The following is a 144,179-nucleotide window of genomic DNA, read 5'->3' as shown; positions in this document are numbered from 1 at the left end:
CCTTCAGCTGTGTAATATTAGCTTCAACCTACCCAAGACTATTCCATAGACTCTGTGGTGACCTTTCCAGCCTCTCTTTGAAAGTGCACAGTGGGATTATTACATTCATAGAATCCCTACAGTGTAGAAACTAGCCATGCAACCCATCGTGTCCACATTGACCCTCCAGATAGCATTCCACCTAGACCCCCCCACCCCCCACCCCGCATTTCCCATGGATAACCCACCTAACCTGCACACCCCTGGACACTATGGGCAGAACTGATCCACCTAACCTGCATATCTTTGCACTGTGGGAGGAAACTCATGTAGACATGAAGAGAATGTGCAAACTGCACACAGACAGTGCCTGAGGGTGGAATCAAACCCAGGCTATTAGTGCTGTGAGGCAGCAGTGCTAACCACTGTGCCACCATGCTACCCTTCGCTTGAGAGAGAAGATTGGCTTAATCTCACAACTAAAAGACAGCACATCCCAACAGGGCAGCATTCCACTAGTATTACATCAGGTTATCTAACCATGTCTCCGGACTGGGACTCAAATCCAATGGTTAACAGCATGGTGAATTTGATACAAAATATAAACTGATAGGCAGAACCATAACATTTCAATCAAGCTGCAATTCTTTTTGACACATTGTCACATCTATATGTAAATATCGGTTAAATCTGTCTGGAAAGACTTTCTGCGATGTGAAATGATGCATCTTCAAAAATCACGTTCATCATATTAACAACTTTAGTTCTCCATCTGTGTGATAAGATAAACGTCATCTTCCACTTTATTCCTGCGCTCTGTTTTAAAAACAATCGTATTGTTCTTTTCTCTGGATTTAACTGTTCACAGTCACACTTTCATGTATTTAAATCTAGGTGTCTCTGTCCTTGAAACATTCGGTTCCTTTCCTTTAATTTATAATTCAGTTCCTGCTTTCTCTCCACAATTACATTACCACATACTCCCCACGGGAGATGGTATCAGTCACCATTCTGGGCAGGACCCTCATTTGCCTGTCACTTCCTAGAGTTCTTCGCATTCCCCCTCACTGTTTTCCAAATCTCTTACCTCTCTGTCATTAACGTATTTCCCAAATATTCTACATCTAACACTGACAAAAGCTGACCCAACATCCAACCTCTCTTCAGCTCATCTGCCCCAAACCTCATGTGCATTACATCTGAATCTTGCTCAATAGCAGCTTGTGAGACAACTTATTAAGCACTTTTCAACATCTGGTTGAACTATATCAGCTGCATTCTCTACCTTTCCATCACCAAATGAAAATAAGTTACATTTTCCCTTTTCAAGTCTGTGGTAACTAATCTGGATAGAGATTGCAGGGAAAATATTCCCAGACTGGGATAACATGGGATACGATGGGAAGTGTGGGAGAATCATGTGGGAAGTCATGCAAGAACTCTCACAAAGTCAGGATCAATAAATCACAATTTCCAGACAATCCCAGATGCTGGGATGAGATTCTTGCTAATGAATGGCAAGAGGCCTATTAAAGAGAATCTAAGCTCATTACCATCTCAGTTACTTCCGAATCTCACCTTACTTAATATGCAGCTTTGGTTCCCAACCTATCTACCTACTGAAAATTTGTAACAAGAAATTGGAGAGGAGCAGGAGCTAACAGGTGCACAGTATTTCAGCCTTGATTTTTAGTGCAGATGTAAAGCCAAAAATCTTATCATGGCTGTCAGCAGTATTCAGTCAGGGAGTGAGCATGTTGCTGTACTGCTTCCTGCCAAGTCAATCTCTTAACTGCACTATGCCCCAGCAGCATACACAGCAAACACTCTGCACTTGCTTCAAGCAAATGGCATTGTGTGAAAATCAAAGGGGAATAGGTCTCAGTCAAACTTTCCTTCTCTATCTGGGCATATTAAAACTTTACATTATCCAAAGTCCTAAATACATGAGCTTTTGGGTGTTCATCGAGCCACTTGTGATCTAATACTGCCCTGATAGCAACCTGGGGGGCATCACATGTCAATACCAGATCTCACCTGCTATCATAGTGTGTCAACACCTTAGCTATTTCGCCACTTCCCTGAAAGCTATGGCTTGGCTAAATGATCATATCCAAGGCTGACCCTTTTTAAAGAGTTGATGCAAAGGTGCCAGGATAGAGGTCGGATTATGTAAGACACTCAGTAAAAATTCACCAGCCTCAGGAAACACCTACACTCTGGTATAGATATGGGAACCAGGGCACCTTTGACTGCCCTCTCTTTAAGTTCTGATGGATGTAGCCCAGCCTTATCTACTCTGAAGCTCGAGTAGGTCACTTGCGGTGCCTGGAATAGACATTGTTCCTTCTGAGGTGTACGTCCACATGGGAGAAAAGTCCAAAGACTATGTCCAAGTTCTCTTAGTGCTCCTTATTGGTTTTCTCTGTTATTAGCACATCATCTGGATGAATGGTTACATGGGGTAGAGCTTATAAAATGTTCTCTATTGTTTGCTGAAAAATTGCACAAGCTGATGGTACCCCAAACGCCAGTCTCACATATTGGGAACAATCATCTAATTACAATTGTAAGTACAAAGGATTCATGTCCAACTTCATGAAGGACAGCACCCCTGCCAGTGTTACATATATAAATCATTTATACCAGGGACTGGGTATTTATCCAGCTACAAAAAGTTATAGTTATAGAGTCATAGAGATGTACCGCATGGAAACAGACCCTTCAGTCCAACCCATCCACGCCGACCAGATATCCCAATCAAATCTAGTTCCACCTGCCAGCACCCAGCCATATCCCTCCAAACCCTTCTCATTCATACACCCATCCAAATGCCTCTTAAATGTTGCAATTATACCAGCCTACACCACTTCTTCTGACAGCTCATTACATACACGTACTACCCTCTGCGTAAAAAAAGTTGCCCCGTAGGTCTCTTCTTTTATCTTTCCCCTCTCACCCTAAACCTATGCTCTCTAGTTCTGGACTGTCCGACCCCAGGGAAAAGACTTTGCCTATTTATCCCTATCCATGTCCCTCATAATTTTATAGACCTCTATAAGGTCACCCCTCAACCTCCGATGCTCCAGGGAAAACAGCCCCAGCCTGTTCAGCCTCTCCCTGTACCTCAAATCCTCCAACCCTGGCAACATCCTTGTAAATCTTTTCTGAACCCTTTCACTTTTCACAACATCTTACTCAGTACTCTGACCAATAAAGGAAAGCAAACCAAATGCCTTCTTCACTATCCTATCTACCTGCGACTCAACTTTCAAGGAGCTATGAACCTGCACTCCAAGGTCTCTTTGTTCAGCAACACTCCCTAGGACCTACTGTTTGTTTAAAATCCCAAATAGGTGAACCGACCCATCAGATTTCATAATGTGTGCAACTGGAGCTGCCCATTCCATAAAATGCACTGGTTTGATGATTCCTCTACTCTCCAGCCTCCTGATTTCTGCCTCTACTTTTGCCTATAAGGCAATGATACTGGATGGACTTTGCCGAATCATGGAATTGCTTCCTGGTGAACATTCAAGATGGCCTTGACTCCTTTAAACTTTCCAGAAAAATGTTGAGTTATTTAATTAGTACTTCACTCAGGCAGCCATTTTCTTATTGAAAATGTTGAGTCAATCTTGGAGGGGGGGGGGGGTGAATCTTTCTCAACCAATTTCACGCCATCAGGCCTGGGCCCCAGTCTTTTTACTTACCTCAGCGGTAACTGAACAAACTGCTTTTCAGATCGAAACTGAAGTTGTACCCTTAATCTGTGAGGGTTCCCTGGTATAAATTCTTAGTCTAGCCAAGGTCTTGTGTAAAATTAAGAGTTGGAGTCCAGAGTGAATTTTGTTAGAAACTGGTTCTGGGATCATTGAAACAGCTGCACTGGTGTCCATTAGAACTAGGTGACCATTTAACTGGATATTTATTGTAATTGGTTTTAATTTGGATGTTGCTCAGTAGTCTGACTGTCCCAAACCAGATGTAGATAGATTTTCCTTGTTGGACCCTCTCCTGTATATTAGCCTCTCAGTTCTCTTACTTAGTTTGGGTCTAGTGAAACTCTTTTACTGTCTTGAGTCCACACACTGACAGCAACTACAATGACTTTTTTTTTAGATTACTTACAGTGTGGAAACAGGCCCTTTGGCCCAACAAGTCCACACCGACCCGCGAAGCACAACCCACCCATACCCCTACATAAACCCCTTACCTAACACTACGGGCAATTTAGCATGGCCAATTCACCTGACCTGCACATCTTTGGACTGTGGGAGGAAACCGGAGCACCCGGAGGAAACCCACACAGACACGGGGAGAACGTGCAAACTCCACACAGTCAGTCACCTGAGTCGGGAATTGAACCCAGGTCTCAGGCGCTGTGAGACAGCAGTGCTAACCACTGTGCCACCGTGCCGCCCACTAAGACTTGCCGGCCAGCTCCTGAAGAAACTTTTTTAACTGGCCAAGACTTGGCTTTGTTTTGGAGTTTTGCTGTGGGCTGATCAGGATATGTCCTCAGTGAGGTTGTGCAATTCCCTTCACTCAAGTTGTGTCCCCCAAGCTCAGTCGGACTGGTGAGGGAGTCCACTCCCATTGGAATACCTAGCAACTCATATGCTCCATTTGTGGCATTTTTCAATGTTAAAGCCTGTTTGAAGTCCAGCTAGGCTTCAGCTGGTAGGTACTTTTTCATGGTTATATCATTTATCTCACACACCATACTGACTCTCAGCATCTAATTAAGGGTTAAGCCAAAGTCATATACCTCTGCCTGTCATGTTGACCTAGTTTAAAATCCTGATAGAGATTCCTCTGGTTTTTGAATTGCCAAGTAAAACTGATAGTGTCCCAGAATTAGAGGAGGCTTAATATTCTTTAGCCAAATCCTTCAATTATTGAAAAGTTTTAATATCTGGTGTCTCAGGGAAAATTAGGCTCCTAATAACTGAGAAAGCAATGGGTCGACAAGCTGTCGGGAGAATTGCTCATTGCTGTTCGTTTGCCCCAATGTCATTTGCCTGTGAAAAATAAAGTATTCTTTTCACAAACTAGGCCCAGTCTTCGATGGCAAGATTGAATGAGTCAAGCTTTCCAAATAACAGAATGATGTCAGAAATTCTTACCCCAACTCAAAGACTTAAGGGGTGGTGCGGTGGCTCAGTGGTAAGAACTGCTGCCTCACAATGCCAGAGACCTGGGTTTATTTCCTTGGGTGACTGTTTGTGCATTCTCCTGGTGTCTGCGGGGGTTTCATTCAAGTTCTACGGTTTCCTCCCACAATCCAAAGGTGTGCAGGTTAGGTGAATTGGCTATGCTAAATTGCCCGTACTGTTGAGGGATGTGTAGGTTAGGTGCATTATTCAGGGTTAAGTGTAGAGGAATGGTTCTGGATGAGTTCATCTTTGGAAGGTCAGTGTGGTCTTGTTGGGCCAAATGGCCTGTTTCCATATTGTCGGGATTCTATGAAGTGAATGTCTTCAGGAGCGTACTTTTCTCTTGTCACCACTGAAATAACTCCACAGTGGCTGGTATCCCATCACCCAGCTACCCTCTATTTACACGTAAAGAGCCCTAGACACAGGCCCAGCTTGCTCAGAGACAGCTGTCAGAGTGAACAGAACTCTGGCACTTCTGTTTATTTTGTTTTTTTTGCGGGTCCTTGACATGATCCAGCTCCGTCAGAGCCAGCTTTCAGAGTGAACAGGATTTCTGACACTTTATTTCTTTTTTTTAAAACCTCCCACACTACCGCCTAACTGCGGTAGTGCTTATTTTTTTTCCCCAGCACCCATGTTGTGTGTGTGCAGGTGCGGGACACAATGAAAGACACAAGGTGTACATACAAGGGTCAGGTGAATTGGCCATGCTAAATTGCCCGTAGTGTTAGGTAAGGGGTAATGTAGGGGTATGGGTGGGTTTCGCTTCGGCGGGTCGGTGTGGACTTGTTGGGCCGAAGGGCCTGTTTCCACACTGTAAGTCTAATCTAGTCTAATCTAATCTAATATCTTTATTCGGTTTCCACCACCAGGAAAAAAGGAATTACCCAAGTGGCCAGTGACAAGCAGTGCCCTTCTCAAAAGGCAATGCTGTGTGATCAAACAGTGAAGGGGTGAGCAGGGACTAAATCAAAATAGAGTTGTAGGGGGAAATAATGCACTCCACTCCCTACGGCGCCCACCTCTCCCTGAATAACTCTAGAGACACTTCTGTTTATTTTTAATTTTTTTTCTCTCTCTCTTTGTGCGAGACATTCATGTTTATTTTTTTCTTTTTTCTTTTTTTTTCCTCATTCTTTCTTTTTTTTATTAACCCCCACACTATCGCCTAACTGCGGTAGTGCTTATTTTTCCCCAGCACCCATGGTGTGTGTGTGTGTGTGAGACACAGTGAGAGACACAAAGTGCACGAATCTTTATTCAATTTCCACCACCAGGAAGATAGGAAACACTCGAGTGGCCAGTGACAAGCAGTGCCCTTCACATCAAAGGGCAATGCTGTGTGATCAAACAGTGAAGGGGAGGGCAGGGATTAAATCAAAATAGAGTTGGAGGGGGAAACGATGCAGTCCACTCCCTGCGGCACCCACCTCCCCTGAACAACTCCAGGGACACTTCTGTTTATTTTTTTCCTGTTTATTTTTTTCTTTTTTTTATTTTTCTTCCCTCTCCTCTTTTTTTTTCCTGTTTATTTTCTTTTTTCCCCCACACTACCGCCTAACTGCGGTAGTGCTTATTTTTTCCCCAGCACCCATGGTGTGTGTGTGCAGGTGTGAGACACAAGGTGTACAAATCTTTATTCAATTTCCACCACCAGGAAAAGCAGGAAAACACCCGAGTGGCCTGTGACAAGCAGTGACCTTCACATCAAAGGGCAATGCTGTGTGTTCAAAACAGTGAAGGAGAGGGCAGGGACTAAATTAAAATAGAGTTGGAGGGGGAAAACGATGCACTCCACTCCCTGCGGTGCCCACCTCTCCCTGAACAACTCCAAGGTGTTGGTGGACACCGCGTGCTCCTTCTCCAAGGACACCCGGGCCCTAACGTAACCGCGGAAGAGGGGCAGGCAGTCGGCCCTAACGACCCCCTCCACGGCCCGCTGCCTGGACCTGTTTATGGCCAGTTTGGCCAGGCCCAGGAGCAGACCCACGAGGAGGTCTTCAGACCCGCCCTCCCTCCTCCGCACCGGGTGCCCGAAGATCAGGAGCGTGGGACTGAAGTGCAACTAAAGCAAAGGAGGAGGTTTTTAAGAAAATCAAAAAGGGAGTGCAAACGCCCACACCCAACATACACATGGTCCACGGACTCCACAGCGCCACAGAACAAGCAGTTGGGCTGGGAGTCCGTGAACCACCGCAATCTGCGGTTGCAGGGGACTGCTGCGTGCAGCACCCTCCACCCCAGATCCCCGAGAGAAAGGGGGAGGACTCCAGCATAGAGGGCCCTCCACTGGGGATCCCCACTGCCCAGTGGCAAATGGGCACGCCAGGGCGTGTCCGGGCGGTGGATGAGGGAGAAGAGGTGGACGGTGTGCAGCAGCAGTCGATATAGGACACACCTTTTAACGTCCTTGAACGGGACAAAATTAAAATTTCGGAGGCGGCTCAGGTTGTGGGGCACAGGCTCCCGCGGGAAGTACGGGACCTTGGGGCCAATGTGAAATTCCGTCCGGGCAGGGGTGAGCGCGGACGGGATCCCACCGCACACCTGAGCGTCCTCCAACTGGTGCACTACGTCGGGTCCGAGCACTGCCGTTTTAAGGCGTCGGATGCCGGTGGCCACGTACTGGACGTCTACCGCTACTGTGCTCGCTATGTCTTGCGGTAACGTCCAGCCCAGGCCTCCGGCACCCAGCACGTCCCCGACCCTGGTCACCCTCGCCGCCACGGCCCTCCCCTCCTACAGCCACTCGAACCCGCGAGCACGGAGGTGCGGATTCCTGAGCAACGGCTCCCTGACGACAGCCGCTACTCCTGCCGGAGGGTAGGCGCGACGCCATTCGACCATGTTCCAGACAGTGATCAGGTCCTGGTAAAAGACAGGCAGCACCTTGAGGGCGACCTCCAAACCGTCACGGTCGACGAACAGGAGCTGCGTGTCGTAGTTGAGGTTACGCACCTGGCGGAAAAAATACGTCGCCAGGGCGCACCACCTTGGAGGAGGCTCGACGTAAAGGTATCGCTGCAAGGTCTGAAGGCGGAAGGTCGCGACCTGGGTGCGGACGCACACCAGCGACTGACCGCCCTCCTCAATGGGGAGACTCAGAACCTGCGCAGCGACCCAGTGCATCTTTTTGTCCCAGAAGAAGTCGACCAACGTTCTCTGGATGTCAGCGACAAAGCCAGGAGGAGGGACCAAAGTGACCAGCCGGTACCACAGCATGGCGGCCACCAGCTGGTTTATGACCAGCACTCGGCTCCTGTAAGATAGCACTCGGAGCAGTCCTGTCCAGCGGCCTAGGCGAGCCGAGACTTTGGCCTCCAGCTCCTGCCAGTTGGCCGGCCAGGACTCCTCGGTCGGGCTGAGGTAGACCCCCAGGTAGAGGAGATGGGTGGTACTCCAGCTGAACCCCCGAAACTCCTCCGGCAGGGAGTCCACCCGCCACGGACCCACCAGTAGCCCGGAACATTTGGCCCAGTTGATCCTGGCGGAAGACGCCGCCGAGTACACGGCCTGGCACTCGCGCATCCTCCCCAGGTCAGCCGGGTCGGTGAAAGTGAGGAGCACGTCGTCGGCGTAGGCCGAGAGGACCAACCCCGCGCCCGCGCCGCGCAGAACCAGCCCCGACAACCTCCTCCGCAAGAGGCGCAGGAAAGGCTCCACGCACAGGGAATACAGCTGGCCGGACAGGGGGCAGCCTTGACGCACTCCTCTCCCGAAGCGAAGGGGCGCCGTCAGGGACCCGTTAACTTTAACCAGACACTCTGCGGCGGCGTACAAAAGTCGGATCCGGGCGACGAACTGCGTCCCGAACCCGAACGCCCGCAGAGTCCCGAGCAGGTACTCGTGATCGACCCTGTCGAACGCCTTCTCCTGGTCGAGAGACAGGAAGGCGCTCGGCAGACCAGCCCGTCGACAGAAATGGATCAGGTCCCGGACCAGATGGACGTTGTCTTGTATCCTCCGGCCCGGGACCGTGTAGGACTGGTCCGGGTGAATCATGTGGGCCAGCACGGAAGCCAGGCGAGAAGACAACACCCTGGCAAAAATTTTGTAGTCCGTGCTGAGGAGGGAGACCGGACGCCAGTTCTTCAAGGAACGAAGGTCCCCCTTCTTTGGCAGCAGGACGATGACCGCCCTGCGCCAAGAAAGGGGCAGCTCTCCGGCATTTAGACACTCCCCCAGGACCTGTGCGTAGTCGCTCCCCAGGACGTCCCAGAACGCCCTGAAGAACTCCACAGTCAGCCCGTCCAGCCCCGGGGATTTGCCCCTCGAGAGCCGGTCGAGGGCGCCGGTCAGCTCCTCTAAGTTGACGGGAGCGTCGAGCCTTCCGGCGTCCTCCGGGCTGAGCTGCGGCAGGTCCTCCCACAGAACTCTGCGAGCATCCTCGCTGGACGGATCCGGAGAGAACAGGGCCGTGTAATAGGATCGGACGTGGGCCCTGATACCCTCCGGATCCGAGACGAGGGACCCGTCGTCGGCCAGCAGCACAAGGAGCTGCTGACGGGTGCCACGCCTTTTTTCCAGCGAGTAGAAGGGGGAGCCGCGGTCCAGGTCCTGGAGGAGCTGGAGCCGCGACCTCACGTACGCGCCCCGAGCCCCGACGAGCTGCAGGTCCCGGAGCGCGGCCTTCTTCTCTTCGTACACCCCGCGCAGGGCCGGGTCCGCGTCGGGCTGACCGAGGCGTGACTCCAGGTCGAGCATCTCCCTCTCCAACTCCCCGATCCTGGATTTCCGCCTCTTCGTCGACCCCCTCGCGTACTCCTGACAGAAGACGCGGACGTGAGCCTTGCCCACGTCCCACCATAGCCTCAGGGAGGGGAAGCTTCCCCGCTTCCTTCTCCAGCCGGCCCAGAAACGACGAAACGAGTCCCGGAACCGCTCGTCCTCCAGCAGCAGGTTGTTAAAGTGCCAGTACGCGGAGCCCAACCTGGCGCCGAACGGAAGGAGTTCCGCCCACACCAGGTGATGGTCCGTGCACGACACCTGCCGCGTGGAGGCCTTCGGAAAACAGGAGGCGTACGCCCGCGAAACGTACAGGCGGTCGATTCTGGACGCTCCGACCCCAGGCCTCACGAAGGTGAAGGTGATGGAGTCAGGATGGAGATTCCGCCAACGTCCACCAGGTCCAAGGACTTGACCAAGTCCCCCAACCTCCTCCCCGACGCCGAACTCGTGCGGGCACCGCCGTGGTCCCTGTCCTCGAGGACGCAGTTAAAATCTCCCCCGAGGACGACGCACTGGTTCTCGTCGATGGAAGCGAGATGAGCGGACACTTCTTCAAAGAAGCTCGCTTGCCTCGGCCCGGCCAGGGGAGCGTAGACGTTCACCAAGTGAAGCACCGCGCCCCCCAGCCGAACCGTCAGGTGAAGCAAACGGCCTGGCACTGGCTCCCTGACCCCCAAGATCTCCGGCTGAAAATGCGGGGCCAACAAGATAGCCACCCCGCCAGATCTGCGGGTGAGGTGACTCATGTAGACCCCCCCTCGCCACTCCAGGAGCCAGGTGGCTTCGTCTCCCGGGGTAGTGTGGGTTTCTTGCAGGAAGCACACCGCATACCTCCCGTCCCGAAGGGCCGAGAGGGTCTGGAATCTGCGCTGTGACTCCCTGCTGCCGTTGATGTTGAGGCTGGCTATAGTTGTCTCCATGTCGGAAGTATAGTGCAACCACCACCAGTACACACAGTTAAACTATGTACATATTTACTGGGAGGACGAGAGAGGGGCACAGAAGTCCCTCGCCCTCACCAGGAGTGCTCCCAGGAAGTTCCTGACTCGCTTTCGCTCATTGACGTCAAGCCCGGGCGCCTGGCGCGCAGCGTGGGCCGACCAGTAGACTCTTTCGAAGGAGCTCCAGCGGTCGAGCGCCAGTTGGGCTCTATCCCGGCGACTCCGAGTTTCCTCGACAAATTCCCGGAGTTCCTCGAGGGGGATGAGGGGGAGATCGGTGGGGGGCACCTGGGACTCGAAAATGTCGCTGGAGACGGACTCCGCGTCGTCCCCGGTGTCCGCCACCGATCCAGAACCCTCCTCCGGGAGGTCGCCTTCGGTCACCGACCCCTCCCCCACCGAGAGGATGGGGGCTGGTCCGGCACCGCCAACTGGCCTCAAACCTCCAGTGACCCCACCCCCAGGGTCACCTTCCGTATCTTCCTCGGCGCACCCCTTCCCGGAACGCCCCGAGTTCGGGTCGCCGGGCGGCAGAGGCTCGGGGCCCCGCTCCTCTCCCGACACCGGGACGCCCGGCTCCTCGGGGAAAAGGTCCTCCCCCAGGGCCAAGGCCCCCGGAAAAACAGTCTGGGAGGGAGGAGCGAGGATAACACCTTCCTCCCCTCCACCGCTCGACGACCCAGCAGTGAATAAAAGTCTGTCGACTGCACCATGGCCCGTGTTGTTAATAAAATCCTCCCCAGGGGCTGGAGGAGTTATGGCGGTGGAAGGCCCAGCTGTCGCCCCTGGGGGTTTGGGCAGGTCGGGCCATGGTGCAGGACAGTGGGGGGGCACCGTCGGCTCATCCCCTGGAGAGGGGCAGCGCCGCCGGCGCGCTGATGGGATTTCTCCCCCCTCCAAGGGCCGGCACCTCTTCCCCAGAGAGACAGGGGGGGATTTATGGGTCTTCCCCTCCCCGCCCGCCTTGGTGGTCATGGGGCCCGAGGTCCCTCCCCCCCGCCTTTCCCGGAATATGATTGGCTGGGGGAATGCAGGGGGCGTGGCCAGGGTGGGGAGGGTCAGCCATGTCATTTCCTGCCCCGCCCCTGGTATATCAGGTGATGGCGGGCGGGGCAGGGGCCCAGTTCCCTCTCCAGGGCTAGGAGAATCAGTCTCTGGAGGTGGTAGGGCAGCGGTGGTTCCCCTCAGGTTAGTGTCAGGGGGTGTATGGGTGGGGCGGGGCTCGGTCTCCGGAGGAGGGGTTGAAGCCTCAGGTGTTTCTGTAACGGGGTCGGGGTTGGGGTCAGTGGGACCGGGATCAGGTACGGGTTTGGGGGTTCGGGGGTCAGGGTTCCCGCGCCGGGGCGACGCTGGCACGGCCGCAGGGGCATTGTCGTGCCGGGGCGGGACAGGTCGTGGGTCACGTGGAGGGGAAGGGGAAGGGGATGGGGATAGGGTGGTCTCCCCGTGGGCGGGCTTGACGCGTAGCGTCTTTCTGGGCGCCTTCTGTCCGGTCGGACGCTCACCCCCCTCCCTGCCAGAGGCTGAGGCATTGGGAGCCTCCGGCTTAGCCCCCGGTGCCGGGGCTTGTGGTGTTGACTTTGGGGGAGGGGGAGTGGGTGTGGCGGCACCACCCGCAGCCGTTGGTGTGGGCTGGGCAGCCTTCTGGGTGGGGCAGTTCTTTCGAATGTGCCCCACCTCACGGCACAGGTGGCACCGCACGCCGTCCGCCGTCCAGAAGGCGCGGTATGCCGCGCCCTCGTGGAGGACAGTGAATGAGCCCTCCGTGACCTCCTCCCGGGCCAGGCAAATAAACACCTGGCGTCGGAAGGAGTACACGTGACGGAGGGTGGGGTCCTTAAGACCGAGCAGGAGCGGTTGAACACCTGACCGGATCTCCCCCAAGGTGTTGAGGTGGGGAAGAAGGAGCTCGCTGGCAATGAAGGGCGGGACGTTGGAGATCACGACTCTCTGGGCCGTGACCTCCAAAGGGTCGACTGGCAAATATGTCCCGCCCACAGTGAGCCCCCTCTCCACGGCCAGGTGGACCGCCTGCTCGGTCTTAAGGAAGAATACGGCCTTCCCGTACATGCGGGCCGCAGCGACGATGGCCAGTGGGCCGACCACACTAGCCATGGCCTTACTGCAGGCCTCGATGGTCATGTTGGGATGGGGATAGGCCTTGACCCCCAGGCGTTTGGTCAGGTGCCTGAAGGGAGATGCGGTTGCGGCCGGGGTTGGGCCAGCCGAGCCCAAGGCAGCGGCTACCCCGGCGTAGGTCCGGCTGGACCCTGCGACCTTCGGGCTCGCCATACTCCGTCAGCCCCTGGCAGCAGCGGTGGAGGTGGGCCTCTGGCAGTAGTCGCGGTGGAGTCCTTGGGGAGATGCCCGAGGCCAGTCACCCGAGGCGAGTCCTAGGCAGCGGTGGTGGAGGCAGGCCTCAGGCAAGTCCTCGGCAGGCCCTCAGTTGCAGTGTTGGGGGCAGGCCTGTTGGGGGGGGGGGGGGGGTGTCCCCAAGACAAGTCCCAGGCAGCCCCAAAATTAAGTCCTGGGCAGCAGCAGTGGAGGTGGACCTCAGGTCACAGCAGTGGTGGAGGCTGCGGGGAGTGGCCTCAGGCAAGTCCCAGGCTGCAGTGGTGGAGGCAGGCCTCTGGCGAGTCCCAGGCAGGCCCTCAGTTGGGGAGGGACTCCCAGGCAAGTCCCAGGCAGCGCTGGTGGAGGCAGGCCTCTGGCTGCAGCAGAAGTTGAGGCAGGCCTCTGGCGAGTCCCAGGCTGGCCCTTGGTCCCAGCAGTGGAGGTAGGCCTCAGGTCACACCAGTGGAGGAGGTTGTGGGAAGGGGCCTCAGGCGAGTCCCAGGCTGCAGTGGTGGAGGCAGGCCCAGGCAGGGTCCCAGAGACCAGCAGTGGGAGTGGGCCCCAGGTCAGCTCAAACACAGGGCCCAGAACACACAGCTCTCACCTCCTTCCTCCACCTCCTCCTTGTTCTTCTCTTTCTCTTTCTCTTTCTTTCTTCTTTCTTCTTTCTTCTTTCTTCTTTCTTCTTCTCCTTCTCCTTCTCCTTCTCCTTCTTCAGGCACAACACTGCCACTGGTCCAACTCCTAACTGGGGAAACACCCGGGTGGCCAGTGACGAGCAGTGCCCTTCACATCAAAGAGAGCAATGCTGTGTGATCGAACAGTGAAGGGGACACTCCTGTTCTTTTTTTTTCTTTTTTTTTTCTTTTTTGGAATTAACCCCCACAATACCGCCTAACTGCGGTAGTGCTTATTATTTTTAACCCCAGCACCCATGGTGTGTGTGTGCAGCTGTGAGACACACACTTCTGTTTATTTTTTTTTAATTTTTTTTGACGAGCAGTGCCCTTCACATCAAAGAGAGCAATGCTGTGTGATTGAACAGTGAAGGGGACACTCCTGTTCTTTTTTTTTCTTTTTTTTTTCTTTTTTGGAATTAACCCCCACAATACCGCCTAACTGCGGTAGTGCTTATTATTTTTAACCCAGCACCCATGGTGTGTGTGTGCAGCTGTGAGACACACACTTCTGTTTATATCTGTCAGGCAAGGCTTCCTGATTGGATCAGATTTAACTGCCCCAGTCAGAGAACTCATATTCTATGAGGTCCACCTTGTTATAACCACAACAGTTTCTTTATTCATTTACATGATGCACATTTCGTTAGTAAGTTCATTTTCAGACTCAACAAAACATGATGATGTTAGCAGCATCATCAGTGATCTCTGAGTTTCTGGACTCTACAAAGTCTCACGGTTGTCATCAAACATGGAGCAGGGAAACCTGCTAATTACAACTACCGACCTCCCTCCACCACTTTAAGCTGATGAATCAGGACTCCTCCATGTTGAATAACAATTGCTGAAAGCACGAAGGGTGGCAAGGACACTGAATATAACTCTGGTTGGTGGATTTTAATGTCCACCACCAAGAGTAGCTCAGCAGCAGCACTTCTGATCGAGCTAATCAGGTCCTAAAAACATAACTGCTTGACTGGGTCTGTGGCAGATGGTGAGGGAACCAATAAGAGGGAAAAATGTACTTACCAATCTGCCGGCAGTAGGTGCATCTGTCCATAACAGCATCGGTAAGAGTGACCCGTGTACAGTGGCGATAAAGTTCCATCTTTCCATTGAGAGTACCCTCCAACGTGTTGTGTGGCACTATCATTGTGCTAAATAGAAGAGACTTCAAACAGATCTAGATCAAGACCGAACATGATGAGACACCTGTGGGCCATCAACTGAGCCTACAACCTCATGGCCCTTATATCCCCCACTCAACCATTACCATCAAGCCAGGGGATCAACCTTGGCTCAATGGAGAGTGCAGGAGGCCATGCCAGGAGCAGCACCAGGCAGACCTGAAAATGAGCTGTCAGCCTGGTAATGCTATCATGTGGAAAATTACAGAAGCTATGTTCTGTCTACAAAAAAGCAGGACAAATCCAACCCATCCACTTCCAGTCTACTCCTGATGATCGGTAGAGTGATAGAAAGCATCATCAACAAGTAATACCTGCTCAGCAAGAACCAGCTCAGTGATGCCCAGTCTGGGTTCTGCCAGGGCCACTCAGTTCCTGATCTTATTACAGCCTTGGTTCAAACATGAACAAAAGAATTGAATTCCAGGAGGGGAAGTGAGAGTGACAATCATTGACATCAAGGCAGCATTCAACAGAGTGTGACATCAAGGAGCAAAACTGGAGTCAATGGGAATTGGGGGTAGACTCTTCACTGGTAGGAGTCATAGCTGGCACATAGAAAGATGGTTGTGGTTGTTAGAGATCAGTCATCTCAGCTGCAAGACATTTCTGCAGAAGTTCCTCAAAGTATTATATCAGAACTTCAAGACAGTCAGGCTCAGAGGTGAATGCAGCATCCATCACTAAGGCAAAGGTGCTAGGGAAGCTGAAAAGTGTGAAGGTGGATAAATCTCCCAGACCTGATGGACCACATCTCTGAGCTTTGAAGGTGATAGCTGAGCAGATTGTAGAGTGGTCAGTCACTGGAGTCAGGGAGTGTCCCAGACTAGAAAATGGCAATGTAAAACGCTGTTTAAGAAGGGAGAGAGGTAGAAGACAGGAAAATATTGGATAGTTAGCCTGACCTTGGTCATTAGTATGGTTTTAGAGTCCATTATTAAGGATGAGATTGCAGAGTACTTGGAAGTGCATGGTAAAATAGTGCTGAGTCAGCACAGCTTCATCAAGGCCGAGTCATGTCTGACAAATCCATTAGAATTCTTTGAGGAGGTTACAAGCAAATTAGACAAAGACAAGTCAGTGGACATAATCTATTTGGATTTCCAGAAGGCCTTTGATAAGGCACCGCACAGGATGCTGCTAAATAAGATGAGTTCTTCGTATTGAGGACAACGTACTGGCATGGATAGAGGATTGGCTGACTGGCAGAAGGCAGAGAGTCAGGTTAAAGGAATCTTTTTCAGGATGCTAGCCAGTGACTAGTGGGGTCAGGGTTGGGGCCACAACTATTCACATTATGCATTAATGATCTTGACAAAGAAACTGAGGTACATGACACAAAGATAGGTGGAGGGTTGAGGAAGTGGGGAGGCTTCAGAAGGATTTGGACAGGCTAGGGGGGTGTGCAAGGTAGTGGCAGATGGAATACAATGTTGGAAATGTGCGGTTATGTACTTTGGTAGGAAGAGTAGAGGTATAGACCATTTTCTAAATGGGAAAAAGGCTTTGGAAATCTGACTGGGGACTTGAGAGCCCTAGTTCAGGATTCTCTTAAGGTTAACACAAAGCTTCAGTTGGCAGTTAGGAAAACAAATGCAATGTTAGCATTCATTTCCAGAGGGCTAGAATTGAGGAGCAGAAATCATAGAATTCCTACAGCACAGAGAGAGGCCATTCAGCCCATCAAGCTTGCACTGATCCCACGCAGACCCAGCTTGCTATCCTATCTCTGTAACCCTGTATTTCCCTGTACTCCACCTACCCTGCACATCTTTGGACTGTGAGATGAAACCAGAGCAACCTGGAGGACACCCAGACACGAGGAAATCATCAAGACTCCACACAGTCATCCAAGGTCCCTGACGCTTTGAGGCAGCAGAGCTAACCACTGAGCAACTGTTCCACTCCCATTGCTGCATTGATGTACTCTAGAGGCTCTGGTCTGTCCGTATTTGGAATATTTTGAGCAGTTTTGGGCCTTGTATCGAAGGAAGGATGTGTGGCCTTGGAAGGGACCAAGAAGAGATTCACAAGAATGATCTCAGGAGTGAAGGGTTTGTCAAATTAGGAGCAGTTGCAGATTCTTGGTCTGTACTTGATTGAGTTCAGAAGGACGAAGGGTATCTCATTGAAACTTACAGAATACAGAGAGGTCTGGATAGAGTGGATGTGGAGAAGGCATTTCCACTGGAAGGAGAGTTTAGGACCTGAGGACACAACCTCAGAGCGAAGGGACAACACTTTAGAACTGGGATATGGAGGAATTTCTTCAGCCTGAAGCAACTTCATTGCTGCAGAAAACTGTGGATACTAAATCATTGAGTTCAAGACAGAGATAGATAGATAGGTTCTTGACTGGTGAAGGGATCAAAGTTACAGGGAGAAAGCAAGAGAATGGGGTTGAGAAACATCTTACCATGATTGAATGGCAGAGCAGACTTAATGGGCCAAATGGCCTAATTCTGCTCCTATATTTCATGGTCTTTTAGTCCAAGGCCCAACAAGCTGCTTCATCAATGACTTTCCCACCATCATAAGGTCAGAAGTGGGGATATTCACTGATGATAGCACAACATTCAACACCATCCCCAACTCCTTAGAAACTGAAGCAATCCGTATCCAAGTACAACAAGATCTGGAACAATGTCATGACTTAGGCGGACAAGTAACAAGTAACATTCACAACACGCAAGTTTCAGGACTTGACGATCTCCATTTCAAATCCAGCAGAGATTTTCCAACAAATCCACCAACCTCATATACAGCATCCATCGATCTCAATTTGGCCTCCTCTACATCGGGGAGACAGAACGCCAACAACAACATGGAGCGATTCAGAGAACATCTCTCGTCCACACGCACCAAACAACCCTACCACCCTATAGCCAACCACTACAACTCTCCCTCACACTTCCCCAACGACATGCAAATCCTGGAACTCCTCCACTGCCAAATGAAAGCCACCCACCAACTGGAGGAAGAAGACCTCATCTTCCGCCTTGGGGCCCTACAACCACATGGTATCAACCTTGACTCTACTAGTTTCCAAACAATCTAGTGGTTAGCACTGCTGCCCCATAGTACCAGGGACCCAGGTTCGATTCCAGCCTTGGGTGACTGTCTGTGTGGAGTTTGTACATTCTCCCGTGTCTGCATGGGTTTCCTCCCACAGTCCAAAGATGTGCAGGTCATGTGAATTGACCATGCTAAATTGCCGATAGTGTTATGTACATTAGTCAGAGGGAAATGGGTCTGGGTGGGCTGCTGTTCGGAGGGTCAGTGTGGAATTGTTGGGCTGAAGGGTCTGTTTCCACAATGCAGGGAATCTAAAAACAACTCCCCATCCTACCACATCCCAGATCCAACCCTCCAACTAGCTACCATCTTCTTGACCTGTCCATCTTCCTTCCCACCTATCAGCTCCACCCTCCCCACCAACCGACCACAATTACCTCCCACTTGCATCCATCTATAGCCATCCCACCTACCTTTCCCTCAGCCCCAATGCTAAACCCCTATTCATCTCTCAGCCCCCTTCCCCCTCCACATTCCTGATACAGGGCTTATGCCTGAAACATTTACTCTCCTGCTCCTCAGATGCTACCTAACTTGCTGTGCTTTTCCAGCACCATACGTTTTGTCTCATCTCCAATAAGGGACAATCCAACCAGTACCCCTTGACATTCAATGCCATTACCACCAATGTATCCCCCACTATCAACATCCTGGGGGTTACCATTGACCAGAAACTCAACTGGTCTCGTCACATTAACACAATGGCTTACAACAGCAGGTCAGAGGCTCCGGATACTATGGCAAATAACTCACCTCCTGACTCCCTAAAGCCTGTCCAGCATCTGCAAGGCACAAGTCAGGACTGTGATGGAATACCCCCCATTTGCTTGGCTGAGTACATCTTCAATAACACTCAAGAAGCCTGACATCATGCAGGACAAAGCAGTCCAAATAACCGGATGGCTGTGGATGTGGTGGCACTCCCCTACCACCAACGCTTAGTAGGAGCAGTGCGTACCATCTACAAGCTGCACTGCAGAAATTCACCAAGGCACCTTCCATACCCACAACTACTTTCATTGAGAAGAACGAGGGCAATAGATACATGGGAACCTCACCACCTTCACGTTCCTCTCTGACTCATCATCCTGACTTGGAAATCTATCTCTCTTCCTTCATTGTCGCTGGGTCAAAATCCTGGATTTTGCCTTCTTAATGGCATTGTGGGTCTACCTCAGGACATGGACTATATCTGTTCAAAAGGCAATTCACCACCACCTCCTCAAAGGTAACTAGGAACGGGCAATAAATGCTGGCCAGCTAGTGACTCCCTCATTCACGAGCATGTTTCAAGAAGATATCAGTTCACATGGAACTGGGACCTAAATGTGACAGCTTCTAGAGATGTCCTGCCTCAGCCTCCCTTTAATATACTTTGAATAGATTTTCACCAACATGCTTTCAGACTGTTTTCTGTAAAGACAGTTCTAAAATCTACCTGAATGTCAATAATCAACAGCAGGTTTTGTTGTCCAAGTCTAGTTCCCTTGTGAAGCTGGTGGTGAGCCACCTTTGTCAATGCAACTAAGTGGTTTGAGAGGTTATTTCAGCTAAAAATCAGCTACATCGCTATGGTTTGAAGCTGCGTGTAGGCTCGACTGGGTCAAGGCAGTAACTGCCAGACTCCAGATCCAAAGCAATGTGATTCACTCTTATCTGTTCTCTGGGCAATAAATGATGGTCCAGCCACTGAAGGCCACATCCTATGAATGAATAAAAAACAAATTCCTTCCCTGAAGGACTTCAGCGATCAAGGAGGGATTTTATAACAATCCAGTTGTTGCATGGTCACCATTACGAGTTCAATTTGAAAATAAATTCTCCAGCTGGCATATTGTATCTTCAGGTGATCAGTCCAGTTTTCTGACTTGTCTGTCCTACCTTTCTTCTCCAACTCAGTGACACTCTGTATGACTCTATAATACTGAAGGAACGGCGATATATTTCCAAGTGAGGATGCTGAGTGGCTTGAAGAGGAACCTGCAAGTGTATCTGCTGCCCTTATCCTTCTAGGAGGTAGATATTGTGAGTTTAGAAGCTGCTGTTAAAGTAGACTTTAGCCTTCCAGCTGACAATACGTTTCCATTCCGGCCATCCAATTATTTTCCTCATGACCATTGCCTCAAATTTGATTCAAACATTCTCCTCGTCTTCTTACATTCCTCATCTCCCATTTCAGATTAGAAATGGATGTCTTTTTTTTCCAGTCACCATCTTCCAACATTCCAATGTTTCCTTAGTTTGTTCTTTCTGTTGTTATGTTAGTCCTCTGAGGACATTACTGGGATGGGCTTCTATGTGGTTCTATATGAAATGCTGGACACATTTCAGAGCTGAAGGAACTTGTGAGAAGGGGAGAAAGTAACCAATGAAATGAAATATCAAATGCAAGGAGAACTAACTAAGATGTGAACTCAGCAGAGAGGTGAAGACACTGGTAACTGAATAATGAAGATATAAAATGAGGAATATTTTGCGAGACTTAAGATGACCAAATCGCATTCAACAGGCTGAGTATGGTTACCTCGCAATCTGCTATATCAGGAAAGCCATGAGAGTAATCGCTGAGCTCACCTTACTAACATTAAGTGACATTGACGGTAGAGTTAAAATGGGAGTCATTGCATTGCTGAATGTGAGTGAGCACAATAGGATTAAGTTCAATGTGATTTGACACTCTAAGCTTCAACACTGCGGTAAATAATTTTGCAAATACCACACACACAGAAATAAAGGAAAACATAAACTGTGTTGACAGGAGAAACTATTTATTAACAATTCAATACAATAGGGTGGAATTCTTCAGAGACACACAACGAAATGGCAGGACAAAGATTGGAAGGTGTGAGGTCATTCAGAGCCTCTTTTGCTTTTCCCACTGCACCAACCCTTGTCCCTCTGTGTCTACATTGGAGTGTCAGCCTGGACTGGCTTTTGCTGAGTGCAAGTTGGACAAACAACACCTCACTTTCCATTTAGGAAACCTGAAACCTTCTGGATTCAGTATTGAGTTCAATTATTTCAAGGCCTGAGCACCTTTTCCCATCTATTTACTTCAACACTCCACACACCTGGCCTCATAGATTGTTATCACAAACTACCCATTATTAGACACTAATGGTTCCCATGAGCAGATATTGATTCTCCCACACTGACCTTTACCCACTCCTTTGTCAGCCCAATTGGTTTTCTGTCTCGCTGGGCTCCTTCTCCACCTATTGCTCACTCTTTCCCCTCTCCCCCTCCCCCTCCCCTTACCCCTTCTGAAGCATATATACCAAATGTTTCCTAGCTATAATCAGTTCTGGAGAAGCGCCACTGGACCCGAAGCATTAATTTATTTCTCTCCGCAGATGTTGCCAGACCTGCTGAGTTTTTCCAGCAATATCTGATTTTGTTTCTGTTTTCAAAACTCACCTTTCTTGCTCAGATGAGAGTATTACCATTGAGCCCCTGTGTAGCGCACTCATGCTGATATTTAACTGTGCAATCCGTGAGGGATGGTGTTTAAGTGTTAGCATGCTGCAAAGTGAGTGAAACAAAAAACAATTCTGGTTCTAGTTGAAAGGAAATATTTCTTTCTGAATGAGGCAAAAATGCAATGTCTTTCACAAGGATTGAGCCAATAACCTCTACTTCAAAAGAACTTGCAGAGTGACTTTCCACTTTCCTGACAATGTTTACTGATGTTTTAATTGCAAAGTAACAGCATGGGCCATTGCCTGACACAAAACACTTTACAGCTAAAGAAATAATTGGAAAAAGCAGGAAAACTTTATATTTTGACTGATATTAGTAATTATCCCATATGAGAATCAGCTGTTTATAAATTAATTGTGTTTGCACATAGTAATATAAAGTAAATTATGCTTTATTTTAAAAATTCAGGGCACAGTTAACATTTTATGCCAAATTAGATCTGTTGTTTTACTTCTGTGCAGAATGTTCTGGACATATCAACCATGATCTTCCCACGAACTGAACAAGGAGTGGGATGACTTGTCCCTGACAAGCAATAAGATTCCCAAGTTGGATGTCAAACTCATGAAGAATTTCTCGCGCTGACTTATACTTTATTGTCATCGGGTTAAAGTCCTGAATTCCTATAACAGGGAACACATTTTGGAAGAAGACTAGCCATTGCTTGAGAATCGTAGAATTCCTATAGTATGGAAGCAGGCCATTCAGTCCATACTGACCCTCTGAAGAGCACCCAGCCAGACCCATCCTATCAGTGTAATCCTGCATTGCCCATGGTTAATCCACCTAGCCTGGACATTCGGGACACTATGGGCAATTTAGGATGGTCAATCCACCTAACCTGCATATCTTTGAACTGTGAGAGGAAACTGGAGCACCTGGAGGAAACTCGAACAGACACAGGGGAGAATGTGCAAACTCCACACAGTCAGTCAAGAGTAGAATCAAACCTGAGTCCCTGGCACTTGAGGCAGCATGCTAACCACTGAGCCACTGTGCCACACCTTCTTGATGAGCATCAGGGTTGGGAAATATATTCCAGCATTGCCAATTACATCCATAGTCTGGGACACCAAAATGAATTATTTCCGGTCCCGGATCTGTGATTTTTGCCTGTTTACTGCAAGTTGTAATGATGGCCTGAGAAATACAGCAAGCTCACATTACACTAAAACACCTGAAGCTAAATAATTACTTAATATTTCTGCTATCTCTCAGTCATTACTTGTGACATTATCTTCTTCACTATTAAATGATCCATATCCCATTCCAGCCTTCCTTTTAGATTGCTGTTTGTAAAATATTTTACTATTTTGTTTTATGTTTATTGGTGATTTAATGTCATAGTTCTTTTTTAATCTTCTCTCTTAAGTGTTTGTAATTGTAATTCTATTTCTTCCCTTATCAAGTTGCCTAGTCATTCTGCTGCAGTTTAAGTCCACAACACCTCATTATTATATAACTCTTTTGACACAAGAAAAGGCATTTCAAAACAGCAATATCGCTCCATGCTTGACTTGTGATGCACTTAAGGAGGCATTTGGGCCTATTCAATGAAGTTTTAAGGTCCATCTTGCAGAGAACAAGAGGCAGAGAGGTGGGGTTATTCAGGAAGAGAACTCCAGGGCCTAGGAGCCAGGTAAACAAAGGCACAATTACCAAATGCTCTAGAGGCCAGAACTGAAGGAGAGCAGAGGGCTGTGGGGTGAGAGAAGGCAGCAGAGTAACAGAGGAATGATGCCATAGAGAGATTTGAAAATGTGATTGTGAAGATTAAATTCTTTTCATAGTCTTAAAAGCTTCAATGAAATTCCTTCCAACTGTTCCGACTTCCGACTGTTCTCTTTGAAAGAGTAAGCAATCCCAATGCACCTGTATCCTGTTACACAGCAACAGGATGAGACCATTCAGCCTTCTCAATGCTGCAACACAAGAACAGGAAGAGACCACAAAGTGACTGGAAATTATCACACAAGCACAAGGCCATTCAGCCCATTGAATCTACTGCACAAGATCAGGAGAAGGACACAAAACTGGTTGAGATGTTTTTATGCAAACAGAAGGAGGTAATTCAACCCCCATCTAGATTCGAGTGGTGCTGGAAAAGCACAGCAGTTCAGGCAGCATCCGAGGAATAAGAAAATCGACGTTTCAGGCAAAAGCCCTTCATCAGGATATAGAGATGCCGGTATTGGACTGGGAAGGGACAAGATCAAAATCATGCAATACTAGGTTATAGTCCAACCATTTCTTTGAAAACACTAGCTTTAGGAGCACTGCTCGTTCATTGGGTGTTAGTGAGAGAAAGGCCTTGGACACATAATTTTTAAGAATAAGATCAAAGGGTCATCACAAGATCAAAAGATCAAATTGAATAGTGTAGGATAGATGGGCTTCAGATTGGTTTCATAGGTTGGCGCAACATTGAGGGCTGAAGGGCCTGTACTGTGCTGCAATGTTCTATGTTCTAACCGTCCCTAAAGCTTCAATTTTTGTCATTTATCTGACGATCCTTTCAATGTATTAGTTCCCTTTCCACAACGCGCAATGACAACAAGGGACTATGTTTAAATTTCTAGTCTATTATGCACAGAAAGTGTGTATTATTAACACACTTCAGTATATATTCACTTGCTCCCTAGTACAGAGAGACATTCTATAAATTGTTTACATTTATGTAAATGTTAAAATTCAACAGCTTTCTTTCTAAGCAGCTTCTGTTTAGTGAGTGCCTCTGTACTTTGATTCTTTCTGCACTAATTTGTGTGCATTTACTCACGCTAAACTGTTCCTGCTCTGTTCTTTTAAAGATTAATATATTTCTTAGCCTGATAGCAATATTCTTCACAGTTTTTTTCAGCTTCCTATTTCTGAGTTGTCTACATATCGAGAGGAAAAGCTCATTATAACCTTGGTCAAATTTTTATGCATTTTAAAATCACGGGTCTTGGAACAGGTTGTTGGTTTACTTGCTGAGCTGTTGGGTTTGCTTTCAGATGTTTCGTCACCATCCACCAGACTACTCTGGCCCCTAGGCATCATGGTAGCCTACAAACCCACTGCCACACTCAAACAAATGCTGATACATTTAAAGGACCCCGTACCTGCAGCCAGCAGAATGAACGTCATGTACAAGGTCTGCAACAAACATTACATTGGCTGGCAGGCAGGAAACTAGCCACCAGGATACATGATCACCAACTAGCCACCAAAAGACATGACCAACTTACACTGGTATCTGTCTACAGATAAAGAGGGACACCAGTTGGCCTGGGACAGTGCATCTATCCTGGGACAGTGCATCCAGCCTGGGACATTGCATCCATCCTAGGACAGTGCATCCATCCTGGGACAGTGCATCCATCCTGGTACAGTGCATCCATCCTAGGACAGTGCATCCATCCTGGGGCAGTGCATCCATCCTGGGACAGTGCATCCATCCTGGGACAGTGCATCCATCATGGGACAGTGCATCCATCCTGGGACAAAGCAAATATAGATGCACACAGGAGTTCCTAGAGGCCTGCCATTCAATTCCATTAACAAAAATGAAGATTTGGACCCCTCAACCAACCTCTCAGAAACAGAACTGAAAATGATAATACCCACAACTACAAACCAGGACACAGATAACAAGCAGGACAGAACACTATTGTTTCACTGGAGGGTCACTGATGATGTTATCTAGCATGGTGATGAAACATCTGAAAACAAACCCACCAGCTCAGTGAGCAAACTGGCAACCTGGCGGCACGGTGGCACAGTGGTTAGCACTGCTGCCTCACAGCGCCTGAAGACCCGGGTTCAATTCCCGACTCAGGCGACTGACTGTGTGGAGTTTGCACGTTCTCCCCGTGTCAGCGTGGGTTTCCTCCGGGTGCTCCGGTTTCCTCCCACAGTCCAAAGATGTGCCAGGTGAATTGGCCATGCTAAATTGCCCAGTGTTAGGTAAGGGGTAAATGTTGGGGTATGGGTGGGTTTCGCTTCGGCGGGTCGGTGTGGACTTGTTGGGCCGAAGGGCCTGTTTCCACACTGTAAATCTAATCTAATCTAATCTAATCCATACCCTCAGCTACAAATTTTCTCCAAGATCTCAAGGATCTTGGAATTAGACTGAAGGTATACAGTTCAAAATTCACTCTGTAACACAGACCAATACTCACAATATTATATTTTGATTAGAAACCTTAGCTGAGATTAGTCATGTGCTGGATGTTAATTCCCATCATGGCTTTGTGTTTATAACTGTGACATATTCACAAACCCCAACAAAAATGATGGGTATGACTTTCCCCTCCCTGGAGCTGGTGAGACAGGCAACGAGAAGGGGGAATTATGGGGCAAGATAAGAACTGGAGAGATGCTCAGACTCTCCTCACCATCTCAGGGCCCATATTTCGACGTGGCAGTGATTACTGTCCTCAAATGGACCCCACACTTTGAAAAGACAATTGATAAATGGCACTCTGTGAAGCATTCAGTGTATTGGGTGAGATCAAAGTTGATGTTATGGGATAAACCTTTCCTTCTACCAATTATATCAAAACATTGGAATAGAAGCCCTACATTGCAGATAGAGGCCATTCAGCCCATCAAGACTGCATTGACCCTCCAAAGAGCAACCCCCCACCTAATTCCCATAACAACTGTGGGTAATCCACCTAGCTTGAACATCCCTGGATACTACAGGACAATTTCAGTATGGCCAATCCACCTAACCTGCACATCTTTTGACTGTGGGAGAAAACCGGAGAACACGAAGGAAATCCACGCAAACACGGGGAGAATGTGCAGACTCTACACAGACAGTCGCTTGAGGCTGGAATCAAACTCTGGCACTGTGAGGCTGCAGTGCTTACCACTGAGCCAGTGTGCTTGGAGGAGGAAGCCATTCAGACAACCAGAAGGTAAAATCCTAAAAATGACATGTACTGGTCCAATTTGTTTTATATGCCTCAAGATAGAGCTCCAGTATATCCAGTGCACTCATCCAAGTATCACTGGGGATGGGGGCATGCTATTAGTCTTTCCCTTAGGATACCAAAGCCAACTCTATCCTTCAGTTTGATACTGGGTAATCTGCTCTTCATCAGATTTGTTTCATAGAATCTTCTTCCATGAAGAAAAATGCTCACGTGCAGTTTTGAGAACTTCAATTAGTCCCCAAACCTCCCCAGCTTTCTTTGAGGAGATATTTCCAAATTTCCTTTACAGTCTCAGGTCTATATTCAGACTGTTGGTCTATACTGTGTCCCAACATATGCTTAAGCTTCCAGCATTTTCTGTTTTTATTTTGCATTTCCAGCAACAGCAGAACAATGTTCATGTCATTCTCGAAGTTGAGATTTCAGAGATAACTATATAGTTGATAGTTTTTCCACTAGATCATCACAATAGATCTAAATGTATTGCAAATAAATAACTTCAAGCACTTTACCCATTCATTTTAAAATATATTTAGAATTGGATGGTGATTATGGTTATGATGAGTTTAACACAACAGGAAAAAAATATTTAACTGTTCTTCAAACTCTTCTCAAAGTCACAAAGACCCCTTTGCTATCCATTCGGATATTCCCAACAATTTTGCCAAAGTTCTGTGTCACACAGAATTTGGAAATAAAACTTGTGAATTAATATTGACTACAAACAGAATGACACCAGGACTAAAAGGGTGAATCTATGGGGCAGCCGTACAATCATTGAGATCTTCAGCACAGAAAAAGACCCTTTGGCCTATCATGAACACACTGATCATAAACAACCACCTAACTATTCCAATCCCATTTCCCAGCACGTTGGGCCATAGCTTTGTATGCCTTGGCATCACAAGTGACAATCTAAATATTTCTTATATGTTGAGGGTTTCTGCCTCTAGCATCCTTACAGGCAGTGAGTCCTAGTTTGCCACCAGCCTCAGGACAAAGAGGTCTTTCCTCACATCTCCTCTAAACCTCCTTCCCCTTACTCTAAAACTATGATCCCTCCATCAAGAGGAAAAATTTCTTCCCATCTACCCTATCTATGCCTCTCAGAATTTTATACGTCTCAATCATTTCCCCTCTCAATCTCCTCTGGACAAGGAAAACAACCCCAGACTGTCCAATCTCTCTTCATAACTGAAACTCTCCAGCCCAGGCAACATCTGGTAAATCTCCTCTGCACCCTCTCCAGTGCTATCACAACCCTCCCACAAAATACAGTGGCTGAACAATTACAGTTCCAGCAATAACTACTCTGTTCTTAAATTCCATGCCTTGATGAATAAAGTGTATACCATATGCATGCATGGTATGGCGTGGCATGGTGGCTCAGTGATGAGCACTGCTGCCTCACAGCACCAGCATCCCAGGTTCAATTCCAGCCTTGGATGTGTAGTGTTTGCACATTCTCCCCGTGTCTGTGTGGGTTTCCTCCCACAGTCCAAAGACGTGTAGGTGGGGTGAATTGGCCATGCTAAATTGCAATTGTGTTAGTCCGAAGGAAATGGGTCTGGGTGGGTTACTCTTCGGAGGGTCAGTGTGGACTTGTTGGGCTGAAGGGCCTGTTTCCAGACTGTAGAAAATTTAATCTAATCACATTCTGAACCACTTTTATCCCCCCATCCTGATATCTTAAGGTACTGTTGGACATGAACACCAAGATTCCTTTGAACCTTGGTGCTTCCCATGGCCCTATTGTTCACCATCTGTTTCCTTGTTTGTCCCTGTACAAGTGCATCATTTACATTTATCCAGATTGAATTCCATTTGTCACTGATCAGCCCATCTGACCACTCCATCCATATCCTCCTATAACCTAAGGCTATCCTTGCACCAATTTTGTTCCTGTATATCTCCTGTCAGATATTAAATAATTTCTGACTCATTCCCTGAGATATTCTTTAGCACAGGGTGCTCTCACGAGGTATGTGGCACCAGTGAGTTTCAGGGACATCAACTTCTTCCATGGTTTCTCCTGAGGCCTGGAATCCTCATTTCCTTGTTTTGGGCTTGATTTAGACATAGTGCTGACCACCACTGATCGCCATGTTGTGCAGAAACCCAATGTTACCATTCTATTGTAGTATGGGTTATTTCAAGCCCAAAATCATCTAATGTGGATTAAAATGTCCACTTTTCTACTCTAATTGGAAGAGGCTTGAAGATGAAGTTTATTGCATTGCTCTAATTAGTTACAGGAATAGAATCCACATTGCTGTAGGGACTGTCCAGGAGCTCATTGCCATCATATCTTGGCTCCTTCTTTGCTCTGACTTAGTCTTTGCGATATCATCACAATAGGCAGTGTCAACAGCACACAGTCAAGTTTAACCCTTTCAGACCCATTTACAACAGTGATAGGTGCAATAACACATGAAGATTCAACACCAATGGGAAAGTCCACCAGTCCCTACACAAATTAGATGGTCCCCTGGTGGAACTTTTAATGCACCACTTTGTGGTATTGCGATGATCCCCACACCCCCTCCTACTGAAGCTGCAAGCCAATCAGAAGCTGATAACCTCAGAGGCTGAACGTAAATACCTTTTCAGAAGTAGGTTAGCTGTATCCTGGGTTGGGGACACTTGGAGAGATGACTCATTGTGTTGGAGGGCAAAGCAAGTGCGTGGCTTTCCGTGGCAATTCGTCTGCCCCCATCTTTGTGCCCAATCAGCTCGGGCCCCCCACCAATCCAGCAGGCAGGTCACCCCACTTTTACAATCACACAGGCTGTCTGTATTCTCATCTCTGGAAACAGACTTGGTAATAGTCCAGTAAGGGCTTGTTAATTGATGTGAATTGGCTAGTATGAATTATACACTGTGTGGTGAATATAAATGCAGTGATGAATACACACAGCGTTATGCATATATATAATGTGATGAAAATACACAATGTGGAGAAATATACAAAGTGTGATAAAATATACACAGTGTGGTGAAATATACACAATGTGGTGAAATACGCACAGTGTTGTGAAATACGCACAGTGTGGTGAAATATACACAATGTGGTGAAATACGCACAGTGTGGTGAAATATACACAATGTGGTGAAATATGCACAGTGTTGTGAAATACACACAGTGTGGTGAAATATACACAATGTGGTGAAATATACACAATGTGGTGAAATACGCACAGTGTGGTGAAATATACACAATGTGGTGAAATATGCACAGTGTGGTGAAATATGTTGGTGAGTCACAGAGTCAAATAATCCTGAGGGAATATTTGAGGATATGAGAAGTTTAGAATGCTAGAGATGAAAAATGGGAACCCAAGTGGGAGTTCTGCTTGGGGAAGACTTCATCGTTTAAATAACAGAGTATACTCTTTGACAGAATCCATGTATGTTGAAAAATTAGATTGAAATTCTATTGGGGATATTTCAGTACAAAAATGTGCAGGTTAGCTAGTTTGGCCATCCTAAATTGCCCATAGTGTCTGGGGATGTGTCAGTTACACAGTAAACACAAAGTTATGGAGACACGGTAGGGCTATGGGTAGGATAATATTTGGAGGGTCAGCAGACTCAGTGGGTTGAATAGCCTCCTTCTGCACTGTAGGCCTTCAAATAGTGAGAAAAAGAGGGGGGGGGGAAGAGGCAAAGAGAAGAGCTATACATGAAGGATGAGTTAAGAGCACCTTAGAAAGCACTTTCTAGAGCCAACCAGAAAGTATTCCATACTGGAATAAAAGCAAATACTATAGATGTTGAACATTAGTTTTGAAGAAGATTCTTGCTGTATTTGAAACTGTGTCTTTCTCCACAGATTCTGCCAGACCTGTTGAATTTCTCCAGCAATTTCTGTTCTTAAAACAGGCTACGCCAGATCTGGGAATGTGCAGCAGAACCGAATTATTATGAACTCAGTGTGAAGGAGTTTTTAAGTAACAATGATCATATCACTGATTGAACTTCACCTTTAGCTTGAGGCTGAGAAGAGTGGGTCTAAGCCTAGAGCTTCAAACCTAACTACGGGCAAATGTAGCTGGGTGCTGTGAAATAGGAAATTAGATTAATGGATAGGTCTGTAGATATGCCATGATTGACTTAGGAGTTGGTTCAGAAAATTTTGGCAAAGATAACTTCCAGTAAAAAAAGACTCTGGGGAAGAGCTTTTCATCTGTGGCTATCTGAGGAAGTTGAAGATGGCATCAATTGAAAGAAAATGGTTATAATTCCATTAAGGCGAGTGGCAGGGCTGCAGATTGAACAAAAACATTCAAGGAAAAAGGAGGGAGAAATTAATGTAAGTTAAAGCTAACTCAAAATATAAAAAAAGGCAGTAAGTGTTTCTACAGATGTTTAAAAAATATAGAGTAAGTAAACTGAAAGGTGACAAAAAGAGAAATTGCTGGAAAATCTCAGAAGGCCTGACAGCAACAATGGAAAGGAATCAGAGTGAACATTTCAGATCTAGTGACCCTTCTGCAGAACTAACCTGAAATGTTCACTCTGATTTCGCTCCACAGGCGCTGCCAGGCCTACTGAGATTTTTACACTTTTTTTTTACACATTTCTCTTTTTGTGTCTGATTTTCAACATTTGCAGTTCTTTTAGTTTTTAAACTGAATGGTGGTTGCTAAAGAGTGAGGGATTAATAATGGAAAATAAGAAAATGCCAGTGAATCAGAGAGGTATTTTGTATCTGTCTTCACTGTAGAGGTTACAAATGATATCTCAGAAATTGTAAAGTGAGAGGGAGGAGGAAATCAAAATGTTTTCAACCACCAGGGGCAAGATGTTCAGAGAAGTATTAGACTGGACTGATTTCATCTTTGGCCAGAAAAAGCTGCTGACATTGTGAGTGTATTGGTTTAACATTTACAAAGATTCTGACAATTTTCTATAATACTACGAAGTAGCAAATGTAATGTATCTTTTAAGAAAGAAAGAAGACAGAAAGCTGGCCAGTTAACCTAGCATCCATAACAGGGAAAATACTGGAATGAATGACTTCGATAAAGAGGCTGAATTTGTGGATGACACTAAGATGGTTCCAAAATTAAGATGTGAACTGGCCAGACAGAGATTGCCAAGGGATATAGAGTCAGTGGATGGCAAATTTTGGCAGATGAGGCACAATATGGGAAGCTTCCTGAAAAAGGGCTTATGCCCGAAACGTCGATTCTCCTGCTCCTCGGATGCTGCCTGGCCTGCTGTGTTTTTCCAGCACCACATTTTTCAACTCTGGTCTCCAGCATCTGCAGTCCTCACTTTCTCCGAGCTGTGAACTTGCCCACGTTGGCAGGAAGAATAGAAAAGCAACCTGTCATTGAAACAGAGAGAAATTGCAGGTCCTTAAATCCTTTAGTTAACCATAGGTGATGATTCTTCCTGTAAAATTTGTCTTTCTGACAATTTTGAAAGGTCTTCTGAAAATTTAATTTCCCTACCTGTTTGCACTTCTTGTTGTATTGTATTGGCTCTGCAATGCTCTAATGATCTGAAGAGAAATAATTCTCAGAGTTATAAGGAATAGAGCCGAGAGTGGGACTACTCTAAATAGATGGCATGAATTGGATGGACGAAATGGATTTCTGCTGTGTTGTAACCATTAAAAATAAACTTAGCCCCAATGTAATCTTTCTGTATCATACATTCGCGAATGAAGAAAAACACAGGAGGTTCATTTAAGAAGAAATTGCTGGAGAAACTCAGCAGGTTTGATAGCAGCTGTAGAGAGACAGAGAGATTAACATTTCAAGTCCAGAATGTCTCTTCTCCCAGAGTCAAAGTGGTGTTTGTTTCAGTCTCCAAGGAGTCCACCAATTTCACCAGCAATTTCTGATTTTATTTATGATCTCAACATTTGCAGACCTTTGCTTTTATTTGAATATGTATCATGTATTGGCCAGTTGGCACCTGGTTGGAATGCAAAAATAAACAAGGTTCAAGAGATCAAATTTTAACCATGATTAAAATTTGTGAACAAGTGTTCAGTATGTTCACACATCCAGTCTGTAGTCAGCCACATATAAACATGCTCCAAATGATTCTGACAACCAGCGAAATGAGAGTCTAATGTAGCAGTAAGATTAATACTTTCAAATTATTTTGGTAATGATCTTTGACCTGTATGTGTCAATCTCTCTTCCTCTTGGGTTTTTCAGTTTTGCTGTCAGTTTTGCACTGAAGTAACATTCCCTTCCCAAAGGTGCCATCTGTTGCATTGGGAATTAAATTGAGAACCCTACCTTCCTTCTCAGATAGACATTAAGAACACCCATAGCACTGTTCAGGGAGTTCTTCAGAATTGCAGAGCAGGCTCAGTGATGTTTGTTGGGGAATAAATGTGCGCCACAGTATTATGGAGAAGTTATATCAGACTTGAAACGTAATTGCAGGTTGTTATCATTCTCTGAGTGATGAGGGCTATGAGTGGTAGAATTGGCTGGATGTTTCCTGAGGTCCATCTCAATGTTGAGATCATTTCACTGCAGATTGGTCAATTTTCACAAGTGCCCTGCTGAGATTCACACAAGGCAGCCACGAACATTAAACTGGTGATCATTATAACTTCTCATTACAGGCTTTGTTAGCAGCCCAACACAATTGTGACCTTCCGAATCTCACCACTGGGAAAACAAGCCATTGGGAAAACTCAAGATAGAAACAACAGTGGATTCAACTTCCTCAACTCGCACTAAATGGCTTCCATGTTTGAGACTCGGCACCAACATCTCAGGGCATACTCTACAGGGCCACATACTGCCCCCAAATCTATGGGCATAGGCATCCAACATGTGCCATCTTCAATCCATTTCATAGGATGCTACACCCCAGGCTGCCACGATAACTCTCATTATAATGCTATGGCAAAAACACTGTGTGCTCAGGGGCACACACCCAGCTCATGGACTGGACCAAGCTTCACTCAATGTCATAGAATCATCACATCTCTACTTTGCATTCAAAGGCTATTTGGTCGATTGAGTTTGCACATCTCTTTGAAGAACATCCTACCCAAACATAACCCCCACACTATCCCCATTTTACCATTGGCCAATCCACCGAGCCTGCACATCTTCGAATAGTGCTTACTCACTCAGCCTATCTGGTGCTCAGAGCATCCCTCCCTTGCCTCACCATTTTATACTTTACCCCCTCAGGCAGAGATACCAGGCTCATCTTCTGCTGTTTATACCAGCTGTTTAGTGCAGAGCCAGAGCCAGGAAGCTTGTCATGGTTGGCAGCAAGCCTTAATCAATTTCCATGGCTTGAGGGGTTCCTGGCACAGTAGGTCTGCAATACCAGTCCAGGGCATGCTCAGGGTGGTCAGAGTCAGGATCCTATCCTCATGAGGAATGAGAAGCCACATGATGAACAGTACATCACCATCTTGACTCAATCTGCCCCATGGTAGTCTGTTTCCCTCCCTAAATGACTAAGACAGTGGGAGATGAAAGTGCGTGGCAGAGCTATAACTGATGGTATAGGTGGGGGAATGGCCTGAATGAGTGGGTAGGCAGTGCAGAAGGTGTGATTTGATTTCATTTATTTGTTGTTACGTGTTTCTTGTTATAAAAATACCGTGAAAAATGTTGCATAATGTTGCCACTCTCTGGCACCATTTCCAGACACAGAAAAATTAGCCAACATGTAAAATATAAAGGCAGAAAAATAAAAAAGATAAAGACAAAGTGTTCAACTTTACAGGACTCCTTGTTAAATGCTTTGTCATGTGTTGTGGGCCTGGTGACCAGGCATGAGTCCCTCAAAGGTCGCCACTCTTCAGCACCAGCTCGCCCCTATCAACAACGTCTCTACCACAGGTCCTCACTGGACCTCGCCAATGCAGATGTCACTGATGCCACCCAGTACCACACACCAGTCCAAACCGGCCTCCACCGCTGCCTTCATGAATCTGCGCTGGGTGCAGACACCTCAGGAACCCAAACCTCGCCTCCAGGACAGCAGCCCATGGGTCAGTGCTAGGACCGTCTTGATCACACAGAAGCCGCTGGGAACTTGAACTCACCTCTGACATCGCTGCCACAAGTCCATGCTGCTGGGCCTACTTGCTACCAAACTCTTTACCAAAAGGTAAATAAAATAAAAGAGAAATAAAAACAGGAGAAAGAGAAAAAAAGAAAAACAAAGGAAAAGAAAAGTGGCTGGAGCAGAGGAGACCCAGGCTCAGAAGTCCTACCCCACCACCATCTGCCATGGAAATTGATTAAGGCTTGCTGCAAGCTTCCTGGCTCTGTCTCTGCACTAAACAGCTGGTATAAACAGCACGCTAGTGGTGCCAGGGGCTAGGATGGGATCGGGCAAGTGAGGGAAGATGTTGCAGGCAGCAGTGAGAGGGGTAGAGCATGAACCTTGATGGGAGGTGGATACAGTCACACAGACAGAGTGAGGGTAAGGTTTCAGACAGAAGGGAATGTGGTGAGGCTGGTTCCTCTCACAGGAGTATCTAGATTTAATGGTCACCATATACAAATCAGGAGTGGAAGAAAGTGAGGACTGTGGGTACTGGAGATCAGAGTCGAGAGTGTATTGCTGGAAAAGCACAGCTGGTCAGGCAGCATCCGAGGAGCAGGAAAATCAACATTTTGGGCATAAGCTCTTCATCAGGAATTCCAGCAACACACTCTCGACACAAATCAGGAATGACCCTAGTAAAACAAAGATTTTGCTAGTTTATTTCTCTCAGACAGTAATGAATCTCTGAAACTCACTTCTTGAAAAGGTGATGGAGGCCGAGACCTTGAATATTTTTGAAGATAGAGGTAAAATCTTGTTAAGGAAGGGAGTGAAAGGTCCTGGGGGGTAGGCGGGAAAACAGATTTCAGATGACAATCAGATCAGAGGGTGATCTTATTGAATGTTGGAAAAGGCTCAAGGCTGAATGGTCTAGACCTGTTCCTGATTCATCCAATCATAAATACGTACTGAGATTGTAAAAAGAGCAAGTGCTCCTTTGTTATTCTAATCATTATTAGCTCACGTCTTCACCAGTTTTACTGAATGAGTTGATTAGATAATTTGGGAGATATTTCTATCTGAGCTATGCTATTTAATAATTCTAACTGCGGCAGAAAAGAACATCAATGCTTTAAAATTTATGGTCTTTTTTCTCCATTGCATGATATTTAGACTTTTTTTTCTCTTCAGGGTCCCAAGTATTTTGAAGGTACTACAGTGTGGTGTGTCCACCGAAATATTTGGGGACTGTGAATCGTACTGTGTCAAACACCGTCTGCTGCTGCCTACAGACATGCAGAGATAATCAAAACCGCACTGCTGGAACATCCAAGGAGGTCTGCAACATGATGCTGTTACTTGTTTAACACAGAATGCAGAATTCCTGGCTGGAACAGCGATTTTCAGATCATTCACAGCTTGCAATATTTCAGCACACCTTGAGCTACAGTCAATCGAAACTTCAACAACTTTCCTCATCACTGGGCTGTCTCTGACAGGCCCCAATATTGGCCAAGCCTTTGCTAAATAATTACTTTGTAAAATATTTATGGACTCACCTCTAATCTCATCTGATCAAATGTTAAACTCCCCAGTTGCCATAATTCTGGTATGACAGTTGGAAATGCATTTAAATCAATTTATTAATATCAATTTGGCAGCTCAAACATGCCTGTTCATGCATTGAAGAAGATTGAATTTTTTTTGGACTAGGGGGTATTGGATTTCAGTGTGCGGCTGATGAAATTGTAGAAACGAAAGCAATGCAGCCCTTAGACCTTTTGTTAAATTATGAGAGCAGCAGCTTTGTTTAATTAAGGCTGATTACAGATTGTAAATCTCTTGGGTATTATGTATGCTGTCATCATGTCAAAGTCTGTGGGTTCAGTAGGGGGTTTACATGGTCAACTATGTGTGAGGGCTGTCTCCTTCTCCTGGTTGAGCTGAAAGTGTATTGTCAAGTAAACAAGCTGCAGTTTATTGCTTCTCTCCAACTGTAAGAACCCTGTCTACAGTGACTGTGGGGAGGGCCTAGCCCCAACACTGTCTCTCACCAGATGCTGTCTTTATACTTCTGCCTAGTCCTCAAGACATTATCACAGTGGGTGAAGCTTATTCAATTAACCCTTTCAGATCTTTCCAGCCCCAAACACAACAGCAAGAAACAACATAGAGGACTGAGGAGAGACAAGCAAGCTCTGTAACTATACATCGTAATGTGAGGAAAACTGTAACCGGCAATGAAATAACTGACTACGTCAAGTGCATTCATGAGGGTGGTTAGGGGTTTGAATCTTGACTGGGAGACTGTGCAAAACTCAGCTTGCCTTCTTTGCTTTGAGATTTGTACATCCACCTAAGTAAGCATGAAATGAGGCTTTAGTCCAAAAGCAGCACCTCAAACAAATGCTGTAATATTGTTTTGCCCTCTTGATAACCACCATCTAAGGCCTGTCTGCTGAAGTAAAATGGGGGTCTGTTCAATTACCGGATCCTCCTGGTGTCCCAACTGTGTGTAGATATAGACTTGTGCAACTAACAAATGCCTTAAGCTTGTTTGCTGCATAGAGTCAAAATCCAATGTTTGTTTCTTTCTTCATATGCTACAGTACAGAACTGACCTGTTTTAGTGACTGGTGCATAAAGATATTTTTATGAATATATTTTGAAATAAAGAATAAACAAAGTTGTCAGGGGCATTTATAAGTAACTTTCCTTCACATGTTAAAGATTAGTGAATTTGAGTGAGCAAATTGATTTGTGTTATTTCTCCTTTTATAATGTTGCCAACTTGTGATAAAGCATTTCCTCACTCATTCTTCCTCACAATCTCATCTTCCCTATTTAACCACATTAAATGTTATCTAATTTTCTAATGACTCAACCTGCTAACTGACCAGACTCCTAGATTCATTGACAGTCCTTTTCATGGTTAACAACTTGCTTTAATTTTACTAACAGTAAATGTTGAGGTTGTGTCTCTTACACCAGCCTCCAGAGATTTTGTCTATTGGCAACAGTCCCAACACTGACCCCTGGTGGACATAACTGTTCATATCTTGAGCTGAGAGTCAAACATCAGCCTAGATCTTCCCACTGGACGATAGTCGCTGCAGCATTGCTTTCTGGATTAGTGGTGCTGGAAGAGCACAGCAGTTCAGGCAGCATCCCAGGAGCAGCAAAATCGACGTTTCAGGCAAAAGCCCTTCATAAGGAATAAAGGCAGTGAGCCTGAAGGGTGAAGAGATAAGCTATAGGAGGATGGGGGTGGGGAGAAAGTAGCATAGAGTACAATAGGTGAGTGGGGGTGGGGATGAAGATGATAGGTCACGAGGGTGGAGTGGATAGGTGGAAAAGAAGATAGGTAGGACAAGTCATGGGGACAGTGCTGAGCTGGAAGTTTGAAACTAGGGTGAGGTGGGGGAAATGAGGAAACTGTTGAAGTCCACATTGATGCCCTGAGGTTGACGTGTTCCAAGGTGGAAGATGAGGCGCTCTTCTGGTGGTGAGAGAGCAACGGTGAAGGAGGCCCAGGACTTCCATGTCCTCGGCAGAGTGGGAGGGGGAGTTGAAATGTTGGGCCATGGGGCCGTGTGGTTGATTGGTGCGGGTGTCCCGGAGATGTTCCCTAAAGCGCTCTGCTAGGAGGTGTCCAGTCTCCCCAATGTAGAGGAGACCGCATCGGGAGCAACGATACAATAAATTATATTAGTGAATGTGCAGGTAAAGCTTTGATGAATGTGAAAGGCTCCTTTGGGGCCTTGGATGGAGGTGAGGGAGGAGGTGTGGGTGCAGGTCTTGTAATTCCTGTGATGGCAGGGGAAAGTGCCAGGATGGGAGGGTGGGTTGCTGGGGACGTGGACCTGACCAGGTAGTCACGGAAGGAAAGGTTTTTAGATTAGATTAGATTACTTACAGTGTGGAAACAGGCCCTTCGGCCCAACAAGTCCTCACCGACCTGCCGAAGCTTAACCCACCCATACCCCTACATTTACCCCCTACCTAACACTACGGACAACTCAGCATGGCCAATTCACCTGACCCGCACATCTTTGGAATGTGGGAGGAAACCGGAGCACCCCGAGGAAACTCACGCAGACATGGGGAGAACGTGCAAACTCCACACAGACAGTCGCCTGAGGCGGGAATTGAACCCGGATCTCTGGCGCTGTGAGGCAGCAGTGCTAACCACTGTGCCACCGTGCTGTCTTTGTGGAAGGCGGAAAGGGGTGGGGAGGGAAATATATCCCTGGTGGTGGGGTCTTTTTGGAGGTGGCGGAAATGTTGGCGGATGATTTGGTTTATACGAAGGTTAGTAGGGTGGAAGGTGAGCACCAGGGGCATTCTGTCCTTGTTACGGTTGGAGGGATGTGGTCTGAGGGCGCAAGTGTGGGATGTGGACGAGATGCGTTGGAGGACATCTTTAACCACGGGCAGCACTGCAGACTGGAACTGCATGTTGGGCCCCTGCGGAAATTCTCATGCAGCTGACTCCACAGGAATTGACTGGGAAGTTGAAAGCTCCAATGGGAAATTACCCAGCATCTGAAACTTTCCAAAGATGTCAAGTCTGAGTCAGAGTCAGAGTCACAGTGTTCAGAGGATTCCAATCAACTCATGTCCAAGAGCAGTTGGAAGAGTTTGTCAGCAAGAGAGTTAGGAGTGAGATAAGGAGAAGCCTCTTTACTCAGTGATTTGTTGGGACTTGGAATGAGCTGCCTTCAAGGTTTCAAAAGAGAGCTGGGTATATATTTGAAAGTGATGAATTTAGAGGCTACAAAACTATGGGTGGAGAATGGAACTAGCTGAGTTAAAACCTGCTTGAACTTCTGCCCTGGAACCCCTCCAATGACTCATTACCTCCTCTCAACTTATCCCCCACAGACACCACAGCCTTTCCTAAGCCCTGCACCATTCACCTGGCACCCTCAATCTCCAAACCACCTACAACAATTATCACCAGGCCCCAATGCCCACTCACGCACCTGCAACCTTCAGTCCCTCACCCACTTCATACATACACCCCCTCCCTTTCCCATCAACCCCCTCCCTCCCAGAAAACTCCTCCAACATTAAGTGACTCGTGTTTAGTCACAGTTGGGACAGAAATAGGGATTATGATCTAGATCAATGGTTTCAACTCAGTAATGAATTTAACTGCCTTTCTATTCTGACAGACACTTTCCTGTTAATACCAAAGCATCAAGGTATGAGATCAGCTGTCAGCACTTCACAGTGAGGTGAAATGTGGAAATCTCTTCCCTCAAGAGATTGTGGACATCAGTTTAATTGAAGTTTTCAGGACTAAGATAGATACATACTTTAACATTAATTCATTAGACACAGGTGTCAGTGGGTGGGTCCTTAAGAAAACAAACTGTTAAAATGCTTATAGAAGTGCAACCTAGAAACTGCAACTCATTAATCTATTAAATATATCCCTCACCTCCTCTTCTATTTGTTCCTTCCTACAGCCCCAATCACCTGTCTAACATAGAGGGTCCGATTTATCTGAGGAGAAACTATCTCATGCAGATTCCTCCTCCACCTCTTCTATGGGCGGCACAGTGGCTAGGCACTGCTGCATCACAATGCCAGGGACCTGGGTTCGATTCCAACCTCGAGTGACCGTCTCTGTAGAGTTTGCACAGTCTCCCTGTGTCTGCGTAGGTTTCCTCTGGGTGCTCCCGTTTCCTCCCATGATCCAAAGCTGTGCAGGTTAGGTGAATTGGCCATTCTAGATTGCCCATAGTGTTCAGGGATGTGTAGATTAGGTGCATTAGTCAGGGGTAAACATAGGGTAGGTGAACGGGTCTGGGTGGGTTACTCTTTGGAGGGTCGGTGTGGACTTGTTAGGCCGAAGGGCCTGTTTCCACACAGTAGGGATTCTAATTCTATTCTAAATTCTTTGTGAAAGGATGGCACTCCACATTTCTGATAGAGCTCCCTCAGTATTGTGGAGGGGTCCTTTGATTCTGATGGCACTTTCAAAGTGTAGATTTATCATAGGAAAGAAACCCCACCCCAACCTGCCCCTTCCCCCACCAAGTTGTAGATCCTGCCAGTCACTTTGACAGCTGCTGTCAGCTAAGTGCAATGTTAGGTGCTGGGAAGATATGATTGCACATGAGCAGGGAATAGAGTGCTGGGAGTGTGCGTGGAGGGTGCCAGATGATAGGCCTCCAGGTACATAGCTGGTTGGATAACAGGACGCCATCTGGGTAGGATGCCAAATGTTAAGATCTGATGTGCTCAGGAGGCTAAATGCTAGTATGGACTGGGTTGGAAGACTGTTGTTCTGAATGGATTGATCTGGATGGATGTAAGAAACCGGACAGGTGGTGGGATGGGGAGTTAAGTATCGGGTCCAGAACTGGGTCAGAAGACTGGCAGTGGGGTTCTGGTCCGGTCCAGCAGGGGTTTGGGGTGAGGGGATGGGGGTCTGGCGTTGGGTCTGGGAGCACCATTTGTTGGGGGATGAGATCAGGTGTGGAGCAGGGTATTGGTAAAGCATGCCTAGTGATGAGGGAATAGGGTGTTGATTCAGCATATATTTGGGGCAGCGTGAGGTAAATATGGGGCTTTTTTTATTTATTTATTTTGTGGGCTGTGGGTGACACTGGCTGGTCAGCATTTATTGCCAATCCCTATTTGCCCCTGAGAAGGTAATGGTATATCATCTTCTTGAACCACTGCAGTCTACCTGCTGTGAGTTGACCCACAATGTCACTAGGGAGGGAATTCCAGTTTATTAGTTACTCAGGCGTTAGATTGGGCATTTAGTCATTTAACTCTTCCTGAATAATTGTATCAATTAATTTCTTTGGAATCCTCCAGATTCTCAAATTTTATGGATACTTTCAGATGGTTCCAGGCATAGAGGAATTTCTCAGGGAAAAAGTGAATCGTCAGGTCAATACCTTCGGAGAGTGCTACAATGAGAATTCCATGGGTATCCATGCACACCTCATCTCTATGTTTGCATTGTGACTGTCTATCAGAGAATCTGGGTGTTTGCTCATTGTCTTAGTCTGTATCTGCATGCAGGCAGCTTTCCCCATGACAACAAGGAAGACAATGACCTACTGGTACCATGACTAGACTATTAATGAGAAACTCAACTAATGTTCTGGGGATCTGGGTTCAAGTCCCACAGATGCAAGGTTAGATCTCATGGAATACAGGGAGTATGAGCTATTTGGATACAGAACTGGCTCAAAGGTAGAGGGTGGTGGTGGAGGGCTGTTTTTCAGACTGGAGGCCTGTGACCAGTGGTGTGCCACAAGCATTGGTGCTGGGTCCACTACTTTTTGTCATTTACATAAATGATTTGGATGTGAGCATAAGAGGTACAGTTATTAAGTTTACAGATGACACCAAAATTGGAGGTGTATGGACAGCAAAGAGGGTTACCTCAGATTACAACAGGATCTTGATCACTTGGGCCAATGGCAGATGGAGTTTAATTCAGATAAGTGCGAGATGCTGCATTTTGGGAAAGCAAATCTTTGCAGGACTTATACACTTAATGGTAAGGTCCTAGGGAGTGTTGCTGAACAAAGAGACCTTGGAGTGCAGGTTCATAGTTCCTTGAAAGTGGAGTCACAGGTGAATAGGATAGTAAAAAAGGTGTTTGGTATCCTTCTTTTATTGGTCAGAGTATTGAGTACAGGAGTTGGGAGGTCATGTTGCGGCTGTACAGGACATTGGTTAGGCCACTGTTGGAATATCGCGTGCAATTCTGGTCTCCTTCCTATTGAAAAGATGTTGTGAAACTTGAAAGGGTTCAGAAAAGATTTACAAGGATGTTGCCAGGGTTGAAAGATTTGAGCTATGGGGAGAGGCTGAACAGGCTGGGGCTGTTTTCCCTGGAGCGTCGGAAGCTGAGGGGTGAACTTATAGAGGTTTACAAAATCATGAGGGGCATGGGTACGATATATATTCAAAGTCTTTTCCCTGGGGTCAGGGAGTCCAGAACTAGAGGGCATAGGTTTAGGGTGAGAGGGGAAAGATATAAAAGAGACCTAAGGGGCAACTTTTTCACACAGAGGGTAGTACGTGTATGGAATGAGCTGCCAAAGGAAGTGGTGGAGGCTGATACAATTGCAACATTTAAAAGGCATTTGGATGGGTATATGAATAGGAAGGGTTTGGAGGGATATGGGCCAGGTGCTGGCAGGTGGGACTAGATTGGGTTGGGATATCTGGTCGGCATGGACGGGTTGGACCAAAGGGTCTGTTTCTATGCTGTACATCTCTATGACTCTATGGTGGAATTTGAATTCAACTTACAGAATCTGGAATTTAAGTCTAACGATCCTGATGAAGGGCTTATGCTCGAAACGTCGAATTCTCTATTCCTGAGATGCTGCCTGGCCTGCTGTGCTTTGACCAGCAACACATTTGCAGCTGTGATCTCCAGCATCTGCAGACCTCATTTTTTACCCTTAAGTCTAACGATGACATTGTCGGAAAAAAACCATGTGGATTCACTAATGGGAAGGAAACTGCTGTCCTTACCCGGCCAGGCCTATTTGTGACTCCAGACCCACATCAATATGGGTGACTCTGAACTACCCTCTGGGCGATAAATGCTGGCCTAGTCAAAGGTGCCCGCATTCTTTGAGTGAATAAAACTGTATTCAAAGCACTTCATTGGAATCTCTTGAGATCTTTAAATTAACAATATAAACTTCAATTTTCTTCCAACGTCTCAAGATTTGTCAAACACCTCTTTTTAAAGACTAATTCTAATGCATTTATTCCTTCACATAATTTCTGCTTCTGTCATACATAGGAATGTATTAACATGAGCAGGCCATTCAGCCCATCAATCCTGCCTTGCCATTCTAGATCAAGACTGATCATCTCCTTCAATGCCATTTTCCTCTATTATCTCCATATCCCATAATGTCATTTATCTGAAGAAACCCATCAAGTTCTGTCTTGAAGTGAAGAAATTCCTCCTTATCTCAGTGCTGCTCCTTATCCTAACAGTATGTTCCCAGGTAGTGGAGGAAGGGAACATTCAAAGCTGTCACAGCCTGCAAGAATTTTGTAAGTTTTAATTAGATCACCTCTCATTCTTCAAAACTCTACAAAATGCAAACTCAATTTGAATTTGGAATTTGAATTCAATTTTTAAAAATCTGGAATTAAGAGTTGGCTGATAACCATGAAACCATTGTTGGAAAAACCCATCTGGTTCACGAATGTCCTTTAGGGAAAGAAATTTGCCATCCTTACCTGGTCTTGCCTATATGTGACTCCAGACCCACAGCAACGTAGGTGACTTTCAGCTGCCCTCTGAAGTGGCCCAGCAAACCACTCAGTTGTATCAATCGCTAGAAAGTCACAACAAAGAAATGAAACTGAACAGATCACCTCGCATCAACCTTGGAAGTGGAAAAGACAATAACAAAAACACAAACAGCCCTGTCAACCACGCAAAGTCCTCCTTACCAACATCTGGGGGTTAGTGCTGAAATTGGGAGAGCTGTCTCACAGAGTGGTCAAGCAACGTAATCAAGCCTGGCATAGTCATTCTCATGGAATCATACCTTACAGGTAACAGCCCAGACACCACCAATACCATTCCTGGATATGTCCTGTCCCACCGGCAGGCAGACCCAGCAATGGTGGCAGCACAGTGGGGATACAGTCAGGACCGAGTTGCCCTGGGAGTCCTTGACGTCGACTCCACACCCCATGAAGTCTCATGGCTTCAGATTAAACATGGTCAAGGCAACCTCTTACTGGTTACCATATAACATCCTACTTTGGTTCATGAATCAGTATCCCTCCATGCTGAACAACACTTGGAAGAAGCACTGAGGGTGGCAAGAGTGCAAAATGTACCAAGGGTGGCTCAGCAGCAGCATTACTGATCAAGCTGGTTGGGTCCTAAAGGATATAACTGCTGGACTGGGTCTGCAGCAGGTGGTGAAGGAACCTACAAGGGGGAAAAACATTCTTGACCTCATCCTTGCTAATGTGCTGGCTGCAGAAGTATCTGTCCATGACAGTTTGGGTAAAAGTGACCTTGTGGAGACAAAGTCCTGCCTTCACATTCAGAATAACCTCCATTATGCTAAATGGGACAGACTTCGAACCAATCTAGCAGCTCAAGACTAGGCATCCATGAGGCGCTGTGAGCCATCAATAGAAGCTGAACTGTACTCCAACACAGTCTGCAACCTCATGGCTTGGCATTTCCCCACTCAACTATTGCCATTATGCCAGAGGATCAACCCTGGTTCAATGGAGAGTCAGAAGGACATACCAGGAGCAGCATCATGCATACCTAAAAATTAGGTGTCAACCTGGTGCAGCACCAAACAGGACTACTTGCATGCCAAACAGCATAAATAGCAAGTGATAGACAGAGCTAAGTGATCCCACAACCAATGGATCAGATCTAAGCTCTGCATTCCTGCCACATCCTGTCATGAATGGTGGTAGACAATTAAACAACTCACTGGAGGAGGAGGCTCCTCGAATACCCCCATCCTCAGTGATGGAAGAGCTCAGCGCATTCGTGCAAAAGATAAGGCTGAGGCATTTGCAACAATCTTCCTTCAGAAGTGCCGAGTGGATGATCCTTCTCGGGCTCCTCCAGTGGTCCACAACATTACAGATACCAGTCTCCAGCTAATTTGATTCACTCTATGTGAAATCAAGAAATGGCTAGAGACATTGGATAATGAAAAGGCAATGGGCTCTGATAATATTCCAGTGAGACTACTGAAGATGCGTGCTCCAGAATTTGCTGCTCCCCTCGCCAAGTTCTTCCAGTACAATTACAACACTGGCACCTGCCTGGCAATGTGAAAAATTGCCCAGGTGTGTCCTGTACACAAAAAGCAGGACAAATCCAACCCGGCCAATTACTGCCCAATCAGTCTACTCTCCATCATCAGTAAGGCTATGAAAGGGGTCAGCAACAGTACTAACAAGTAGTACCTGCTCAGCAACAACCTGCTCAGTGATGCCCAGTCTGAGTCACTCAGCTCCTGATCTCATAACAGCCTTGGTTCAAACATGGACAAAAAAGCTAAATTCCAGAGGGGAGGTGAGAGTGATAGCCCTTGACATCAAGGCCCTATTTAACCGAGTATGGCATCAAAGAGCCCTGGCAAAACTGGGCAAACACTCCACTGGTTAGAGTCATAACTGGCATAAAGGAAAATTATTGTGATTGTGGAGAGTCAGTCATCTCAGGTCCAGACCATCTCTACAGGAGACCCTCAGTCCTAGGCCCAACAATCTTCAGCTGCTTCATTAATGATCTTCCCTCTATCATCAGGTCAAAAATGGGGATGTTCACTGATGATTGCACAGCATTCAGCACCATTCGCAACTCCTCAGATACTGAAGCAGTCTGTGCTCAAATACAACAAGATCTGGACAATATCCAGGGTTGGGCCAGCAAGTGGCAAGTAACATTCATGCAACAAAAATGCCAGACAATGTCCATCACCAATAAGAGACACACTAACTACCAGGCCTTGACATTCAATAGTAGTACCATCACTGAATCTTTCACTGTCAACATCCTTGGGATTACCATTGACCAGAAACTCAACTGGATTCACCACATAAACAGAGGGGCTACAAGAGTAGGTCAGAGACTAGGGCTAATGCAGTAAGTAACTCATCTGCTGACACCCCAAAGTCTATCCATCATCCACAAGACACAAGTCAGGAGTGTGATAGAATATTCTCCAATTGCCTGGATGGGGGCAGCTCCAACAACACTCAAGAAGATTGACACCATCCAGGACAAAGCAACCCGCTTGATTGGCACTACATCTACAAATATTCCATTCCTCCTCCACCGGTGCTCAGTAGCAGCAGTGTGTACTATCTACAAGATGCATTTCAGAAATTCACCAAAGATTCTTAGATAGCATCTTCTAAACCCACGATCACTTCCACCTAGAAGGACAAGGGCAGCAGCTACTTGGGAACACCACATCCTGCAAGTTCCCCTCCAAGCCGCTCACCACTCTGACCTGGAAGTATACCACCATTCCTTCACAGTCATTAGGTCAAAATCCTGGAATTCCCCCTCTACTGTGGGTCAACCCATAGCAAATGGACTGCAGTGATTCAAGAAGGCAGCTCACTACCACCTTGTCAAGGGCAAATAGGGATGGACTATCAATGCTGGCCCAGACAGCGATGCCCAAGTCCCACAAATGAATAAAAAAAATTGAAATCCCCCATGATCACTGTAACCTTGCCTTTCTTACAAGCCTTTTCTATCTCTTGGTGTATCTTGTACCCCAAATCCTTACCACTGTTTGGAGGCCTCCACAAAATTCCCATTTTTGTTTTACCTTTGCAGTTCCTCAAATCTACCCAATCAGATTCTACATCATCTGACCTTATTTCATTTATTGCTATTGATTTAATTTAATTTCTTACTTAACAAGACAATCGCACCGCCTCTGCCCACCTGCCTGCCTTTTCGATAGGATGTATGTTCTTGGATCTTTAGCTCCCAGTCCTGATCCCTTGCAGTCACATCCCATCACATCATACCTGCCAATTTTGATCTGTGCTACAAGCTTATTTATCTTGTTTTGTATACTGTGTACATTCATGTACAACACCTTCAGACCTGTATTGACCATCCCTCTTCTTATTGTCATTCATTTATTTAGTATGTTTGAAGTTCAATTCTTAAACCTTTCCAAACACTTTGTGCTATTTTCTGTGCTGGAGACTTAAATAGCATCTCCTGAATTCTCCTTTCTTTTCGTTTTTTTCATATTTTCCCATGCAGTTGAATTCACCATTATACTTCTTGGAGTTTTACCCTTCCCTTCCCCCCTACTTCCTCGTTTAAAGTCCCGTTGACCACCATATTTACTCTTTTTACTAGAACACTGGTCTCAGCTCGGTTCAAGTGGAGACCGTCCCAACAGTACAGATCCCTCATGTTTCAATGCTGATACCAGTGCCCCATGAAAAGAAGCTCCTTTTTCCCACTCCACTGTTTTAGCCATATATTTACTTCCCTTATTCTCAAGTCTCAAAGCCAATTTGCACTTGGGTCAGGCAGTAATCTGGAGATTATAATCCTTGAGGACCTTTCTTTTATTTAATTCCTAGTTCCTGATAATCTCTAAACAGGTCCTCTTTCCTAGTCTTGCCAATGTTGTTTGTCCTAACATGGACCACAACAACTGGAACCTCCCCCTCCCTCTCCAATATCCTTTCAAGTCGGTCAGAGATGTCATGCACCTTGGGACCAAACAAATAAGATACCATGCAGGACTCTCAATCCTGCTTACAAAGGACACTATCTACTCCTCTAAACTTCTGCTGCCCACCCCTTCCTGCCCCCAATCCATGGTAACTATACCCTTCCTTGGTTAAAGAGACCAAAACTATATACAATACTCCAGGTGAGGTCTCATCAAGGCTCTATACAACTGTAAGAAGATATCTTTTCTCCTGGACTCAATTCCTCTTTAATAAAGGCTAACATCCCATAAGTCTTCCTCTTTGCTTGCTTCACATGCATGTTAGGTTTTTATTTACTCATGAATGAGAACATCCATTTGGTCCCCACACTCAAACCATTGAGACCGACTGTGAATAGTTGCTGACCTTGCACTGACCCTATTATTTTCAATTGGCCATCTTGAGAATGATCTGTTTATTCCTACTCTCTGCTTTGTGTCCATTAAGTTCTCCCTCTGTATTAGTACCATCACTTTATTGACTCTCCATATTTGTTGACTGTTGACTAACCTGTGTGGAAGCTTATCAAAAGCCTTCTGAAAATTGAAATAAATAACACTGTTCTTTGGCCCAATATTTTAAATCTGAGTCCTTTGGTAACAACACCTGGAAACTAACTGGAACTGGTTTCTCATTACTTACTCAGTTGAAACTATCAAACAACTTTTTCAAATCTCCTTTCAAACTTCACTATTCTAAAAAAATATATTCCAATATTTCCTCATCTCTCCACATAACTGAAGTCCAACATCATACATACTTCTGCACAATCTTCAGGGTCTTAACATCCTTTTAAAATATGAAGCCCAGAGTTTATCCAGTATTCCTACTGAATACGGTTACATTATTGGATTGGCAATCCAGAGGGCTACGCTAATGATTTGTATATAAGATTAATGAGTCAAGTAACTCTGGAATACAAAGCTATCGTGAGAAATGAATACCCTGCAGCTGAATTGTTGTGAAACCCTACCTGGTTCAGTAATGTCCTTTAGGGAAAGAAGTCTGATGTTCTCACCAGACCTAACATCCCTCGTTGGAGGGTTGGTGTGGACTGATTGGGCCGAAGGGTCTGTTTCCACAGTGTAGGGAATCTAATATAATCAAAAAGAAAGCTAGTACTTCCAAATAAACCCGTTGGACTATAAACTGGTGTAGTGTGATTTTAACTATATTCAAGATATTCTACCTTCCCGGATATTCGTTACATTTACTTCTTGCTGCATGTTTAATGTCTGCTTGGGAAATAGATCATGTCTGAGAATATCTCCATCAGGAATTTGGCAGAAGAGTCAAAGAGACACCCAGGAGATTAAGAGTGGAGAGCTGAAATGGAACATGATTTTTTCTGAAATTGATGAGCTGAATTGAGTGAGCAATGCTATCTTTCAGAAAGTGAATGAAGATTAAAGCCGGAGATGGTGAAAACAGCTGCAATTTGCTAAGCTAAAAATAGATCTTTCTCATCCATCAGAGATTTTCGAAATGGCAAGCATCGTTGTGAATTTTCTTGCTGTGTGTTCCTCTCAGTACACTTTCAGTAGATGCCAGGTACTTTAGTTTCATTAAACTATGTGCCAATAGATGTTTATTTGAGCATTGTAATGATAATCAGCAACTTTAAAACAGGTTATTAAACCAACCATTAAATCTAGTTAACTATTGCTTTGATTGTGGGCAACACACATCTATGAGGCTGACCTGAATACACTAATTCTGCTCCTGTCTCCACATATGTTTTTCTAGTGCAGTGGTTATTGTGTTTGCCTGGGCAACACAATGGCTCAGTGATGAGCACTGCTGCTTCACAGCCATGAACCTGCGTTTGATTCTACCCTTGAGTGACTATGTAGAGTTTGCACATTCTCCCTGTGCATCCATTCTCCGCATGGATTTCCTGCTGCAGTTCAAAGATGTTCGGGTTAGGTGGATTGGCCATGCTAACTTGCGCACAGTATCCAGGGATATGCAGACTAGGTGGATTAGCCACAGGGATATTGTAAGGGAGTGGATTTGGGTGGGGTGATTTTTTGGAGGTTTGGTGAGGACTTGATGGGCTGAATGGCCTGCTTCCACACTGTAGGGATTCTATGAATCTGCCTGCTGATCTTCAGCATTTTCTGATTTTAATTCAGATGGCATGCATCTGCTGTATTTTGTTTTACAGTTGACTGCAGAAAATAGATAGTGCTGCAGTTTTAAAAAAAACTTTCGTAATCTCATGTCATCTCAAGGTGATTTACAACCGAATGTTTTTGCACAATACTACAGTTTTTTTTATTCGTTGACCACTTTTATTGCCCAGAGTCATTGCTGTGGGGTCACATATAGGTCAGACCAGATACAGATGGCACTTTCCTTCCCTAAAAGACATTAGTAAACCAGACCATTTTAACCGACAACTGTTTCCCCAGCAATCATCAGACTCTTAATTCCAGAATGTAATTGAATTCAAATCCCATTTCATGGGGAACTGGCATCAATATTGGGACAGGAGGGAATGTACCATCAGAATGGGTTCCATCTGAACCAACCTGAGACCAAGATCCAAGTGGAAAGGCTAAATAGGATGGTCACAAGGACTTTAACCTAGTTAAAGTGGGGCAGGAGACTCAAGAGAGATTATTAAAGGTTCCAGAAAGATCTATGGGACAGAGAGAATGGAAGGCTCCAGAAGTTAATTTCAGGCACAAGAAGATAAAGAGACAACTATGAGAAGGAGTCAGGCAGGGCAGGACTGAGGGTGGTGTACTTGAAGATATGCAGTATATAAAACAATGAACTTGAAGCGCAGATTGATATTGGCAGATATGATTTTGTGGACATCACAGAGATATGGCTGCAAGAAGACCAGGGCTGTAAGCTAAATATCCAAGAATACACATCCTAATGAAAGGAGAAACAGATGAGCAGAGGGGGCTGGGTTGCCTTGTTAGTAAGAATTGAAATTTAATCAAAAGCAAAAAGCAATATGGAGTCAGAAGGTTAGAATCTATATGGGTAAAGTTGAGATACTGTCAAGGAAAAAGACCCTGATGGTACTTTTGCGCAGGTGTCCTAGCAGTAGTCAGGATATGAAACAGAAATAAATCAGAAGATAGAAAAAGTATATAAGAAAGACACTATTGCAATAACCATAAAGGATTTCAATGTACAGGTGGACTTGGAAAATCTGGCTAGGAGCATATTAGGAACAATAAAACAAGTTGGTGGAATGTCTACAAAATAGATTTTGGAGTAGCTTGTGGTAGGGGCAATGAGGGAACAGGCAATTCTGGATCGGGTGATATAAACGGAGGCAAAGTTGATTAAGGAGCTTAAGATGAAGGTCTACAAAATCATGAGAGGTATAGACAGAGTGGATAGCAAGAAAATTTTCCCAGAGTGGGGGACTCAATTATTAAGGGTCACGAGTTCAAAGGGAGAGGGGAAAAGTTTTGGGAAGATATGCGTGGAAAAGTTCTTCACGCAGAGGGTGGTGTGTGCCTGGAACACGTTGCCATGGAGATGGTAGAGGCGGGCATAATAGTGTCATTTAAGATATATCTAGACAGATACATGAATGGGCAGAGAAGAGAGAAATACAGACCCTTAGAAAATAGGTGACAGATTTAGATCAAGGATCTGGATCAGCACAGGCTTGGAGGGCCGAACGGCCTGTTCCTATGCTGTAATGTTCTTTGTTCTCTGTTCTTTGTTGAACCTATAGTAACTGTGCATTTTAAGAAGGAGAATCTGGAATCAGATGTAACAGTATTACCATTAGGGGAGGAAAAAGGGAGCAAGGCAGAGACAAAAAGACAAAAATGGCTGACATCAGGGAGGTTTACGCCAGTAAGCTACATGTGAACTATGACTGATTGAAAAGGAATCAAATTCCTCTAGCAATTAAAGTTGTCCTGTTGTTTTTTAACTTCCCAGTTCCCAGACAGTCATGCCCCATATATTTAGCTGCACAGTTGATGAATGGTGAAGACCCAAGTGCAGTCGAGTATCTGAGGAGCGGTGTACAATCAACTTGAGTAGGCCTAGTGAAGGAAGAGGGAAAAATGCAGGGTGAAGTATAAGGTGATTTGAATGCTGATTATTTTAAGTCCTTATTGCAATAAACATGGCAATTATTATTTTATTGTAACTCTGTGATATTGGACTATAAGAACAAAATTATAATGTACAGCCTGTCGTTTTCATTTTACTCTTGACAGGCACACATCAGTTGAAAAGCTGGATGTGTTTGTCATTTAGTGTCTCAGTGGTGACACTGTTACCTCTTCAGCAGAAGATACAAATCCCACTCCAGAAATGGAAACCATTCATCTTGGTCGACACTCCAGTGCAGCATTACGAGAGGCACCGTCTTTCAGATCCCTTCTATCTACATGGTTAGACTTAAATATCCTATGGCACTACTGAAGAACAGGAATGTCTTCAATTCTGACAGAAACATTTTGGTTCCCCATGTACAGGGAATGGGACGATAAAACAATAATCAGACACATGCTTTCAAGTCCTGAGCATATAAATTAGTTGGTGTTTCAACACCTTTATGGAAACCATAAATGTAGAATATAATGGCTTAGAGAGAAAAATCAGTACAGTTTGTGGAAAGCAAAATTGCTCTAATGTTCTGTCTGAACAGGACAGGCCTCACAAATACATGACAATAGCACCCTCTGCTGAATTACTGTTGGAAAACATCAATTCACCCTCAGCACAAGGAATTTTTTTTTGCTCTGTTCCATACAATTCTGACTTTTTGCAAATAAAAACAGAAGATGTCGGAAATACTCATCAGGTCTGGCAGTATCCATGGAGACAGAAACAGAGGTAACATTTTGAGGCCATGATGACTTCTTCAGAAAGGTTTAGTAAGTTGTTCTTCAGAGGAACAAGTAGAGATGAGACCCCTCCTTGCACATTATGAATGGTATCTCCGATAAATGTGGCTCAGTGGATCTTTTCTGCTGCGAGACCTTACCATTTTCTAAAGCTCCGAATAGACAACCTGGATTATGGGGCATCTCACAACCCACTCCTTACTTCTATTAAAACTTCAAACTGAATCGTTCATGAGGAAAGATCCCTCGGTAAACAAACAGACATAGGCTAAATCAAACTGCAGCTCAATGTAGTATTTAGTCAAAAAATGGATCGTGATAGATCAATCAATCTCATGCACCAAGAGTTTGAGCTCCTTTCAAACACAACAAATTTTGTTTTAACTGACAACTTGTGAACCAGCACTCTTAATAAACTGTCAAAAATTATATACCTGAAATATCTTGAAGTTCATTGAATAGTTTTAAATTTATTTACCTCAATGCAGATATACAATGTAGATGACCGCATGAAATATCAACACTTGAGGCAATTTCTCCTCAAAATAATGTGATCTCAGCGATGTCTGAGTAGCAAGTTAATGGTGTAAGTGAGAAGGCTCCCTGCCAGTACATTTCATTTAAGGCAAAGTTGCATTATTATTTAATTGATTGTGCTATAAATAAAGTATAACAGTGATATGTATACTCCACTGCATTACATCTCTATTGCTTAGTGGTTGTTTTTACATTGATTATATGGACCTCTTGATGATTTGGAATATTTGATCAATCGGCAAACTCCTGCTGCCCTAGGTACTAGATAATGAAAAGTTTACTGGTATATGTAAATAAGACTTTACCTGATGAGTGTGCATTCTTCTTTAATCATTGACCTTCAAAGATACCACAAAGAGTGACAGGAAGTGTCATGGTATTCTGCTTCTTCAAAAACTTACTACATCAATGCATTTTCAGCCAATGAAGTTAAAGTTTTACACTTTGCAAAAACAGACTAGATATTCCAGATAACTTCTTTATGGAGACCATTGAGAGTAATTGTCGATACCTTAGTCCACGAAAAGATCAAATAATAAATAGAATAATCTCTAAATGTGCTTGTCGTCAACTCACATGGAAATGCTGTGGAATTTATTCCTGTGGTCTTGAATTGCTTGCATTTCAGGAAGAAACACTTACCTTGAAAATAAATATGTTTCTCTTTTACCTAGAAAATTGAAGCACGACATGACATTAAAATGATGATTCCTTTCAACGGAGGAAATGTAACTGGGCAGATCTTTAACATTCAGAAAATTGCAGTCAGCTGGAGGTGGACAGCATGGCTTCAGATGTAATCGTTAGATAAATAATTCATAATGGTAAATAATCACAATGTCTGCTCAGAAACCGACACAATTACTATCTTGGACTTGGCAAATTGTCTATGCACAGGTTGAGGCACTGATATGTTTCAGTAAATTAGACATTTCCTGAGTTCATTCTCTTTTTTGGATGCCCCAGAATTTGCCTCAGCGGGGCATCTCACAGCATGTTCCATGATTTGAATTGTTCTTCAGCCTTTAGCTCCAATTATTCCTAGCTGGTCATTCAAATTGGTAACGGCAAGATCAACAGGATATCTGGTCTTTGGTGGTTGACAGGACCAATGGCTCACCTCTCCACTGATTGAAACAAAATGAACGATGCAGAGAGAAATGGGGAAATTAGTCAAATTAGATAAGGATAGAGCAACCAAAGTGAACCAAGAATTGAATTGAGAGAGAAAAAAGAAAGGCAATTCAACATTTAAAAGGCCTTTAGGAGCTCAACAGGACACCCTCTAGTATGAAATTCCAAATTTAATAGCTCTTTCTAAATCTTGGTGGTTCAGTAGCATTGCAAAATGCAAATCAAGGCATTCAGAATGTCCTTGCACCATACAAGACCAGTCCAATCCTGAGCATCCCAGAAGGAAAGCCAATCATGAGTCCCAGTGGCAGCTCATTGTTTACAAACCTGCTTCAATTATTTTCAAAAAAAGCCAAAATAAGTCACAGTCTAATAGGGGCAGTTGGATTTTCAGCTTGGATTTGATAACATTTCTAACGTAAAGATTCAAGGAAGTGACCAGGAATTTGGACTTTGTGTTTAACACTGCAGCTTGAAAGGAGAAGGTAAAAGCAAATACAGTTCCATCGTGAGCAGCAAGAAATTGTTTCAAAGACACTTTATACTTTACAAGTATTGAAGGATTATGTAAAATAGATTTATTTCAAGTTTTGCAGAATGTTGAGAAATCATTGAACATTTGCTGTGGACTGTATTTGGGATTGTATTTAAACAATGCTTCCTGTAACTGACATGATTGATTATTACTGCTTGCATTTCTGTAGACCTTGCTAAACCCAGTTTAAACAGTGACTGAGTAGGGGAGGTACTTTAGTGGAGTGTATTTTGGTGAAATGTAGTGGTATGTAAATAGAGTGTAATTGTTGATTTTGGGGAAGGGTTGTGATCACAGTTACCTAACATAGGCAGCCTATGATTGGTTTTCTGACAGTTTATTGAGCTTAGATATGTTACGTTAGTTAATTTGACAAAGAGAGGAAGTATACAAGCTGTGACAGATGAAAATGCTTCACTTATCCTGGAGCCATTCTGCAGAATGAGGGAGTAGAGGTAATGCACTCCAACATCCCAGTGGTCCTTGGCCTTTTGTGGTAGTCTGTGAGGTCTCAAGTAGATCTCGAACAACAGATTTTGTTCTTCCCTTGAGCTGATATAAGGGAACTCCTGATCTTTCCTGGGTAGCACTGCTGTCTCACAGCGCCAGAGACCCAGGTTCAATTCCCGCCTCAGGTGAAGTTTGCACATTTTCCCCGTATCTGCATCGGTTTCCTCCAGGTACTCCGGTTTCCTCCCACAGTCCAAAAATGTGCAGGTCAGGTGAATTGGCCATGGTAAGTTGCCCATAGCACTCGGTGCATTATTCAGAGGGAAATGGGTCTGGGTGGGTTGCTCTTCGGAGGGTTGGTGTGGACTTGTTGGGCCAAAGGGCCTGTTTCCATTCTGTAAATAATCATCTATAACATGAGCTGGTGTGGCTCATCTCCCTGAATCTTCTTGCCCATTCGTCTCCTCCTGTCCCTCTTCATTTGTCTTACTTCGGGTGCGGAGTTCTGACAAAGGCTCACTTGACTCGAAATGTTAACTCTACGCTTTCTCTCCACAGATGTTTCCCAGACCTGCTGAGTATCTCCAACAATTTCTATTTTAGAATCGTACAACAATGGTAAGGTCCTAGGGAGTGTTGCTGAACAAAGAGACCTTGGAGTGCAGGTTCATAGTTCCTTGAAAGTGGAGTCGCAGGTAGATAGGATAATGAAGAAGGCGTTTGGTATGCTTTCTTTTATTGGTCAGAGTATTAAGTACAGGAGTTGGGAGGTCATGTTGTGGCTGTACAGGACATTGGTCAGGCCACTGTCGGAATATTGCGTGCAATTCTGGTCTCCTTCCTATCGGAAAGATGTTGTGAAACTTGAAAGTGTTCAGGAAAGATTTACAAGGATGTTGCCAGGGTTGGAGGATCTGAGCTACAGGGAGAGGCTGAACAGGCTGGGGCTGTTTTCCCTAAAGCACGGAGGCTGAGGGGTGACCTTAAAGAGGTTTACAAAATCATGAGGGACATGGATAGGATAAATAGACAAAATCTTTTCCCTGGGGTTGGTGAGTCCAGAACTAGAGGGCATAGTTTTAGGGTGAGAGGGGAAAGATATAAAAGAGACCTAAGGGGCAACTTTTTTACGCAGAGGGTGGTACATATATAGATTGAGCTGTCAGAGGATGTGGTAGAGGCTGGTACAATTGCAACATTTAAGAGGCATTTGGAGGGTATATGAATAGGAAGGGTTTGGAGGGATATGGGCCAGGTGCTGGCAGGTGGGACTAGATTGGGTTGGGATACCTGGTCGGCATGGACGTGTTGGACCGAAGGGTCTGTTTCCATGCTGTACATCTCTATGACTCTATAACAAAAATTTCTGCACATTTCAACACACAAGCTTCAGTTCCCAGTCCACACCATCAGCACTGTTCACTGTTCACCACAATCCATGACCAGTGTTCTCACTGACACTGGTTGATTCACTCTCAAGACATTTCATGACCTGTATCCAACTTCTGAAACCATTTGCTATGGGCCGACATGCTGGCACTACTTCCCACTCTGCCACTTCACTATTTCTGAACTTTTGGTGTCAGGAACTTTGTCTGTTACATATTACGTGCACTTGTGGCTACTTAACCTGGAAGAGTTCATTGAAAAATGTGCTCCTATATTCCAAAAGCTGTCACAAAAACAACAAGGTAAGCAAAATGCTGAAGTTCAAAAGTACAGAGTTCAAGGATGGGTTAAATGACCTTACAACAGGTCAGGTAGCATCTGAGGAGCAGGAGAATCAACACTTCAGGCAAACGTAATTCCTGATGAAAGGCTTTTGCCCGAAATGTCGATTCTCCTGCTCCTTGGATGCTGCCTGATGTGCTGTGCTTTTCCAGCACCACACCCCTGACTCTGATCTCCAGTATCTGCAGTCCTCACTTTCTCCTAAATGACCTTACAGTTTATTTTGATCTTTACCACTGATAGCACGTTGCTGTCTGAAAAGCAATGGCCAGTCTTCGCTTTGATTATTGATCCTGTACCTAATATATTCTTGTGGAATTCCTTCTTTCAGGCTTTCCTGGTTTCCTGCCTCTTTGTCACATGGAGTGGGGGAGAGAGAGAGAGAGACAGACAGAGAGAGAGAGACACAGACAGACAGACAGAGACAGAGACAGAGAGACAGATAAATACTTTCAGTTTGCAGGCAATGGATGTTATTTCCTTCTGCAGCACTTATACTTACAGCTTCTTAACACTCTGCAACTCCACACATCAATAAAAACACTGAAAATAGGAACAAAGTAGGACCTTTGAGCCTGGTTTGCCATTCAATATGATCATGGCTGATCATCCAACTCAGTCCCATTTTCCTGCTTTCTCCCCATACCTTTTAATCCCATTAGCCCTAAATAGTACATCTATCTCCTTCTTGAAAACATTCAACTCATCAAAGGGCTGTCTTCAAGCAAACTTCTCTGAACTCAAAAGATTCTCAGTGCCCCCTCAGCCTGGAATTCACTCTCTCAAAAAATAACGTGGTCGGGCACATCCAAAATCTATAAGTTTTGATTTTCGAGTTGTGGAACTCTCTTGGTATTTTTGCTTTCTAACGTCTACTGCACAAAAATGGAAAATACGTGGTCTCTCCTGCATTCAAATTCTTTGCCAGTTCCAAAATTTCAGTAAAAACCTAACTCTTAGTCCACACTTAGTCACCTTCTGCGAATTCTCTCCTCTTTCTTACTCGGTGTCCTCTGGTCAGCAGTAAATGTTGAGCAGTGGAAGTCTTGGTTCAGTGGAGATCATTCTTGCACAATGCAAAGGTGTTTTTGGCTTAAGCTGCACTCCAGATATTTGAGTATTTCTAAACAACATTGAGAGAATGCACACTGTTGTAAATTCTGCCTTTCAAATAGGGAATTAAACTAAGGACCTCTCAAGCCAACACTTCCACACTCAACATGTCTCATGTGAAAGATCTGCTACATCCATCTCCTGAGTAGGAGAAGACGAAACACAAGAAGTAACACTTGATGCAAAGTTCCAACTCGTCAAATGTTCCGGTTGCTACAAAACCACTACAATGTTCAGCCATTCACAGATTGTTGTGTTATGATGCTCCACTGTACTCCATGGAAAAGTCAGGCTAACAGAAGGCTGTTCCTTTAGAAGAAAATAGCATTAAACTTTATGGGCAGCATGGTGGCTCAGTGGATAGCACTGCTGCCTCACTGTGCCAGGGTTCGATTCCAGCCTTGGGCGACTGTCTGTGTGGAGTTTGCACATTCTCCTCGGCCTGTGTGGGTCTCCTCCGGATGCTCCAGTTTCTTCTCTCAATCCAAAGATGTGCAGATCAGGTGAATTGGCCATGCTAAATTGCCTATAGAGGGAAATGGGTTGGTGTGGACTTGTTGAGCTAAAGGACCTGTTTCCACATTGTAGGGAGTCTAATCTAAAATGAAAGCTAACATCTCAAAATGGATGAGGCTGCGGTGGTCATCAGTGTCCCAGAGCCTTATCCATCTGGATTATGTAAACTATTTTGGATATTCTACTAATATTGAGTTATTTGTTGGAATTTAAATTAAATGTAACATTTTAAAAAATTAAAAGACAAAACAAAATCTCCTGGCATTAACTGGAAAATAGTACAGGAGTTCAAGGAAGCTTGACTAACACTTACTTGGGAGCCGCAGAATAGGCATAGATCTGTGACAGAGCTGCACAGAACAGATAAGTATAAACCGTGGCCAAGGATTGAAGCCCACACCACTCGCATGGAGTCACTGAGGCATACCATACAGACAAAAAAACATACAAGAGGGGCTACACAGAAAATCTGTAGGTTCTTTGGTTGGTAAGAAATTGTTGTTTGTGATTGTCTATAAAATGTTTGAAAAGTGTATTATCATTTTGAAATAAAGAATTTATTCAGAAGAATCCAAAACAGTGAAATTCAGGACCAATATGATCGAGTACTATAAATAAATCCGAGTAGAGATAGGAACAAAAAGAGTAAAGTTAACATAAGGGAAGCAAGTTTAAGACTAAGACTGGAGCCCTCAGTCCTGTGTGTTACATGGCAGATGAAATAAAAGAGAAAGTTGGAGAGGGAAGCATGAAAAAACATGGAAAAAACACTGGCAGGTAACATTAAAGAAAATCCAAAGACATTTTGTAAGTATATTCAGGACAAAAGAATAATCAATTAAAGAGTAGGGACAAAAGTGGTATTCAGTGTGTGGAGCTGGAAGATATAACTGAGGTTATAAAGGAGTACTTTCCATCTGTATTCATTGTAGAGAAGAACAATATAGGTATAGAAATCAGAGAATGGGACTGCGTTATACTTGCATGAATATGCATTGCGAGACAGGTGGGAGTCTTAGCAGGTTTGAAGGTGAATAAGTCCTAGGGCCCTGATGAGACACATCCCTGACTGCTGTAGAAGACAAGGGCAGAGATTGCAGGGGCTCTCACATTAATTTTCATGATGTGGAGGTGCTGGTGTTGGACTGAGGTGTACAAAGTTAAAAATCACACAACACCATGTAATAGTCCAACAGGTTTATTTGCAAGCACTAGCTTTCGGAGCGCCACTCCTTCATCAGGTGGTTGTGGAGTATAAGGTCGCAAGACACAGAATTTATAGTAATTTTTCCTGTAAATTTTGTGTCTTATGATCTTATACTCCACAACCACCTAAAGGAGCAGTGCACCGAAAGCTAGTGCTTGCAAATAAACCTGTTGGACCGTAACTGGTTTTATGTGATTTTTAACTTTGTACATTAATTTTCAATTGCTCTCTGGCTGCAGTAGAGCTGCCAGAAGACTGGAGAACAGACAACGTGGCACAATTACTCAAGAAGGGTGGGAGGGATAAACTAGGAAATTACAGGCCAGTGAGTATAATGTCAGTGGTGAGGAAACAATTAGAAAGAGTTCTGAGGGACAGAATTAATCTGCACTTGGAGAGGTGGTTTTGACAGGGGAAGATTATGTCTAATAAACTTGAGTTTTCAAGGAGGCATGTTGACCAAGTGTGTGAATGAGGGTAGTACAATTGGACCATCTTGGACACCTCCCTTCCCTTCCTGGGCCTCTTTATCTACATTTCTGGGGACCGACTCAAGACAAACATCTACTTCAAACCCACCAACTTCCACAGCTACCTGAACTACACCTCCTCCCCCCCCAACTGCACCCACTCTCTTGTAAAAGCATTATCCCTTATCCGAATTCCTCCATCTCCTCTGCATCTGCCCCCAAGAGGATCAATTCTACTCCACATCCCAAATGGCTTCAATGACTGTAATTTCCCCTCTCACATGGTCAACAATGCCCTCCAGCATATCTCCTGCAATTCCCGCACCTCCAGCCTTGAGCCCCACTGCTCCAACCTCAACAAGGACAGAACCCCCACCCCAGTCCTCACCTTCCACTCCACCAGCCTCCGGATACAGTGCATCAATCTCCACCATTTATGCCAACTACAGTCAGACCCCACCACCAGAGATATATTTCCCTCCCCACCACTATCAGCATCCCACACAGACAATTCCCTCCCTGGCTCTCTCATTAGGTTAACCCATCCTCCACTCCCGGCACCTTCCCTTGCTGCTACAAGAGGTGTAAAACCTGCACCACATCTCCCTCTTCCCATCCAAGGCTGTAAAGGATTCCTCCACATCCAACAGATATTTTCCTGCACATCTAAACACCACCTCTACTGTGTCCATTGCTCCTGATGTGGGCTCCTCCACACTGGAGAGACAGGATGCCAACTTGCAGAACATTTCACAGAACATCTCTGAGACACAGGCAGAAAACAATCCCACCACCCTGTGGCCGACCACTTCAACTCCCCTCCCACTCTGCCCTCCCCTCCCCTCCCACATGCAAGTCCTGGGCCTCCTCCACTGCCAAATCCTAGCCACCTGATGACTGAAGGAAGAAAGCCTCATAATCCGCCTTGGGACCCTCCAACTACACAGAATCAATGTCAATTTCACCAGTTTCCTCATCTCCCCTCCCCCATTATCCCAGACCCAACCCTCCTACTAAGCCCTCCTGAACTGTCCTAAGCCCATCTTCCTTCCTACTTATCTGCTCGACCCTCCGCTCCAACCTATCACCATCACCTTTATCCACCTATCGCATTCCTAGCTACGTTCCTCTTAGCCCCACCCCCCTCCCATTTATCTCTCAGCCCCCTTGGGCCTCCCATACCTCCCCGCCCCCAACATTCCTGAAGAAGAGCTTATGTTTGAAACGTGAGTCTCCTGCTCCTCAGATGCTGCCTGACTGGCTATATTTTTCCAGGGCCACACTTTTTGACACTAGTACAATTGATACAGTCTATGTGGACTTTAGTAAGGTTCTTGGCAATGTGTCATATGGCAGACTGTTAAGAAACTAAGAGTCCATCAGATCCAGGACAATTTTACAAATTGGATCCAAAATTGGCTTATTGAGAGAAAGCAGATGGTGATTGTTAAAAGGTGTTTTTGTGACTAGAAACTTGGGTCTAGTGATGTCACAGGGATCAGTACTAGGTGTCTTGCTGCTTCTCGTGTAAATAAATGATCAGTTTGCAGATGACACAAAAACTGCTGCTGTGCTAATGAGGTGAAAGAATGATATAGGCAGAGTAATCAGATGGCCTTCCCCCCAGTCCCAGCCCCACCCCCTCCCATTTATCTCTCAGCCCCTGGCCCACAACCCTCATCCCTGATGAAGCGTTTATGCCTGAAACATCAATTCTCCTGCTCTTCGGGATGCTACCTGATCTGCTGTGCTTTTCCAGCACCACACTCTTGACAAAGGTACCTGTCACTATCCTCTGAGCAAGTCCAGCTTAGAAATATGTTGCTTGTCCCATCTTTTCAACACAGTCTTTCAAATGCAGAATCGAATATGCATTAGTCTTTTTAACTGCATTGACTGCGATAGTCCACACAGAACTATTGGGTACCATCTGGTTTTGGCACTACTATGGATGAGCTCCAGTCACTGTAACTCACTTCCATTATGTCGTCTTGGAGCATGCGTGCAATCTCCTTTTGAACCTGTGTCAACTTTAGAGGGTTATGCCTGTAAGGATGTTGCTTAATCAGAACAGCATCTCAGATAACTACATCATGCATAATTAAGTTTAGTACTTCCCAGCTTATTTTCACACATCTCCCCATGTGATAGAAATAACATTTTCAGGTCATTTCAATTTTCCTTTGGAAAGTAACTCAATAACTCATCCCAATTGTTGACAACTTCCTCATTGTCCAATTTAATTTGAGGAATGTCCAATTCAGAATCCTCTGAACTTGGTTCTTCCCTCTGTGATGTAACTAATTTCACAGACTTCTTTGGCTTTCCTTCTCTGTCAAAATACCTTTTGAGCATATTCATATGACACTCTGTGAGATTTCTTTCTGTCTGGAGTCCTTATGACATAATTCACCTCACTCTATTTCCTTTTGACTTGATAGGGTCCACTAAACCTTGTTTTTAAATGTTCACTTATCACTGGGGATAACGCTGGAAGCCTTATCCCCAATAGCAAAATTGTGAATTTTTGATTTCTTGTCTGTTTTCAGTTTCATTTTACACTGTGATACTTGTAATTGCTGTCCAGCCAACTTCCCCGCTCTATTTAATCATTCCCAAAAATTTGACATATAGTCTAAATATGTAGTCTCTGAATCCTAACTTAACAATTTCTCCTCAATCAATTTTAGTGGTCCTCTCACTTCATGCCCAAAAACTAATTCAAATGGACTGAATTTGGTCGAATCATTTGGTGCATCATCTGGTTAGTCTTTACTATAAACCCTTAACATGGTCTTTAATGTCTGATGCCACTTTTCTAGCACTCCCTGTGACTCTGGATGGTACGCAGTAGATTTGAATTGCCTTATTTCTAAGCTGTTCATAACTTCCTGGAATAATTTCAATGTGAAATTTGACCCTTGATCTGATTGTATCTCTGTATGTAATCTGTATCTACTGAAAAATTTGAGTAACTCTTCCGACAATCTCTTTAGCTGTAATTTTGTCTAATGGAGTGACCTCTGGAAATTTAGTGGACACATCCATTATTGTTAACAACTACTGATTCCCATTTTTGTTTTAGGTAGGGGTCCTACGCAATCAATTAAGACTCTTTTAAAAGGCCCCTCAAGTGCAGGAATAGGTATTAAATGTGTAGTTTTTTATTACTGCCTGTAGTTTTCCAATTACCTGACATATGAAATATCTGGCAAAATTCAACTATATCCTTGTGCACTCCAGGCCAACAAAAATGTTTTTGTATTTTAGCTCGAGTTTTTCTCACTCTTAAATGGCCCCCTAGTGGTAGCTTATGCACTACTTGCAACACCTCCACTCTCTTACTCACTGGCAATACGACTTGATGAACATCTGATCATTTGTCATCTGTCTGAATATGTCTTGGTCTATATTTCCTCGTGAAGCCCAACATTTTTAAGATAATAACATTCAGGGATACATTCAAATTCTTTTTCAGTGTATGCCTTTTGATACAATTGCTTTAAATTTTCATCTTTTTGCTGTTGCTCAGGTAATTTATCAGAGCTAAAGATGTCTGTTGTGTCATCTATCTGCTCCTGGTTTGTATCAACCATTTGATCAAACAGGGTTTCCGCTAATCCAACTTCAACTTTCTCACCTATGGTCTTTGATCTCCTATTTCAACTGGTGACTATGTGACCTCTTTACCATGCAGCTGGGAAAAATCCCTGGATATGTTTCCGGCAATAGTTCAGTTGCCTGAGTTTCCACTGGCTTTTCAACCACAGTAGGCAGCACTCCTACCTGTGAATCATCTATATCATTAGCAAGGACAAATTATAGTCCTGGAGCTGAGAGTTTGTCCAACACTCTTACCACAACTTCTCCACTTTTTACTGGCCAATCTAACCTCACTTTACATAATTGAGTGCTTCTTGTCTCACCGTGAATTCCTGTTACTAGCATCTTTTCTGGCAATAGTCCATCAGAGGTATATATTTCATTATCTTTCAACATCACATACTAAAAGGATCCTGTATCTCTTAATGTTGTAGTCTATTTACCTGCTGCTCCTGGCCTACATGAATAAATCTTACCTTCGCAGGTACATGGCTTAAGAAGATCTGACCTTTCCTCCTTAACCAACCTCTGACCTTGCTTGTATAGTCTGGTGCAACTTTCTAGCCTCCACTGTGCTTTCCATTATCACTCCAACAAAACTTATCCTGATTTCCTACATCTGGCTTCCCAGTGCTTTTCCTAACCCATCCAACACTGTGATTCCACATGGCCTACTTTATTGCAGTGAAAACATTGGAGCTTTTTAAATTCCCTTTCCCCTTCAAGTGTTTCCTTTTTACCCTGTGGTAAGTTATCCTTATGATCTTCACCTAGATCTACATTTCCCTTTTCACACAAGGATTTATCGTTTCTATGGATTGAAATTGATTTTGGAAGCCAAACTTTGATTTATGAATCAACTCATAATCATCAGCCATTTCCACTGCTAATCTCGCTGGTTTAACTCTGCTCTTCCACATGAATTCTTACTACTTCAGGAAGTGAATTTTTGAACTCCAAAATAATCGTCTTTCTAAGAGAATCATGAGTTTACTCTATTTTTAATGCCCTTACTCACTTATCAAAATTACTTTGTTGATCCTTTCAAACTCAATGTAGGTTTGACCAGGTACTTTCTTAGATTCCTGAAATGTTGTCTGTATCTTCTGGCACAAGTTCATATGCACTTAAGATGGCTTTCTTCAACTCCTCATATGCCCTAGATCCCTCCTCTGAAAGTGATGCAAATACCTCACTAGCTCTACCTACAAGTTTTGTTTAGATCAACAAAACCCATATTGTCACTGGCCACTGCATTTGTTTAGCCACCTTTTTAAATGAGATGAAAAAGGCTTCCACATTCTTCTCATCAAATTTAGGCAATGTTTGGATATATTTAAACTGTTTCTCACCAGGCTTTTGACTGCCATGGATTTGCTCATTCTTACTCTCTTCCTCACACAGCTTACATTCAGCCTTCATCTCCGTCCTTTTAAGCTGACTTTCCTGTATAAGTGCTAATTTCTGAAGTTCAAACTCCCTCTCTTTCTTCCTTTTCCCTCTCTTTCTTTTTGCTCTGCTAAAGTGATTCATTATTTTTCTCATTATTCTGCTTTTAATTGTAATTCAAACTGTTTTATTTCCATTGCCCTTTCCTTGTCGTTTGCCTCTAACTCACGCTGCTTAATTTCCAATTAAATTTTATCCATCTCTAAAGATTCTGATGGTGTCTCCAGCAAATTTAAATACTGAGCCACTGCTGTAATTAAGTCTCCTTTCTTCATGGAAGGAGAAGGCTCCAGTTCACCTGCTAATTCCAGCAGCTTGCTGTTTATCACTTTTTGCAAAAAAAAACCCAAAGTCACCGCTTCCACCCCTAAAAAAAAGAGAGAGAGAGAACACCCCCTTCCGTGTAGCTGTTTCTTGGACCATCAGCCTCAAACACTACTGCTGGTTAACTAAACCAAACCAAACCAAACCAGAGAAACTGAACTGGGAGAAGTTGCAACTCTCCTTTCATTGTACACGTGTTTGCTTTTAACTTGAAAACCTTTTCCCTGAGGCAGTATCTGTTAGCTATAGCCAAATCGGCTGTAAAACCCATCCAAAGCCAGACTTTTCGGAATCACTGCTTTTACAGCCTCTCTAAAAAATAAAGAACCATACCCGTGTAAAGGAGCAGCGTTATTACAGATCAGAAGGACCTTGGTGTGGCATGCGCATGGATATTTGAAAGTTGCAGGAACAAGTAATTAAGGTAGTTAAGATGACATATGGGATGCTTGCTTTTATTAGTCAACACATTGAATATAAGAACAAGGTGGTTATGATGGAGCAGTATATAATATTTCAACTGTTGTCTAAATAATATGTGCATTTCTGCTTGCCATGACATGGGAAGGATGAAAGAGGTTGAAAAAGAGATTCACTGGGATACTGCCTGGACTAGAACAATTTAGCTATGAAGAGACAAGATAGGAAGGGGTTGTATTGCTTTGAACAGAGAAAGCTGAGGGGACCTGACTGAGATGTAAAAAGTTGAAAGGGGCATAGTCAGGGTAGAGAGCAGAAATCTTTCCTCTTAGAAGAGGGGGCAATAAGCACAGTTTTAAGGTTATTCAAGGGGATTTGAGGAAGTCATGTTTTTATCCAGAGAGTAGTAGGTATGTGCATTTCACTGCTCAAAAGAATAGTATAGGCAGGAACCCATAAGACATTTATGAAGTATTTAGATAAGCATTTGAAAGGCCATGTGCAAGTGTTGAAAAATTAGACTAGATAGATGTTTGAAAACCCTCCACCACTGACGCTAAGTAGCAGCAATATGTACAGAATATTTATGATGCACTGTAGAAATTCACCAAAGATTCTCAGACAGGACATTCCAAATCCACTTCCATCTAGAAAGACAAGGACAGCAATACATGGGAACACCACCACCTGCAAGTTCCTCTCCAAGCAACTCACCATCTTGACTTGGAAATAAATTGCTGTGCCTTCAAAACCCTGGAATTCCTTTCCCAATGGCATTGTGGATTAACTTTCAGTGCATGGACTGCAGTGGTTCAAGAAGGCAGTTTACCATCATCTTCTCAAGGGTAACTAGAGATGGGCAATAAATGCTAGCCAGCCAGCGACACCCACATCCCACAGATTAAAAAGAAGAGGGCTGAGGGTCCTCTTTCCTTTTCTATGACTAACACTGATAAAACATAACTTGCTGTTTGTTTCATTGCTGTTTTATGAGTGTTCTTTTTGCACTACAATATCTTAATCACCCATTCCACCTATAAGAACTTTGAATTATGGCAATACTTCCATTACCATTAGACAGGTGAGATAAACAGAATGGCAGAAAGGTATTTGTTTGTGAGCAATTTTCCGCGTCACAGCATTCTAGAAATCCTGTCGAGTTTAATTCTTATCAACTTGGACGTGAAATGTTAGAAAAAGCATTTTTTACTTGAGTGTCATAACTCCCTGGGGTAATGTGTGAGAAATTTAGCCTTACTATTCCTGAAGTTGTCACAAAAGTGAACCAACAAATTGCCCCAAATATACATACTTCAGGTTAAAAGGATATACACATCAGGTTTTCTCCATCAAAAAGAAAATAATTATTTATTGTAATCAAACTGTCATTATCCAATGGCAAAAAGTAGACAAGTTGTTCTCGTTTAAATTAAAGATTATATCCTTTAGAAATTTCCACATTCATACAGATAAGGAAGGCAAAGATAGACATGATGTGGATGTGATGAGTGGACCAAAATAAAAGGGAACCCAGTTCAATAACACTAGTTTGGACACAGACATTAATGAACTGTTTTGTTTCAATTCCTTCGGATTTTGTACTTGTGGGCACACTGCTTCCTAGACTTCCAGCCATCGGTTGAGATTTCACTCCTTCTGAACATGGTTTTCCCTTTCCCCTTTCAACAGGAGAAAGAGAGCAAGGAAAGGTAAGAGAGTAACTAGTTGCGAAGGATTTTCTTCTACTTCTCCACACAGATGAGAGAGAAAGTGAGGTTGATGCCTTCTCTTTGCAGACTAGATGTTTCTGGTGCATTGCCCACAAGGCTGTTCAGGAATCATCAGGACATAGTTACTCTGCTGAGTGTACTGCTACCAAAACACCCTGGTGCTGATTTATTTGGAATTCCTTCTCAATGTTCAAATAGTACATGTACAACTCACAATATATTGTAGTAACTTATTTTCAAACATTGAACATCACCTGACACAGCCTTCTTGGTTTTCAGCAGTATTGTTCCCTATTTTTAACTCCACAGCCATAAAACAAATAAGGTCTCGACAAGGTAAACACAGAAACAAAAGAAATAGGAGCAGGTATAGGGCATTCAGCCCTTTGAGCCTGCTCTGCCATTCATTACGATCACAGCTGATCATGTAACTTAAAGCCTGCTCCCCTCTGAATCCATTTGTAAGTTGATTTGTACACAAATCAGAACACAATGAAGACAATATAAAATAGTCATTCATCAGTAGAGGACATGTTCATGTATGACAGATTTTTAAAATTATACTCCTGTATAGGATTGCATTTATACACACGATTGTTAATAAGTTGAACATTTGTAAATTGGTGACCCTTTGTAGACCACATTGACAAGCTTACTTTTTCTTGTTATTGCTTCAAAGGACTCCAATAAATTAATTAAAACTATTTTCCTTTCTCAAAAATATGTTGACTTTGCCTGATTGCATTATGATTTTCTGAGTTTTCTGTTAATATTGGAATCTAACATTTGCCCTATGACAAACCTTAGGCTAAATTGGTGTATAGCTTCCAGTCTTCCTCCTTTCTTGAATACAGCAGTAACATTTGCAGCTTTTTTCCAAACCACTCAGACTTTTCCAGAATTTAAGGAATTTTTGAAGGATCACATTCAATGTGTCAACAACATCTACAAACATTTCAAGACCCAAGAATGCAGATTTGTGGAGACTGTTCCCCTTTAGCTCTAATAGAGTTGTTTAAAGTTCCTCCCTCTCTTTTACCTTGATTTTCTGAATATTCTAGGGATATTTTATATTTCTTCTACAGTGAAAACAAATATAGAACATCTGTTTAACAATTCAGCCTTTTCCTTTATTCTCAATAATTCCCAGATTATTCATCCTTTAAAAGGATCACTTTCAATTTTTAAATAGTTGCAGAAACTTACTTTTTTTCCAAACTTCTAAATAAGCTTCCTTTGCAATTTGTCTGTATTTACTTTGTTACAACTAATCTTTGTTCTACACAACACTATAATCATTGAACGCTTCCCTTTCACTGATACTACCCTCAATCTATCCTAGTCACTATGTTAGAAAGTGTATCCTTCGCAATCTTTATTTCTCGACATATCTTTAATGCAATTTCTTCAAATGTCTGCAACTGCTTCTCCATTGTCCTATATTTAATCCAAGTCGCTTATAACTGCCTTTATTTTTTATTTTGTTTTTGACCTACACTTTTCCATACAAACGTGAATATAATAAGATTTTCTTATCAGAGGCTCCCTTAGAATGGAATCATTAATTGTCACGTTGCAAAGTACCAAGTCTAAAATAGCCTGTACCCTAGTTGCCTCCCGAATGTCATTCTATGTAGTCCTAAATGAACTCACACTTCAGTCATTTGCCAATGTGATTTATAAGCAGATTAGAATCACCCATTATTATTGCAACACCTTTCTTACAAGAGCCCATAATTTATTTCTGAATACTCAGTCCTGGATTGTAGCTCATGTGAGTGACATATCTTTGCTATTTTTTAGTTCTACCTAAGCTCGACTCTGCATCTGATCCTTTGAACTAATATCATGTCTTACCATTGCACTGTCATCCTGAAGTAATGATTTGGAGATGCCGGTGTTGGACTGGGGTGAACAAAGTTAAAAGTCACACACCAGGTTATAGTCCAACAGGGTTTAATTAGAAGCTTCCAATTAAACCTGTTGGACTATAACCTGGTGTTGTGCGATTTTTAATTTTGTAATTCCTGAAGAGTTACCAATAATCTTTTCCTATCTTTATGCCTTTCCGAAATGTCAAATACCCACAAATAATTAGGTTTCAATTTTGAGCACTTGGCATTCAGTCTCTGAAATGGCTATCAGGATGTATATATGTATTTCCATTCTTGCTTTTAATCCATCTGACTTGTGACAAAGTTTGCATTACAATAGAATTGTTAGTTCTGTTAAATCTGGGCTCTGCTATCTAGGAAAGTACTTTCTGTTCACTCCTAAATACGTTGAAAGGTAGTGGTGAGCTTTCTTCAACCAGTGAAGTCCTTGTGGGGTACACACATTCTTTCAGGGCTGTTTGTAAAGGGAGTTCTATGACTTTCATCTAATAATTATGAAGGAATGGAGACGTAGCTCCAACTTGCGATGGAATGTGGCTTGAAAAGGAGCTTGCAGGCGCTGCAGTTTGCATGCATTTTCTGTTCTTGTCCTTCTGGGCAGCAGAGTTTTAGAGCTTTGAAAATGCTGCAGTACATCTTACAGATGGTACAGACTGCTTCAATTATGTACACTGCATATCAATGGTGAATGCCATTTGTGGCATGCGCGCATTGCTAGCTGGCCAACATTTACTCCTAATCCCTAGCTGCCCTTGAGAACATTGTGGTGAACTGCTGCAGTCCATCTGCTGTGGATTGACCCTCAATGCTATTGGGGAGGGAATGCCAATCAAGCAAATTTGACCTGAATGGCACTGAGTTCTTGAATTTTTTTGGAGTTTCAGCTATCCAGGCAATAGGCATTTATCCACCACATTCCTGCCTTACATAGTGCAGACAAGCACGGAGAGGACAGAAGGCAAATTACTCAATGCAACATTCAAAACTACACATGACCATTAAAACCAAGTTTCTTTTGTCAAAATATTTTAATGATTAATCATGTTAAAAAGGCTGCATTGCAGCAAGGTATTTTTCTTTGATGAAGTAGCAAATATTTAAATGCTTGACTCCTTAAAAATACACACGATGCTTATTTGTATATTTATTGTTTAACATGTTTAATATAGTATATTTTGCATCAAAAATATACTCCAATTTAATTCTTAATTGAAAACAAAATTAAAAAGGAATTATTTTATAAAACTGTAAGGTTCAATATAAACAATGAGTTAATTCTGGACAACTGCTGAATGCAGATCAAGGACAATAAGGACTAAATTATTGGCTTACTGCTGACTGAGCAAAGTATTCTAAAAATCCACCAGATCTACAAAAAGGCACTTAAACGCCATTCTTTCAATAATGATATAGTATCTGTACATTTAGTTTCACTTCTCCAGAGTCCTGAAAACACTGCTTGGACCAGAAATAGATATAAAATATACTGTTACCTTGTTTTCAAAGTTTTTCAAAAACTCAAACGATACCTCTGAAAAGCAACCCAAATTAAGGATCTGAACAGATGTGGCCACTGATGTTCGATGACAAAAACATGACAATGACAAATAGTAGGATCTAGCGTTTTAAAAAAATCACCACTTCAAACAAACCATTTGGAGGACTGTAATTTTTGAATAATATTTTCATTGGTTAATTTGAGAAATTCCAGTACAGTAGAATACATGACTATTCCAATCTTTATTCTAATCCATACTGAATTTCAATAGTGTCTTTTTTAAAATACATTTCCAGTGTATAGAAGTAAAATTAACTAGAAATCTATCAGACTTCAGCAGGTATTCCTCTGAAAATTCAGCTAACTACAGACCTCCAATGCTTTAATTCTAACCATTTTAAGAAATAATATTAACAAAGGCCGACTAATCTGAGGAACTGTTTATTTTTACAAAATAATGTCCACCATCTGAGCCTTCCATGTTGCAGAAAGTATTGTTGCTTGCTGCCGTGCAGGCTCAGAAACATGTTATTAAAATGTAGCTCGCAGTCTTTTATTCTCTTCTCGCAATCTCTCGTTTTCTGCCACTAAAGCTTCATTAATAGAATATCGTTCAAGTAAACCGTGGATTTCATTCTGAAAGGAGAACGCAATATTTCTAGAGTCAATTGACAAGTCTACACAAGAATACCTTTGCAAAATAAGAATAATAGACAAAGCTATAAAGTTCAATTTAAACAACTTAGATTCCCTCTAAAACTGAAGTATTTGTTGTTCATTCATTTCATTCTTCATTTCAGTTGTAGGCTTCTTATTTCCTGTACGTTCTAATATTTTGTCATGCCTGCCTACCAGAATTCCTCATCCTTTCATTCTTCCTAAAGTTTCTTTGGAGGTGGCTCAACCTCACACTCAGTAAAATGAATGAAGGTAGTGCATGGAAAAGATAAATGATTCAATGTTTGTCATTCCATGACAACATTGGACTCCCAGCTCTGACATGACATAGACAGTTGTAGACCAAGGCTTTCCTTACTCAATCCCGAACTTAGAAAATACCCCACTCCATCACAAGTCCAAAGTTTCCTATTTCTTCACACCTCTCAAACATTAACCTCTTGCAATACACAATCCACACTAGCCAGTGCCTTACCAAGTGAAACTAACCATAGGTGGGATATGGGCGGCACGGTGGCACAGTGGTTAGCATTGCTGCCTCACAGCAACAGAGACCTGGGTTCAATTCCCGACTCAGGCGACTGACTGTGTGGAGTTTGCACGTTCTCCCCGTGTCTGCGTGGGTTTCCTCCGGGTGCTCCGGTTTCCTCCCACAGTCCAAAGATGTGCGGGTCAGGTGAATTGGCCATGCTAAATTGCCCGTAGTGTTAGGTAAGGGGTAAATGTAAGGGTATGGGTGGGTTTCGCTTCAGCGGGTCGGTGTGGACTTGTTGGGCCGAAGGGCCTGTTTCCACACTGTAAGTCTAATCTAATCTAATCAAAGTCACACCCAATCCAACAGTCATGTAGCAGGCTTACACACAATGGGAGGGTCACAGTTAGAGATCACAGTCTGGAACCTGCTTATTTGGATTTTCCAATCCCAAAAGCATTGAGGATAACCACACAGTAGTTTGCCTCAAATTAGAAGAAAACTATTTGAGAGGCAGGTTATTCAGAATGTTAGCTTAGCAAAGAAGATGGTTTGTTTTGTTTGTTTGGCCATCTTGTAGATACTGTCTTTCATTTTCTGGCTATGTAACTGCATTTTAAGTCTTCTTTAGATAAAGTAAACTGCTGCAAAGTTGCTCAGTATTTGAAAATTGGGTTTGGAGCTTTGATGGAGAGAACACTGTGCTTGGAGTGACACGGTGGTTCAGTGGTTAGCACTGCTGCCTCACAGTGCCAGGGATCTGGGTTCGATTCCTGCCTCAGGTGACCGTCTGTGCAGAGTCTGCACATTCTGTATGTGCGTGGGTTTCCTCCGGGTGCTCCAATTCCTCCCACAGTCCAGATTACTCTTTAGAGAGTCAGGGTGGACTTGGTAGGCCAAAGGGCCTGTTTCCACACTGCTGGGATTCTATAAAAAGAACTAACTGTCAACAGGGGAAGAGAGGCAAAATAAAACAAAGTGACAACCCTTTGTTGAAATTCAAAGTAAAAATTCCACTCCTGCAGTACAATCTCAGTCACTCAAATAATTTTATCTACAACATTACAGTGAATAAAATAAAACAATCCAATATTCATCAACTGAGTTCAACAATTCTGAAGTAAAGGAGGAAATCCTGTAAACATTCAGATTAGGCAGTATCTGTACAGAAAGAAACAAAGTTAACATCTCAAGTCAAAGGTCTCTGATCAGAACAGAAAGAAGTTAGAGATGTAACAGGTTTAATTAAGCATACTGGCAGGAAAACAAAAAGAACAAGAGGAAGAGGAAGAGGAAGAGGAAGAGGAAAAGAAACCACCTCAGTTTATGGAATCTGGTGCTTTGGACTAGGCGTGTTCAAAAGTGTATCCCGGTTGGATATAGGAAGGATGGGGGCAGGGTGGTACTGGGTGAGATGGTGAGAATTGGGTTGATTTTCTTGATATAGTATTGCTAAGCTTTAAAAAAAATGCAATACCATGGAAAATGGGTTAAATATTTCATCCTGTACCACTGCGTATTAGGAATTTCTGCAAGATTCAACTTTTTCAGGCCGCGCACATGTCTAATATTTGAACAACAAGCTGTTTAAATCAGACTAGGATATTTGCATGGGTTCACAATTCACCATTTTTTAAAAAGTTAAACTGGGATAATCTGGATCATTTCAGATTCAGAGTGTGTTCTTCATTGTTCAACACAGGTACTCCAGAGATCACCTGCATGTTTCAAGCAGTTCTAGAAATGTAATTTATGCTGGACCACTGACAGCCCTATACAAATTCTCAGTAACTACCACTGGGAAATTCAGTCACTAGCACAGTAACGTCCAAGTGAATTTTGGGTTATTTTAATAAACTAACCTGGTCAACATGCTATTACACTACAAATCAAGAATATCAGTTCAATTAGTGTTGAATACCTGTTGAATGTGGAATTGCTTGATCATCTCCACCTGTAGGTTTACAATGTCTCGATGCCATGCATCTCTGGATTAAATAAACAAAAACTTTAGAATTTCAGTACAATAACTTGATAAAAGTAAAAATGTTGTGGTTCTGTTTGCCGAGCTGGGAATTTGTGTTGCAGACGTTTCGTCCCCTGTCTAGGTGACATCCTCAGTGCTTGGGACCCTCCTGTGAAGTGCTTCTGTTTGTTTCCTCCGGCATTTATAGTGGTTTGTATCTGCTGCTTCCGGTTGTCAGTTCCAGCTGTCCGCTGCAGTGGCCGGTATATTGGATCCAGGTCGATGTATTTGTTGATAGAATCTGTGGATGAGTGCCATGCCTCTAGGAATTCCCGGGCTATTCTCTGTTTGGCTTGTCCTATAATAGTAGTGTCGTCCCAGTCGAACTCCTGTTGCTTGTCGTGTGTGTGTGGGGCTACTAAGGATAGCTGGTCGTGTCGTTTCATGGCTAGTTGGCGTTCATGGATACAGATCGTCAGCTGTCTTCCTGTTTGTCCTATGTAGTGTTTTGTGCAGTCCTTGCATGTGATTATGTACACTACATTGGTTTTGCACATGCTGGGTATCGGGTCCTTTGTCCTGGTAAGTTGTTGTCTGAGAGTGGCTGTTGACTTGTGTGCTGTTGAGTCCTAGTGGTCGCAGTAGTCTGGCTGTCAGTTCAGAAATGTTCTTGATGTATGGTAATGTGGCTAGTCCTTTGGGTTGTGGCATGTCCTCATTCTGTTGTCTTTCCCTTAGGCATCTGTTGATGAAATTGCGGCGGTATCTGTTTTTGGCGAATACATTGTAGAGGTGTTCTTCTTCCTCTTTTTGCAGTTCAGGTGTACTGCAGTGTGTTGTGGCCCTTTTGAACAGTGTCTTGATGCAACTTCTTGTGTGTGTGTTGGGGTGGTTGCTTTCATAGTTCAGGACTTGGTCTGTGTGTGTGTGTGGCTTTCCTGTATACCTTTGTGGTGAATTCTCCGTTCGGTGTTCTCTGTACCATCACATCTAGGAATGGGAGTTGGTTGTCCTTTTCTTCCTCTCTAGTGAATCTGATTCCTGCAAGTGTGGCGTTGATAATCCGGTGTGTGTTTTCTATTTCTGTGTTTTTAATGATTACAAAGGTGTCATCCACATATATGACCCAGAGTTTGGGCTGAATTTGCAGTAAGACTGTTTGTTCTAATCTTTGCATTACAGCTTCTGCTATGAGTCCAGAGATGGGTGAGCCCATGGGTGTGCCATTGATTTGTTCATATATTTGGTTGTTGAATGTGAAGTGTGTTGTGAGGCACAGGTCCAGTAAGTCGAGTAGGCAGTCTTTGTTGATAGGTTCCCCGTCTTGTTGTCTGTTCTGTATGTCCAGCAGGTTGGCTATTGTTTCTCTGGCCAGGGCCACAACACACTGCAGCACACCTGAACTGCAAAAAAAAGAACACCTCTACAATGTATTCGCCAAAAACAGATACCCCGCAATTTCATCAAAAGATACCTCAGGGAACGACAACAGAATGAGGACATGCCACAACCCAAAGGACCAGCCACGTTACCATACACCAAGAACATTTCTGAACTGACAGCCAGACTACTATGACCACTAGGACTCAGAACAGCACACAAACCAACAGCCACTCTCGGACAACAACACACCAGGACAAAGGACCCGATACCCAGCATGAGCAAAACCAACGTAAAGTATAAAATCCCATGCAAGGACTGCACAAAACACAACATAGGACAAACAGGAAGACAGCTAATGATCTGTATCCATGAACACCAACCAGCCACGAAACGACATGACCAGCTATCCTTAGTAGCCACATACACAGCTGACAAGCAACAGGAGTTCGACTGGCACAGCACTACTATTACAGAACAAGCCAAACAGAGAACAGCCAGGGAATTCCTAGAGGCATGGCACTCATCCACAGATTCTAACAACAGATACATCGACCTGACCCAATATACCAGCCACTGCAGCGGACAGCTGGAACTGACAACCGGAAGCAGCAGAGACAAACCTCTATAAATGCCGGAGGAAACAAACAGAAGCGCTTCACAGGAGGGTCCTAAGTCCCAAGTGTTGATGTCACCTAGACAGGGGACGAAACGTCTGCAACATAAGTTCCCAGCTCGGCGAACAGAACCACAACAACGAGCACCCGAGCTACAAATCTTCTCACAAAATTTGAAAAGTAAAAATCACACAACATTAGGTTTCATCCAACAGGTTCATTTGGAAGCACTAGCTTTGGGAGCACCACTCCTTCTTCAGATGGTTTTGTAGCAGGACCATGAGACATAGAATTTATAGCAAAACATTACAGTGTCACGCAAGTAGAATGATATATTTAACAAACCTTGATTGTTGTTAAGTCCTTCATCTTTTAGAATGGGTTGCAGGTTTCAGTTCATTAATATGTAAATATAGAACTTCTTTTAAGTCACATTCTGAAGATAAGTTAAGGTTTTATTTTTTAGAAAAATGACATCTCAGCTCAGATGATGCATTAAAGCTGTGAGGTCAGAGTCTGTCTGTATCCCAATCTTGACTCGGACTGGTTCTATTTCCAAAGTGAAGTTTACACAATTTTATATGGATTGACTGTCAGCATTGACTGACTACTGGTTGTGTATTCTTTGAGCAAAATAGGATGCATCTGTAAATATAATTCTGCAAATACTCATTCACCCTATAGACGTAAATGTGTGTGCGCGCGTGCAGGGGAGAGTGTGAGAGAGAATAGTGTAGTTGGGTCATTAGTAGTGTGACATGAACCCAAAGTCCTGGTTGAGGCCATCCTCATGGGTACTGACCTTGGCTATCAGCCTCTGCTCAGCCACTTTGCTTTGTTGTTGGTCCCGAAGTCCACCTTGGAGGATGTTTACTCGAAGATCCAAGGCTGAATGTCCTTGACTGCTGAAGGGCTTCCTCCCAGCCGAGGGAGACTTTGGGACAGGCAACAATGCAAAGTGGCCAAGCAGAGGCTGATAGCCAAGGTAGGTACCCATGAGAATGGCTTCAACTGGGACCCTGGGTTCATGTCACACTACAGGTGACCCCACTACACTATATACTTTCTTACACACACAAGCACACTTACACAAACACTTACAAATACACTCCCCACGCACGCACCCTCTCAGGGGCTTATACCCCCCCCCCCCATTCTCTCCCTCACTCTTCCCCCCGCCCCGCACACACAGAAGTCTATAGGGTGAATGTGTATTTGCAGAATTATATTTACAGATATATATTTACGTTCTATTTTGCTCAAAGAATACACAACCTGTAGACAGTCAATGCTGATAGTCAATCCATATAATATTGTGTAAATTTCACTTTGGAAATAGAATCACTCTGAGTCAAGATTGGGATGCATAGAGACTCTGACCTCACAGCTTTAAGACATTATCTGAATTAGGATGTCACTTTTTTTTAATTAAACCTTAACTTATCTTCAGAACGTGACTTAAAAAAAAGTTCTATAATTTACATATTAATGAACAGAAATCCATAACCCATTCTAAAAGGTGAAAGACTTAACAACAATCGAGGTTGTTAAATATATCATTTTACCTGCATGACACTGTAATATTTTGTTATAAATTCTGTGTCTTATGGTCTTGCCACACAACCACCTGAAGGAGGAGCAGCACTCCAAAAGCTAGTGCTTCCAAATAAACCTGTTGGGACTATAACTGGGGTTGTGTAATTTGTAACAATAAAGAAATTCATATTTATTTCCAGTTCCTTTCAGGCAACATAAAAACACAAGCCTTTTTTATAAATTATCTTGTTCAAGTTTCTATAGTCTCAACATTCCTTACTTGTAATCCTCCAAAGTTTCTTGGATCATGGTCCTAATTAGCTGAATTTGAATGGATGTAAATTGCTGTCCAATGCCATCATTTCCAAAAGCATCCACAATCTTGTCAGACGGCTTCGGAATTCCTGGAGTTGACATCATCTTTTCACCTGTGGAACAGGCACAAATACAACAGTTTACAACAGTGTTATATGTGACAGAACTTACTCTTTGTAGTGATGTGCTGCAACATTGGTACGTGGAATACAATGTGTCCAAATTCTCAACACTTTACAAAAATGCTGTAATGCTTTGTTCCCTGTTAGCCATATGTATCTCAGGTTAACCTTTTGATAACCCCTTGTTTAATTAAGCTTCTTAGATGACTTAAAGGAGAGAGGCGATGAGGCTGGTTCATTTTCTGTGTGAATGGGCTTGCAAAAGGTATCTGACAGAAATTCATAGACTTGTTAGCAAATGTTAAAGCCGAAGGAACCAAAGGGACATTTGCAGCGTGGATAGAAAACTGAATAAGAGTCATATAATAGAAACGGAGGATAAATGTTTGTTTTTCATACATGAGGTTTGAGAGCAGTCATATCCTCGATGGATTAGTATCAAATCAATTTGCTCTTTTTGATACATATTAATGATCTAGACTTGGGTAAATAAAGCATAATTTTAAATTTACAGATTATAAAGACTCAAATGTAGTAAACAGTGCTAAGGAAAGTAACAAACATCCAGAGGAAAATGGCTGGTGAAATGACAGACAGATGAAAGGTTAAAATGATACAGAGCAAATTTTTTATTAACTGGCACCAATGGGAGTGTGCCAGTTGATCAAATATCCCTGACAGTCAAGAGGTCCAATTATTCAATGTAAAAACACAAACTAAGTAATGCTGGGGGCATACACATCACTGTCACACTCTATTTACATCTTAAATCTCTTAAATTATAATGCAACGCTGCCTTAAATAAAATATACCGGCAAGATGCCTTCTCACTCATACCCTCAACTGATTACTCAGACGTTGCGGTAAATCGCAGTGTTTGAGGAGAAATTGACTCAAAATTGAATCAACTGTTGATATTTTGCGTGACTCTTCAACTGAACAAGTACATTTACACGGAGGTAAATAAATTTAAAACTACAATTGGACAGATCAATAGTTATCTTTGTGGTATTTGAGGTATATAATTATTGGCTATTTATCAAGAGTGCTGGTTAAAACAAATTCTGCTATATTTTAATAATCAGAAAGAAGAGAGGCAATATAAACCAAATGACAATTTTAAATAGTGGTGCAGGAAAAGACAACACCTAAAACAATACATTTGAAGATGGTCGAACAGGCTGACACAGCTGTTTAAAACAAAAAACTGTATCTTAATTTTATTAGAGACTGAGTGCACAAAGGAGTTATTCTATATATTTGCAAAGTGTTGCTTAGACTCAGGCTGGTGCAACGTGCTCAATATGGGTGCAGCATTTCATGAAAACTGCATAGGCAGATGTTTCTTTAACTGGTACCTGGGAAAAAGAGTAAATTCATTGGGGAATTGAAGTGAAAGAGTGTGGGTTTGGGGATAAGCATAGGGAAATGGTACTAAATAGCTCATTAAGAGTCAGCTCAGGCATTGGGATTGAATAGCCTCTTTCTGTGCTATATCATTCTATTTCAATACTTTTAGTTCTGTTTTCCTTGACACTGCAAAGTCTAATTACATAATAGGATTCTCAAAGTTTGTGAGAAGATTTGTAGCTTGGGTGCTCGTTATTGTGGTTCTGTTCGCCGAGCTGGTAAAAAAAACTCCCAGCTCGGCGAACAGAACCACAACAATAATAGGATTCTTCCAGAAGTCACCAGAGAAACCACTGCTGTTAAGGATGAACTCAAGCAGATATGACTGAAGAGACTGCAGATTTCTGGCTCTGATGTTACATATTCCAGCACCTTTCTTTGAAATAGGACACAAAAACAAGCAAAACAGAGCAGATATGAAACGTTCACTGAACACCTTGATTTTACCGAAAACCCTCTGTTCAGTGTTCCACTTTCCGGAACAGTCCTACGAGAAGCTACTTTTCACCTTATGAAGCACTCTTGCTTGAACAGCAAATTAAGTACTTTGGATTTAGAAAACTAGTGTCTTGCTGGAATTTAAATATTTGAATATTTTATGCCAGTTCTAAAATGAGAGATAGCAAATCCCTAGATTCCCTTCTTTTCTAAAAAGATATATTATTCCCTGAAAACAAAAAAAAAGTGAAAGATATGCACCACCCTACCTTTTTGTTTTAAATGCAAAACTGAAATACTTTCTGACTTTTCTACGTAGAGAAAAAAGGCCATTAAGTTAGTTTTCCTGAGCACAAACCTTCCTCTGTTTTGGAAGTTGGCTTAGGGATCTGCTTTTATATCTACAACAGTACCCTGGACCTGACTCTACGTTCTGATTGCAATTTCTTTACCCTTCCCATCACATGACAGTGACATTTCCTCTGTTGGAATTCCTCTATTTCCTCTAATAATACTCTGCAATCTAAGAGCAGAGCTGCATGCCTTTAACATATATATATCCCTGTGTTTCCAAATGATGATCTTAAGGGATAGCAAGGAACAGGAAAAGGCTGAGAATTTATTTTTGGGTTAGGGTGTGGGGGCAGCTCTAGATTGACAACGCAGAGCCTATGATCAACTAGGCATAGAGAACAGGTTTTAGAGAAGATACTATGATTAACCATGTCAAACGCTGCAAAGGGATAATGTACAACACTCTGCCAATATCGAATTAATGATTTCTTAGGGATACTCTAGCTGAGGTACAGGAGAAACTGGTACATATTCAGACATGCTGTAATACATTCAAGAACTTGAAATTAAAGAAGTGTTGAATTTGAGGCAGAATAGGCAGAAAGGTTGTACAATTTTGAAGGAGGGAATGACAGTTTTGAATGGAAGCCAAGTGGATCAGAAGGAATGGGGTTGTTAGGAAACAATGTTGCGAGGGAAGCCTACAAAGCAGGACAGGACTGGACAGCTTCCTTAAAGAGGAATTGCCCAAAATAAAAGCTACTGGGAGCTGCAAGGCAAAAATAAAAATGGAATATGTGTACCTTCAGAGAAAAAACAATTCTTATCAAGAATCTAAGGAACATTGTACACTTTGATCACAGGAATCAAAACGGTTACTTAAAATTTCAAAATTGAATTTTGGTGCTACCCCAAGTCTCAAATTTGTCTTAAGCTTGATCAATATTTTTGAGAATCACAATGGCATGATTCCTTTCACATTCAGATACAGTTTCAGGCAAAAATTTGGAATCTTGCTAATTAAGTGAATGTTACTATTTGAATATGCTGAGTTTTAAAATTCAAGGCCCACGATTCTATGGAATTATTAAACCAAATGTTGGATTAATTAATGAAATAATAACATGAACGGATTGAAAATCTTTCTATAGTTCCTGGAGTGGACTGAATTGCGCATGTGAATTAGAAACAACTTTCCAAAGGCTATTCGTCTTTTGTTTCAAAATATGTTGAAGGACAGACTCTGGAGTATGTTGAGCACAACCCACAATTTGGTAGCCACTCTTTCAAAAGGCAGATCAGTTGGGACAGAAATGTCTTCTATAAACTACAGCACAAGATGGACAACAAAGTCTCTGCCCCGAGGCCTTAGTACACAAAGAGTAAGTGTTAGCATCACATTTGCAAACTGCAGTTACACTCGCACTCTGTATCAGCGACATATAAAACATGACAAGTTCCTCAGTAATGCCTCTGCTGCATCCTCCATACTCAACAGGAAGACAGTTGAGGAAACGCAAGTGCCCTTAGCAAGTTTTGAGAAGATTTGTAGCTCAGATTGAGGTTCTGGATGTAGGTTTGCTTGTTGAGCTGGAAGGTTCATTTCGTCACCATACAAGGTAACATCACCACTCCAGTAGCTCATTGATGATGTTACCTAGTATGGTGACAGAATGTCTGAAAACAAACTTTGCAGCTCAGTGAACAAACATATATCCAGCCAGTGACCTTCTTGAAGTCAGCTCCACAAGGCTTCATGTAAAATTCCTGTAGTCAACGTTGATAGTGGAACACCATGCTTGAGAGGCTGAAAAGCCTCTCCCCTGCCAGTTCCACTTTTCTCAACAATATGGTTAATATTCCAGGGGAGGACAAAGAAAATGCTACAAAGTGTCTGAAGATTTTCCTGAAGTACGTGGCATTAGTCACAGAGATGACTTCACTACTGATCGTTGGAAATGGTGACAACTTACTCATCAAGCGGAGTCAGTGAGGCAGAGTGGTGGCGGAGAATGAAAGAAAAGGAAGCCAATCCTGCACTCCAATATCGCTCTAGATTCTAGGTGAACTAATATTGTACCATTTAGGGAATAATGCAATTCAGCTCTGTTTAGTCTCCATAGCCTCTATAACTTAAGAGGGAAATCAGGAGGGCAAAAAGGGGACATGAGATAGCTTTGGAAAATAGGGTTAAGGAGAATCCAAAGGAATTTTATAAATACATTAAGGACAAAAGGGAACAAGAGATGGAACAAGAGCCCCTCAAAGATCAGCAAGATGTGTGGAGCTGCAGGAAATGGCAGAGATACTAACTAAATACTTTGCATCAGTTTTTACTGTGGAGAAGGACATGGAAGATATAGAATGTGGGGAAACAGATGGTGGCATCTTGAAAAACGCCCATATTACAGAGATGGTGGTGCTGGATGTCCTGAAACGCATAAAAGTGGATAAATCCACAGGACCAGATCAGGTGTACCCTTGAACTCTGTGGGAAGTTAGGGAAGTGATTGCTGGGCCCCTTGCTGAGATATTTGTATCATCAATAATCACAGATGAGGTGCAGGAACACTGGAGGCTGGCTAACATGGTGCCATTATTTAAGAAGGGTGGCAAGGAAAACCCAGGGGACTATAAGCCAGTAAGCCTGACATCCGTGTTGGGCAAGTTGTTGAAGGGAATCCTGAAGGATAGGATTTACATGTATTTGGAAAGGCAAGGATTGATTCAGGATAGTCAGCATGGATTTGTCTGTGGAAATTGTATCTCACGAACTTGATTGAGTTTTTCGAAGAAATAATGAGGATTAACGAGGGCAGAGTGGTGGATGTGATCTATGTGGACTTCAGTAAAGCATTCAACAAAGTTTCTCATGATAGACTGCTTAGCAAGGTTGGATCTCATGGAATACAGGGAGAACTAGCCATTTGGATACATAACTAGCTCAAAGAGAGAAGACAAAAAGTGGTGGTGGAGGGTTGTTTTTCAGTCTGGAGGCATGCGACTAGTGGTGTAACACGAGAATCGGTGCTGGGTCCAATGCTTTTCATCATTTACATAAATGATTTGGATGTGAACATAGGAGGTAAAGTTAAAATGTTTGCAGATGACACCAAACTTTGAGGTGTGGTGGACAGCGAAGAAGGTCATCTCAGAGTACAATGAGATCTTGATCAGATGGGCCAATGGGCTGGGGAGTGACAGAAGTTCAGTTTAGATAAATGTGAGGTGCTGCTTTTTGGAAAAGGAAATCAGGGCAGGACTTATATACTTAATGGTAAGTCCTGGAAGTGTTGCTGAACCAAGAAACCTTTGCATGAAGTTTTATTGCCCTCCTTCAAAGTAGAGTCATAGGTCGGTAGGATCGTGAGGGCATTTGGTATGCTTTCCTTTATTAGTCAGAGCATTGAGTACAGGAGTTGGGAGGTCATGCCGCAGCAAATAGGACATTGGTTCGGCCACTTTTAGAATATTGCGTGCAATTCTGGTCTACTTCCTTTTGGAAGGATGTTGTGAAACTTGAAAGGGTTGAGAAAAGATTTACACAGACGTTGCCAGGGTTGCAGGATTTGATTTACAAGGAGAGTCTAGATAGGCTGGGGCTGTTTTCCCTGGAGCGTCAGAGACTAAAGTGTGAGCTTATAGAGGTTTATAAAATCATGAAGGGCATGGATAGGATAAATAGACCTGGGGTGGGAGATTCCAGAAGTAGAGGGCATTGGTTTAAGGTGAGGGGGGAAAAATTTAAAAGGGATCTAAGGAGCAACCTTTTCACACAGAGCGTGGCGCAAGTATGGAATGAGCTGCCAGAGGAAATGGTGGAGGCTGGTACACTGACAAAATTTAAAAGGCATCTGGATGGGTATATAAATAGGAAGAAATTTGAGGGATGTGTGGCAAGGCCTGGCAAATGGGACTTGATTAGGTTAGGATATCTGGTCAGCATGAACAAGTTGGACTGAAGGGTTTGTTTCCATGCTATACATCTCTATGACTCAAGTTTATGTGCTTGATAAATTTAGGCCATTCTACCCATCTGGTCATAACTTCCCGAACAGTTACAAATATAGACCAGTCACTGCTCACCAGATGTAGAGGTCTCCAGCACCGGGGATTCCTGAGGAAACTGAAATTCTCTTCCTTTTCTTTCACATACATCAGGTGTTTTCACCATGGAAGATGTTAGCGGTGTCCCCAAGGTCTCACACTCAGCAAGTGATGTGTGCAACTTTGCAAACATAGCAAAACAATTAACAAATTAATATTTTAAAAGAAAAACATTTAATGCCATTGAGGACTCATGTGGGACATCAAACTAAAAACAAAAGGCATTACATTATATTATTTTACACTATCATTCACAGTTCTATTTCCCATTCCAGTAATATCTTGAATATACATTCAAACTGGGTTGTTTTTCACACTGGAGGCATATGATCAACAGTGTTCTGCAGGGATTGGTGATGGATGCCCTACTGTTTGTTATTTATAGAAACAATTTGGATGTGAACTTTGAAAGCGTGATTAGTAAGCTTGCGGATGACAACAAAATTGATGGCATAGCGAACAGTGAAGGGAGTTATCCAAGGTTACTCAGGGATCTTGGTCAATTAGGCAGAAGGCCAAGGAGAGATAGGTAAGAGCTTAATTTGAATAAATGCAAGGTGTTAAGATGAACAAAGGCAGGTCTTATACAGTTAATGGTAGAGGGCTGGGGTGTATTGTTGAACAGAGAAACATAGGGGTTCAGGTACATATTTCTTTGAAAGTTGTCTCTCAGGGAGACAGTGGAAAAGAAGCTCGTCTTCATTGGTCAGACCATTGAATATAGGAATTGGGACATCATGTTGTGGTTGTGCAGGATGTTGATGAGGCCTCTTTTAGAGTACTGTGTACAGCACTGATACAGGTTTAGAAAATCATGAGATTTTTAGATAGGGATTATGATAGATTCTTTTTCCTTGGGTGCGGGATTTCAAAACTAGGGCATATGTTTTAAGGTGAGAGGACAGAGATTTAAGAAAAAAGACATGAAGGCCAAAGATTTTACAAAGAGGGTGGTTCACACGTAGAATGAACTTCCTGAGGAAGTGGTGAATATGGGCACAGTTATAAAGTTTAAAAAACACTTAGAAAAGTACATGAAAGGAAAGATTTGGAAGGATATCGGCCAGTAAATGGCGAGGATTAGTTTAGTTTGGGATAATGTTCAGTATGTACAGGTGGGCCAAAGGTTATGTTTTAAGCTGTACATCTATGAGTCCACAGCTCTGGCTGCCCTGCTACAGGAAGGATACTATTAAACTGGAAATGGTGCAGTAAAAGATTTTCAAGGATGTTACCTGCAATGGAGCGTTTGAGTGAAAGGAGAAGCTGGATAGTCTGGGACTTTTTTTCACTGAGTGTAGGAGCTTGAGGGGAAACCCTATAAAGGCTTATGAAGTCATTAGATAAGGTGAATAGCAAAGATCTTTTTCCCTACAGTAAGGGAGCTCAAAACCAGAGAGCATAATTTTAAGGTGAGAGGGGAAATAGTTAAAAGGGACCCGAAAGGCAACTTTTCCTACACAGAGGGTGATTTATATGTGAAATTAGCTGCCGGAGGAAATGGTAGATATACGGTTGCAACATTTAAAAGACGTGAATAAGAAAGGTTTTCAGGGAAATGTGCCAAACGCAGGCAACGTGTTCAGCATGCACGTGTTGAACACGAGGATTTGTTCCTCTACCATATGACTCTGCGACTCTGAGGGATACAGGCCAAATAAAAACTTTTGTGGACATTGGAAATCATAAACAAAAACAGAAATTGCTGGAAAACTTAGCAGGTCTGGCAGCACCTCTGGAGAGAAATTTGAGTTAATTGGTCAGGTCCAGTGACATTTCTTCATAACAGAAAATAGGCCAAAGGCAGGTATATGAAGTTAGGTCACAGATCAGCTATGATTTCACTGAATGGGGAACAGGCTCAAGGGGCAGAATGGCCTACCCCTTTCCTATGAGGTGCATCCAAGGATATGGAGAGAATTGTAAGGAACTTGCAACAAGTTTTCAACAAATCTTCCTTAGACTCACGTGTGGTACCAAATGACTGGAGAATAGCAACCGTTTTGTTCAAAAAACGGTTGAGGGGAAATGCCCAACAATTACAGACCAATCAGTTTAGCTTTAGTCCTGGGCATACTTGTTGAAACAATTATCCAGGATAAAATTAAGTCACATGAAAAAATGTGGGTCAGTTAGGAACAACCAGCATGAAGCTTAAAGGAAAAATATGCTTAATTAATTTCTGAAGCTCCTTGAATAATAAAGATAGTTGATGAGAGCAATACTGTTGAGGCTCTGTACATGGATTTCCAAAACGAATTTGATATTATGCCACAAAACAAACTTGTGTGAATAAGTTTCAGCTTGTGGACTAAAGAGGGACAGTTGCCAAATGAATTTAAATTTGAATAAAGGATAGGAAATAAAAAAGCAAAGGTTGTTTTTTGGCTGGCAGGAAGGTTTGTAGTGGAGTACAATCAGGTGTCAAGTCTTGAGCCTTTTACATTTTCCTAGGTTGCTTAAGATTGCAGGACAGATAGAGTGTGCAGTTAAAGTGTACAGTACTATTAATAGAGGTATACAGTCCAAGGCACTGGTACAATGCAAAGAGATCAGAAAGAGTGCAGAAAAATCAATGATTTAAGGGATGGGAATCTTTAGCAATGAAGTTAGATTAGTGAAGTTGCGGCTATTTTCATTTGAGAAAAGGCTAGAGAAGACTTGATAGAAGTTTTCAACATCATGAGGAGGCTGGACAAATGAGCAGAAACTGACACTGCTGGTAAAAGATTGTAGAATGGGAGGGCAAAGATCAAAAAGAAACAGATTTGATGTGAGGAAAAACTTTTTTGAAAAAGAGTGAACAGTTAGTGCTTGTAAAACACTGCCTAGAAGTGTAGGTGATGTATGTTCAAACAAGACATTCAAGAGGACATTACATAATTATTTAAATAGGAACAAAATTGACTGCTATGGGGAAAAGGCAGGAGAATGCACTGAAGTCAATGCTCATTTAGAGAGCTAGTGCTGACACAATAGGTAGAACTTTTCTTCTAAGCCATGACAATTTCTTTGATTCTTGTGCAATTTTCAAAAGTTAACATGCAGGTACAGCCTACAATTAGGAAAGCAAATATCACAGCAACCCTTCTTACAAAGGAACAGGATTATGTGAGTAACAAGGTCTAATGACAATTATACAAGGCTTTGGTGAGACTGAAAGGGGATCTGACTGAGACATATAAAATTATTAAAGGATTGGACACTCTGGAGGCAGGAAACATGTTTCCGCTGATGGGTGAGTGTCGAACCAGAGGACACAGCTTAAAAATATGGGGTAGACCATTTAGGACAGAGATGAAGAGAAACTTCTTCACTCAGAGAGAGGTGGCTGTGTGGAATGCTCTACCCGAGAGGGCAGTGGAGGCCCAGTTTCTGGATTCATTTAAGAAAGAGTTGGATAGAGCTCTCAAGGATAGTGGAGTCAAGGGTTATGGAGATAAGGCAGGAACAGGATACTGATTAAGGATGATCAGCCATGATCATATTGAATGGTGGTGCAGGCTTGAAGAGCAGAATGGCCCACTCCTGCACCTATTGTCTATTGTCTAACAGAAAGCTTTCAAGTTGTTGGGGAAGAACCCCAACAAGTTCACAATTGCCAGGTTGGGAAAGAACCAGTCATGTTTGTCTGGCCTGGCCTTGCCTATACCAAAGTCAAGGCCAAGTAACTACTCTGTAAAATATACTTGCAACTTCTTTGTATAAATTCAGTTGCAGCACACTAAGAACCACGAATGTCCAATCTAAAATGCCACCTTCAGTAGTACACAATTCCTTCAACATAGCCATGTCAACATGGAACTAGAAATGAATATTAAAAGACAAGACCTTTAATATGAGCGCTACTACTGAATAATGCTGGTATTGAGCTTAAAACACCTTAAAAAAGATGTCCTACTTATTTAACAATGTTCCAATTAAAAGTGAATTCTACATACTTCCTTCAAGTTTAAAGGACCCAATTCTGATGTTTTCCTTTTTTAAAATGCTAAAGTGAAACTAAATAAAGCAGGTTTATAAATTGGGAACAAAAATCCTATTTAATGACCTGGAATAACAACATATTTCTACTGTTGAAAGTCTTTGAAACACATTGTTCCTACATTCTAGCTAATAAGGAATAAGCTGGGAAACAGAAATGATGACAAGTAAATTATCTAATTGTTCTAGCATCATTTCATCTTACAGCAAATAAATCCACTTCAGATGAGGTGTCTTCAAATGGCATACCTTTGCTGATGGCTGAAGAGGTGAATCCATAAATGTCACACATCAAGCCCTCTGCGACTTTTTGTTTGCATTGGTGCCAGTTGTCAAGCTGCTGTATCTATTGGTTATTGTAGTGCTGCACACCAGCCTAGGAATGCCACTATTTTCCTCTGCATCAGCTCGTGACTACCAGGTATGAAAATTGATGCATGTAGCCTTCAAGTCAGGCTTGCAAGCATCCTTGAAGCAGAACTCCGGGCATCCTCGGCACTGGCAAGCATACCATGTAGAAAATCCTGAAGGGATGGAACCACCTTCTTGTGGTCCACCTTGCGAACCTGCAAAGCCCCTTTTTGATGAGCGCAAACAGACTTGGAAGCTGTGCTCTTCTCTGCTACATTCCTGATTTTGTTCTGCGAGAATGTATACACATATGCAGACTGCCAAGATTGAAGTTGTTGAGCTTCTTGATAGTTTTAAGTCATCTGTCATCCTCAGTCATACACCAAAATACTATGAACACAAGTCTAACCATCAGATTGGCCCTAAGAATTGGCTACACAGAATTTCAGAATTATTACACCACAGAAGATGGCCATTTGTCTCACTGCATTTGGTCCAGTTCTCTGTAGGACAAGTCGTCTTGCATCAATTCCCTAGGTGAAAGTGAGGACTGCAGATGTTGGAGATCAGAGTCAAGGGCTCCTGCCTGAAACATCGATTTTCCTGCTCCTGCTGTGCATTTCCAGCACCACTTTAATCTTGTGTCAATTTGCTGCCTTTTCTCCATAGTCCTGCACACACTTCTTTTTGAGAAGACAATCCTATTACTCTTGATCATCTCGATCGAGCCTGCCTTTACCCAGAGGCAGTCAGCATAAAAGCTTTTCCCTCATGTTATTACTTCTTTTGCCAATTAATTTCAACCTGTTCCCTCTTTGGGTCAGAGAATCATACAGCACGGAAACAGACTCTTCAGTCCAACCAGACCACGTCAAACATAATCCCAAACTAAACTCTTACCACCTGCCTGCTTCTGGCCCATAACCCTCCTAACCTTTCCTATTTATGTACATATCCAACATTTTTTGTTTGTAAATATTTTTATTAAAAACGTTTTCAAATCTCTTACAAAGCAATTATACATAAAAAAATACAAAAATAGAAAAAGATAGAGGTCATATCATAATACTATTAAACTACCTACTATTCTACCAGAACAAATGTTATCTACTTAAACTAAACTACAATTGAATTAAATAAGAATTAAATTAAGTTGAATTCAAATTAACTTAAAATTAAATTATATCACAGCATTTTATTCTATTTCACTCACCACACCTCCACTGAAACTCCCACCCCTGGGAGCATCAGTCACTGTAACGTATGTTTTCCTCCCAGGACCCATGGGCGTCCAAATCCCTTCCCATGGCTATATCACGGCCCTAATTAATATCGCCGATAAGAGCGTGTCAATATAATGTCAAAAGGACCACCGCGTCTTATAAAACTACTCCGGTTTGTGGTGCGCCATATTTATAAGGTAGTCTTGGGTGGCTCCATCACCAGCCTGCGCCACCCCATAAGTTCTGGGGGGTTTTCCAACGTCCAATTCATTCCTTGCACAGTGTGTAAGAACATTACACAGTCTCTTCCAGTGTTCCTGCTGAGGGGGCAAATTTGGTTTCCACAGAAGAAGGATTCCCAGGATTTCCTTCTGCTCCCTTACTATGAGACTCCAGTATCTCAGGATTTTGCATCATGACCAAAAGCCATGTGTGAGAGTGCCTATACTAAGTTTTCATTTGGGACACCCTGGAGACGCTCCTAGCCTCTCTGGCGCCATATGAGCCCTGTGTAAAATCTTCAGTTGCATAGCCTGCACGTTGTTATTGAGATTTTCTTTACATATTCCCATATATGTTCCCATGTTTCCAGTGAAATATCCTCTCCTAGTTTCCAATTCCAAGTCCTACAGAGTCTCTCCATATCTCTTAAGGCACGTCTTTTCTGTAAATGATACAAAGTACTAACTGAAAGAGCACTCTTTTCTCCCTGTCTGACTTGTAAGGCTGAGTCAGGAGCTTGCTCTTCCTCTGTATATAATCCCTTATCTGAAAGTAGCAGAAATGGTCCCTATTAGACAATCCATATTTCTGACTTAGTTGGCTAAATGACATCAAGAACTCCCCTTCGAATAAATCTCCCAAACAAGATATCCCCTTATTCTCCCATAGCGTAAAGCTGGAGTCCATTGCTCCAGGTTTAAATCCTTGGGCTCCCACCAACGGGGTAAATGGCGAGGTCTTAAGCCAATTGTCCTCATCCTGCCTCATTATCCTCCAAACTTTCACTGTACTTAAAATGATTGGGCTCTTACACTGTTCCATCATGGATTTCATCTGATCCATGAATAATAGATCAACTAGGGAACATCTTGACTGCGAGGTTTCAACATCAAGCCAAATTGACTCTGAATCCTCCCATACCCAGTCACCCACATATGCTAACAGGGTGCTTATTAGATATCTCTTCAAGCTCCCACCTTCAAACCTGCGGGTGCTGCAATTTAGTAAATTTAATTAGGGGGCGCCAATGACACCAAATAAAAAGACTCTAGCCAACACTTGTCTGGGTAGCACCAACAGGGGCATTCTCATGGGGTACAACAGGCGGGGAAGAACATTCATTTTAATCAGGACTATTTGGCTTAACCACGATAACGGTAATCCCTCCCACCACTGAAAATCCTATTTTATCCTCTCCAGTAATTGTGCACAGTTAGCTTTATACAGCTGGTGGAAGGCGGGGTAATAAAATTTCCCAAATATAAAACACCTTTTGACAACCATATAAACAGGAACTGCATTCCATCCTTCAGATCAGGCACCTCCACTAATACCCCCACTGGCATGGCTTCCGATTTTGTGAAGTTGATCCTTTATCCTAAAAAAACTGACAAATAAATGATTTTTTTGAATCAATCAAGAAATGGACTCCTCCAGATTGGCCAAGAACAACAGGACATGGTCAACGTATAGGGTGATCACACGCTCCTCCATTCCCACCCTTGGCACCACTATTTCAGGATCCCTCCTGATAGCCTCGGCAAATGGCTCAATTGCCAAGGTAAATAACAGCAGTGAAAGAGGAAATCCCTGTCGACTACCTCTCCCAATATTAAAGATATCCGACTTAGTGCTGTTTGTGATGACGGCCGCTATATGATCATTATACAATACCGCCACCCACCTAGCAAAGGCTTCCCCAGACCAAAGTACTCTAGGATCCCAAACCAGTAAGGCCATTCTATCTGGTCAAACACCTTTTCTGGGTCTAGGGAGACCACCGAACCCTGCATATGTGCATTATGTTCAGTACCCTCCTGATATTGTTGGAGGAGCTACGGCCCTTGATAAAACCTGTCTGATCTTCTTTCATTATATAAGGCAATACCTTTTCTAACTTCAGGAACAGCACCTTTGACAGAATTTTAAAGTCTACATTCAACAGTGAAATTGGTCTGTATGAAGCACATTCTTCGGGGTCTTTCCCTTTCTTTAAATGAGGGAAGTATTAGCCTCCCCAAGAAAAGGCAGAAGACAATCCTGTGTATACAAATAGCTATACATCCCCAAAAGTGGCTCCACCAACATAATTACGAATTCCTTATAAAACTCACTCAGAAATCCATCTGGCCCCAGTGCTTTCCCACCCTGGAGATGCTTTATTGCTTCCTGCACCTCTTGTATCATCATAGGTGCAATTAATAGGGAGACCTGTTCCACGTTTATACTGTGGGGGTCCAGATTCTCAAAAGAGGATGCATTCGCACTGCGTTGTCTTCGCCGCCTTCCAAACAGTACAACTTTGCAAAGTATTCCCTAAATCTAACATTGATCTTCTTTAACTCATGGGTGACTGCGCCAGCCTTCTTTCTAACACACATAATGGAGTGGGAAACATTTTTCTTTCTAGCCAGATACCTACCTGGCTTATCTCCAAATTCAAACAATCTTTGTTTAGCAAAGGAGACTTTTTTTTGCCACCTGTGTGTACAATGAGTTGACAGTGACCTGGAGAGCTGTGACCCGCTGCAGCTTGACCAACGAAGGCCTATTATAACATGCTTCCTCAGCTATCTTCAGCTGGGTCTCCCGCATCCATTACTACTCCTCCCTCTGCCTCCTTCTAGTCGTTGAATATGAAATGATCAGGCCTCATAAATATGCCTTAGTGGCCTCCCAAAGTATTGCCGCAATAATGGCTATACTAGAGTTGATATCCCAGAAGGCCCTGAACTCTCTTGTAATGTACTCAACAAATTTGCTATCCCTTAACAGAATGGGTCAATGCACCAGTGCTGTGCATTTATTCGTCACCCTTGATTTTAAACATCTAAATACACTGGCGCATGGTCAGTGATAGTTATATTTCCAAACGTGCAAGCCAATGTTCTGTCCAAACAAACCGACCGCATAAGTAACGTGTCAGTTCGTGTCCACCAACTGCTTGGATTGTGCGGGTGTACTTGCCAAGCCCCTTGGCATCCTGTTTACCCTGGGATCTATTAGGCGGTTATAATCCTCTCCTATGATCTTGTGGCGCACCCCAAGATTAATTAATTTAGCTACTGCATCAATTAGAAATTTAAGAGGGTACGTCAGGGGAACAATAAACATTCAGAAAGCCATACTCTTCTCCATGCATTAGACCTTTAAGAATGATGAACCGTCCATGTTCGTCCTTAATTTGCTCAGTTACTTGAAAAGGGAGGTTCCTTCTTACCAGTATAGCCATTCCTCTACTTTTAGAGCTAAAGGAGAAGAATATCCGGTCATAACCCTCCTGCTGCAGCTTCAGATGTTCCTTATCAATTAAATGTGTCTCCTGCAGCAGGGTGATATCAACCTTTTCTTTCCTAAGGCTTGACAGCACCTTCTTTTTTTTAAATGGGGGAATGGCTCCCTTTTACATTCCAGGTGCACCACCTGAATAAATCACTAGCCATGGTTGTCCAGGGCAGCCCGTGGTTTCCCAAGAGGAGGAAGCCTATCTGAGGTGCGGCGAGCAAACAAGACATGAAATCTATGAAGTCTAAAAGCTACTCCTATGAAAATGAAATAAAACAACTCACCACTACATTTAACTTTAACACACACCCCCCCAAAAAACCCAATTCACTAGAGATCTCTCCTCTTGCCCAAAGGGGGCAATTCTCCCAAACCTTGCTACCATCCTGGCTCCTTCCAACTGAGGCTGCTCCCTAGTCCCAGGAAATGCACCGATAAAGAAAACATGTTATTTACATTCTGAGAGCTAACAATGAACACCCACCTTGCCCCCCCCCCCTCCTCTCCATATACATCTTAACCACAGATATAGCCACCTCCAAAAAAAAGGACGGCAACAAAAAGAAATCCAGACAATAACCAACTGACCGAAATGATAATTAAGTCAGGTTTTACACCAAGGCAGCACAAAATCTACAAAACCGATTACCACAAAAAAAAGGGGAAAGAGGAGACAAAAAAAAGAGCAGAGAAAGTAAGAAAAGCTGTGCCATTATCTGTAGCTGTGCCCCTCCCCCACCCCTCCGACCGAGCCCTTTATTTCAAAGAGTTCACAAAATCCTGTCTTTTCTGCTGAATCAAAATTATAAACCATCCCTCTGTGAGCAAAATGCAACTCCACTGGGTACCTCAAGGAGTACTTAACGTTCAGATCCTTTAAGTTTCTCTAAACTTCATCAAATGCCTTTCTCTTCTTAATAATGGCTCATGAAAAGCCTTGAAAAAACATTATTCATGAGTCTTTGTATGTTAAAGCCTGTGAATCTCTTCCCAGTCTTCTTGCTGTTTCAATCACTAACTTTTTTCTATATAGTGCTGGAGTTGCACCAGGACCAGGCAGGGGCGCAGATCCAGCCCAGGTCTGCACATTGCGATCCGGTGGACCCCTCACATTCACCCAGCCCAATTCCAGCTCCAGCCCAGGAACATCAGGAGCCACTTCTCCAGGAAACTAACAAAGTCCTCGCCTTCCTCGCACTCCGGGAGACCCACGAGCCCTAAGGTTTTCTTCTACTTTTGTGTTCCAGGTCGTCCACTTGTTCCTGAAGGACCCAAACCTGGTCTTCGAGCGTTTGGATCCTTCTTCCCGAGACTTCCGCCATGGTCTCCAATGCCACAGTCCTCTACTCCACTACTTCTACTCTTCGGTCCACTGTTTGACTCTCCTGCTCATGCTTTTTCAGTATGGAAAATATTGGCTCCATCACTGCTTCAATCTTTTCTCAGAGTTTGGCCAACTCAGAGTAAATGCTGCTGCCCCATTAAATCCAAAGGGGCCATCCTGGGAATTTGAGCAATTGCTCTGAGCACCCCCAATACAATAGGAGTGTGCCCAGCCTGATGTACTACCTACACCCCTTTTTCTTTATTCACCTTCATCCTGATCTGAGAGCTGTCAAACCCCAATTTTAGCAGCTCCAGATGTTCAGTAACTTTGTATTATCGAGAGGGGTAAAGGTCCACCTTGCCGGGGATATGGCACAGAACCCAGCATAGCAAACCACTCAGACCACTGCCATCTTGGATCTCCCTAAATGTCATTTAACCATTGCAATCATACCCACATCCACCACTTCCTCAGTAAGTACATTCCACATGGAAACCATCTTGTGTAATAAATTTGCCTCTCAAGTCTTTTTTTAAAACTTTCTCCTCTCACCTTGAAAATGTGTGCCCCCTAGTCTTGAAACCCCCAATCCTCGGGAAAAGACAACCATTAGCTCTATCTATACCCCTCATTGTCTTACAAATTTCTATAAGGTCACCTCCCAACCTCCTACACTCCAGTGAAAAAGGTCCCAGCCTATCCAGCCTTTATAACCCAAATCTTCTATAGCTGGCAACATCTTGGTAACTCTCTCCTGAACTCTCTCCAGCTTAATAATATCCTTTCTATAGGCAACCAGAAGTGGACACAGTATTCCAGAATCATTCCAATGTGTACATCTGTGATTCACTCTATCCCAGAATCATGATTCGGAATACCCCATTCAAATCTTTCAAACTTTTCTTCCCTAAGGAAATTGGTCCCAACTTCTGATTTAAAAATTGAAATTCCTTTTCTGTGGGACATTCTCATGAGTCTCTTCTGCATTCTCTTCAGTGCCTTCACATCATGCCCCAAGTAGTCTCTAGAACTAAAAGCAATTCTCAAAGTCAAACCAGTGTTCTATACATATTGAATAATTTTCATGCTTTCACACTTATGTTTTCATAAGTGCCCTAACTTAAACCCCAGGATCTTATTTCATTTTCCACTTTTAAAGTTCTTAAAACATAAAGATTTAGACAACTGGGAAATCCCAAATTGTAAGCATCCACTGTTGTTCTGCACCTACCTGATCCAATCTTGCGGTTCCCAACTGGCCATTATGCTCAATCATTTTGGATTTCTGCATTCCTATGACTTTATTTTCCTGTTAAGAATATGGAATTTGTACGTCATTACATAGGGATTTCTCATAGTAACATACTACAGTACATTGATGTTTAACAAAATCAATATCCAGGAGAGACATGGGAAAGTATTATCTACAAGTGTTCTTGATACTATTATGTTAATGCAAAAAAAGTCAGAACAAAAGCCTAGATCAATATAATGAGAAACAATTGGAAAACAGCTCACAGAATTTATTGCCGCATCAATTACATATTTTAATGACAGAGTGGTAACAAGTAGGTTTAAAGTCGAATAATTCTCCAAATGCAAGGTCCTTATAGAACATTACCAAACCAACATAGGTGAGAGTTATTTTCAGTGCTGTTATTACTAAGGGTTCTCTCACTCAATGAGTAAAAGTGCAGATTCAGAAAGGTGATCACAGAGGCTTACAATCTGAACTGGTATTTTGGGCAAAGCAACCAAAAGTATGAAAACAAAAATATAACAGGGCTTCTCTAAATGAGGTCTAGCATCACAGTAAAAACGGATTTCCTCAGCAAACGAGCCTGGAAAAGTGTAGTGACTGATCAGATTAAGCCACTACTTTTACAGCTCCGATCCCCCTGCAGAAACGATCAGCTTTTCCAATTCTGTCAAAATCACTAGCACATTATGAATATGTGAGACACAACATTTCTTCATCATATATAAATTTCTCCCTTCAAAAAGCTATACATAGTTACACAGCAACAATAACTCTGACTAATGCACCTAATACTATGGGCAATTTAGCATGACCGATTCACCTGACCTGCACATCTTTGGACTGTGGGAGGAAACCCACACAGACAAAGGGAGAACATGCAAACTCCACACAGAGTTGCCCAAGGTGGGAATCGAACTCGGGTCCCTGGCGCTGTGAGGCAGCAGTGTTAACCACTGAGCCACTGTGCTGCCCGCAAAGAGACTGCTCTGTTATTCAATGAGATTCTGAATGAACTGTACTTCAACTCCCATTTATCCATCATTGTCCCATGTCCATCAATATTCCTACAACTGATCCAAATCAGATTTGAAGATTGCAATTGATTCAGACATTTTTTTTGGAGAAAATGTTCCTAATTTCCTTTACCTTTGAGTGGAAACAGTGAATTTTACTTCACTCAAACTGGTCTCACGAATTTTAAATTGATGCCTTTTCGTTCTGGAATTCCACCTCAATAATTTCTCTACATCAACATGAAATCTGCAAATAGTTTATAAACATTTCAATTCAACCACAGCTTAGTCATTTAAACTTAATGGAATACATGCACGATCAAAGTGATCGGTCCTCAAGATTTAAAGCAAAAAGAAATATAACTACTGTTGACATAGATTTAGGAGTACCTGGTTAACTAGCTCTTTTGAATCTTGCTTAGCACTCTGGAGCTTGCTCAATATGGCACTCATGTCTCGCTGTGGAGTCTGCTCTTTAATAGGAGATGGAGATCCAAATCCTTGCAAGGAGTTTGAGTTCAAATCTTCCTGTGTACTGGCACCCACTGGATTACTTCTTGTGGAAAATATAGCATTCAACTGTGGCAAAAAGCCTGAACCTATGAAGAGAAATATATTTGCTGCATTTGCTATGCACAAGGAATGATTTAAAACACAATAATAAATGCTTTAGGGCCAACTACCATTTCTAATAATGATGGGATCAAGATTAGCCATACAAAAAGTATAATAGAGATGTGTTTGTTCAAGATTTAGGTTGAACCTTGGTAGACCCTTTAGGTGTACTGTTTATTTGTTAGCCATGAATGCCCTATAATTCTAATGTCTTTTTTTTAAACCGTTTATTCACAAATGCTTTCTTCTGTTATTTCTCCAATTCAATGTCGAAGTCTCTTTTCTCTGTATTGATGGCCTTTTGATTCCCATGATCATTTGTGTGAAGATGCACTTCCACACCGTAGGCCGGCCATCTCAAAATGCATAAAGGTTGAAATGCTTCCACCCACTTTTTAGGGCAACAACATTTTGCCATCTCTAAATAATACTAACCAATGACTGCTTTTGCAGAATCCTCGAAATAAATCTTTCAGAAGAGAGATTCCCACTAAGTAATACTCATTATCAGGTAGCTATTATGCCTCAAGCTACCTGAACATTGTGCATTGACTCTCACCCACTCACTTCCAATAAAATGATTTGCTCACCTCTACTTAAGCTACACATATATGCACAACATTCAGATGTTCACTTGCTTAGCCTAAGAATTTCTATTTTAGTTTATTTTTGCAGTTGTTAAAATTCTCAGGCACACAATTTCAATCAGAACAGTTCAAGAGAATAACCAAATAACGTAGCTGTCAAAACTCAATGCTCTTAGGTTTTGGACAATAAAAGTCAAACTGATCCTACAGCTGCTTGGTTTGAACTAAGAGGCAAGAGTGCTACCAACAGAACTAAATTTAAACATGGCATCCAAAATAAAAATGGCATAAAAATTAGATTTTAACCTATAGCAATAAGCACTTTAAAATCATTCCTAATATGTACCTCAATTCCAAAGGAGATGTGTCACCAAAACATCAACACAAATTCTTCACCTGTCAACCAAGAGGTCTGATTAGGTGTCAATCTGCGCTTCTCAAACACAATTTCTTCGCCTTTCAATGCATTCACTATTTTACACCTATGTGCCATATTTTCAGCAGTTTCGATTCAGGATTTCAACTGTTAGGAATTATCTTAAAATGGGACTGCTGTAGCTTTCATCTAATCAGTCCAAGGTACGCTGGAACCAGCCTTCAGAAAGGACGATCCACTAGTGGATATCTCAATATAAGCTAAGTAAATTAATTACCAGTCAAGAAAGCCCATCCTACCATTTCCTTTTGTCATGCTGTCTTCATTTGTCTTTAATCCAGCGACATCTAGAAAAACAAACAATAATCATCCTGAATAATTGTTGTGGATCATGAACATTTTACACAATTCAATAAATGCTAATAAATGTTATTTTAAATCAATTTACCATCTCTGACTGGAGAGAATAAATCTCCAAAACTGTTTCTACCCACACAATCAAGGTTTTTAAAATTGCCACTGTTATCTGCTCTTTTTGCATTTTCTGTTTCTTTGGATGGAATTACATCCAAACTGGTGCTATGTGATAAACCTAGAAATAAAACACAAATAGTAAAGTCAGTTTTATTGGTGAGCAAAAATTCAGATTCGCCCCAGTTTGTTTAAAGAATAATATTATCTAATTTTTAAACACACCTTGAAACTTTTTTTTTAAAGCCAGAAGTCAAGGGCATCCAGCCTAACAATTATCTGATTATTTTAACCTACTTGCCATTTTACAATATCTATCAGATATTTTTTCAGTTAAGAAATTAAGTTACTTCCCTCCTGAGTCTGGTTACAAAAGTCACTGTCATTCCTGGAAAATTATCTAAATGCTTTTGCTTAGATGAGATATACAAAAACACTCAAAACATTGAAGGTTAAGAATATAAATCTCCACTGCTTAAATATACAGTTATGAGATCTTGGGATGTTGGTAACATTGGAAAATCAATATCCATTACCCATGTAAGGTAATCATGATCTCAAGCAAGTCAAGCACAATGCGGAATTGTGGAGTCATGTAAGTAGCACACAGGAGGAAAGTGTCAGCTTCCTTTTCTTGAAGGATATTAATCGGACCAGCTTTGGAGCTGTGTGTGTATTCTGGATGTACTGAATTTAGTTTTAAAACTGCCCATTATGGAATTTGAACTTGTAACAGTTGCGCTGGTTCTCCAGTTGCAGAAACCTCTCGGGCACCATACTTCCAAACAAACAAAGTTTGAATAGCTACCCGGTCAAAACTTTGCACAAAAGAATTCAAAGATGTTCTCTCTATAAAACTTTTAAACATATTTATTTCGGATCTGGGCAACGATGGCAAAGCAGTTTTTACTGCCATCCCTGAAGATTAGATTTTTTTTTAGATTAGATTAGACTTACAGTGTGGAAACAGGCCCTTCGGCCCAACAAGTCCACACCGACCCGCCGAAGCGCAACCCACCCATACCCCTACATATACCCCTTACCTAACACTATGGGCAATTTAGCATGGCCAATTCACCTGACCCGCACATCTTTGTGACTGTGGGAGGAAACCGGAGCACCCGGAGGAAACCCACGCAGACACGGGGAGAACATGCAAACTCCACACAGTCAGTCGCCTGAGTCGGGAATTGAACCCAGGTCTACAGGCGCTGTGAGGCAGCAGTGCTTAACCACTGTGCCACCGTGCCGCCCATCCACTGTGCCACCGTGCCGCCCATGACTGTGCCACTGTGCTGCCCATGCCACTGTGCCGCCCATCCACTGTGCCACCGTGCCGCCCATCCACTGTGCCACCGTGCCGCCCATCCACTGTGCCACCGTGCCGCCCATCCACTGTGCCACCGTGCCGCCCATAAGAGTTAGGCATGAAGTGTGAACTGGAGTTGTATATGAGGTAACCCACAAATTATTAAATATATTCTTTATTAAATTCAACTTCATAATTTTGTCAGGTACATTACAGGCAACAAGTCTATCCTGCTCCTTTGGTTACAATTGTACTTATTTTCAATTCCACTGTCTGCCCTTTTCTCGTCATTCAAACAGAAACAATTTTACCTTTCACATCCAGATTAGTTTCAGCTCCTTTTTCTTCTAGGACAGTAGGTACTTTCACAGCTGGTGCAGATGTCATTTGTGCAGTAAACTCCTGGATTTCCTTTGCACTGCCACTTCCTGGAGCACTGTTCACCTTAGCTGAAGTCCTCTTGGTAGCTGTGGTGGACAATGAAGATGAGCCTCTGCTTGTAAAGTTTTTACTCCCATTTGACTAGAAGAGAGAAAGTGCCCATTTAAGCAGCATAACAAGCCTGCTCCTAACAACTGAACAGCTGAAAAAGTTATTGGAGAGATTTGGCAACACTACTTGAAGAAAACCCAAGCCAAAATTTCAGTTTTGGGTTTTGAAGCTTGAGTGGCCGCTGGAGTCACTGTGGCATTGGAAGGCTGTGTGTTGTGGCTAGCACGTTTAGAGAGAAGTTTAGCACATTTGGAAAGCACCCTGAAGCAGTTCTAATGATTTTAGAATCTAAAACCCTCCCTTCTGCACCAACTTTTGAGCCACACGTTCTTTTATCCTCTTCCTCTATTTCTGTACTTGCCATCCAATGCTCCTGGAAGTCAGCGGAACAGCTTAGAAACAAGCCCTTTGGGCCCATCATGACAAAAACAACCAATAAATGCCAAACTATACCAATCCCAGTTACCTGCACTTAGTCAATATGTTGACAATTCACCTGAGGTGTGTAAAACAATAAGGCAATAAAATGAGGGGATTTCAATTACTCCAACACTACATTTTGACTATCTCAAGTAAAGGGTTTAGAGGGGCAGGATTTCTTAATGTACCTGAGAGAACTTTTGATATCAACATGTAGAATGCTCAAGGGGTAACTGCTGAATCTAATTCGAGATGCAAAGCTGGACAGGTGGCAATGAGGTGGTAATGGGGAAGCATTTTGGAGATATTAAATTACTTAGATTACTTAGATTGACCACAACATAATGAGATTCAAGTTAGTTATGGAAAAAGTTTAAAAAATGGTTTACAAAAAAACTTTTTTGGATAACAAATAGGCAGATTTTATTAAAATAACACAGGATCTGGCCATAGAAACTATGGGGAGAACTTATGAAAGCAATTAGGGGAACATATTGGGGCCAGTGACCATATTTCTATTAGTTTGAACATAGTGATGAAAAAGGATAGATCAGGTCTAAAAATTCAGATTTAAATTGGAGGAAGGCGAATTTTGATAAGAACTTTCAAAACCTAATTGGAGATGGATGTTCACAGGTAAAGGAACTGCTGGAAAATGGGAAGCATTCAAAAAAATGAGATATTGAGAGTCTAGAGACAATATGGTCCTGTAAGGGTGAAAGGCAAGGTTGGTTGATGTAGAGAATGCTGGATGACTCAAGAAATTGAGGTTTTTGTCAAGGAAAAGAAGCATATATCAAGTATAGATAGCAGAGATTGAACAAATCCCTCGAAGAATATAAAGGCAGTTGAAGTATACTCGAGAAGGAGATCAGGATGGAAAACAGGGGATATGAGATAGCTATGGCAAATAGAGTTAAGGAGAATTTAAAAGGGATTTTACAAATACATTAAGGGCCCCAAGATCTCTCTGTTCCTCCACACTGCGAAGAATCCTGCCTTTAACCTTGCAATCTGCATTCAAATTCGACCTTCCAAAATGAATCACTTCACACTTATCCATCTGGAGGTCCTTACCATTGTCTAAGTTCTGCCCTGATGTGCCTTTCAAAAATGCAGCATCTCACATTTATCTAAATTAAACTCCATCTGCTACTCCTCATCCCATTGGCCCACATGATCAAATTCCATTGTACTCTGAGGTAATCAACTTTACCGTCCACTACACCTCCAATTTCGGTGTCATTCAGCAAACTTATGAACTATACCACCTATGTTCACGTGCAAATCATTTATATAAATGAGGAAAAGCAGTGGACCCAGAACCGATCCTTGTGGCATAACACTGATCGCAGGCTTCCAGTCTAAAAAGCAACTCTCCACCATCACCCTCTGTCTTCTACCTTCAAGTCAGTTCTGTGTCCAGATGACTATTTCTCCCTGTATCCCATGTGATCTAACCTTGCTAACCAGTCTACCATGAGACACTTTGTTCAATATCCATGTAGATAACATCCACTGCTCTGCCTTCATCAACGGGCGGCACGGTGGCACAGTGGTTAGCACTGCTGCCACACAGCGCCTGAGACCCGGGTTCATTTCCCGACTCAGGCGACTGACTGTGTGGAGTTTGCATGTTCTCTCCGTGTCTGCGTGGGATTCCTCCGGGTGCTCCGGTTTCCTCCCACAGTCCAAAGATGTGCGGGTCAGGTGAATTGGCCATGCTAAATTGCCCGTAGTGTTAGGTAAGGGGTAAATGTAGGGGTATGGGTGGGTTGCGCTTCGGCGGGTCAGTGTGGACTTGTTGGGCCGAAGGGCCTGTTTCCACACTGTAAGTAACCTAACCTAATTCATCACCGCACCATAAGTCGTCGGGTTTGTGCCCTTGAATGGGTCAACCTAGTTGCAACCCTTTCAGGCTCTAACACTTCACAGAGTAAGATAATCAATGCCAGAATGGATCAATGATTACTTGAGCTGGAGTGGTTCCATGACTGGGAGTCAGTTATCTCCTAAGGACTGTTCAATCCTTGAAAAGACTGTGCTCAGCTTTACAAATGTTGATCTATCCAAGCCCAGGCAGCTGCAGACGTTCATCATAATATCACAGCTGTCCTCTCCAGCATGCAAATGATCGTGTCCCGTTGTTGTCTTATGGTTGAGCCTTAGACAAAGGAGCAATGGGGTACCACTTCACCTCAGCAAATCTGTTTCAGTCTAAACACTAACTTGTCCCTTCATCAGAACTACAACCCAAAACGCTGTACAAACAAGAATATATTTTTGTGCTTCATTCAATTCTCATCTGGAAACAAATGATACTAAAAATTCTAGAGAACTTTAAGTGGGAACCTGGGGCCCAGTGATTAAAGCAACACAAGCCTTCTTTATAGAAACTGCCAGACTTAGACTGATCAGGTTGCGCAAGATGTGGACATCAACTCCCCATCAGTTTGAGTAGTGCAAAAGCAGCAGGAGCTGTAACTTTCTATGTTATGTCCTTCCAACGAAGAACGACCAAAGCCAAGTGCAAAAGAAAAACAATGACAGCCAGCAATAGGAAATCAAAATAGATTAAAGGAAACAGCAAGTCAGTTAGCATTTGAATCAAAAAGACATTTTGGGTGAAATCTGTCATGGAAGCTACATTTACTGAAATTATAAAGACTATATCTTCTTGTGCTTGTCTTTTTTTTATATTGAGCTGAAATGAGAAAAGAACTGTTTTAAAACCAAGGATTGCTGAATGGTTTGGAAGCAAGTGGCATGATACTCATTGTGAACACTGCACACACAACAGAAAAACTGAGCTAACATCCGTGGTGTGACTTTTGATTCATAAGTCAGAGTCATTTTATAAGTGTGAACCATCCACCCTGTTCCTCTTACAAATGAGTGGAAACATAAGGACAAGAACAACCGACAAGCAGAGTCCTGATCAGTGCCCTTGTATGACCAGCGTGTACAGAAACTAATGAACTGCTTTACCAGTTTTTCTCTTCATTGATAACCCAAGATATTTTCCCACTGTGTGTTTAGAGTATGTAAAGGGGGAATTGATAACAAGTTTGAATTTTATTAGTAGTCTAACTAGTTGAATTGTACACAGGAGTTACATGCAGATGATTCATTAATTTTCATTGTTTCTACAGTCTAATTACTTACAAAAAATAAAAAACTCTTGTTAAGTTCAGAAATCTGGCCTGTGCTTCTGTCAACTGGGTCTAAAAGACAGTTTATTCTGGAGAATTGTATGTACTTTAAAAAAAAATCTTGGGATAATTCCAGAAATAGCAGGGTTTGATTTCCAGCATGCTACCCCCGTGAGACATAACAAAACATATTAAGCAATAGAAAATCTGAACTTTCGAGGACAGAAAGTGCCCATATGTCCCATTGTACTTCTTTCACAATGTTCTTCAATTTAGTCCCACATTTCAGTTAATATTTCTCAACCTGGCAAATCAGCCCTTTCAACAGGGAATCTTATTCCTCCATAGCCGCATTTGCTGCCACCCACAATTGCAGGATTCACTCATCACCTCATGCAGTTTTTGTGTCTGCAATGTCACTACCATTGACAATACTGGTAGCTTCTTGCATCAAGAAACAATGTTTTCGATGTCTGTTGATTCCTCCCATTCCTCGCTGTCTGGTTTACCACTCTGCTCATCTGCCACTTTTTGCCCCTCCCCAATCCATACACTTGAGTCCTTGCTGATGTGCTCTGAATGATGCAGGAAGAGTAATAACAAAAGGAAATAGATGCATAATGATGTTAGCTGCAGCAAATTTCTGTTCCAGTGCAGTGGCAGGAGATACTGGGAGGAACAACATTTGTACTGCTCAAAAAGAAAACTCCTGTTACAAGCTCCATGCCATAGCCACTGATTCCATTCCATTCCATTCCCAGGCCATTGTCAGAGGATAAACTGGACATTTGGAAACTTTGCCAAACTACACATCGCAAGTTGTCACAAACAGTAATGTGATAATGACCAGATAATCTGTTGCAGTGATACTGACCAAGGAATAATATTAAACAGAGTTCTTCTCTTCCAGTAAGAGCCACAGATTTTTTTTAAATACCCAGATACTGTAGACAGTGTTTTGGCTCACTATCTCATCACATCACAGTCTCCACAGTGGAAGAAAGAAAGAGAAGTGAAGTTTAGGAAGGAAAATCTCAAACTTCGGCTCTACTGAAGACATTGCTACTATAATAAGTGAATATAAATGAAACCTGAATAAGAGGAACATGAGCATTTCCAAGGGACTGGGAAAGACTACAGAACTAGTTAGGGCCAAAGCATAGAGGATTTTCAAACAAGGGTGAGAATTTTTAAAATCAAAACACTGCTTGACTGGGATCCTGTGTAGACTAGCGAGAAGGGTGACAGATGAATGGGATTTGGATTGAGATAAGACATGAGCAACATTTGGAAACCAGCCAGAGTTTATTAGAATACAAGGTGACTGCCATATCTGCAGAACCTGCTTCTGCGGTTTCACTTATCCATAGTTTGCCACAGCCCAAAAATATGATATGGAACATTCCAGAAACAGGAGACTGCTGGGTAGGTAAGTTTCCCATTTAAATGAATGGGTTCGCTATTATCTGCAGTAGGTCTTGGAACGTTCTCATGTGGATTCAAAGGGACTACTGCAGTTAAGTCTAAAGGTGACAAAGGTAGAAGTTATGAGTTTCAACAGATGACCTAAGGTGCAAGAATACATCAAGCAATGTCATGGAGGTGACAGAAAAGCACAGCAGGTCAGGCAGCATCTGAGAAGCAGGAGAATCGGGCATAAGCCCTTCATCAGGAATGGCCGAAACATCGATTCTCCTGTTCCTCGGATGCTGCCTGACCTGCTGTACTTTTCCAGCACCACACTCTCGATCAGATCTCCAGCATTTGCAGTCGTCACTTTCTCCTCATGGAGGTGCCGACAGGCAGTCTTATCGATGGCACAAAGTTTTTTTTAATTCATTCATGGAATGCTGCTAGGCCAGCACTGCTTGCCATCTTTAACTGTCCAGTGGGCAATAAAGAATCAACCACATTGCAGTGGATCAGCAAAGACAAGCAGGTAAAGATAAAGGTTAGCAGATTTCCTTCCCTAAAAGACATTAGTGAACCAGATGGATGTTTTACAACAATCAACAGTGGTCACATGGTCAATTTTAAGACAGGTTTAATTCAAGAATTTTTTTTGAATTAAAATTTCACTATTTGCCAGATTAGGAAAGATGGAAGCTCAGTGTCAAATGTGATGTTAAAGAGGGCAAACAATCAGTTACCATAAATACTCGAGTAACAGCCAAATTTTTACAACTACTTGTTCAGGTTAAATTTATCACGTCAACTGTTACATGAATACTACTTTTGATAGGCTGAAACTCATGACTAGCAAAATTGATACTATATGCTAAGCAAAAGTCCAACTGATCTCTAAACCAATCGTGGAGCAGAACACAACAACCAGTGGACTGGAAGACCAGGAGCAGAGCGGAACAACCAGCAGACTGGAAAGCTGGAGCGGAACATGACAGATGGCATACTGGTTCATAAATGTTGACTTATTAACTGTGAAGCACTAGGGTCGACTTTTACATGAGATATATGAAAAATCACAGGTTATTTGGCAAAAAAAGAGGGCGTCGACATTTAAATGAGATCGACTATTACTCAGGTGTATAAGGTGTGGATGATTAATACAAACATGCACTGTATAGAAGCAATAAAGTGCTTTGGAGCTCTCATGACAGTGACAATTCTGTACTACTTCACTTCATGATGCTTAGGTTTAAAACTAAAAAGATATCACCAAACTTAGGATTGGTTCAAAGTAAATTAATAAGAGTCATGGTCTACCTACCTTAAACTGTGCAGAACCATTCTGAAACTTCAAGCACCGTATGGATTTCTTGTGTGCACTAACAATTTTGAGTGGTGAAGTTGTCACACGTAAATCATACACATAAATTTTGCCCCTGATGGATCCTACAGCCAAAGTTGCTCCATCTGTCATAAAGTCTATTGCAGTCAGTGGGGCTTCAACAGAAATAGTTCTCAACAGCCTGCATAAATTAATTTAACAAGATGGCCATAAATTTTTAACTTAAATTTAATAGTTCTAGTTTTCTAGATAATAACGGTTAATGCTATTGTATGCTATTTAATCATTTTTCCACAGAATGTTCAATTACTTACTGACACAAAAATGTTGTCAGCACATTTTAGATGTGACATTTGATTCAGAAATATGAAATGCAATTTAAATTGTGACGTGTAGTTCAACAAACAAGGATCATACGACAAGTTATGAGCAGAAATAAAACCATTTCAAACGAAAAGCATAAATACAGGTAGTGAAGAAAACTGTTCAATATATTTTCCCTGAAAGCATTTCAGTTGTCACCTCACTTATCACTAAACGGAATGCTGATAATTGAGACCATGATTTCTATTACAACATCATTTTTCAAAAAATTGCTAAACAAAACAGCTGCATTGCTCTATTTAAACAATCCCTTAATAATATTTTCACTGCACTATATGTTCCAAGAGCACGCGGAGTTTTTGGACTCATTAGTACTAATTGCTGCATAATATATAGGGAGATATACATATGCAACTGACCAAGTTTATTTGCCAATTGACTAGAAGGTGGGACTTTTTTTTTTGCGTCGTACAGCACTGAGACAGGCCCTTCAGCTCAAACTGGTCCATGCTTACCAAAATGTCCATCAATGTTAACCCCATTTCCCTGTACTTGTCCTATATCCTTCTAAACCTTTCCTTTCTATGAATTTGTCCAAATGCCTTATAAATATTGTTAATGTACCCACCTCAATCATTTCTGCTGGCAGTTCATTCCATAAGCCCACTTGCCCCTCAGATTCCCTTTTATTCTTTTCCTTCTAATCTTAAACTGATGCCCTCTCGTCCTCACTTCCCCAACACTAAGAAAAAGACTGAGTGCATTCACGCTATTCATGCCTCTTATGATCTTATGCATTTCTTTAAGATGCCCCCTCAGTCACCTACACTCCGAAGAAAAATGTTACAGTTTGTCCAATCTCTCCCTATAACTCAGACTGCTGAGTCCAGGCAACATCTTTGTAAATTTCTTCAGTTTAAGAACATCCTTCCTATAGCAAGATGACCAAAACAGAACACAATACTCCAAGTGCGCCCCACCAACATCCAGTAAAACTGCAACATAACCTCTGTTGCACTGCACTCCATAAGGCCCCACCATTGAGCATGAAACTCCCACTTTGATTTCACTTTCCAAAGTACAAGGCCTAACACTCATCTGTATCAATTCCCTTAGTGCAAAGAGTTTGGATGGAGCAGATTTTGTCAGATGTGTCCAGGAAGGATTTCTGACTTAATATATGGAGAAGCAACTAGAGAGGAGGCCATATTGGATTTGTTGCTTGGCAATGAATTACGTCAGTTGTCAGATCTCTCGGTGGGAGGGCAATTTAGTGATAGCAATCACAACTCCCTGACCTTTACTACAGATATGGAGAGGGATAGGAGCAGATCGTAAGGGAAAGTATTTAATTGGGAGAGGGGGATTACCATACTATTAGGTAGAAACTGTCAAGCATAAATTGAGAACAGATATTCTCAGGAAAATGAAGGACAGAAATTGTGGAGGTTGTTTAGGGAGCACTTGCTGCAAGTATGGATAGGTTTGTTCGACTGAGGCAAGCAAGGAATGGTATGGTGAAGGAATCTTGGATGACAAGAGATGTGGAACTTCTAGTCAACAGGAAGAGGAAACCTTACTTAAGGTTGAGGAAGGACAAGACTGGGCTCTATAGTGTTACAAGGTAGCCAGGAAGAAACTGAAGAATGAACTCGGGGGCATGAAAAAGTCTTGGTGGGTAGGATTAAGGAAAACCCCAAGGCATTCTACACTTACATGAGGAGCAAGATGATCAACAGAGTAAGGGTAGGACTGATGAGGGATAGTGGAGGGAATTTGTCCCTGGAGTTGGAGGTGGTAGGGAAAGTCCTGAGTGAATATTCACTAGTGAGAGTGATCTTCTTGTTTGCAAGGGCAGCGTGAAACAGACTGATATACTCGAACAGATTAATGTTAAGGAGAACGATGTGCTGGAAATTTTCAAACACATGAGGATTGATAAGTCCTCTGGGCCAAATGGGATATACCCAAGGTTACTACGGGAAGAGATTGCGATGCCTTTGGTGATGATCTTTCCATTCTCACTGTCCACTGGAGTAGTGCCAGATGATTGGAGGGTGGCAAATGTTATTCCCTTGTTCAAGAAAAGGAATGGGGATAACCCTAGGAATTACAGTCCAGTCAGTCTTACGTCGGTGGTGGGCAATTTATCGGAGAGGATTCTGAGAGACAAGATTTATGATTATTTGGAAAATCATAGCTTGATTAGAGATAGTCAGCATGACATAGTGAAGGGCAGGTCATGCCTCACAAGCCTTACTGAATTATTTGAGGATGTGACAACACACTAGAGCTATGGATGTCGCTGATATGGATTTCAGCAAGGCACTTGATAAGGTTCCCCATGATAGACTCCTTCCAGAAAGTAAGAAGGCATGGGATTCATGGACAATTGACTGTCTGGATACAGAATTGGCTAACCCACAGAACACGGAGGGTGGCAGAAGATGAAAAGTATATGGCCTGGTGCTCAGTAATCTGTGTGCTTTTTTTTCTGAAGATTCCCTACAGTGTGCAAACAGGCCATTGTGCCCAACAAGTCCACACCTACCCTCTGAAGAGTAACTCACCCGGACCTATTCCCCTACATTTACCCCTAACTAATGCACCTAACAATATGGGCAATTTAGCATGGCCAATCCACCTAACCTTGCACATCTTTGGACTCTGGGAGGAAACTGAGGACCTGGAGGAAACCCACGCAGACACAGGGAGAACATGCAAATTCCACACAGACAGTGGCCCGAGGGTGGAACTGAACCCAATATCTGGTGCTGAGGTAGCAGTGCTAACCACTGAGCCACCATGTCGCCCCTACACCTTTTTAATCCAATTATTTATCCAATTCATTTTGAAAAACTACCAATGTTTGCACATCTGCAACTTTATCAAGTCATGCATTTTAAATACTCAACACTTTGAAAATAAAAGATTTTCCACATCATAGTTCTTGCATTTTAATTGACTCAAGCTAATGCAATTCCGCAACTGGAAAACGTTAATTCTGTCTAAACTCTTAATCATTCTAAATACCTCGATGCACTCTCTTACTACCCTTTATTGCTTGAAGGAAAACTTCTCTAGTCTCCATGTTCTGTAGGAACCATTCTAATAAATCTCACCAAAGTCTTTGAACTGCTCCCAGTTCCTTTTTGATCTAGGATTGGACATCAGCTGGGGCTGAGAAAATGTGTTGTGTGGGTCCTGCAGAATTGTCTGGATTTTTAATTTCACACTTCTATTTATAAAGCCCCAAATTTTGCTCATTTCATTAGTTGCATTGTGCACAAGACCTGTTCAGAAATACAAGATCTCTTGGAATTGTTGAGTCTACAGATAATGAAGATAGGAAAGAGGGTTTCACAGATGAGTTGAGATGGGGGTGAAACATACTGGCAATGTTACAGAGAATTACAGAGTCAAATACACTGTCATAAGTAGTGATGGTGTGAATATCCTGTGGTCAAATGTAATACCAAGGTTGTAAACATAAGACTGAAGAGGAATAGGCCATTTGGCCACTTTGTTTCACCATTCAGTAAAATCATGGCAAATCAATTGTAGCATCAATTCCACTTTGAGAACGAAGTGGTACACTGACTTTTATCAAAAGGAGATTTGAGTACAGCAGTAAAGATAGCTTCCTATAGTTGTGTAGAACCATAGCTGGATGACCATAGCTGGAATACTGTGTGCAGTTTTAGTCTCCTTAGGTAAGGAAAGATTCACTTGCCACGGAGGGAGTGCAAGAAGTTCACCAAACTAAACCCTGCAATGGTTGAAACATGTTTTTGAGGAGAGACTGAGGAGGCCAGTCTGTATTTGCTAGAGGTTTGAAGAATGAAGGGGGACCTCATGGAAACTCAAAATTCGTATGGATCATAATCTCAGGAAATGGCGTAAGCAATTTCAGACCATGGAGGAGGAATTTCTTTACTCAGGTGATGAAACTTGGAATTTTCTTCCCTACAGCCTGTGGAAGATTAATCATTGGGCACACTCAAGACAGAGACTGATATCTTTTGATGTAATTCTTCAAAATCTACGAAGATAGTTTGGGAAAGTGACATTGAGGTCGATGATTAGTTACAATTTAATTGAATGGCACAGTAGGCTCGATGGGTTGAAAGGTCTGCTTCTATACTAACCTCTCAGCATACCTGCGACTCTCTTGTCCATCAGAAGGTACAACTGCTCTAAAACTCCACAGCAACTTCTGTGACTTAACAAGATTACTTTTCCTTCTTCTAAATTCCAATGAATACAGGCCTAGCTTGTGCAACCTTTCATCAGAAGATTACACACCTCCCCATTAACACTGACTATAACCTCAGACTGCTGTCAGGAAGAAGGATAGAGTATATAAGTTAGATAAATTATGCTTGGAGTAGTCGCCAAAACTATAGTCTGTATTTCCAATACTTAATTTGGGCAAAATTCTGTTAATCCAGATGTCAGATAAGCATTCTGATAAATTAAGTGACAGTAGAAGAATCGAGGAAGCTGATAATGATATACAGCTGGGTATAACAAGATTACATGTGAAAATTCATGTTATGTCTTTGGAAGATGTTGTTGACGTGCAGCATGTAGATGAGAAATAGTAGAAGGCAAGAGCCAATCCACAGGAGACATGAGAGGTACCAGTTGTTCAAACTGACACCATGGTTACGATTAGGTAATTGAGTGTGAAATCAGGTGACAGCACTTGTGGAGACTCATTTCAGAAGGACTACGTGGTCACCTATGTCAAAGGCTGCCTTCAATAATTTGTACATGTATGCCCTCAGATCTGTCCTTTCAGTGTCTTTATGTTACATTGCCTAAATTCATTCTGCTAACTAAAATGCAACACTTGACATTTAGCTGTACTAAATGTAAGCTGCCACACAGCTGCTCACTCCACTAGCCTGTCAGTCAAAGTTTAAAACAAGGTTTTCTCTACAATGTTTGAGTCATCTACGCAGTTTGAATTCGTGACATGCTCATCCAGAGAAGCTATCTGCCCTACCAGGAAAAGCCATGGTCTCAGTACTGACAATACATAAGTAAGATATGTAAAGCAATTGCCAAATATCTACAATATACTCACATCTTGCTTGAAGTGTCATAGCAGTTGATTTTTTTATCCAAACCAACTGTGGCAAATAACAAATCGTTCACTGGTGAAAAGCAAAGTCCAGAAGCTGGAGCCTTGTGAGCATTTTCAAAGGTGTGGTAAGGTTGCTGTGTATTAACATCCCAAAGAGTTACAGCTCCACTGTCGTGAACACTCCCCAACAAAGCTTTCTTGAAGATGGAATACTTCAGATTTTGCACTGGCTGAAAAAGGAAGATCAAACAGAAATGTTTGAAATGTGCAAATGGAAACAAACATTTCTCCAGCTAATTTGAAAAAAAGCTAATACTATTTTCTAACATTTAAATTGTCAATTCAGCTGGAATGTAAGAACAGGTCATTCAGCCTGTCAAGCCTACCCAGCTTTTCAATAGGATCATGGCTGATCAAAAGCTTCAATGCCTTTTACTCACTCCACTCCAAAAACCCAGTATCAATCTCTACCTTTAACATATTCAAAGACTGAGATTCGACAGCCTTCTGGGATTGAGAATTCCAAAGTTCACAACCTTTTGAGTAAACTAAATTCTACTCATTGTGGACAAAGATGGCATCTGTCTTACCTTTAAATTGTATTCCCCAGGTTTGGACTCATCAGCCAGGGGTAACAGCTTACTTGCATATACCTTGTCTACCCCTTTTAAGTCTTTTCTAAGTTTAATGAGGTTATCCCATATTCTTCAGAACTCTAGAGAATATAGGCCATTTGCCCAATGTCTCTTCATAGTGCAGTCCCACCCTCCTGGCAGTATTTCTGGTGAATCTTTGCTGCACTCCATCTATGGCAATAATACTTTTCCTGAAATAAAGATTGGGGGCAGTACGGTGGCTCAGTGGTTAGCACTGCTACGTCTCAGCGCCAGGGTCCCAGGTTCAATTCCAGCCTTGAGCAACTGTCTGTGTGGAGTTAGCACATTCTCCCAGTGTCTGCGTGGGTTTCCTCCGGGTGCTCCGGTTTCCTCCCATAGTCCAAAGGTGTGCAAGTCAGGTGAATTGGCCGTGCTAAGTTGCCCATCATGTCAGGTGCATTAGTGGGAGGGAAATGGGCCTGGGTGGTCTGTGTGGACTGGTTGGGCCTTCGAGCCGGTTTCCACACTGCACGGAATCTAATCTAATCAAGACTGCACACAGTACTCCAGATGTGGTCTAACCTGCAGATAAAGAATACTTCTAAAGAATTGATAGGTCGGCACGGTGGCTCTGGTTAGCACTGCTGCCTCACAGTACCAGGGCTTGGCTCTAACCTTGGGTGAACGTCTGTCTCCAGTTTACACATTCTCCCAGTGTCTGCTTGGGTGCTCCTGTTTCACAAAGATGTGCATATTAGGTGGATTGACCATGCTAAATTGCCCTGTAGTGTCCAGAGTCGTGCAGTCCACTTGGGTTAGCCATGGTAAACATGGGGTTATGGGAAAAGGGCAAGATGGTCTTCAGAGGGTTGGTGGAGACTCCATGGGCCAAATGGCTTCTTTCTATATTGTAGAGATTCAACGAGCAAAAGTCACTGATAGAAGACATTAGCTCAATTTCTCCTTACAGATACTTGGCCATTCTATATTGCCTGATCTGTTGAAATTTCCAGCATGTTTTATTTAAAGAAAATCCAACTTGTGAAGAAAGCATCTTATGATAAATATGTTGTTGTGGTTCTGCTCGCCGAGCTGGAAGTTTTTGCTGCAAACGTTTCGTTCCCTGGCTAGGGAACATCATCAGCGCTGTTGGAGCCTCGCGTAAAGCGCTGCTTTGATGTTTCTTCTGGTATTTATATTGGTTTGTTCTTGCCGCTTCCGGGTGTCAGTTTCAGCTGCACTGATTTGTATGTGGGGTCCAGGTCGATGTGTCTGTTGATGGAGTTTGGGGATGAATGCCATGCTTCTAGGAATTCTCTGGCTGTTCTCTGTCTGGCTTGTCCTATGATAGTGGTGTTTTCCCAGTCAAATTCATGTTGCTGGTTGTCTGAGTGTATGGCTACTAGAGATAGCTGGTCGTGTCGTTTCGTGGCTAGCTGATGTTCATGGATGCGGATTGTTAGCTGTCTTCCTGTTTGTCCTATATAGTGTTTTGTGCAGTCCTTGCATGGTATTTTGTAAACTACGTTAGTTTGGCTCATGCTGGGTACTGGATCCAAACACTCCATACAATCAACACAGGAATTCTTGAACGTCATCAGGAATACACACATAGACAAAGAAGAAACCATGGTATCATTCGACGTGACGGCACTGTTCACTTCAATTGACAAAACCCTAGCCAGAGAAACAATAGCCAACCTACTGGACATACATAACAGAACACAGGAGGCCGAACCTATCAACAAGGACGGCATACTTAAACTACTGGACCTGTGCCTCACCACACACTTTACATTCAACAATCAGATATACGAACAAATCAACGGAACACCCATGGGATCACCAATCTCAGGACTCATAGCAGAGGCAGTTATGCAAAGGTTAGAACATACAGCCATACCACAAATCCAACCCAAACTCTGGATCAGATATGTTGATGACACCTTTGTAATCATCAAAAACACAGATATAGAAAAAACACACCGAATCATCAACGCCACACTCACAGGAATCCGATTCACACGAGAAGAAGAAAAGGATAGCCAACTCCCATTCCTAGACGTGTTAGTAGAGAGAACACCCAACAGAGAATTCACCACAAGGGTACACAGGAAACCAACACACACAGACCAAGTCTTAAACTATGAAAATAACCACCCCAACACACACAAACGAAGCTGCATCAGGACACTATTCAAAAGGACCACAACACACTGCAGTACACCAGAACTGTGAAAAGAGGAAGAGGAACATCTATACAAGGTATTCGCCAAAAACGGATACCCACACAACTTTATCACCAGATGCCTAAGAGATAGACCAAGGAACGAGGACATGCCACAACCAAAAGGACTAGCCATTCTACCATACGTCAGGAGCGTCTCAGAACTGACAGCCCGACTACTGCGACCCTTAGGACTCATAACAGCACACAAGCCAACATCCACGCTCAGACAACAACTCACTAGAACAAAGGACCCAATACCCACCATGAGCCAAACTAACGTAGTTTACAAAATACCATGCAAGGACTGCACAAAACACTATATAGGACAAACAGGAAGACAGCTAACAATCCGCATCCATAAACATCAGCTAGCCACGAAACGACACGACCAGCTATCTCTAGTAGCCATACACTCAGACAACCAGCAACATGAATTTGACTGGGAAAACACCACTATCATAGGACAAGCCAGACAGAGAACAGCCAGAGAATTCCTAGAAGCATGGCATTCATCCCCAAACTCCATCAACAGACACATTGACCTGGACACCATATACAAACCACTACAGCTGAAACTGACACCCGGAAACGGCAAGAACATCCATCAACAGACACATCGACCTGGACCCCACATACAAATCACTGCAGCTGAAACTGACACCCGGAAGCGGCAAGAACAAACCAATATAAATACCGGAAGAAACATCAAAGCAGCGCTTCACACGAGGCTCCAACAGCACTGATGATGTTCCCTAGCCAGGGAATGAAACGTTTGCAGCAAAAACTTCCAGCTCGGTGAGCAGAACCACAACAACGGATACCCGAGCTACAAATCTTCAATCAGATTTTAAATAAATATGTTGGCATACCAATTCAAGTTTTAGTTGACATTACACATTAAACAGCACATAATCAGTTCCTAACCATGAAATTAAGACATAAGTGAGATCAATTATGACTACGCATTTTTGAAGTCATTGCATAGGAATATTCTAGTGTTGTATACAGGAACATCCAACAATTCCAATATGCAGATTTGCAGGAAAGGAACATTTTGTTGGGAGGAAAATGATAATGAAACAAGAACTGATTAGTTGAACCTTTGGTTAGTGTACAGTTTTTCGCACAATTCTGATGAGAGGATGAGGAACTAGTTGACTACATTGTTGAATGAACTCAATTCAGAAAAGTTTAATTTTTGGAACTAAGCTCAAGGGTAACTATCGCCCAGAGCTCAGCAGTTGCCTGAAGAGAAAATAAACAGCAATGATACTTGCTCATGGTAGCGGTATCCATTAAATTAATACAATACAATTCAGGATAGTGATCAGGAACTTCCCCTCTCTCCCTCTTACCCTACCACCCCATCCTTTACATATAATTTGTATGTTGTCCCAAGCACTCAGCAATAAATTATTGCAATTGGATTTCTAGAAAACATCCGAGAAAGTGCAATATCAAAAATTATTGCAGAACATAAAAGCTTATGGTATAGGAGGTAAGATATTGGCACGTATAGAAGATTCACTAGCTTACATTGGACAAAAATGGGTTTTTTTTTGGTTAGCAAGGTATAAACAGTGGTATGTCATACGGATCAGTACTGGGACCTCAACTGTTTACAATTTAAATAAATGACTTGGATGAAGTGATGGTAAGTCTGGTTGCTAAATTTGTTAATGACACAAAGATATGGTAAATTATGAAGAGGACATGTGAGGCAAAAAGATATAGGTTAAATGAGTGGCCAAAGGTATAACAAATGGAGTATGATGTGGGAAAATTATTATAGAATCCCTTCAGTGCAGATAGAGACCGTTTGGTTTTGCTGGGTCTGCACCAACCCACTAAAGAACATTCGCTCAGACACGATACCCTCACCAATCCTGTCCCTGTAATCCTGCATTTTCAATTGCTAATCCATCTAGCCTGCACATCACTGGACATTAGGGGCAATTTCGCAAGGCCAATCCACGCAACCTGCACCTCTTTGGACAGGAAGACGAAACTGAAGCACCTAGAGGGAACCTAAGCAGACACAGGGAAAACGTGCAAACTTCACATTCAGTCCCCAAGGCTGGAACTGAACCAGAGTCCCTGGCACTATGATACAGCAGTGCTAACCACTTAGTTACTGTGTCACCCCCAATGTGAAACTGTGAACTTTAGCAAGAAAAATATAAAAGGAACATACGATTTAAATGGTGAGATAGAGTAGAGCTCTGACTACAGACGGATTTGACTTGCCAAAGTGCACTAATCACAGAAGGCTAGAACGCAGGTGTAACAAACAGTTAAGTAAGTTAATAGAATGCTCCAATTACCGTGAGGTGAATTGAATACAAAAGTAGGGAGATTATGTTTCAACTATACAGGACAATAGTATATAATATCGGTATCCTTATTTAAGGATAAATTTAAATACTTTGGAAGCAGTTCAGAGAAGATTTACTAACTATATATAAACAAAGAAACATAGTAAATAGGAGTAGGACTTTTGTTTTAAAATTCACTTGCGAGACATTGCTGACTAGCTAGCATTTATTGACCACCACCAGTTGCCCTTCAGAAGTCCTTTGACCATGCACCAAGACTCAACATGAGCATGGCTGATCACCCAGTTCAGTATCTCTGCTTTCTTACCACATCCTTTGATACCTTTAGTCCTCCGGATTATGGTCAACTCCTTGAATACAGTCAATGTTTTGTCCTCAACTATTTTTCATGGAAGGATTCCACAGACTCCCCACTCACTGAGTAAAAAGATTTATCAAAGTCGTAAAAGGCCTATATCCTTAAACTGTTACCTTGCATTTATCCTCTCTAGTCCTGTTATGATTTTATAATTTTTGAATGAGAAGTCTTTCATTCTTCTAAACTCCAATGAACAGATCTAGTCTCTCTCACGCACAGAGTCTGGTCAACCCTTATTACACTACCTCCATAGCCAGAGCATTTCTTCCTCAGATAAGGAGATTAAAACTTATATTTGGAATGGAATGGTTTTATAAGGAAAGGCTAGGCTTAAGTTTAGAAAAGGCAACTTTATTGAAATATCCAAGATCCTGACAGAGTACATGTGGATAGGAAGTTTTAGTTTGTGGAAGCATCTAGATCTAGGTGTCACGTTGAAATAAGTGAATAATTACTTTTAAGACAAAGAAGAAAGTTTTCTTACGTCAGGTCACCATCTCTCAGCTGGTAATAGCAAGAGCCTAGAAGTCCAGAGCTCAGGACATTTGTTCTGTCCTGGGGAGAATCCAAATGGTCAGAGTCCACATAACCATCAATGAAACAGGCAGAACTAGGAAAATTGTTCTGCTGATGGAGTAAACTAAGATTCACTTGGGTCAAAATTAGATGTCAGAGTTCAAAGATAACCAGCTCTAGATTATTGTCAAAGTCACAAGAAAATTGGTGCAGTGTAAATAAGATGAGAGAGACAAATGCATGACTCAAATTAGGTATAGAAAAATGGACTTCAATTTAAGAACATCAAATACTAAGGAAATTGGGTGCTATATCTAAGGGACCAGTGCTCAAAGTACGTGGAGGTAGTGAAAAGATTTACTGAAGTGCCCAGAAAATTCAATCATGGGGACAGTACAATGTTTCTTCCCTTAAAATATTATCCTAATTCCTCTTTGAAAATTATTACTGATCTGGTTGCAAAATCCTTTCAGACAATGCATCAAGCAAGTCATTCCAATAAGGCTTCTTCATGATTATTTCTAATAACTTGCAGAATCACTCAAGTTCTAAACCACATTTGGAAAAAACAATTTACAATTCTATAACATATAGCCAATATACAAAAGTGGGGAAATAACGTTTACAAATTTTACATGTACACTGCTGAAGAAAGCACATACCTGAGTTTTACCATGACCAAATGGAGCACTAGAAATATTAGTTGTAACACTATGCACAATAATATCACCACTGCGAGAACCCGATGCTATATAGTAGTCATTCCAATTGAAACAGACACTACTGACTTCATCTTTGTGATCCTGTAAAACACATATTGATTAATACAAAACTATTCAAATGGATCTTGTGCTTAAATCAGCAAATGTTAAAAAAACAAAGCAAAGAAAGTTTCACTGACAGAGTACGAAGAATGGTTTATTAATTTTCACAGTTAGGAATATAATTAGTTTAGTCTGAAATGGTATAGAATACCTTGAGATACTTAAACAATTCAGGAGAACAATGCAAGACATACTGTGACGTTCTTGAGCAGTTTAATATAAGAAGCAAGGAGGTATTGGAAGTTTTGGTGTCTTTAAAAGTGGACAGATCCCAAGGTCTAGATGAATTGTATCCCAGGCTGCTGTGGGAGGAGGAGCAAATATGTAACAGGGACCCTGACCCAAATTTTTCATTCATCTCTGGCCACAAGGAAGATGCCATAGAACTGGAGAATAGGTAAAGTGGTTCGTCTTTACAAAAGGATGGTAGAGATGGATCACAGAAATATTGACCAAGTCAGTCTCACATCAGTGGCAGATAAACTATTAGAGAAAACAGCGAAGGATAAAATTAGTCTCCATTTAGAGAGGCGAGGTTTGATCGGGGATAATTAGCATGGTTTTGTCAGAGGGAAGTCAAAATTGAATTCATTTTTGCGAGAAGTGTGTAGATGAGGACAGGTTTTATGAAATTTAAGCCGTGTACTGTACCTTTAAGAGAGAGTGAATGCTATTCTGCACTGAGAGCTTACAATTACCTGTCATGTGACTAACTAGCAGTCTCAGAGAGTATTGGAAAATTGAAAATATGTAACATATGGCTATGAAATAGATACCGGAGTTGGTTGCTATTTTGGCAACAGCATTTGTCAAATTTGAATTTAACCAGTTTAAATTATGACCCAAGATACTAAAATCCAATTGAATTTGAATTTATTGTTTTGACAACATCAAACCAAATTCTTGAAATACTGTGGTGGGATATAAACTTGCGTTCCCGGGATTACTGATTTGATCTTCATCAGTCTAGTAACAATCACTGACACTGTTGTGCCTGTTTTTTTCACATTTTTACCCAGCAGACACATCATCTACCTAAGGATTGCAAGCCCTCTCACTTCGCTGACAGCACATCAATCTGTGTTCCATTGGTCCTCCTGACCGACATACAGCTTTGATGATGAGATCAGGAACTTTCAAACTACCCTTAATTTCTGTCCAGGAGTCATGGCCCAGCAAAGGAAGGCACAATTTTTGCCTGCAGGGAGGCAATGACCTTGTGGTATTATTGCTGTTAACCCAGTGACATACGCAATGTTTTGGAGACCTGGGTTCGAATCCTACCATGGCAGATGGTGGGATTCGACTCAATAAAAATATTTGAAATTAAGAGCCTAATGACGACCATGTATCCATTGTCAATTGTTGGAAAACCTCATCTGGTTCACTAATATTCTTTAGGAAAGGAAACGGCCATCCTTGCCTGGTCTGACCTAGATGCGACTTTGGGTCCAACATGTTTGACTCTTAAATACCCTCTGGGCGATATACACTAGCCTAGGCAGCTGCGCTCTCATCCCACGAACGATTTTTTAAAATATTGAAAAACCTGTTCTAATTACCCTGCCCCTGTTGAAAGAAAAAGTGCAGCCCCTTCATGGCTGCTCCATTATACAATAAGAACAAAGTTAATCTGATCCTGATCTTAACTTGGATTGTTCTCCATAGCCCTTAACTTCTGTCATTCAGAAATCTTATTTCAGCAATGAATATTTTTAGTCTCCAATTTTTAGCGCAGAAAAATCAAAAGATTCATAACGTTCTGCAAAGAAATTGCTCATCTCCAACTTATGAAAATTTTTATGAATACATTTTTATTAAATTATTAATATGAATTGTGACACATTCAACACTGCACAGGAAACTAAAATATTCACTAACATTTGACCGTTGTTCGACAGAATACCTTCAGTGTCCTATGCGATCTCTTTGACTTTATGTCCCAGATATTGACTGTATTATCAAGACCTCCACTTACAATACATTTCGAATTAGAATTCAGACTTAGACATGTCTGCTTTTTCTGTGCAACGAGAAAATTTGATTATTAAAACAGACACATAACCTCAATAAATGAGACATTTAAATTATATTAATAAAGTTTAGTTGAAAAATGTTCCTTCAAGCTATATTTTTCAATCTTAAAAGGAGTTTTACAGTAATAAATATTTACCTACCCCTTCAGCAAGATCTTTTATAGGAACTGGGGTGGATCTGCAGGATGACAGAACTATTTTGTCCCCACTACTTGATGAGCTCAACAAACACTGATGTGAAGAAAATTAAGGTAAAATGATTTTAGAAACAAAGGTTTTTGCCTTGTTAAGGGGACAAAGTTTCTATCTGAAGAACAGAATTTGTAAATTAAACTCTGACTTAGGTAAGCAGAGGAATTTGAATACTGAATATAGAATTAATAGGCAGTCAGTCATGGAAGCATTAGCCATTAATAAGATGGAACAAATGATAAACGCAGCAGAGGAAAACCTAGAGATGTGAACAGATCCATAGGGCAAGGACAGAGGCAAGGAAAAATTAGTAAAAACTTGCAAAGTGGAAATAAAATGCAAAAACCAGAAAAATACTCAAAATTCCAGCAAGGTAACAGGAATCGAGCAGCTGATCATCATGTGGACCGAAAATAGTCTTAACCCAATCATTCTAATCTGCTTTTTAAAGATGCTATGCTGTAACCTTGGAGCAAAATATTTTCCTTGTATCAGTTTAATCATTTAGGGTCCTTTTATCAGATTATTAAATCATTTTGAAGAACTATTTTCATATTTTGGGAGCCTTGATCTGCTGGAAACAGGTACAGGTGATGAAAGTCACTGTATCATCTAATATGCTAGTTTGTCAACAGAGGATAAGAGCACTTGTCAAGATTTGGGTCAACAATCTCAAGACTAAAGTGGTGATTTACCAGGTGGCATGGTCACTATGGTCCTACAGACTTGAACAACCTATAGCAGGCACCTCAAAGCAGCAAGGTCCGATCAGTGGTCTTTACACCATCCTCCAAATGCAGTGTAAAGAAACGCTGTCCAATAACAGTGACCTTTCCCAAGACGTGATTCATAGAATGCCTAGTGTCGAAATAGGCCCTTCAGCTCAGCAAGATCACATTGATCCTCTGAACAGTATCCCAGCCAGACCTGTTCCCCTATTACTCTACATTTATACCTGACTAATGCACCTAACCTACACAATCCTTGAACACTATGAGCAATTTAGCATGGCCAATTCACCTAATTTGCACATCTTTGGATTGTGGGTGCACCCAGGGGAAACCCACACAGACAGAATGTGCAAACTCCACACTGACAGTTACCTGAGGCAAGGAATTGAACCCATGTCCCTGGCACTGCGAAGCAGCAGTGCTAACCACTGAGCCACCATGCTGCCCCATGTCTAGCACTGAGACAGTAACCACTGAAAATCAGCTTCGCTGAGTGGGAAGACAGTGAAAACACTTAAGGTCGGGGGGCAGGGTGTCCTCAAAGCATCCCTGAAGGGGTTAAAATACACCTACTCACTCATGTGAGCCCCTGGCTTCAGATGAATCTAAATAGTGCAGTGGTCATTAGGCAGGCACCAAGCACATCAACAGGTTTTGTCAGGAACGTGCGAAATTGAGATGGACCGTGTGAACAAACTTCCCAACAACCCTCATCTACCCAACTCTTTTAGCACCGCCACACAGAATCATACAGCATGGAAAAAGACCCTTCGGTCCAACTAGTCCATGCCTACCAAATTAAACTGGTCCCACTTGCATGCATTTGACCCATTTCCCTCCAAATCTTTCCTATTCATGCACTTATCCAAATGGGTTTTAAATATTGTAACCATGCCTGCATCCATCACTTCCTTGGACAGTTCATTCCACATACTAACCTAAAAATTGACCCTCATATCCTTTTTAAAACTTTCCCCCTCATCTTAAAAATACATTTTGAATCACTCCAGCCTAGGGAAAAGATCCTTGCTATTCACTTATCTATGCCTATCATATTTTATAATCTTCTTTCAGGTCACCCCTCAACCTCCCAGAATGTACCCTTGACACTGGATTAGTGGTGCTGGAAGAGCACAGCAGTTCAGGCAGCATCCAAAGTGCAGCAAAATCGACGTTTCGGGCAAAAGCCCTTCATCAGGAATAAAAGGGCTTTTGCCCGAAACGTCAATTTCGCTGCACTTTGGATGCTGCCTGAACTGCTGTGCTCTTCCAGCACCACTAATCCAGAATCTGGTTTCCAGCAGCTGCAGTCACTGCTTTTACCTCTGTACCCTTGACACAACAATTACCTCAGAACTCAACAAACCAGAGGTCAAGTAAGTAATCATCATTCCGAAAGGGCTGTCTAATAGCAATTGATTACATAAATAGAATTGTTACTGACAGCTGTAAGCTCCAAAGGATATTATCAACAGTCCAGCAAACAGACGTTATTTCACAGGGTTTCTTGTGAGGGTTAAACTGTTCCACCACCGTCATTGAAAGCGAATCCCAGATTTTAATGTCATCCCCACATGAGGCTAATTTGATGCTATCCTGCATGGTATATCCTGCAATATATAAACATGAGATACACATGAAATAGAACAGCCTCCAGAATAAGGAGAAGGTTAAATATAGTGTTGTTTCTCAAACATTGAATAAATATTGGGTTTGAATACTAATTAACTTTTAAAGTGTGCATGTAAATTGCCATTGGCAACATTAAAACAGGAAACAACCTGCCTTTGTATCAGTGGGATGTTTTAAAGACAAATGCATCCAATTTCTATCTGACGCACAGAAATATATTTAGGAAGGATGGCTGAAAGTTGAGAAAGGAAAAGATGGATTTTATGAAGATCCATCTGTCTGATACCTCAATTCCAACTGAAAGAAACTAGTTTGACTAGAAGTCAAATACCTAGAATTGAAAGGAAAACTTCCTTGAAAGGTATAAGTAAAAGTATTTATTATTACTGAGGTTTATTTTCACTATTAGACACTTCTTTTATTCAAACTATAAATAAACAAAATTTTGTAGAAGTGTTTTCTCACTTAGATAATTTAGCAAAGGTTTGGACACAAAAAAGGTATCAACAGAAACAGAAAGGTCAATGTTTATACAGTTCCTTTCACAATTTAAGGGAGTCCCAAAGTGTTTCACACCACTAAAAAACTTACGATTAGTCAGAAACATTGAAACCAATTTGTGTAAGGCAAACGCCCACAAAAAAAGTGGGATAATAAGTAGGAAACACTAATGAGATGTGGGGAGTGTTCAAGGAGCAGCTACTGCGTGTCCTCGATAGGTATGTACCAGTCAGGCATGGTGTAAAGGGCCTTGTGAGGCTGCCGTGGTTTAGTAAGGAATTGGAGTCCCTTGTGAAAGGGAAGAAGGCGGCATATGTAAAGATGAGGCGTGAAGGTTCAGTAGGGGCGATTGAGAGTTATAAGGTAGCCAGGAAGGAGCTAAAGAGGGAGCTAAGAGAAGCGAGAAGGGGACATGAAAAGTCTTTAGCTGGTAGGATTAGGGAAAACCCAAAGGCTTTCTATAGGTATGTCAAGAATAAAAGGATGACTAGGGTAGGTATCGGTCCAGTCAAGGATAGTAGTGGGAAGTTGTGTGTGGAGGCGGAGGAGATTGGAGAGACATTAAATCAGTACTTTTCATCAGTATTCACTCAGGAACAGGACACTGTTGCTGATGTGAATATGGAATCACAAATAATTAGAATGGATGCCCTGGAAATATGCAGGGAAGAGGTTTTGGGAATATTGGAAAGGATGAATATAGATAAGTCTCCTGGGCCTGATGGCATTTACCCCAGGATCCTATGGGAAGCTAGGGAGGAGATAGCAGAGCCATTGGCCTGGATTTTTATGTCGTCGTTGTCAACAGGAATAGTACCAGAGGACTGGAGGATAGCGAATGTGGTCCCATTGTTCAAGAAAGGGAGTAGGGATAGCCCTAGCAACTATAGGCCAGTGAGTCTGACTTCAGTGGTGGGCAAAGTCTTAGAGAGAATGGTAAGAGATTTATGAACATCTGGGTAGGAATAACGTGATCAGGGATAGCCAGCATGGTTTTGTGAAGGGCAGGTCGTGCCTCACAAACCTTATTGAGTTCTTTGAGAAGGTGACCAAGGAAGTGGATGAGGGTAAAGCAGTAGATGTTGTGTATATGGATTTTAGTAAGGCGTTCGATAAGGTTCCCCATGGTAGGCTAATGCTAAAACTTCGGAGGTATGGCATTGAGGATACATTAGAGGTTTGGATTAGGAATTGGCTGGCTGGAAGGAGACAGAGGGTAGTAGTTGATGGATTATGTTCATCTTGGAGCGCAGTTACTAGCGGTGTACCACAAGGATCTGTTTTGGGACCATTGCTTTTTGTTATCTTTATAAATGATCTAGAGGAAGGACTTGAAAGCTGGGTAAGCAAGTTTGCGGATGACACAAAAGTCGGTGGAGTTGTGGATAGTGAGGAAGGAAGTGGTAGGTTACAGCGGGATATAGATAAGTTGCAGAGCTGGGCGGAAATGTGGCAAATGGAATTCAATGTAGCTAAGTGCGAAGTCGTTCACTTTGGTAGGAATAACAAGATGATGGATTACTGGGCTAATGGTAGGCTACTTGGTAGTGTGGATGAGCAGAGGGATCTTGGTGTCCATGTACACAGATCTCTGAAAGTTGCCACCCAGGTAAATAGTGCTGTGAGGAAGGCATATGGTGTACTGGGCTTTATTGGCAGAGGAATTGAGTTCCGGAGTCCTGAGGTCATGTTGCAGTTGTATAAGACTCTGGTGCGGCCTCATCTGGAGTATTGTGTGCAGTTTTGGTCGCCATACTATAGGAAGGATGTGGAAGCTTTAGAACGAGTGCAGAGGAGGTTTACCAGGATGTTGCCTGGAATGGTAGGAAAATCTTATGAGGAAAGGCTGAGGCACTTGGGGCTGTTCTCATTGGAGAAGAGAAGGTTTAGGGGAGATCTGATAGAAGTGTATAAGATGATTAGGGGTTTAGATAGGGTAGATACTAAGAACCTTTTACCGCTAATGGAGTCAGGTGTTACTAGGGGACATAGCTTTAAATTAAGGGGTGGTAGGTATAGGACAGATGTTAGGGGTAGATTCTTCACACAGCGGGTTGTGAGTTCATGGAATGCCCTGCCCGTATCAGTGGTGAACTCTCCTTCTTTATGGTCATTTAAGCGGGCATTGGATAGGCATTTGGAAGTTATTGGGCTAGTATAGGTTAGGTAGGATTCGGTCGGCGCAACATCGAGGGCCGAAGGGCCTGTACTGCGCTGTATCCTTCTATGTTCTATGTTCTATGAAATCTGCTTTTGAAATATTGTGACAGCAGACAGCAAAGAAGTCTCCTGCTCCTCAAAGTTGTGCCATCATTCTTTTATGTCCACCTTGAATTGACTGGCAAAGCCTCTTTTTACCATCTCACCTGAAAGACAGCACCCACAGGACTCCTCTGAATACTGCATTGAATGGGCAGTCTCAAAAAAGGTACACTAGGACTTGAACCCTCATCGACTAATGCAGAGGTAAAAGCATTTGAAATTAATCTGCTTGTATTTAGCACTGTGTTATATAATTCTATCCTTAGAGGGGTGATTAAGACAGAGAAAAAGCCAACTTTGACTAAAGGCTTGCTTTGGCGCACGTGCACCGAAAACAAAGAGCATCTTATCTAAAATACAAAGTGCTTGAGAAACTCAAGATAGTGTCTGTGGAGAGAGAAATAGGCTTAACATTTCAATTTCAATAGGACTCTCCTTCATAACTGAAGGTAAATGGGTGACCAGTTAGGCATGACAGCTGGGTGTGAGCAAGGAGTAGATGGATAGTCGAGAGATTGAGGGGGCAGTTTGATAGGTAGATAAGGGGGCAGATGTTCAAAGTTTATAATTTAATTGATTTTGTATTTTGTCTGGACAAATTTTAAGTTTTGCAAATTTATGTCAGATTTTAAAAAAAAGCTGTACTGGCATCAACTGTTGCATTAACAATGCTTTATGATTAGAAGTTGTAATTGTAGCCACTGAGTGGTAACAGTCTTGCCAGAGTCAGAAATCATGGGGAATTAAATCCCATTCCAGAGACATAAGCCTATAATCTTGGTTGATAATCCACATGGGAGGGATGTGCTGCACCGTCAATGATGCTGTGTAAACAATAAACTTTAAATAAAATTAAAGACTCCAAAGGATCACAGGGCTGCTTTCTCATTAAAGATACACAACCGGTGATGGTTTAATCTGACAGGCACATGCCTCAGAAGAGGGGGGAGTTCAAGATTGTGAGCCCTTCATGGTGACCGGGTGCAGGAATTGAACCCTGACTGTTGGCATTACTCTGCAGCATAAACCAGCCATCCAATCAACTGAGATTAAGTACAGGCTGTCTCTCTGACGAGTAAACTATCTCACACCAAATTCAAAGCAGCTATGTTCTTCTCAAGATCTTGGCTGATATTTTTCCTTCAATCAACATCACAAAAACAAATGTCAGTGTCACGTTGTTTGCATCAGCTACAAGTCAGTTGGTAACACACACATTTCTGAATCACAAAGTCCAGTTCGAGGCATTAGCACAAAAATCCAAGCTGACATTCCAGTACTTGAAGCAATGTTGCATTATCTCAAGGGCCTTTATTCAGATGAAACATTAAACTGAAGTGTCATCTACCCGCTCAGGTAGTTTTAAAAGATCTGATTGAGTAGGTGATATTATCGCCACAATCTACATAACACAGAATAATACATTACAGTTTGAGGGAGATTGCTGTGCGCAAATTGGCTGAGCCATTTCCAACATCACAATAATGATTAAGTTTTAGGAAGTGCTTCATCGACTGCGATGATTTGAAATCTCCCAAGGTGGCACATCAATTGTTCTACATTGAAAAGTTAAGAGTTAAGATAGAACTTCATCCCCGGTGAAGGAAGAGCGGACGGGAAAGGAGATACCGCTGGAGAGGAGCTAATTTCTGCGGGGCAGGCCGCTCTTACTTGAAACTACACGGGGACCGGGGCTCTGCTGCATCGGGGATCTGAGGGCGGCCAGTGGGCCCCGCCGGCAGCAAGTTGAAACGCCGTGGTTCCTGGAGGGTCCTGGGCCTCCAGCGCTTCCTCCCAGGGTCACTCCCTCACTGACCGCTCACCGAGCCGGGGTCACTCACTTCCTCCCTCACTGACCGCTCACCGAGCCGGGGTCCGCCCCTCCCCCTCCTCATTGACTGACCGCTCAGGACAGGCCTGGCTCCGAACTCACCTTGGCGCCAACAGCTGCCCTCCCGAGGTGCGCGCGCAGCTCTATAGGCGTCTCCCCTCCCACGGCGCTGCCGTTGGCTGCGCGCGCTCTCTGCTGTCAGTTGGTGAGGGGCGGAGTGAGTGTGATGTTTATGTGGATCTAAGACAGGTACTTAAAGACGGTTTGTCATCTTCTATTCTAAAGAAGGGTCTCTAGACGATACGTTAACTCTGTCTGTCTCTCTCCACAGACCTGCTGAATTCATCCAGCAATCTCTGTTATTATCACTTTGTTGCTGTCTGAGGATTTTTGCTTCTTATAAATGCCCAGTAAATTACTGTGAATACCCAGTACACTCCTGTACATACCCAAAACATGATAAGTGCACTGCTGTAAATACTGTCCATACCCCAGTACAAACTTTCACATGTTCAATCATACTTACTGCCTGGTCACACATGCTTAGTGCACACCCTGACATGCCTAGTACATAACTGCATGTAGCCAGAGCACACCCATGCCAGCTGGAGGTCAACTAATGCACAGGTGCCAAAGCAGAAAAAAATCAATGCAGCCCTCATTAGTCACTCGGAACGAAGGATAGATTCCTTCTCAATCTATGTTTTGTGGACTGTATGGCATGTCTACGCATTGGTCAGCAAACTGACTTTTTGAAAAGGAGAGTACTGGGAATTTTGCATGACCTCCAAAGTGAGAGAAATCTCTGGCTCATCATCTGAAAGCCTATGTCAAAGAGCAGTCATATCCTGTGGTCTTAGCAATGTCCATGTAATATATCAGATGCTGATAACACAGGGAACAGTTGGACTTAGCAATTGTAGAAGACCTGGGTTCTCTGAAAATTTACAGCATCAAAAAGCATATCACAGGTATTGTGGACAAGTCGTGTCCAAACGTTTTCTTTACAATTTCTAGTAGGAAAAGGCAGAGATTGGCACTCCATAATAGAACTGAGAAAAAAGTGAGGACTGCAGATTAGAGCTGAAAAATGTGTTGCTGGAAAAGCGCAGCAGATCAGGCAGAATCCAAGGAGCAGAAGAATCGATGTTTCGGGCATACGCCCTTCTTCATAATAGAACTGGTGCAGGCATGATAGGCTGAATGGCTTCCTCCTGCACCGTAGCAATTCTGCGAGACTGTGGAATGTAAGGCAGCCAATACTTGATGGTCATGCTGGGATGGGGTCTTACAGCATTTTAACCTTAAAAAAAATCTTACATTGGCTGGTGCCCTGTTCCATGTATTAACTGTTAGAGTACAGAAGAGTACAATAATATTATAAAAGAAAGAAATGCAGATGCTGGAAATCTTAAACAAAAAAAAATTATTGGAGAAACTCAGCAGGTCTGGCGGCATCTCTGGAGAGAAAACATAGTCAGTGTTTCAAGTCCAGTCACCTTTCTTGATGAAATAATATTTTGTGTTGTCTGAATGTAATGCAAGTGAGGTATGGGGATTGTGTTTCACATAGCGATCACTGGTGGTGTTATTGGCAGCTAAACTAATACATTCGGTAGAGAGTATTCTTCGGACATAGCTTGTATCAAAAGTACAGCAGTGCTGTGAGACTGTGAAAATATCAGGCTACTTGGTTCATTTACATATTTTAACTTTAAAGGAACATCACCTAAAAGATGATAGTTTTTCATAGAATCCCTACAGTGTGGAAACAGACTATTTGGCCCAATAAGTCCACACAGACCCTCTGAAGAGTAACCTACCCAGACCCCTACCATATACTTACCCCTAACTAATGCACCTAAACTACATATGGGCAGTTTTGCATGGCCAATTCACCTGCACATCTTTGGATTGTGGAAGGAAACTAGAGGAAACCCAGAGGAAACCCACACAGACACAGGGAGAATGTGCAAACTCCATACAGATAGTCGCCTGAGGCCGGAATCGACCCAGGTGAGGCAGCAGTGCTAACCACTGAGCCACCGTGCTGCCCCAACCACTGAACAAAACCACTCCCCAAAGGTAGCTCATGTATACTATAAGTTGAAATACATCAACATCAGGTAATAACAAAATTAGTTATATAGAGATAGGGATCATAAAATTTACAAATGTAGAACTCAGAAAGTCAGTTTATCATTTTGGCAGTTTGACTAGATCTTGTTAAGCTGTAACCTTCTGGAACTGTGGACCTTTCCCTCGGCTGCTCTTGATCATCAGTGTGTTAACTACCCTGGTGTTCCATCACTTTATTGCCACAGAAGTGTGTATGTTTATGTTTACTCTGCACAGCTGACTTCTATTCTTCTCAGAATCTCAGAATTGTTATAGTGTAGAAGGAGGCTATTTGACACATTGTGTCTGCATTGGCTGTTTGAGCATTTTATGTTAGGGTCAATGTCCGGTCTTTTCCTTGCAACACCACACAGGGGAACTGTTTCTTGTTATTTACTCTGTCCAAATCTATCAAGTTTCCTCTTAGTCTTCTCCTTGCCAAGGGAAATATCTGAAACTTTCTCCGAAACTTCTTCTGTACCCTCTTAAATGCATTCTCATTCTTCCTAATGCCCAGACCTGTACACAGTACTTCAGCTAAGGTCTAACCAGTGTCATATGTCTTAAGAGTTCATCATAATCTCCCTGCCCTGTATTCTTTAATGAAAACTAGAATATTGTATGCTTTATTAACATCTCTCTCTACATGCCTTTAATGACTTACATACATATTCAGCCAGGTCTTTTCACTCCTGCATGCCCTTTATTTTATACAGTCTGTCTGTACCAAGGTTCCCACCTCACACATCTCTGCATTGAGCATCATCTATCACTTATCAGCCGACTCTACAAGCTTGTCAATGTTCTTTTGGAGTACCACACTGTACATCTCACAGTTTACAATTCCTCCATTTTTGGCATCATCTGTAAATTTTGATATTGCCAATTCATACCAAGATCCAGATTAGATTAGATTCCCTACAGTGTAGAAACAGGCCCTTCGGCCCAACAAGTCCACACCAACCTTCCAAAGAGTAACCCACCCAGACCCATTTCCCTCTGATTAACATACCTAACACTATAGGCAATTTAACATGGCCAATTCATCCAACCCGCGCATCTTTGGACTGTGGGAGGAAACCGGAGCACCTGGAGGAAACCCACGCAAACACAGGGAGAATGTGCAAACTCCACACAGACAGTTACCCAAGGCTGGAATCGAACCTGAGACCCTGGTGCTGTGAGGCAGCATTGCTAACCACTGAGCCACCGTGTCACCTAGATCATTAATACATATCAGGAAAAGCAGGTGTCCCAATACCAACTCCTGGAGAATTCTACTATAAACTTTCCATCAGCCTGAAAAATATCCATTAATCATTATTCTGTTTCCTATCATTCAGGTCTCCTGTTTACTCAATGACCTATAACCTTCCTCAAAAATCTGTTCTACGGCACTGTATAAAACACCTTCTGAAAGTACATGCATACCTCATCAACAGCCTTGCATTGACCCTGTCTGTTACCTTTTCAAAAAAAACCATCAACCCCGACACAATCTTCCCTTAAAAAAATTGCATACACACTCTTCCAAGCCAACCCATGTTTTTCCATGTGGTGATTAATTCTGTCCCAAAAATGTTTTTCTAGATTTTTCCTACCACCCGTTAAACCGACTCATCTGTAATTGCTGGGCTGACCTTTACAACCCTTTTAGAACACGGATCACCCTCAAATCCAGAAACATGATTGGCAGTACCTCAGATAATTCCACCCTAATTTCCTTCATTAACTTAATTTCCTTATCAACTTAAAGTGCCAACAGTTTACCCAGTACTTCTCATCAATTTTAAATCTTTCCAATGACTGAATTTCACCATAGTCTGGGCAGCATTTGCCCCACAAAGTATTCATTTACCATCTCAGCTATGGCTCTTGTTTCTATTTGTAAATTCCCTTCTAAGTCCCTAATTGGCCTGACAACTTATTTTACCACCCTTTTGCTATTAATGTGCTTCCTTAGTGCTTTGGTCATTAGTTATACAATAACTGCCAAACTTTCTTCATAAACCCTCTTTGTTACTCATATTTAGTTTTCCACCTACCTTCTATGTTCAGCTTGGCTCTTATTTGTTTTTATTATCTGACATAACCTCATATTTTCTTCTTTAACGTAATTTCTATTTCTGTACCCTTCCTCTATTAAATGTCATGACTTGATAAGACTTGCATTTTGGACTCGTGTGGGTAATCATGATCCTGTTGTGGAGTGTGTGACTTGGACCTTTTGTCAACATGTAGTTGAGGTGGTTTCATCCCTGCATTCTAGTCATACACCATCTAACTTTATTTGTTAAGAAGTATGTCCTATATCACAGAGAATTTGAACAGGTCGTAGCTTGGCAACATTGTTCTCCATTGCCTTCCAAGCAAGGTATCTATCTGCTTTTGATGTAACTATATATCCAGAGTTGTAACCTGGCAAAATAAAAGTTTTGTTTATTGTCTAAGACTTCAGGATCAGTGCAAACATGGACTTGCTGAGAATGTTTAACATGGAATAGCAGCTCATGGCCATAGGTCAAAACCTAGAAGTACAATGGACATTTTTAACTTTCTTTTCGAAAGATGATTTGGATGAGAATATACAAGACATAGAGTCATAGAGATGCACAGCATGGAAGCAGACCCTTCGGTCGAACCCGTCCATGCCGACCAGATATCCCAACCCAATCTAGTCCTACCTGCCAGCACCCACCCATATCCCTCCAAACCCTTCCTATTCATATACCCATCCAAATGCCTTTTAAATGTTACAATTGTACCAGCCCTCACCACTTCCTCTGGCAGCTCATTCCATACCACCCTCTGCGTGAAAAAGTTGCCCCTTAGGTCTCTTTTATATCTTTCCCCTCTCACCCTCTAGTTCTGGACTCCCCGACCCCAGGGAAAAGACTTTGTCTATTTATCCTATCCATGCCCCTCATAATTTTGTAAACCTCTATAAGGTCACTCCTCAGCTCCGATGCTCTCGGGCAAACAGCCCCAGCCTGTTCAACCTCTCCCTGTAGCTCAGATCCTCCAACCCTGGCAACATCCTTGTAAATCTTTTCTGAACCCTTTCAAGTTTCACAACATCCTCCAATAGGAAGGAGACCAGAACTGCACGTAATATTTCAACAGCAGCCTTACGAATGTCCCGTACAGCCATAACATGACCTCCCAATTCCTGTACTCAATACTCTGACCAATAAAGGAAAGCATACCAAAAACTCCATCTGCCACCTCTGAGCCCATTGGCCCATCTGGTCCAGATCCTGTTGTAATCTGAGGTAACCCTCTTTGCTGTCCACTACACCTCCAGTTTTGGTGTCATCTGCAAACTTACTAACTGTACCTCTTATGCTCGCATCCAAATCATTTATGTAAATGACAAAAAGTAGAGAGCCCAGCACCAATCCTTGTGGCACTCCACTGGTAACAGGCCTCCAGTCTGAAAAACAACCCTCCACCACCACCCTTTGAGCCAGTTCTGTATCTAAATGGCTAGTTCTCCCTGTATTACATGAGATTTAACCTTGCTAATCAGTCTCCCATGGGGAACCTTGATGAATGCCTTACTGAAGTCCATATAGATCACATTGACTGCTCTGCCCTCATCAATCTTCTTTGTTACTTCTTCAAAAAACTCAGTCAACTTTGTGAGACATGATTTCCCACGCACAAAGCCATGTTGACTATCCCAAATCAGTCCTTGCCTTCCCAAATACATGTACATCCTGTCCCTCAGGAGTCCCTGCAACAACTTGCCCACCACAGAGGTCAAGCTCACCGGTCTATAGTTTCCTGGCTTGTCTTTACTACCCTTCTTAAACAGTGGCACCACATTTGCCAACCTCCAGTCTACCGGCACTCACCTGCGACTATCAATGATACAAATATCTCAGCAAGAGGCCCAGCAATCACTTCTCTAGCTTCCCACAGAGTTCTCGGGTACACCTGATCAGGTCCAGTTTGCAGATGACACTAAAATAGGCGGTATGGTGGACAGTGACGAAGGTTATTAGAACTTGCAGCAGGATGTTAATCAGCTAGGGAAGTGGGCTGAGAAATGCCTAATTTTTAATATAGGGAAGTGTGAGGTCTTCCAATTTTAAAAGTCAAATCAAAGTAGAAGTTTCATGGTGAATGGTAGGGCATTAAATTATGATGTGGAACAGAGGGACTTTGCAGATCAGATGCACAGTTCTCTGAAAGTGGATTCACAGATAGACAGGGCAGTGTTGGACTTTGGCTCAATCTACCAACTTTCTTCGATGTGTGAGCCCAGTCCTGCATGTTCTTTAAATGAAGCAATAGGAGAAGATATTCAACCTCACACTCTTAGTTTTATTTTAGCAGTAAGTGGATAAAGTATACAGAGCTCTGGGTCTAAATCTTTCTGTCCCTGACACACTACAAAATGTGTCAGTTCACAAAGAAAAGAAGTATTCCTGCCCCTGACCCAGTCTTTTATACAATAAAAAACGTCATGCAGTCACTGAGGTGGGATTGTCTTCTGATTGGCTGTTGATCTGACTCCATTCTTCGCCTCCTCGCGTTCGCGGATGTCCGACCCCACGTGACCTTCTTTTGTCCATGAAACGGCGCATCACGTGACCTCCTTGCCCTCTTCTGGGGCGCAAAACGGAAGACCACGTGACCTCCTTGCCCGCGCAACGGAGCATCACGTGACCTCCTCACACTCTTCCGGGGCGCGAAACAGAGCATCATGTGATCCCCTTCTGCGTGCGCAACGGAGCATCACGTGACTTCTGAATGCTGAGGAAAGCACACTCGCAGCCAGCCATCTCTTCTATAGTCAGCCATATATTTAAAACAGTGAAGAAGGCTTTTGGCAGACTGGCCTTCATCAGTCAGGGCATTAAGTGTAGAAGCTGGGAAGTTATGTTGCAGTTGTACAGGATGCTGGTGAGGCTGCACTTGGAGTATTGAGTTCAGTTTTGGTCACCTTGCTATAGGAAAGATATTATTAAACTGAAAGAGTGCAGAAGAAATTTACAAAGATGTTGCCAGGTCTGAGTTATAGGAAGAGGTTAGACAGGCTAGGATGTTTCCTTTAGAGTGTAGGAGACTGAGGGGGGGATCTTGTAGAAGTGTATAAGATCATGAGAGGCATGGATAGGGTGAATACACTCAGTCTTTTTCCCAAGGTTGGACAATTGAGGACTGGAGGGCATGAATTTAAGGTTAGATGGAAAGAATAAAAAGGAACCTGAAGGACAAGTTTTTTACACAGAAGGTGGTCTGCATGTGGAATGAGCTGCCAGTGGAAGTAGTTGAGGTGGATACATTAATAACATTTAAAAAGCATTTGGACAAATACATGGATTGGAAAGGTTTAGAAGGACATGGGCCAAATGCAGGAAGATGGGGTTAGCGTGGATAGACATTTTGGTAGGCGTGGCCCAGTTTGGGCCAAAGGCCTGTCACCATGTTGTAACATTCTAGGACTCTATGGCTCTATGTAATTACTAGGGGTGATATTGCATGTTAATTAACTGACTGGCTGTAGAGAAAAACTGATAGAATGTTACATCTAACAATGCAAAGAGAACTTCAAACAGTAACCCTTAGAACTATGATCTCTTCTAACTACAAAATTAACAAGATGCTGACAATCCCCTGCTCAACCACAATACATGCCCCATGGAATATGCCTCAAACCACAGACAAAATTTTGTGTTTTCCCCTTTGAAGAATACACAAGACCAGAGATTTAGAAGCTAATTTCCTCTCTGCTGAAGTCTGCTAGTAGGATTGAATTTCTCATGTGGAGGCTAAGATACGTGAATATACAAGTCTGGGTTCGAGTTTGAGCATACTGGATTCAGGTTGAGGCATGATGTAACATTGAAGCCAGCTAGCTCGCAAACCAGGCAGACGAAAAGACCAATTGAAGGATTTTCTTTCCTTGCTTTGGACCAGTCCAGGCCCCCACAAAATATTTTTACAGAGGTAGCCAAGATCCTAACATTTTCTTGTTTTAAAGGCAAATATAGAAAGCAATGTTCCAGATGCAATTCAACTGGTCAAACGACTTGATGTTAAGCAAAACACAATTTACTCGACCACTATAGTTAAAAAATAACAAAAGAAAGAAGACCTAGCATAACTTAATTCTACTGGAAAACTTAACAGAATAATAGATACAGTAACTCAACTGTGCCAATATAGCAACATCTGATAGACACACCTGTTGGCAGAAAGGGAAAGTCAAAAATCAGGTTTTCTGACATGCAACCTAGCAATAGGAAGAGAACCCAAACTTCTAGCAGTAACCAAAAGAGAGGGAAAAAATGTCTACTTCTCCAAGACTCCAGCAGCTTCTAACCCTTGAATCTCAAAGCTAAAAACACTAGAAATCCTAGTCTGTGAGAGCTGGAAGGTAACTCAATATTTTACCTCAATTTTTGAGAATTCCATCATTGTCCAATTTAATTTGAGGAATGTCTAATTCAGAATCATCTGAACTTAGTTCTTCATTCTGTTGCAACCCAGTCACACTTGGATTCTGGGTAATCTAAGATGGAGAACAAGAAAAAATTGTGGCTGTAAGACTTGCTCCTTTTTTGAGATATTTTAGGTGTTGGAGATGATTTCCTTGAATTCTATGAGCAGCAATGACTGTTTTATATGTTGTTGCATTGTTTTGGAACTTTGGAGAACAAAGTAAAAAAAAGCACTTTAAAAAGGGAGAAAGACAGACAAAAGGCAGCAACCACATGGTCAGTAAGGGAGAGAGAGAAGAAAAACAATATTGCTAACTGACAGTCGTGAATTTGCCTTTGCTGTTTGAATTCATGTATCTCTGGACATCATAGTGCGTCTAAGAAAAATTAACAAACAGTGAAATTCACAGCTGACTTTGAAGGAACTGGTATGGGATAGCTCACAGCACAGGAACAGATACGTGCATAGAATTTAACGTATAACCTTGCTGTAAGTCTACCGTAGTGAATAGAGCAAGTTCTTTGTTGATTATATGTTTTAGTTAAATCTATCTCTTGATTAAATTTTAAAAATATAAACCACAAGTATTAACTTAGCCTGGAGCACTGTTTTTTAGAGCAAAACAACGGTGCTGTTTTCTGGGTCTGTACATTGTGAAGGAGCAAAGATGGCCTTTAGTAGAGTGATATGCTCTTCTTTTCAAATGTGGGAGTTTAGGGAAAGTTTTCATGTTATTGATGATTATGTCTGCAGGAAGTGTATTTGGTTGTGAATCCTATCAGATTGCATGGTTCGGTTGGAGTCACAGTAAGAGGAATTTACAGGAGCTAGGGAGTGTGTGATAGATGGCAGTTATAGGAAGGGAGAAAGGCCACAGGACATATAGATGGTTTAACTCAAGGAACAGGAGGTGGGGTAGGCAAGTAGTGCAGAAGTGTTCTGTGGCTATCCTCATTTCAAACAATTATGTTGTTTTGGAAAATGTAGGAGGTGATAGACTCTCGGGAATGTAGCATGAACAGCCAAGTTTCTGGTATCGAGGCAGGCTCTAATGTAATGAGGGGTGTGTTGGATTCCAAGCATCAATTGTGATAGGGGACCCTCTAGTCAGAAACACAGAGAGATGTTTCTGCTACAAGTAGTGAAAAATCAGAAAGGTGTGTCGCCTCTCTGGTGTCAGGATCAAGGATATCTCAGAGAGGGTGCAGAATGTTCTCAAAGGTGAAAGGAACGAGCAGGAGGTCATTGTACACATGAGAACTAATGACATAGGATGAGATTCTGAAGACAGAATGTAGAAAATTAGGCAGGAACGGTGCTATGAGCTAATGAGGATAGGAATAGGAGGGTAGAGCAGATGAATGCATGGCTGAGGTGCTGGTGCATAGGAGAAGGTTTCACATTTTGGATCATTGGAATCTCTTCTGGTGTATAAGTACAAGAAGGACGGATTGAACCTGAATTGGATGGGGACCAGTACACTAGCAGGGAGATTTGCTAGAGCTGCTCAGGTGGAATTAAACTAGTAAGTTTGGGGGGAGGGGTGGGACCCAGGGAAATAGTGAGGAAAGATATCAATCTGAGACAGGTACAGTTGGGAAAGGGATTGGGCAGGCAGGAATAAAGCAGAGATCAAGGTAGGACTGATAAACTGCATTTACTTCAATGCAAGAGCCTAACAGGGCTAGCAGATGAACCAGGGCATTGTTAGGAACATAGGACTGGGATATCAAAGCAATTATAGAAACGTGGCTCAGGGATGGGCAGGATAGAAAGGGAGGCAAGAGAGGAGGGGGAGTGGCGTTTTTGATAAAGGATAGCATTACAGTTGTACTGAGGGAGGATACTCCTGGAAATATATCCAGGGAAGTTATTTGGCTGTAACTGAGAAATAAGAAAGGGATGATCACCTTATTGTGATTGTATTGAGACTCTCTAATAGTCAGTGAGAAATTGAGAACCAAATTTGTAAGGGGGTTGTTATGGTAGAGAATTTTAACTTTCCAAACTGGGACTGCCATAGTGTTAAGGGTTTAGATGGAGAGGAATTTGTCAGATGTGTACAAGAAAATTTTCTGATTCAGTATGTGGATGTACCTTCGAGAGAAGGTGCAAAACGTGTTCTACTGTTGGGAAATAAGGCAGGGCAGGTGACTAGGTGTCAGTGAGGGAGCACTTTGGAGCCAGCAATCATAATTCTATCAGTTTTAAAATAATGATGGAAAAGGATCTAAAAGTTGAAATTTTACCTTGCAGGAAGGCTAAGTTTGATGATATTAGGCAAGACCTTTCAAAAGCTGATTGGGGGCACATGTTCTCAGATAAAAGGACTGCTAGAAAATGAGAAGCCTTCATAAATGAGACAACAAGAGTCCAGAGGCAGTGTATTCCTGTTAGGGTGAAAAGAAAGGCTGGATGACTAGAGAAATTGAGGTTCTGGTTAAGAAAAAGAAGGAAACCTATGTCAGATATAGACAAGAGAGATCAAGTGAATCCTCAGAAGGGTATAAAGGGTAGTAGAAGTATACTTAAGAGGAAAATCAGGAAGGCAAAAAGGGGTCATAAGATACCTTTGGCAAATAGGGTTTGGGAGAATCCAAAGGGTATTTATAAGTACATTAAGGACAAAGGGGGTAACGAGAGAGAATAGGGCCCCTCAAAGATCAGCAAGGCAGCCTATTTGTGGAGCCGCAGGAGATGGGGAGATACTAAACGTATATTTCGCATCAGTGTTTACTGTGGAGAAGGACATGGAAGAAATAGAATGTAAGTGTTGAAGAAAACTCTCGAGACTCGGACCTTGAGAACTGATTAGTTTATTACACGATATATCATAGGGAATTGACCGTCCTAACTGTGGCTCAGTGTTATTCTGAAGTACATCAGGATACTACAGGATTATATAGAGAAAACAGATAGGAGCTGATCGTTAATTACACAGTTTGGTATGTTTACAAGTTGGCACTAAATTAGAGGTAAATCATTAAGGTCAAAACTAAAGCACTATTATGCATTCCACAAGTGGACAGAACAAATGGTATCACCATCTGTTCTAGTTATACAGATTGCTAACACTAAGCAGAGATGTCCCAAATTAGCTGAATGACTGTGAAGTGGCAATAACTCGTGAAAGAAGTGGGACTAATTAACAAGTCTATGTCAGCTTGGCTAGTTCTACAGCCTGCACTGATCATTCATCAAAGGGAGGAAATGCTATATTACCTCATAATAAGGAATGCATAGCCAGCAAAGTTCTGGGGACACAAAATGATTTCTCAGCCAGATTAGGAAAATGGCTTCCATGCAAACCATGTTAACTTTTCCCCAACAGTAGGGAAATAGATGGTGACAGCTTGAAAAATGTCCATATTACAGAGCAGGAGGTGCTGGATGTCTTGAAACAAATATAAATCATCATTAGTCACAGGTGAGGTGCCAGAAGATTGGAGGTTGGCTAAAGTGGTGGCACTATTTAAGAAAGGTGGTGATGAAAAGCAAGGGTATAGACCGGTGAGCCTGATATTGGTGGTGGGCAAATTGTTGGAGGGAATTCTGAGGGACAGGATTTACATGTATTTGGAAAGGCAAGGACTGATTGGGGATAGTCAGCATGGCTTTGTGCATGGGAAATCATGTTTCATGATCTTGATTGAGTTTTTTGAAGAAGTAACAAAGAGGATTGATGAGGGCAGAATGGTAGACGTGATCTCTTTGTACTTTAGTAAGGCATTCGACAAGGTTCCTCATGAGAGACTGGTTAGCAAGGTTAGATCTCACGGAATACAGGGAGAACTAGCCATTTGGATACAGAACTGGCTCAAAGGTAGAAGACAGAGGATGGCTTTTTCAGCCTGGAGGTCTGTGACCAGTGGTGTGCCATAGGGATCGGTGCTGGGTCTACTACCTTTCACCATTTATAGAAATGATTTGGATGTGAACACAGGAGGTATAGTTAGTAAGTTTGCAGATGACACCAAAATTGGAGGTGAAGTGGACAGCGAAGAAGTAAAATGGGATCTTGATCAGATGGGCCAATGGGCTGAGGAGTGGCAGATGGAGTTTAATTTAGATAAATGCAAGCTGCATTTTGGAAAAGCAAATCAGAGCAGGACTTATACACTTAATGGTAAGGTCCTGGGGAGTGTTGCTGAACAAAGAGACTTTAGACTGCAGGTTCGTAGTTCCTTGAAAGTAGAGTCACAGGTAGATGGGATAGTGAAGAAGGCCTTTGTCTGCTTTCCTTTATTGGTCAGAGCATTTAGTATAGGAGTTGGGAAGTCCTGTTACGGCTTAGTTATGCCACATTTGTAAGATTGCATGCAATTCTGGTCTCCTTCCTATCGGAAGGATGTTTGAAACTTAAAAGGATTGACAAAAGATTTATAAGGGTTTTGCCAGGGTTGGAGAATTTGAACTATAGGGATAGGTTGAATAGGCTGGGGCTCTTTTTCCTGGAGCATCAGAGATTGAGGGTGACCTTATAGAGGTTTATAAAATCATGAGGGGCATGGATAGGATAAACAGACAAGGTCTTTTCCCTAGGGTGTGGGAGTCTAGAACTAGAGGGAATAGCTTTAGGGTGAAAGAGGAAAGATATATAAGGGGCAACTTTTTCGCGCAGAGGGTGGTGCGTGTATGAAATGAGGTGCCAGAGCAAGTGGTGGAGGTTGGTACAATTACAACAATTAAAAGGCATCTGGATGGGTATGTGAATAGGAAGGGGTTAGAGGGATATGGGCCATGTGCTGGCAAATGGGACGAGATTACGTTAGGATATCTGGTCAGCATGGATGAGTTGGACCGAAGGGTCTGTTTCCATGTCCATCTCCATGACTCTGTGACATACTCCTCCTGCTTTCCTTCTCTATCAAAATACCTTTGGACATATTCACATAATATCTCATTGAACTTAGGCAATGCTTGGACATATTTAAACAGATCCCCATCAGGCCTCTGGGTACCATGGGTTTGCTCATCATTATTACATTCCTCATTAAATGTACCTTCTACATTCACCTCTACCCTTTTAAGTCAACTTTCCTCACTAATTACCAACTTCTGAAGTTTAAACTCTCTTTCTTTCTGCTTCTCTTCTGGCAAGGCTATTCTTTCCTTTTTCTTCTACTAGGGCTATTCTTTCTTTTGCCTCTGCTTTTAATCCTAATTTAAACTGTTTCATTTCCTTTTATATTCAAGCTGTTTCATTTTTAATTGAATTTAACCATTCTTAAAGATTCTGTTGGCATTTTCGGCAATCATAAGTGTCAAGCTATTGCTGCTATTACTTTCCCTTTTCACATGGACAAAGACAACCCCAACTCCAGCTAGTCTGTCAGTTCAAAAAAGCTTTACCTTGCTTACTTTCTGCAAAACTCACAAAGTGACTTTTCCAACTATAGGAACATCTTAATGACTGAAGGAGCCATTAATACACAAGGGACAAAAAGCGTGGTGCTGGAAAAGCACATCCGGTTAGGCAGCATCCAAGGAGAAGAAGAGTCGACATTTTGAGCATTAGCTGTTCAGGAATGTGTGACTTTTTGACTCTGATTTCTTGCATCTGCAGTCCTCACTTTCTCCTATACACAAGGGACACCCTATTTAAACATATTGAATTCAATACCAGAAACAAAAATAAACTACACTTACCACTCACTGTCTATAAGTCCAATATTCCTAAACCCCATCTGAAAGTAGAGATTCTGATCCCAACAAGAGCTCCCAATTTGTTATGGATCAGATCAACCCCAACTCAAAATATTTCAAGAAGGTAGCCTATACTCTAACTTCTCCTCATTTTAAAGGCAAATGTAAAATGCTGTGTACCAGGTGCAGTTTGACTAGTCAAACTACTCGATGTTAAGCAAAACACAACTTATTCAAACACGATAGTTAAAATATATCAATAGAAAGAACAACTTAACTGTATTGGAAAATTTGACAGAATAATCAATACAGTAACTAATACAAATTTAAAACCCAGACTACTAACTGACACAGCAGTGAATCTGTGCAGTTACTGCCTTTGCTGTTGAATTCATGTTTCACTGGACATTGGAGTGCACCTGAAAAAATTAATAAACAGCAAAATTCACAACTGATCTTGGAGGAACCTGTTTGTGACAGCAAAGAAACAGATAAGCGAATAGTTTTAGGTATAGCCTTGCTGTAAACCTACAATAGTGAGTAGAGTGGGTTCTTTCTTGATGATATGTTTTATTGAGATATGTCTTTTTCTTAAACTTAAAAAATATAATCCATAAGTATTAAGTTAGCCTGGAGCAGTGTTTTGTAGAGGAATAAGATGGTCCTGTTTTCTGGGTCTGTAGATTGGATGGAGCAAAAATGGCCTTTAGTAGAGTGATATGCTCGTCTTGTTGGATGTGGGAGTTTAGGGAGAATTTACATGTTACTGAGGATTATATCTTCAATAAATGCCATTGGTTACAAGCCCTAACGGATCAAATGGATCGGTTGGAGCGACAGAGGCAATGAGGAATTTTCAAGAGCAAGGGAGTCAGATGGATGGCAGTAATAGGAAGGGGGGAAAGTTGCAGATACAGTCACATAAATGGGTTAACTCCAGGAAAGGTAAGAGATGTAGGCAAGTAGTGCTGGAGTCTTCTATGGCTATCCCCATTTCAAACAAGTATGCTGTTTTGGAAAATGTAGGGAACGATAGATTCTCAGTGGAATGTAACATGAACAGCCAAGTTTCGGGCTCTAATGCAAATAGAGATATATCGGGTTCCAAGAAATTGATTGTGTTAGGGGACTTTCTGGCCCAAAGC

The 144,179-nt window shown here is 42.7% G+C and overlaps 1 protein-coding gene and 1 pseudogene across 3 annotated transcripts; one reads left to right on the top strand and one right to left on the bottom strand.

The window, feature by feature from the left end:
* Positions 1-58,179: 58,179 nt before the first annotated feature.
* On the top strand, positions 58,180-58,397 carry LOC132826960 (small ribosomal subunit protein eS27-like; annotated as a pseudogene).
* A 12,409-nt stretch (positions 58,398-70,806) lies between these two features.
* nedd1 (NEDD1 gamma-tubulin ring complex targeting factor) lies at positions 70,807-128,989 on the bottom strand. 3 transcript variants are annotated; one of them, XM_060843287.1, is made up of 16 exons: positions 128,920-128,989; positions 124,058-124,201; positions 121,810-121,904; positions 121,539-121,655; positions 119,471-119,611; positions 112,773-113,002; positions 107,336-107,537; positions 100,855-101,065; positions 99,212-99,355; positions 99,063-99,110; positions 97,576-97,784; positions 96,143-96,220; positions 84,499-84,640; positions 78,114-78,261; positions 74,256-74,322; positions 70,807-71,820 (listed from the first exon to the last, which is right to left on the bottom strand). In XM_060843287.1, exons 2-16 carry the CDS (start codon positions 124,191-124,193, stop codon positions 71,716-71,718), a joined length of 2,073 nt encoding a protein of 690 aa, XP_060699270.1. In that variant the 5' UTR covers positions 124,194-124,201; positions 128,920-128,989; the 3' UTR covers positions 70,807-71,715. The 3 variants fall into 3 exon arrangements, with proteins under 3 accessions (XP_060699270.1, XP_060699271.1, XP_060699272.1); XM_060843288.1 differs by lacking the exon at positions 128,920-128,989 and adding an exon at positions 128,828-128,877; XM_060843289.1 differs by lacking the exon at positions 128,920-128,989 and adding an exon at positions 128,203-128,223.
* Between the last annotated feature and the right edge of the window lie 15,190 nt (positions 128,990-144,179).

Source organism: Hemiscyllium ocellatum, chromosome 23, assembly GCF_020745735.1.
Source record: "Hemiscyllium ocellatum isolate sHemOce1 chromosome 23, sHemOce1.pat.X.cur, whole genome shotgun sequence".
Classification (NCBI taxonomy): domain Eukaryota; kingdom Metazoa; phylum Chordata; class Chondrichthyes; order Orectolobiformes; family Hemiscylliidae; genus Hemiscyllium; species Hemiscyllium ocellatum.
This window is presented reverse-complemented; position numbering and strand designations above follow the sequence as displayed.

What these genes read in the sequence shown, in the direction of transcription:
- nedd1 (XM_060843287.1), bottom strand. Translation starts at nt 124,193, where the DNA reads ATGCAGGATAGCATCAAATTAGCCTCATGTGGGGATGACATTAAAATC. An exon ending in GAACCGCAAGATTGGATCAG is followed by an intron (nt 84,641 to 96,142) that starts GTAGGTGCAGAA and finishes ATGTTTGCAAAG; the next exon opens with TTGCACACATCACTTGCTGA. An exon ending in GAAACTTTGGAGGATTACAA is followed by an intron (nt 74,323 to 78,113) that starts GTAAGGAATGTT and finishes TATTTAATCCAG; the next exon opens with AGATGCATGGCATCGAGACA.